Source organism: Apis florea, unplaced genomic scaffold (genome assembly GCF_048593485.1).
Source record: "Apis florea isolate Af1SG1 unplaced genomic scaffold, ASM4859348v1 contig_3696_pilon, whole genome shotgun sequence".
Classification (NCBI taxonomy): Eukaryota; Metazoa; Arthropoda; class Insecta; order Hymenoptera; family Apidae; genus Apis; species Apis florea.
The window spans coordinates 1,095,636-1,239,814 of NW_028256809.1; the positions used below are offsets into that span (position 1 = coordinate 1,095,636).

Consider the following 144,179-nt stretch of genomic DNA (forward strand, 5'->3'; position numbering starts at 1 on the left):
ATTATTTTTGCAAGATAATGATCCAAAGCATGATACGCAACAATAGATGCTGTATAATTTGTAGAATCTATTTTCTAAGACTAGAAAATTTCATAATCTTTAGATATAAATTAGATGATGTAATGGAATTATGAAAAAATTCAAAATTGTCATATTTTTAAAAAAAAAAATTTAAAAATGTATTTTTAGAAAACAGTTTCAGTCTTATAATCAGAAATTTAATGAATATAAAAATATTGCAAAAATTTAAAATAATTATATAATTTATAGATAATTCTAATTTTAAAATTACAAATTAACTGAATTTTGTTATGTTTTTGAAAATTTCTTATTTTTCTTTTAAAATTAAAAATGTATGAATACTTATATATATAATACATGTAAATTTTTTAAAACTTAGAACATTTTCATAGTATTTTATAATATTCATAGTATATAATAATAATATGTTACAAATATATAATAATGAAAATAAGATAATAGAAATAAGTAATAATAAATACAAGATAATAATAATATATAATTGTTTAATGATGTTTGTTTTAAAAATATGTATAATTTTTTATTAACATTTTTTTACAAATAAATAAAGTTCTAATAAATTTTTATTCAAATTTCGAATCCACGAATATTTTTTATATATCTATTCTAGATTTTGATTTCCTTCTATTTTAATTTTTATTTTATATCGCTAAGTAATATTATTTTAAAGTGTGGTAGAAATGTAAAAAATATCTATTTTTATTTTTATTTAATTTTTCTATATTTTTTTTTTGTTTCTATTTCAAATTTTTTATAAAACATTTGACATTGCAATTCGTTTTTTTTTCCTTGGGTTTTTATCTTCTTGAAATGAAGGCAGGTCTGGTTTATTTTCTCCGACATTATTATTTCATCTCTTCCTGTAAAATCATTTTCTGATCTATAAAAAATTAAAAACTAGATAAATAATTTTCAAAATTTTATTATTTATTATAAGATTATACATACTTGGTGTTAGATGTCACGATGTCAGTAGAAATAAAAATTACTTGAAATATATATTTTGTAACTTGTAAAAAAACCTAATTTACATTCTTTTCTTCATCTCTCTGGTAAATAAATTTTTGTTTTCTCTGTAAAAATTTAAATAAAATTTTATCAATTTTTTTTAAATCCTTTTTTATTTTTGAATATCTTTCAACTGTTTGTTTTATAATAGATTTACTTTTAATAGATTATTCATATAAAATAAGAATATCAACAATATCTTTAATTATGCCAAAGCATAATAGAGTATGTCCAATTACTTGAAATTTCATATACAATATAGACCAATTCAATAAAAAAAAAGCGATTATAAATAATTAAAGGATTTTTCAATAACAATAATTTTCTAAATTATGTCGATGAAAATTGAAAAAATTACACAAAAATAATATAATCCATATAATTAAACGATAATTGAACAGCTATTTATATTACAATTATAAAAATTACTTTCCCATACAATTATTAGTAATGCCGATTATTCTTTTACATATATCGACATTGGAAATTATTAGCCAATTTAGAATAAGAATCGTTTCTTTATGAAAAAATGCAAAAAGAAACTGTCAATATTCCAGAAGCTACAGATAAAATGATTAAAAAATATTATTCCTATGGAAATAGAATATTAAAAAATATTTCTTTGAACAATGTGACCAACAATACTACAAGTTGCGATTTCTATAAATCTTATTTGTAATCGTAAATTGTAATCTGCAAAACCGATTTTGATAAAAAAAAAATATTAATAATAATATTTGATGATTTTTTAAAAAATAAAATATTATATAAAATATTTTATATTTTGATTCTTAATTTTTACAAATATGAAATAAAGCAATATGAAAATGATAATTATCCTATTTTGTATGTGCAAAAATATATTATCTTCATAAATAATTAATTATTTTAATAAAAAAATAAATTAGAATTTATATTAAAATATAAAATAATTCACCAATTAAATTATGTTTTGTTTCTCATTTTAAAAATTCAATTCATATTTTAAAATGTGAATTTTGATTCTACCATTGATTATTTTTTAACATAATTTTATTATTTTTTACCATAATATTATATAATATGTAATATTAGTGTTACATGCAAATCTAAAAAATAATCAATGGAATATTTTATATAATATTATATATTATATAATATATATATAATAATAGTGTATATTAATATTAATAACAATATATTCTAGATAAAACACTAGATAGCATAAATACGCAATGTTATTAAATATATTTATTTCAGATCAACGTAACTACTGCATTAATATTGATCAACAAATCATTTGAAATTTAATAAATTCATAAAATAACTATTTATACATATTTCTCGAGCTATTTTTAAAAAAATTGATGAATTACGTTTATGTTAAATAATTTAATATTTGTTTAAAATGTTGAACTCTAATTTCAAACTGTATTTTTGAAATTCTAAATATTTATAATTATAAACTGTGAATTCTAAAAATTTTGAGAAATTCTGTGTAAGAATTTTAATAATTTAGGTCTGTCTAAATGGAATATTTTATGAAAAAAACCTATCAAAGGAGTATCAAAAGAGTCTATAGGCATTTCTAAATTAATCATTTTCGATTAATCCATTTAATTTAATTTTTTAATCTAATTTTAATTTAATTTTTTTTCCTATCAAATAAAAATTTCTGATTCGACTATCTTCGACTATTATAATATACTTAATATTACTTACATGACATCAAAGTAGCCATTAATTGCTGCGATTGATGATTGCTCCTATGATGGCGATAATTATGCTTTCGTTTCCTTCATTTTTGCTTCTCCCTCTTTCTAATTCCAGTTAATCCATATTGAGATTTTTTTCGAAATTAATCTCAAAATCTAATTATAAAATATAATCTGATAAAATCATTCCCTAATTCAGTGATCAAATATTATCTCGTTTTTTTAGACGACTATATTCTAATTCTAGTATGCACTGAAGTCTTTCTTCCTTCACACGATCTTTCTAAATTACTGATATGCGTTTCTTCATCATATCTTCCAATGTTTTGCAATGATACAGTTTCTTTCACGTTCATCTTTTCTGGTATTGTTATCGCTATTGTGCTCGATTATTGTGGATATTGATTCTTGATTGAGGAAAATATATCTGTATCATCAAATCGTGTTTTCCAGTTCCAAGATGTTGTTTCAAAATAAATCCTTCAATTTCCATGCATTTCCTTTTTTTTTTTTTATCAAAATCGACTTAATAATTTAGGATCAATAGATTACACACGAAATAGATCGTTCATTATGATGGCATTTCGATATCGTAGCGAATATTTCATTAATGATACATATAAATATCACTTTGTCCTTGATATTTTTGAATCAGTTTTTCACGTGGAATTCTATCTTTGAAGTACTTTATCGTCTTTTTCACGATTGTAAAATCATAATAAATATTTCTCCTATCTTTGATTATTTTCTTCCTATATGAATATTTCCTAGTGCACATGAATTTGAATCTTTAGATTATATTCTTATTATAAGATATAATCTTGTTCAAAGACAAGAAAATATATTTGCAATATATATATATATATTTGCAATCATCCTGCTATTAATATCGACATTGTCAGCTGAAATCTCTCCATGATAGGAATGATATTTTATACTGCTCAATCCGCTCTCTTGAAATAAAATGATTCTTTGAGCATCATGAGCATCATACGAAGCTAAACGGAAACTTAGAAATTCCTTACTAGATCATCATCTTCTTTCAGTCTTCTTTTTATTGGCGGTTCAACAATATCCATGCCATCGTATTGGCATAGCATCTATTCGTCTAAACAGCCGATTATTAGTATTTTTGATGATTCTTCTTTTCTCTTTTGATAACACCGAGTAATCGAGTTTTTTCTAGTGCTAACCAAAGGCAAGATACCTGAAATTATTGAAATTCCAAGAAGTAATAAGTTGATAATATGATGGTATTACAGTAATAGTAATAGATAAGGCTAAAGATTTACCTTGCTATTTGATCTTTTGACTTTTTCCATAGAATAGCACTTCCAAATGTTCTCTGGCTCGTTACTGATGTTTCAAATATTCAGTCTTTGATTTCGTCTGTATTATTTTGTTATATAGTTCTAAAATAATCAATCTCGTAATCATAAGAAATAAAAATTGTTATTTATAATTGCTTTCTTTTCGAAATTAAATGAGCGAGAGAATTAAATCTAAACTCAAAATATATGATATAAAGCAATAATGATTGAAAAATAAAAAATCTTTATTTTTAATTTTATCTGATTCTTTCGAATCTCACCGAAGCCTCTTTAAATTAGGCTAAATAACTATAGACTGTAATAGCCATTATCGAATTTTATTTCACTTTCATAAGCAATTGACTTCTGATCCTTATCCACCAATTCTTTTTTCTTTCACACAATCTTTTCAATGATTGGTATTCATTATTTTTTGGTCTAGATCACGACTATATAAATATAGTGATATCTCTCAATGATTTACAATGATACAGGTACTTTCCACATTTACATTTTTCGATATTCGATCATTCTATTATGCCAAGTTTGATTGTCGACGATATTGCGATTCTTGAGATTCAGTTGGCGGAAATATGAATAAGATTTGATCGCTGAATTGTGTTTTCCAGTTCTAAGATATTTTCAAAATAAATTCAACCATTTTTTTTTTTTTCTATTTTTCCACCAAAATCAACTTGATTTAAGGATCAATAGATTACACACGAAACAGATCGTGTCATGTTGCAATTTATCATCGACATGTTCAATATTTCGATGAAACAAATATTTCATCATGTATTTATGTACTTCTTTGTCCTTGATATTTGAACCAGTTTCCCACTTTGAAAACTCTATCTTCAAAGGCTCCATTTTATTATTTTTTTTTTTATAATATTTATTATCATATAAAACTACGATAAATATTTATTTTGTTATTGATTCTCTACTTCCTATAGGAGCATTAAGTATACCTCAAGATGTATAAACACAATTTGAATCTTTTAGTCGATTAATCTTGACAAAAAAACTTTTTCTACTGTTCTAGATGATAGTCCTGCCATCGATTTTTAGCTGAGATCTCTTTTGTGATTAATATCTCTTTAAGATTATTTTATCCAGCCTCATGACTTCTCGAACGATGGCATTATTATATAGATATTTCTTCATCTTTGATATTTTTGAATAAGTTTTTCATGTTAAAAGCTTCAAAAATTTTATTTTATCATTCGTGATCGTTTAAAATTACGAGCAATAAATATTTCTTTCATTATCTTCTTCATAAATATACTTCTTAGTGCAATATTGATCAAAAAGAAAAGCCTCCCCAAACTTCATTGTCTGGTTTCAGATGATTCTTTGAATCATGGACTCGTGAACACGAAATTGAACTGTAACTTAGCGATTCTTTGTAAATTATTCTCCTTTATCAATATTTGATAGCAATATTGACTATCGACTCATCTATGACAGCTGATTATCACATTAATCTTTACAATAATAATTTTTTTTCTTCTAAAATATCGACTAATCGAATTTTTTTTTAACGTTAACCAAAGGTGAACAAACCGGAACTGTTGAGATTCTAAAAGTAATTAATTAATGACATGATGACATCATTGATGACATTACAATGATCCAAATATTAATATAGACAGGGTGAATCAAGCTTTAACTTGCTTCTCGAACGTTCGGCTAGTTTTAATAAAATTAAAATAATATTTTTAATAAAATTGCATTCAAATATCCTTTAATACTGGCATCATTATCGGTGCTTGAAATACTCGGTCTTTGATCGCTTCTGTAACATACGTTTTAAAATTTCATAATCATAATCAATTTCACAATTATCTGAAATAAAAACTTTTACTTATAATTTGCTTTGTTTTTGAAACTAAATGGTGAATGATATAATTAATGATTTTTCTATGCCCTATAGAAACTCAAAGATTTATGAAATAATGTTTATTATTGTAAAAATTGACGAATAAAAACTAATTATTATTTTATTAATTAATAGTGAAAACACTAATTATTTCTTAAAAATAGCAATTATTTTTACTCTTTGAAAACTAGTCAAAAACTTTTCTAATTTTAAATATAACATCTGTTGAAAAAAATTTAATTTATAAAATGAAATGTTATCGTTTTTAATTGCATCACATTATATTTATAAAATTAAAAAATAAAATAAAACTTTATTCAAATAAATATAACTTAAAATATATCAGAGATATATAAATTTTAGAGATCGTATCAAAAATAAAATAATTTCATATTATTCAAATATATACATAGATAGAGAATTATAAATAAAATTAGAAATTTTTATTTCATAAAAAAAAAAGTAAAATCACTTTAATGTTTTTTTTTTATAAAACTTTCCATCAATCAATACATTTTTGTCATCTTCTTTAAAAAAGATATAAAAGATCTCAAATCGAAAATGAATTATAAGTTAAAGATGTTCTTCAAAATGCCAAAGATCTTTCAGGTATCTATTCAGGAATAGATCTATCCGATATAATATTATTTTATGAGATTTAAAATATATATAACAAAAAGAATATATTATGAATTTACAACTTGAAAAGTCAGAAGTCTTTAAAAAATTCGTGTTGATAAATGCCAAGCAATGCAATCATATTTCTTCAAATATCGAAAAATGCTAAATGGTGCGATATTTGTTTTTTTTATTTATTTTTTTTTTTTATTATTAATCGTTGTTATATTTGCTGAAAGTGGTGAAAGTGTCACATCTAAGAATTGTAATTTATTTTATATAGAATATATAAAAATTCTATTTTACAATATTACGTGTTATATTATATTAACCAAAAAGATTACTTTATTATTATTTTATTTAAGTTTCAGTTATTCAATTTTATTCAATATTCATGTATCATACTAGTTTTAAAATACAATGATTGAAAAAAAAAAAGATATTTCAAAGATTTGGACAAAAAATTCAACATTTTGTAAATGGGAATGATAATAAAGAAGACAGCTCCTGTTTCCAAACGAAAAAAACATTTGGGCATTTCTGATAAAGAAAATGATAATTCAAATTCTCACTCAAAAACTCTACAACAATTTGGTTACTAAATGCTTGGACATTCACAAAAATTATTGAGAAAATTCATATATATTATCGTGATATATTGATTACATCGAAAATTTTGGTCTATTATGCAATTTTTCTTCCATAATTCAAACAATTAAATTTTTTAAATTTATTTTTCGAATCTTCTCTAATATCATTAATGATTGTAGAAACTAACAAATATGTCGAACAATTAATGCAATATATAATACGGCAATTCTCAAGGATAAAGGATATTGGAAATCAGTAATTGTAAAGAAGATCAAAACGTTGTTGCTAGAAATGGAAATACGAGAAAACTAAATGCATATTCACATTGGACTGAAAACTAGCAGAATATATTTTGATTTCGAAAGATGTTTTCAAAAAATAAGTTTCCATTTAATCGATAATTTATGTTTTCTATCAAACAACAAAGAAAACAATTTATACGCCAAATTATTATGTACTCCATAAAGAATTATGAATCGGACATATTCAAGGATGACACAATATTTATCAAGTAAAAAACATCATCGATGTGGCATTAAGTTTTCGATGCTCTGTAATTCATCTTCAAAATATTATTTAAATTATTAAGACACAAAAATTGAAAACTAATAACGATGAAACAAAAAAGCACGATCTCTGTTATACATATAACAGAATAAATTTATTGAAAAAAAATCATTGTTCAAGTTTAAGGAATCATGCAACAATTTAACTATTTAATTTAAATATTTGTATTTCTATTTTTGTAGAAATATATATTTAATTGGCATCATAAGAAGAAAGAAGAAAAAAAAATTAAAAGAGAGGTGAAAAAAGTTAACATAAATGAAGTCAAATATTTTCAAGATGTGAAACTTTTATTTTACGTATATAAAAAAAAATGTATTAATTTTGATATATGCATTATGACTATGCATTAAATCAAAATGTAACAATAATAATCAAATCGCATGGTACAGAAAAACAATTAATAAAACCATACATAGTTAATTCTTACAAAAATCTTTATGGACATCATTAATAAATGCAGCAAATTATTGTATATCTATTTGTGAAGAATGACGATACAGAAAAAATTGCATTTAATATAATCGGCCGAATGATGTTAAATGTATATATTATATATATAAAAATTGTTGATAAGAAAGCAATGTTTCCTCTAGAATTTATTTCAAAAATTATTTAAAGAATGAAATCATTATCTGGATGGATGGAAAAGAAGAAAAAAAATACTTGGCTTAACAAAATTACTAGGACTTAACGACAGTGTGAAATCTGCATTAATAAATACTAATAATAAAAATGTCTCATCTAAATGTATACAATATAAAGAGAGAGTTTATCCATTATATTTTTATAAACACATATGTTATAAAATTTGATTATTCACTAACAAAAATCTTTGATTTTAAATAATAATTCTATAAAATTTTCAATCTGTTTATTTTACATGTTTATTGAATAAGAGTAATTGAACATGAATATAGATAAAAAAAGATTTATAATTTGCATAAAAAAAATTACGGTTCAAAAATTAAATAATTAAGATTGAGCACTGAATTTCAAAAATAGCACTTTTCGAATTTGAATAATTTGATCACGCTGCTTGGCACTCAAACGATTACTATTAATGAATAAATTAAGTTATGTTAATATATTTATTAATATTAGTATTTTTATTATTAATTAACATTAATAATAATATATAAATAAAATATTACTGAAACTAAGTCCATGCAAAAACAATGTTCTATCAGATCAATGTATGAACACCAATACTGATTAATAACTCATCATTTAAAAAAATCAAGAATTTTCAATCAACAATAATTTGAATCGGCTTTTCCATTGTGTTTTTAATATATTATTTTTTAGATCAATACTAGGAATAGGTAAAATCCCAAAATAACATATTTTATGAAAAAATCTATTGAATAGATGTACTGAAAAGTCTTTGGGCATTTGAAACGAATTTATAATTTCTAAATTAATCCATTTCTATTAATCTATTTAATTGATTCTTGAATTTAATTTTTTTTCTATTAAATAAAAATTTCTAATTCGACATATAGATCATGAGTAATTATGATATTTTTGATATGATTTACATGGTTTTAAAATTCAAGCATTTTCACTGTTGCTGCGATATTTTGTTGTGGCAGTTATCCTTTCGTATTTCTTTTTTTGAAAGATGAAAATTTTTTATTTTTCTAATTTCGTTTTTCTTAATTTTTGCTTCTCCCACTATCTGATTCATATTCTGTAAAATCAATTTCGCTAAAATCTTAATAATTAGGTTAAATAACCATAGAGAGATTACATCATAATAAATATATTCTTTCGTTTAATGATTATGAAATGTTGATTATAAAATAATTGACTTTTGATACCTTCTTCTTTTACGTAATCTCTCCAATAATTAGTATTCGTGATCATTTGTCTAATCATGGAAAAAATTTTTCAATATATCCCAAAATTTTGCAATGATACATCAACATTTTTATACTTTTTTAGTTTCTACATTTTTCTAGTTTTTTTTTTCAATGCCACTATAATTCTATTATGTCAAAATCTATCGTCATTGATTCTTCCGATTCAATTAAAGAAAATATGGATAAGATCTATATCATCGAATGGATTTTCAAGATTTCAAGTTCCAGATTTGCTTTCTTTTTGAAATTAAATAAGTGACAGAATTGAATCTCAAAATATATATATTTCAACGTGAAAACAATAATAATTAAAAGATAAAAAAAAATCTTTATTTTTTAATTTGTTTTCCTTGATTATTGTTTCTCCCAATATTTGATTCACATCCTCTCTAAAGCCTCGATTAAGTTAAATAACCATGATGGTTATTGTGCCATAATTTGATAAAATCATTCTTCATTTCAATAATTATCAAATCTTACCTCGATTTCATAAACAACTGATTTTTGACTATTTGATTTATTACTTTCCCTTTTCATACAATCTTTGTAAGTAATTAATATTCTCCATATTCAATAACTGAATTGATCGTTTGTCTGGATCACGGGAAAAATGATATCTCTCAATGTTTTGCAACGATACAACTTATTTCCACGTTCGCTTTTTTTGGACACATTGTGTCAAGCTCGATCGTCAACGACACTATGATTCAATTAACACGATCTGTGTCGCGTCTTTCGGTTTCAAGGCGTTTTCAAAGTATATTCTTCCAGTCGTTTCCTCTTTTCTATATCCAAAACTAATTTGATTCAATATCAATAGATTATACACGAAACAGATCGCTATTATGTTTGAAATTTGAAAATTGCTATCGAAAAATGTTATATATTTCAATAGAATATTTCATCAGTAGTTTATGTACGAATTCTTCATTCGTACTAAACTTGACCTGCAACCATTCTGCCATTAATATTAATATTGTCAGCTGAGATTTTTTCGTGATAAATATAATGTTCCTTTCAAACTATTTTGTCCAGTCTCAAAAGGTTTCCTGAATCATGAAGCTAAACTGAAACTTAGCTCTTCATTCTCTTTCGTCAGTATTCGATGGCAGTGTTGGCTGATCTCTATATGCTAGTCGTATCCAATTGTTCATGGCAGCCGATTACTGATTGATTGTCATTAATTTTGATGCTTCATTTTCTTTTTAATAAGATTGAATTACTTCTAATGAAGCCTTCTAAAAATAATAAATTGATGACATGATAGTATAACTCATAATCACAATGATTGAGTTAGTGATAGGTAAAAAATGATTCGTTAATTTGCTGACTCGATCGTTCGATTTTATTCATGAAATTGCATTCTTTCAAATTTAGCAATTTTTTCGATTATAATTCCATTCTTTTTTGATAATACTGAATGTCCTCCTATTTCTTTCGTATTTTTGTCATCGTTTCAAAATAATCACTTTTATTATTATCTATTACTATAATTATATGGTGACGACAATTATGCTTCCATTTTTTGATTTTTAATTTTCTCTCTTCCAAAATTGAAATTCCTTGAAATTCTTTCGAATCAAATTTTTTTTAAAATTTTGATAAGTAAGCAAAATTACTAGAGACGGTAGTTGCGTGATTTTACTATTTATGAAAACGTTTCTTCTTTTATATGTCTTCCAAGTAATTTGCAACCGAAATTCATCTAAATCTAATAGAAAATATTTTGAGATATCTTTTAAAAGTTTTGCAACGATACAGCTTTTTCCACGCTCACTCTTTGTGATGTCGTTATTCGCGTAAAATATCCAAGTCAATTGTGCCAAGTTCGACCGCCGACGACATGATTTGTTGCAGATTTTTGCTTTAGAGATAGTAGAGAATTGTATTGTTGAGTCACATTTTTCGGTTTCAAATTGTTTCAAAGTTTAATTCCTCAATTTGTTCCCGCATTAGATCGTCTTATCCATTTAACATCAATTTTAGATTATACACAAAGATACCTCAATTTGCTATCGAAGTATTCCATATTTCAATAGATAATTTTACTAATTCCATCAGTGATCTGTATAGATTCTTTCTCCTTGAATCAATTTTCTATTTTGAGAATTCTGTTTTCGAAAGTTTTCTCACGTTATTTCTATCGTAAAGTCATGAGCAATATATAAGCAAAATATTTCCATTGATATCAAACTATTGATATCTGTTTTCTTTCCATAAGAATATGATGCACATGGATTTGAATGCCTTGACGAACAAGAAAAGCTATCTGTTACCTTCAACAATGACTACCGTGTCAACTGAAACTTCTCCATGATAGAATTGATGTCTTTTTTTAGACTGCTCTATCTAGTCTCAGTTGACTCGAGTCAGATCGCAGAATCGAAAATCGAATCTTTCTACGTTTTACATTTATCTTCATCAGTACCGATTGATCTCCATCGTGTATTGATTCTATAATAATCGATTGTTTAATCTTAATAATTTGTTTGATGATTTCTTTTCTGATAACACTGAATAATCGACTATTTTCTATTGTTACTAAAGAATAAATCAGTTTATTGATATACGCGATTACCGGAAACGAATTTTTCTATGCTCTACATTTTTTTTCATCAGTATTGGTTGATCTCCATCATTAATTCTACGTAATGTTGACAATCTGTTTCATACTGTCTAAGTTGAATTTTTTCTATTATTATTAAAAGATCATTAATATTATCGAGATTATCGAAAACTAATCTTTTTATATTTTACATTGATCTTCATCAGTATCGATTGATCTCCATTATTAATTCTATGATTGCCATAGTCTTCACAATCTATTCGATCATACTTTTCGTTCTGATAACACTGAATAATCGACTAAAGAGTAAATCGGTTTTGACATCTATGAGGTTACCGGAAACGAAACTTTTATGCTTTATATTATTATTCTTCAGTATCGACTGATCTCATTGCCATGTTAATGTTAACAATTTGTTCGATCATATTTTTCGTTTTAATGCCAATATTTTAATGTTTTACTGTGTGGATTTATTTCTATTACTTAAAAGATGAATCGATTTATTGATATTCGATGTATGGGGCTATCGAAAAAATGAATCTTTATTTCTATCGATTTCCATATTAATTTATTCAATAATATTTTCCTTTCTCATAACACTGAATCGAGTGTTTTCTTAATAAATGATGAATCGATTTTTTTAATATTCGAAGTCAAAGATTCAAAAAATGGAGAGCTACAAATTTATATGCCATATAATATTGCAACATTATATGCAATATTATATTGCATATATTGCAGATAATTTAAAAGTTAGATTCTTGATATTTTGTCCTTGATGTTACTCGATCGCTTATCCATGAAATCTCGCCAAACTTCCAAATTTTCTCTGAGAGCTGATCGTTGTTGTGCCCGATGCTTGAAACACTTGGTCTTTGATCGTTTCTGTAATATTTCAAAAAAATTACATGGTTTTAAAGTAATCAATTTCATAATAAATCGAATAAAAATATATAGAATTGTGCTTTTAAATATTCTCTGACAGCATTGCTGGCCACGCTATCTATCTCTATTATTTTATCATTCGCATTTGCTTTTCCGCATAATTCGCAAAATGGCCGAACGAGAATATGTTTCTATTTCAGAAATAAATATTTTTCAGAAGTTTTACCCAACTTCTTGGTATCAAAATTTTATAAAATTGTATTTATAATATATCGCAGAAAATATAAAACAGAAATAGACTTTATATTTCTGTTTTCTGATAAGGCATATCTTGTAAACTACTGAATGACAATCACATCGATTTGAAACAATGTATGATAATATTATTTTTCTATTTTTTGATTCATATATATTTATTTTATTAATTTTTTATTCCCAATTTATTCGTGGAAAAATATTACTACAATTTGATATCATTTTTAATTTAACGAATTTATCAAAGAAAAAATAATATTAATGAACATCTTCATTTTTCAATAGGCAATTACCAAAAAATATCTAAATCATATCAATCATTTCAAATAGTTTGAAAAAATTGCAACGTGAAATAGAAATTTATGCATGAAATGGATGCAATTATATTATAGCCATGAATAATATATTATAGCCATGAAATTTATCAACAATGTTTTGCCATCAGTCACGAAAACGCATAAAGCGGTAAAAAATTATACAATGCTTTTGTTTTCTAAGAATAAATATTTCCGTTTACTTGCTTCAAAAGCAATTTAAATTCAGAATTAGACGGATGTGATCAATTTCACGTTAAAATTTAATCAAAAATTGAATTATTTTAATATATCCATAACTGTGAAACGATTAGTTTTGAGCAGAATGAAGATTTAATTAAATCGCGAATATATGATTTTGTTATAAGAATTACTATAAAATATATTAAAATTGTATATTAAAAGAAAATACATAAATGAAAATATTAAATGTATCGAATCATGTAAAGCATTATTGATTTATATTTATATTCGTACATAAAATAATTTTAAATAATAAAAAAAGACAAGTATTTTTTTCTTCTAATTATATTGTTATTTTTTTTATAATTTTCTTATTATTTTATTGATCCTGTGTTAAAATACATAGTATTTTATATATAGTATAAATAGTATCACGTGTTTCGAAATTTCTTCAATATTTATGTAATTTCCAGTTCTAACCAAAATAATATATTTCCAAGAATAGCCATTTCTTGATTTTCCTGTTAAAAGATATTTATTATTAAGATAAATTAAATCTTTCGTTTAAAAATATTTTAAATTTCTGGCATAAAATATTTTCTGATATTTTTCTTGCTATTATAATCTTATAATATTCAATTATACGTTGCTTTTGTGAATTTTTTTTTTTATGTCATCTCATCTGATTAAATGATTATCAAACCTAAAAGCTTCATCATCTGTAAACTCTATCCGACCCAGGAAATTATTTTTCAAACAAATTATTTTCTCCTTTGCCATACGATTCATAAACATCGATATATATAATAATAAATTTATTTGTAGTTAGCATCAACTAGTTAATAATATTATAAAAAAATTTTTATAATTAAAATATAATGAGCTATATTATATAATATTCTTTTTATTGCTCCAATATAATTTAAAAAACTCCATTTTATCATTAAGTCATTTTTAAAATCTATGTCAAAATAAAAATATCGAAACTTATTTATCGCATAATTGTTCAAGTATGTTTTTTACAATAACATTTAACATACGAATATAGTATAATTTATTTACTTGTTGATTATAAAGAAATGAAGATACATTTATGGAAATAAAAAAAAGTTACAAATATATAGGGACAAATTATAATTAAATTAAAATTAAAATTAAAACTGTCGCTATTCATACAATTTTTATTATTAAATTTTTTAAGTAATGTACCAAAAAAAAATTATTTTTTACAAGCAATATTTTCATAAAATACAACAAATTAGAAAAATTTATTTTATGGTATCTATAATATAAAAAGAAATAATATCGATAAGCAAAACGTATCAACAGATATGCTTAATTGATCAATAAACAAATCATTATATATATTAATAGATAAATTATCATCTAAAATCATCATCAAAAAATATCAAAATTTGTAAAAATTAATATTGCTATCAAATAAAAGAAAATTAAATTCATCAAGTAGAAAAAACACAAAAAATACAAATAAAGTGGAAATATTGGAATTAGAAATAAAAAGAATTATTAAAAGAGGAAACAATTAGTAAAACAATGATAAAAAGGTAATAATCCTATATAATAATATTTTCTGAGAAACATAGTCATAACAATGAAAACATTTCCATTAAATTTAATTCTAAAAGTAGAATATAAAATATTAATGATAATAAATCATAATCCATAGAAATCTCTGATCATTAATCAAGTGTTAGATTGATGAATCGATTATACATAGTCATATTTTATACAATTTGTTTGTATAGAATCGGTGATCTTCCAGTTCCTTAAATTTATAGCCAAATGTGACTATTCGTGCATTATTGGAGGAAAAGGACAATCCAAAAATGTAAATCTTTTTTATATTTCTTTTAATCTAATTAGAGAAATTATATTCATATCATTTTTTATTATTTCTTTTTTAACTTTTCATTTTTACTTTAATTTATTTTATAGTTCTTCATAATTAGTAATTCACAGTTTACAGATTCTTCCATCATTCTCTATTGTTTGGATGGATACCTCTGGATTTTTCTTGGAGATGCAATAAGTTTTTCCGTTAAGAATTTAATCATACCAGATATATGTCTATCTGTAATAACATATGAGATAGTGTTCATAAGCTATCACTATCACGGTAAGCTATTATCATTTTGATTAATACATTCTTTGTATCAAATCAATTTAATCTTATTATTATCTTTTTTAACAACAGTGATCCATATTACTGCATACTAATGGACCTCTTCTATTTGGACCTTTCATGGTAATACAAATTTCTGATTTCTGGCCTTTTTTTATTGGGAAATAGGCAGATATATATCCATTATCTTGCCCATTTGGATCTGATAGTTTTTAAATGTCTTCTAAGACCTTTTTGAAAGATAGATAAATTTATTTTATTATCATTCATTTTTTTTGATCATTCTTTTACTTTAAGGACGGCTTTTGTTACATCGGTAACTATTTTAAGATTGTTATTTCTCCAGTGATACACACAGTACAATTGATATTAATTAAGTCATTTATTTATTCTATGTTCTTTGCTTCTATTTATCAGAAAGTCAAATCATTGTTTAATTGCTCGTTCATATGTCATCCACAAACTATCGTTTGTAACATTTCACAGGAATAACATCTAATACACAATCCTTTAAAATCTCTACGTATATTCATTAATGATACTACGTCATTTCTACATTGAATAGTATCTGGATTTTTATTCATCTTTAATTTCATCAACATAAAAATAGGGCTCTTAATTCTTTCAAAATGTGCCTGCAAAATTGCAGGATTTTTAATACATAGTGCAATTGGTATATATACCAGGTTCTTCGTTCTAGATTTATCCATAACAATTCCATAATTGTTCTTATGTACTTTACACATATGCACAATTAATATAAATAAAACGCTAATGGAAAGAAACGTCTTTATATTCCAAAGAGAAATCCTTTTGGATTCCATAATATTTTTAAAAAACTCTTCGTAGGTTCTCTTTTTAATACTACATTTATATTAAGTTTACATTTTCTTATTTTTAATCTAATTATTCTTGACAAAAGTCTTTTCAATCTATCCATAACAATTTGATATATTTATTTCAAGAATCTATATTTTTACTGTTGGATGCAAGAAAAGTCTCAGATTTTTTTTAAATAAAATTAGATTTAGACTCAATTAGATTTTATTTTTATTTTATAGATGATATGTAAATTTCATTGTTGTATCTTTAAAACCAAAATTATAACATATTTTCTAAATCAATATTGGTGAACAAACTTTTCTAAAGATAATAAAAACTAATTATCATTAAAACCTTTCTTGCATTCAACAGTACAAATATGAATCATAAAATAATCTCCCTGAAAGTTATTTTAAAATTCTCTCTAAAATTGCTCAAGTTTTTGGCTATCTCGATTTTAATCAAGTCTATTAAGAATATACATGTTAGATAAGAATATATATTATAGAATATATCTTGTAAAAAAAAAATCTTCTTCAATAATTCAATAATTCAATTATTAAGAATTTTTTACTCAATAATATGCGTTCTAAAATGATTTTCTTATTAAAGAGAGAAGTTTTCCTTTTCATTGGAGATAAGAGAAATTCATATTCTCTCGATTCGTCTATAAGTCTTCTCAGCTGAATCCCTAACTCTAGGCAAATTCTGTACTTTTTCTTTTACTTTAGATTTCCTTATCAAAATGCTTTCATTTATTTATTTTCTTTTCTGAAATAACACAAGATAATTCATCATTTTTTCAAGTATAGTTCTCGTCTTCTTCATTTCTGTAGTAATTTTGAAATTTTTTCTTTTCATTTTAATACCATACAATAATTTTTTATTATTAGTAGCATGATCAATTCGCTATAGTTAATATTAAATTTTGTTATAAACTTCAGCATCATAAGAAGATGGATTATTGAATTGGAGATCAAATATCTTCTTGATGGCAATCTCTATCAATAGAGATATTGATTCATCATTGATTTCCTTTATAGATATTGTATTTTATACAGAAAATAAATAAATCTTCTTATGTAAAAAGATTGCATCTATATGTTTAATTACCTTCTTTCGTCATTTTAGAAATAATTTTGTAAAATTCCCTATTTCTTTCCGTTTAAATTTTCACTTTCATTACAATTCTGATGTGACTTTTCCTGAGATTTATATCTCCTCTTCTTATTTATCTTAAGTTTTTTGTCATATCATGATATCTTATTTTTTGTCTTGTATATTTTCGCTCTTTTGCAACTCTTTGGTCCATCATAGAATCAGAAGATATTATGATACTATTTTTTGATATAAGACATGAGATTGTAATATGTTATGATAAAGTTTCTCCTTAAATTTTTTTCAATTGCCAAGCCAATCATTTGCAATAAAACTTTTTCTTGGACAATTCTTCGTTGGAATTTATTCTAATTGGCTCACGAAAAATTAAAATGTGATACCAATGTTAACAATTACATTTTCTCTTTGTTTGAATAGTAGAGATTTCAAATTTATCAAAATTCGAAGAAACACATGTGTCTTTGGTTAATTGAGTAACTATACTGCGCGATCATAATCTTGAAAAAATTTTATCCTCAGTATATTTGCTGTGTTGCAGGAATGATTTTGCATTTGCATCGATATTCACAATAACCTTATATCGGAGACACATCAGTACCTTGTCATTTATTCAGTTGGAATTCAATAATTTTTTAAGCTGAGAAAATATACGCTTTTAGATATTTGTCGTCATCGATTTGGATATATATACAGTATAAGATATATCCACAAAGATTAACAGATAATTGTTTTTCATATCGATTGAAGTACACGATATTTCATCCAAAAAATGACATTATTTATGATTCTTACATTAATATAATATCGCTGACAAATCCATTTGCAACTTGATCCTATTTGCGTGTTTCATAAATTTTTAGTGTTGAAAAAAGTTTGCGAAAAAATTTTTTGAAAATTTTTAAATGAATCTAAAGATATACATGACATTTCGCATTTATTGTATAATAAAATATATCTTCGGTTTTCATTTTTCAAATTCAGTTACAATTATTCGATGATTCAATATGATTGATATTTGATCAAAAATTTAGCAAAAATTATTTATATAAGATTTGATTAATTCACGATATATATTTAATTTTGTTATTTTATTATTTTAAATTGTATTCTGTTATGTGTTCTCTGATTTATTGCATAAATCTATAAAAAAATTTTAATAAATATTCTATTAAAACGAAGAACTGTATTTAATACAAACTCCTAACAATTTAAAATATTAAGAATATTGACATAAAAACAATAGATAATTTTAATTTGTTATTTAATTCAATAGCTATTAAAATGTTTTAATTTCCATTTAATAAAATAGATTATTAAAAATTTTGAATATTTGAAATTTTTAGAAAGGAATTTTTAGAAAGAACTATAAGTTTTGTTTTTATGTATCGTTTATTGTTGTGTAAGCTATAAATTTGATTTTTTTATAATGCATTTATGTGTTAAAAATAATAATTTATCCAAAATTTTGAATAAAGTTTTAAATGCTCTAAATGAAATGAAAAGTTAAGAATTTGAAAATTAAGATGATTATTTCTAAAGCATTGTAAACGATAGAACAATAATAGTTTAATTTATATTAAAAAATTCTTTTTTATTTTTACTTTTTAATTTTTTAATTTATTAAAATATGAATTCTTAATTTCCAGTGAGCGAATTTTATAATACAATATACTTACAATTATAAAACTTGAAGAAGATAACAGCACAAAATTATATAAAAAAGATAAATATGATTCTAATTCTAATAATGTATACTTTCATAATTTTATTGAAAATGTTTGAATTTTAAATTAGATGAAATACAAAATTAGTTTATTGTTGTTTACAAAAAAAAAATATATTAAAAATTTCTTGTTCTTTGAAGTCACAGCAATTTGTATGTACTATTATTAAAATTTAGAATAAACCAAGAAAACTAATTCAAGAACTAACTTCTGCTCAAGATGCTGCATATAATGCTCTAAAAATGACTCAATTCTCCTTCAACGAATTTCTACTTAAGAATAATATCTGATATCACATTATCTCCACTATTATTGAATTTTATGAAAAAAAATACATCTGATTCATAGAATTAAAAGGAAATATATATCATAAAAATACTTTCACGAATATATTTATTTCTAGTATACTATTGATCAATATAGAGACACATCTAATTGTGTGATAAGGAAAATCAATATTAAAACAATGAAATATAATTTCTCATAATTTCTGATTTCATAATTAAAAATACTTATGTTTTATAGAATTTTTTTATTTATAATTTTGAATATTCAAGGGAAATCTCCTTTATATCAAAACGCTAAATATTTCCAAAAATGACAAGATTAGACAGCTTTAAAGAATATTTTTTGCTTTTATATTATTCAATTTTAGAGATTTTTTTCAACAGTGAATAGTACATTAGACAAAGATATTACATGATCCAAAAATAATTTATCCAATAATACATAACATCCTTCTGCCTAATATAATAGTGACAATGAAAATAATGTAACATCACATATTCTTCTCTATTTAAAATTCGCTGAAGGAGAATTGGCTATTTATCCAGCGATGTTTCTGGTCGTCTTTACCTTTTCAGAATTGATAATAGAACGGCCTCTATCATTCTACTTCTAAGGAACTTCTTTGGATATCGAGTATCATCAGCAAAGTAACATGTATATTAGCTTTTGTTTGTAGCTGCTCATCATGGATCATATGTCCCTATGCCTCTGGCTGTATTATTCTACGATTATGCGGCTTAATCTACACATAAAAAAAAAAATATTATATATTTATTAAAAAAACGATTTGTTACAGAATTACAGTTAGTTAATATTGTATATAAGGTATAGATAATTATGCATTTTTCATCAAAGCACACAGAAAACCATCTATGTTTACTTAATTTGCAAAAATTATTTTATATACATTTACTAATATTCTTATAGTTATATTCTTATTATATTAATTCAAAAAATAATATATTAATTATTAATTATTATACTAATTCTTATTAATTCTGAATTATGTGATTTCCAATATTTTCATATATTGGATATTTTATATTAAAATATAAAAAATATTTGCTAATGAATTATAATACGTTGATATTCATTTTATGAAATGAAAATGCTCGAGTTTTTATGGAAGAATCGTTACTCATATTTTTAAAAAAGAATACTTCTGTTTTTACTAACATTCATTTATAATTGTTCAGACAAATGAACATATATCCAGATATGAACAAATGCTTAGAATGATGCTGCAGGGACAATATAACTTGTGAGTGAAGATCTGTAAATTATTTTGCACATTTAAAAGCTTTCACTTATACCTGGATTGTCAATATGGTCTTAGTACCTGAGACGACCTTTATAACCAGTCCCATCAGCAATTAACATCAACCTACAAAAGGAAAAACATTGTAAACATATACAGAACAATTTCTTGGGTAAAGGGATTTATGAGTGGCCTAACCCCTCGGATTATAGAAAGTTTTCCTTGGACCGGATTACTGCTCAACCAGATAATTTGTCCATACCATTGTTGGATATCTGTGTTTCTCATTAGAGAGACTCATAGATTAATAACCAGAACATGGTGGGGACCTCAAGGCGTACCAAGCTTGGGGGAAAACCCTTATAAACGGGACGAGAACCTCAAGGAGAGCAGTAACACAGATTCGAGAACTATCACAACTTTGGGAGTTACTAAGGACTCAAGAACTCTCAAAACCTGAGGGCTCAAAAATTCTCAGAACCTTGGGATTCAAAAATTCTCAGAACCTTGGGATTCAAAAATTCTCAGAACCTTGGGATTCAAAAATTCTCAGAACCTTGGGATTCAAAAATTCTCAGAACCTTGGGATTCAAAAATTCTCAGAACCTTGGGATTCAAAAATTCTCAGAACCTTGGGATTCAAAAATTCTCAGAACCTTGGGACTCAAGAATTATTCGCACAACCTTCTGAAAGTTACACGGATTCAAGAACTCTCAGAACCTTAGGACTCAAGAGTTATTCCCACATCCTTTTCACCATGGAGAAGGAACTCAAGAACAATTTCAACGCAAGAACTACCAAGAACTCACGAACTCGAACTTGTATCTTCGTAGTCTGTGATACTGTGAATCATAACGTACAAGAGATTTTACCACATTTAAAGTGAATCGAACATACTTAATAACGAACGAATAATTATTTATTACTAAATTCCGTAGCTCCATGAACGTTAGTTCGGAGCTAACAACAATAATACAGAATAAGTTCGTTTCATATTTGTAATCCAACAACATGATTCTGATGACTTTCAAATCGAATAAAATTTCAAATCTCTTTGAAAATCAACTTATATTAAATATTCAACAAATTTCAATTACAATTATCACGAAATATTATTTGAAGAACAGAGCAATAATAAATTGCTGAATCATTACACACTTGTGCAAGAATTATTTCGAATTGAGAAACGAGTTCAATTTTGTGAATGGTAAATGTAGTAACAAAAAATGATGGTTTTTCATCGAGGGTATGAACAAACAAGACAATTTATATAAGAAAAATATACAGTTAATTAATAATCATATATATAAATAATCAATATATAAGCTCATAATAAATACATATGATAACCGATAATATAAATATCGATTTGCAATATTTACTTTTAAACATGATTAATGATCTACTCATTGATTCTTTTTATTAAATTAATTAGATAGAATTTTTTAAATATTTTTATTAAATGAATTTTTCATTTTTGGATTAGTGTTTTATTTGAACAACTGGATATAATTGGACAGTATATTATATCATGTATATTATATTGATACAAATGAAAAACTGGTTAAACGAGAAATATTGATAGATGAATAAGTCACAATGGAAAACATTCTTCGCCTCCAAGATCATCAAATTTTATAGCTCTTGAATATTAATTATGAAGAGTTCTGAAACAAAAAATTGATGTTATAAAAGTAAAGAACCAGTACAAGAAATTAAAAATGCAATTATTGAAATTCAGCAAAATTCTCATAAATATTATTGTTAATATATATTATATGTAATATATTGTGCATAAATATTTTGTATGATATCATATTATTTTATAATTATAAATTATAATTATTTATATTATTGTGCATAAATATTTTGTATGATATCATATTATTTTATAATTATAAATTATAATTATTTATATTATTGTGCAAATATTTTGTATGATATCATATTAATTTATAATTATAAATTATAATTATTTACATTATTGTGCAAATATTTTGTATGATATCATATTAATTTATAATTATAAATTATAATTATTTACATTATTGAGCAAATATTTTGTATGATATCATATTATTTTATAATTATAAATTATAATTATTTATATTATTGTGCAAATATTTTGTATGATATCATATTATTTTATAATTATAAATTATAATTATTTACATTATTGTGCAAATATTTTGTATGATATCATATTAATTTATAATTATAAATTATAATTATTTACATTATTGAGCAAATATTTTGTATGATATCATATTATTTTATAATTATAAATTATATATATTTATATTATTGTGCATAAATATTTTCTATGATATCATATTATTTTATAATTAAATTATTTATAATAACACAAAATTATTATGATAAAAAACAAAAAATGTGTATTTATGCAGAAGAGCATAATCAATGTTTCTGAGTATTATGGTAGAAAATTATTATTTATGTCATGCGTATACGTTTATAACAAACATACGTATATGTATATGTTTATAACACTTGTAACAAAACTAAGGAACTTTATATAACATTTTTTATGTGTTCATTAAATATAAGAACAATTTTGTAGTTTAATAAAAATTATATGATTTAAATTAATTAATTTTATATTTCTTAATACTTTTTTTTAAAAATAATATAATAATATATTATAATAATGTATTGATTAATATAAAAAAAAATATATAATTTTATTTAATAAAAAATATTTTTTTATTTTTGATTGAATAAAAAGTTTTTTGTTAATATTATTTTGTTGTTAATTGATTAATTTCCATTAAAAAATTTTTTTATTATAGCGAGAAAGTCTGAAAAATTGCATTGCATATATAAGCATTGCATATGAAAATAAAATATATAAAATAGTATAATTTTGTTCTATTTAATATATTCTTTTTATTTATTGATCTACTCTATTGTTTTATTCATTTTTTTTAAAATAAAATAAAATTATATATTTTATATATTATGCAATGAAGAATGAAAGGAGCTTAATATTGATTTTAATTAATTATTTATTTTGAGAAAGTTTGAACTAAAATTTATTAATATAAATATTACTAATATAAATTTAAATATTAATGTATAAATAAATATTAAATATATATATATATATATATATATATATATTAATGTGTAAAATTTAATGTATTATGTATTAATATATATGTAAAATTGAAACGATATTTTTCATTACTTCTTTTTTTTAAATCAATTAAAAAATCAGTTTTTTTTTATATCAATTCATAAATATTGATAATTGCTATTTTATTAATATTTTTTATCTAACATAATTTTACATATTTTTCACATATTAATAAATATTAATTTAATAATAATAGTAAATCCAATTTCTAAAATCATTTTTCTTGAAAAGATAACTACAGATTTTATCGATAATCTAGATTTCTCCAATTGACTAATGCGACATCTATTCATTATTACATCGATATTTTTACGTCAATGTTCTAAATATGACTCTCAGAGCAACTACAATATGTATCAAAATTTTTAAATAATAATTTTGAAATAATAATTAATATTTAATTAATTTTTATTGAATAAAGTACAATTGAATCTTTACAATTTTAAAAGATTACAATGATTAGAATGATTACAAATAAATAACAAAATGTTAATAAAATAATTTTATATTTATATTCTAGTAAAGATCTTAATAAATTCTTCACCAATGCTGCAGTTTTTTAATATCTTTTTATTTTCTTATTTTCGATTATATATATTATGAATTGAAAAAGAAAGATTGAAGTCATGCATTACAAAAAAGTTAAAAATCTATTAGAGGTGTTAAAGTTAATTAAGCATAGTATATTTTATTTCTTACTAATTATATTTTTTTTTATAAAATAAAATTGAACGAGAACATTTTGCATAGAGCATTATACTCAATTAATTTTTAAAATGTTTTATATACGTTTTGTTTAATAAACATATCCGTATTTTTTAATCACAAATATCAAATTATTTTTGGAAACTATATTTTCATAATTTACAATCATATCCAACAAAAAGTTATTGTTGAAAACAAAACATAATATATACAATATAGTATACATACATAATATACATAATAGTATACAATTCAATATTTTTAAAACAGAACAATTTTTTTCTTAAAAATATACAATCCAAAATTTATAATAATTTAAATTTTATGAACATTTTGTTAAAAAAATATTTAAAAGTATTAATTTTTAATGAGATTCTTTCTGAAGTGATGCATAATTGTATATTTTTTAAGAAAGTAAACAGAATAATTTTTCTTTAATTGTGGAGGGCAATTTTTGGTTAGATTGCAATGTAAAGTTTGTACAAATGAAAGGATACAATCTTTCTCGTCGTCATATCAAATATCATATAGAAACAAACAATATATTCTGCACTAATACTAAATACTTGTTAATTTAAAAATGCAGTACAAAAATCAAGAAAAATAAAATCACAAAACTTGTACTTAGTTGCATGCATAGGTTGTGCAAAAAAGAATTTTTCAAATAATACATTTCAAATATAAAAATTGGCAATCTAAGTAACAAAAACTTTCAATAATAATAGTGCAATCAAAATAGTTTTAAAATAGTATCATTTTCACGATAAACTAATCCATATTATATTAAGAAAATTTAAACAAATTTGCAGATATTTTTTCTTTTGTTTGGATGAAAACACTGTCGTCATTGATTTAAATCAATTATTTATTTTCGTTCCGTAGAATGAATAAATTCTCAATTAGCAAAGAATTATAAATAATAATAATATAATTTTGTGTAACACGTAGAATTGATACGTTTAAAGCATTCTAGAACAAAATAAAAGAATGAAATCAAATATTGATTCTCAAAATGCATTGCTATTGTAACAATTGTGCAAAGATAATGATAGAATAAAAAAAAAATTAAAAAGAATTATATAAAAAAAAAATAATAATTATTATTATTAAATCTTCTCACTCTAAAGCATCAAATCAATTAGGAACAGTACCAAAGTTTTTTTTTTCAAATAATAAATATTTATATTTATAAATATATTATAAATATATTTATATTTCTAATTAAATTTATAGAATATAACGAATTTCTTCAACCTTATCTTTGGATCCATTTTTTTCGGAAAATATTATTTCGAATTAATAAAATTGTTTGAAATTAAGAAGACTAAAATGATTATAACAATTCTGCTGCATCCACAATCAGATTTGTAGAATGTTTGAATAAAACTATTACAATAGTAAAATATTAACAGGACATGAATGATATTTAAATAAATTTCGTAATTACTTCTAGCATATGTATCATGTTTTACAGAATTAACTGTAATGATTTTATATGAACAGAAATTAAAATTTCCATGTAAAATACAATTATGGAGAAAGTAAAATTAATAATAAAAAAAAAATTATCACTGATAAGAAAAATTATTAGAATTTTCGTAAGTGTCATTCGAAAAAGAATAATAATAATAATTATTATTATTAGATCTTCTTAGATACTCTAAAGCATCAAGTCAACTAGGAACAGTACTAAAGTTTTTTTTTCAAATAATAAATATTTATTAAATATATTTATATTTATAATTAAATTTATAGAATATAACGAATTTCTTCAACCTTATCTTTGAATCCATCTTTTTCGGAAAATATTATTTCGAATTAATAAAATTGTTTGAAATTAAGAAGACTAAAATGATTATAACAATTCTGCTGCATCCACAATCAGATTTGTAGAATGTTTGAATAAAACTATTACAATAGTAAAATATTAACAGGACATGAATGATATTTAAATAAATTTCGTAATTACTTCTAGCATATGTATCATGTTTTACAGAATTAACTGTAATGATTTTATATGAACAGAAATTAAAATTTCCATGTAAAATACAATTATGGAGAAAGTAAAATTAATAATAAAAAAAAAATTATCACTGATAAGAAAAATTATTAGAATTTTCGTAAGTGTCATTCGAAAAAGAATAATAATAATAATTATTATTATTAGATCTTCTTAGATACTCTAAAGCATCAAGTCAACTAGGAACAGTACTAAAGTTTTTTTTTCAAATAATAAATATTTATTAAATATATTTATATTTATAATTAAATTTATAGAATATAACGAATTTCTTCAACCTTATCTTTGGATCCATTTTTTTCGGAAAATATTATTTCGAATTAATAAAATTGTTTGAAATTAAGAAGACTAAAATGATTATAACAATTCTGCTGCATCCACAATCAGATTTGTAGAATGTTTGAATAAAACTATTACAATAGTAAAATATTAACAGGACATGAATGATATTTAAATAAATTTCGTAATTGCTTCTAGCATATGTATCATGTTTCATGGAATTAACTGTAATGATTTTATATGAACAGAAATTAAAATTTCCATGTAAAATACAATTATGGAGTATATATTTATAAAGTAAAATTAATAATAAAAAAAAAATTATCACTGATAAGAAAAATTATTAGAATTTTCGTAAGTGTCATTCGAAAAAGAATAATAATAATAATTATTATTATTAGATCTTCTTAGATACTCTAAAGCATCAAGTCAACTAGGAACAGTAGTAAAGTTTTTTTTTCAAATAATAAATATTTATTACATATATTTATATTTATAATTAAATTTATAGAATATAACGAATTTCTTCAACCTTATCTTTTGATCCATTTTTTTCGGAAAATATTATTTATTAAATATTAAATATTATGATAAGAAAAATTATTAGAATTTTCGTGTCATTCGAAAAAGAAATGTTTTTTCGCAAAAAAAATAGTAAGAATGGTTTTCTTATTTTTGATAGTAATTTTGTTTTGACTGGAAACAATTTCAAATTTTTTTCGAAATTTTTTCGAAATTGAATTCGAGAATATTATGTTTTAACAATCTAGTCTTATAGCACAAAACAATCCAAAAAATAAATGAAAAAGATTATTTGAATCATCAGATTCATTTTAAAAGTGAATAATCTTTTAAGAGTGATTTTTCTGCATCGGAGATGCACTTTAAAGTAAAAGTTTAATCGTTAAGATATATGAGAAGATATTAGGAAAGAAGGGTGCATGATAAGTTCCAATGAGAGTTTACTCTCTGAGATATAGAAAGAATGTTAATGAAATACAAATTAGTTTAAATATTTTAAAAATAGAATATACCAAACATACCATTACAAATTTAAAAAATATATAACAAAATATGCTCCCAAAATATGATACGAAATAATGTATAGCAGGTAAAGTGAGACTTTATATTTCATTTGTTTCCTTATTTTATTTTCTATCTATTAAAATATTCAACCAATATTAAATAATGATGTTTTTTTAGCAGCCATGTTTTTGGATCTCAAAACAAATAACAAATTATTTTGACGATACAGAAAACATATGATTCAAGAATATAAATCGTTTCATAGCAATTGTTCGATAATTTAAAAAAAAAAAAAAAAAGGAATTAGACCATATAAAATACAAAAAAAAAAATTCTACTTGTTTCATTAAATATTAATGAACATGCTATGGAAATATGAAATATTCTCATTTGAATTCAAAGGAAAATAATAATTTGCAATTCTGGAATAAAAATAGATATAAGAATATCGAAATTATGTTCTTCTTGGCAGAATTGATTTTAGCAATGCCACCAATAAAAGTTTGTATAGAAAGGCTCTTTATTATATATTATTGTCACGAGCGTTGACAATTATAATAATGGAATATCATTGCTAACGACACAGGAAATGATAATACAGATATCGGAGGTATTCAACGAAATCGTTTTCCGGACATGAGGTAGAACAGTCTTAATCTCTTAAACGAATATTATCGTTAATAAATATATGCAATGTAAATAATTGTAAATAAAAACAATTATAATTATAAACAAAATTGTAAATAAAGAAAATGCAATATTAAAATTGTTCTAAATTAAAAAATATAAATAAAATGTAAATAAAGTTATTATAATGCACAAAAATAAAATAAAATAAAATAAATAAATGAAAAATACTGAATATCAGAAATGGAATTCCAAAAGAAGTTTCCTTCATCTCAAAAAAGAATCTCAGACATGAATTTCTTTAGAAGAAAGAAAAAGTTTTTTTTGGAATTGATTATCGATCTACAAAACTCCATCGAAGATCAAAATAATATATTCAACAAAAGAAATCTATTATAGAAGAAGCTGAAGACCAGAGACGAGCATTCTATGGACGAATTACCCATCTTGAAGGATAGCTTCATTATTTTCCATAAATATTGAGCCCATGGAGAAGGTGTATTAACAGTACGCCAGTATCAAAACTGGTTTTCAAAATTTCGTTCCGACAATTTCGACATTAAAGATGCGTTCTGGAAGATCAGTTGAAGCTGAGGAAGACAAAATAAAAGCACTGATTGAAGCAAACCGATGAATAACAACTCGAGAAATTGTTACGAGATTGAATTTGTCGAATTCGACTGTTCATGATCACGTGAAACGACTTGATTTCATTTCGAAGCTCGATATTTGAGTTCCACACGTTCTCAAAGAAAGAGATTTGCTCCGACGCATTGATATGTGATTTGCTGCTCAAACGTAAGGAAAATGATTCATTTACGATGTCAAATGAAAACGATCATGAAGCAATAGAGATGAGCTGGCGCAAAGCACTTCAAAAGCCAACTCTGTTTGGTGGGATTTCAAGAAATATTTTTTTTTTTTTTTTGAGTTTCCAAGTGACAACTGCACGATTAATTCAGAAATGTAATGCGACTAAGTGGACAAATTAAACGATTCCATGGAACAAAAGAGAATTAATTAACAGGAAAAATGTAGTGTTTCATCAAGATAACACTAAACCTCACACGAGTTTAACGACTCGCCAGAAGTTGTTACAACTTGGATAAGAGATGCTATCACATTCATCAGATCTGGTATTCTCAGATTACTATCTGTTTTAATCTTTACAGAATTTTTTAATTCTTTAAAACATTTACTTCAAATGAAGACATCGAAAACTACTTGAATTAGTTTTTTACAAACAAATAGAAGTTCTACGAACATGGAATATAGAATATGCTACTATCTAAAGACAACATGTATTCGACCACAAAATACATGTATGCTATTACAAAAATTTTTCAATTATGAAAAAAAACGAAATTATTTTCCGAACAATCCAATAATAATTTTAAAATAATGGAACATAATGGATAAGGCAGATTATTGCTCTTATAAATATTGTAATATAATATAATATAATAATTCAAATATTAATATGATCTGTTAAATTCTTGCGACTCAATTTAAACCAATGATCCTTCTTTCTGATATTCTATTTTTGAATCCTTCTTTGTGTTCTTTAGTATCAAGTATCAGTATCACTTGAATACATGATAAAACTTCCATTTTTGATGAACTCTTTTAGAAAAAATTACTTATACAATTTGAGGAATTTATGAACAAATGTTTGTTTCGATTGTCTCATTATATTCGGCACGAAATGTGTTTCTCTCCCCATTGATTATTTTTCGCATTATTCAAAATTAAGTTCGTCCATAGAATTTCGTATTGGCGCGAAAAATCTTTCATATTCTTCGAAAGAACTGTTTAATAAAAAAATTAAAATAATTATTTATACTCAATTTTAAATCTTTCGAGAGTAGATTATGCTTTTAAAATTTGAATAGGAACCGAAAATATCTTCTTGGTCTTTGGAAGAAAATTTTCGACCCAACTTTCATAAACATAAACTAGATCTTTCAATTGAAAAATATTTATCAACGAAAAGGAAATTATTTTTGAGAAAAAAGAGAAGAACAAAGGTTAAAAAGGATTTTTCAATTCGTAAGACAAAAATTAAAAAAAATTAGATTGAAAATGGAAACGTGATACGACAGCCATGTGTACGCCAATGAATTTAATTCAATAGTTATATTAACACAAAAATAACAGAAATTATCTGATTGAAGAATATGCATAATTATAGATAAGATAAATGATATAGAAAAAAAAAGTGAAATAAAGTAAAGTTGTGCATGTGAATTGAATATCGAAGTATCTAAATCATAAGTAAAATAAAAAGAATTTGAATTCATTGAACAGTTCTCGTTCATAGGATGAAGAGGGCATTTCATTATAGTATATATTAAAATACTTAAATCTTGACGAAGAAATTAGATACGAATGTTTTCTTGAACTCGAATTCAGGGAAATTGTATATTTGCAACAGGATCCAATAACACATGAGACGATCTAATAGTGGACTAAAAACAATAGTGTTTCACGAATGAAGAGATGTGCTAGAACCCGATTCATTTTAAGAGGGATGCTAATATTTGATAATAAGAGAAATCCCTATAATGAATCAGAAATGCATTCTGGAATTTAATCGAAATCAAAATTAAAATTTGGAATTCGTCCTTAAAGATGTCAAGAAAGAAGAACGCGTAATAGGAGAACGAGAATAGAGATTTGGTGAAAAAAAACGAAATATTCGAATACCAAAGTGTCTTGCTCAAGGTTTGGACGTTTTTTTCTGGAACGAAAAACAATGTGAAACTGTGAATTCTTCGTTGTTTGAAAAAAGGTACGTAAATATAAAAAATCTTTTTCATAAACACAAGTATTCTATAATGAAGTAATTGAAATTGGTGCTCAAGCTGAATTGTCTTTTAAAACGATATCTTTTACTGAAGATATCTACTTCGTTTTCAGAAAGGATAACGTTATGAATCTTGACAGTGTAAAACATCAACATCAATTGTCATCGATATTAAAAATATTTATAAAACTGAACTTGCATTGCAAACAAGTTTTGCTGCTCTGTGATTTCTGAGAAATCATCCATTATATTATAAATTGCTTCCACCTAGAAGAACAATAACTAATATTATCAAAATCAATAAATGAATTTATACGAATTTATAGAGCAGAAATAATCATTTATTAGACAAGGAATGAGACACGTGATTTTGTAGCACGACAATGCTCTCAAGAGGCATACTCTCCAGACCTGGCTTTGTCAGACTATCATCTTTTTCGGAGTTTGCAATTGTCGAGAAAGCACTCCAACTGAAAATGATGACTTCATAACAAGCAGACGTCATTGTTCAAGAATAGAATTTATAATTTATCCAGGGGAAAAGATTATAGAGAATGAAAGTGATCAGAATGAATACTTTGAGACGTAATCTTGTACCTAATTTTTGTAATAAAATCTTGAATTTGGAAAAAAAAGGGAAAAGAACTTATTTGCACATCTAATAAATATGAAGCAAAATGAATACGTTCATTCTCTGTTCTACATGTAAAGATTGCATCATATAAATAAAATATTAAAATATAAATGATTATAAATAAACGAATAAATGGAGAGCTGATAGTTCGGCGAGTAAAACAATATTTAATACTCAGGGTAAATAAATATGTAAATATATAATTATATTATAGTATATACATGGTTAATATATGTTTTTGATTATATAGAAAAAAACGATATCATAATTGATTCACCATTCACAGAAATATGGAAATAATATTTATTTCGATATTAAATATCTCAGTCAAACATCAGTATTAAAATCATAGTGATTTCTCGCATAAATTGAAAAAGTAAATCGAAAAAGTATTTATAAACAAAGAATATTATTTATAATTCATTTTTAATAATGTTTTCTTAAGTGTTTTCTTAGTGTGTTATATATAGTGCTATGATGATTTATTTCTTTATCATTTTTTGTGTTTTCTTTATTTTAATATAATATACACATATGAAGAAATGACAGACATAATAGAAAAATCGTTCAAGAAACAATATATGCAGAGCATTTTCTCTGATCGAGCATCAAATAAAAAAAACATTCAATAGAATAATTCAACGATTATGAACGCATGATACTTTTACTAAGCATACGATTAATACAAATAAACTGAGAAAATTAACAGTTTCTGCCACAGATCAAGCAATGGTTCGAGATAGAGGAAATGATCAAAATCATGAGAGAAATAACAAGAAAACAAGGAATCATGGCATTCCCCGTGGTAAATATTGAAAGAAACATGGATCACATTCTTATCATTGGCAACCAGTTTAAGCATTAATTTTAAATAATTAGTTTAAACGAATTACGCACAAAGACTCATTTGTGCAAAAATATACTGAAGATGCAACATTTACCAGACAAATATTATTCATAAACAGAGCCATATTTACACGAGATAAATTTTATATAATAATAATACTCACATATGAAGAGAGATGAAAAATAATCATTGCATAATAGAAAGAAATGTTTAAAGATAACTGGATATATTTTCTATAACTGGATATATTAGATGTAATAAATGAAAGATAAAAATATATGTAAAGCGTTTATCATCGAACACCGAATGAAAAAATATTCCAACAAATAATCCAATGATTACGAATACATGAAATATTCAGATATGCATTAAAGATATGCAGAAAAATCGAGAACATCAAGAAATTCTGCCATAGTATTCCTCGAAAAAAGCATATAATAGAAAAAAATAATTTAAATTTCAGTACGAGAAGAAGGGACAAAAAATCGATTGTGCTTCCCCATGGCAAATATTTCCACAAAATGGTATAATAACAGATGATATCCACGCGTGAACACATAAAAATTCGCATTGTATAATACAAAAAAATTTTCAATAAGACAGTTTTCTTTAAATTTTGTATAATAGAATATATTAGATTTATAGAATCACATTTCTTGTCGGTGCGTCTGATAAAAGTAAATGTAACATTTTTAAAGAAAATTAATGTCTCTATTCATGGAAGTGTTTGAAATGTAATATAGTATAGGACACTATTTTCTTATATTACAATATTATAAGTCCATGAAAGATTTTGAAGGAAATAATAATTTAATAAATAAGTAAATAAATAAGTAAATGTTTATTGTATCAATTCTGGACCGAAGTTCCAACACTTTTCTTGTTGCCAAAGAATTAGTAAAATTGAATTATAAATTAATTGTTAGAAATTCTACAATTATTTAAATAAGAAAGGATATCTAACTATGAATCACAAAATGAATTTTGTTGATCCAGACAATGTGGTGCTCATATTACAGCACATTCAATATATTTGGAGAGAAACATAATTTGATTAATGTTAAGAAAATTAAAACATTATTATATTAATTATATGACAATTTTATTTTGTCAACAATATGAAAATATAAATGAACTATTGTATTTTTTTATATAATACTGAAAATATTTCGATTATATATAATGTTAATTTTAACGTAAGCTAAATGAATTTGATAATTAAATTTTATATATCATTATATTATATTATTTATTGCTGACTGATTCAGATTTTAAATTAAATTTTTTAATCCAGCTGTCGTGAGATATAAATTAGCTTCTTCAGATAAAGAAGTCTTTTCTATTTTGAATTGGCTCGTTCAGTTTCGATTTTGATGGACTTTTTTGACATATATTATTATAAATAATTTACTTTTCGTCAATTGTCAAGTCTTTTTAAAAATTATTTTCTTTTATATCATTTTAATAGCAAATTGCAAATAGAAATTCGGTTGTTTAATTTTTTTTTAATTCATGCGATATTCAAATATTGAGCTTCTAGATCAGTTCAAAATTTTGTATATATTGAGACAATCGTAGTAGATATATGATGAACAATCTCTCAGATTTTTAGATATTATCGAATTTCATTTTATTAAAATATATGATCCAGCACGAGATGCATCTTTCAGATCAAAATTTCTATCTTTGAAATTATTATTTCTTGAGTCATTTGTAGTATATTTTTTTCAATAGTATATTTTTATTTTTCTGATAATAATAAGACACTGTGTTAAAATGTATAGTTTTTATTTCTTGACATATAAAAAATTTTATAAAAAATTTAATAGATTTGTATAGAAAACATAGGAAGTAAAGCAACATAAAACACGAGGTTCAAAATTAAAGAACGAGTGAGAAAATAGTGAGGTTAGCTGACTATGAAATATGAAAGGATCAATAGACTCCAGATAAAATAGATGTCGATAAAGTAGATTTGGGAAACAATTCGAAGAGAGGTAAAATAGAAAAAAAGATACGATAAATAAAAAGATTTTAGAGGACAAATATAAAACATTTTTTTTATTGAAATAATCACTAAAATCTTTTACAATGATATATAATATTTGATATATAATCTATAAGACATGTCGAATATTATATTATCAAAACTTTCAAAAACAAATTTATATTATAATTTAATAGTATTCTTAAACAAAAGAAATATGATAGTAAAAAAAAAAATATCTCAGTTTAAATCTGAATACATAAATTTTAAGAAAAAAAGAAAGAAATTTTAAAATACTTATCTAACTTTTACAATGATATATAATACTTGACATTATGATATATCTATAAGATATATCGAATGTTATATTATCAAAACTTTCAAAAACGAAACGAATTTATATTACAATTTAATAGTATTCCTAGACAAAAGAAATATGATAATAAAAAAAATATATCTCAGTCTAGATCTGAATACATAAATTTTAAGAAGAAAAGAAAGAAATTTTAAAATACTTATCGTTTCATATCAATTTTGATATTATAACGAAATTAGTAGTTATTACTTAATTAAGACTTAGTAGTCTTATAACATGAAATGTGTTTCAGTCGCAAATGCCTCAAAATATCCATATTGTTTGTATTGATTTTTAATAAGCATATATAGAATATGCGAATATTCGAAATATCATATTTATACCTACATTACGCATTCTAGTATTGGATTTTATCTTAACACTTACAGTATTTTCTACAAAATATCTTCAATTATTTATAATAATTATACTTATTTAATTATGATTATTTACAAACTACTACATTATTTATAAATATAACAATTATTTACAAAATTTTACTTTGTAATGAATAAAAATTAAAAAATAAATTTAATAGAATAATAATTAATAATTATTGAAATAATTTTAATGAAATGAAGTTTAACAAAGGATGAATGAAAATAAAAGTGAAATATATTTATTGCATTAAGATATTTTTTTTAATAAATTTTTCACGTATATTGATATACTTTCTTACATTCTTATAAAAACAAAACACTATTTTATTTAAAAAAATTAAAAACAATATAAATTGAAAACACAAAAAAACACTAAAATTTCATAACAATTAATTATTATTTCTAAATCTTTAATAATTTCTTTAATCAATGTCATGATTTTTTATCAATGTTTTGAGTTTTTTTTGTTTTGCATATAATTTGCGCTTTGTTATTTATAAAAATGTGTTCTTTCGAACAAATAATCGATATGATCCGAATTTATAGGAAAGCAAAAAGAAATCGTTATAAAGTAAGAAGTAATTATTCGTCAAACATACGAATAATTAAAACAACAAAATTAAAAACATCAAAAATTCTTATCATAGAAGAAAAAAAGCAATAGAAAAATATATAGAATATATTTATAAATATAGAATTAGAAAATCCAGCATACAACATAATAGAAAGAAGGCAAGGAATTGATCCTGTTTTCACATTGTGTAAATCTTGTAAAATGGATTACATCCTTTTCAAAAAAATTCAACAACTAATTCCAGCATAATATGTATAGAAAATCATTTTGCACAAAAATACAAAAAAAACATAGTGAAACCGCAACATTTATCAGATATATTTTAAGTCATATTTAGAATCGATTATTAAATCAATAAAATTAAATATAAAAAATAATTTCATTTTTAATTGTAAATCAAAAATAGCAAATAGAAGAATGTAAAAGCTACATTATATATTATATATCAATTATAAAAAATATTAGAAGAAAGTTAAAATCTGGAGAATCAGTCGATACAGAAAGACTGTATACACAATTATTAGAAACATCACAATTTTCTTTATTAGAAATTAAAAATGTTATGAATTCATGAAACATCAGTATTATTATAGAGAAAATTTAAATAACACATAATGACATATATGTATACACAAATTTTACATAACATGCGAAACACAAAATCTATCAATTGCAAAATATCGAAAAGAAATTTTAGAAAATAATTTAACAAAGTTTATTATATTCTCAACACAAGTACGTATTTTAAACAATAATAGATAAAACAATAAATGAATCAAATTTTTTTTATTCATTGATTCCAAATATTAGATTATTTAATTTCATTTAATATTACAATAATTAGTAAAAAATATAATTCACGTTCGCGCTTCAATCACAATCAATCTTAGAACAGAACAATTATTATAATTATATACTATTTTATTATTTATTATGTTTCCTTTTATTTTATTGTATACTTGCGAAGAAATGACAAACATAAATGAAGTTTACGAAAAATCAAAGCAACAAACATATATGTAAAACATTTTCCATATCGTAAAACACTGAATGAAAAAATATTTCTAAGAATAATCCAATGATTACGAATGCATAGTATTTTCAATACTATGTGAATGCGAAAAATTATGAAAAATTGAGAAAAAATCAAGAATTTCTACTATAGAAAAAACAATGCTTCGAAATACAGAAAATAATTTAAATTTCAGCAGGAGAAAGACAAAAAATTGATTATAGTTCCCCGTGGCAAATATTGAAAGAAAATGGATTGCATTCTTTTTGAAGAAAAAAAAAAAAAGGTCCAGCGAATTACTCATGAAAATTGTCACATTGCATAGAAAAAAATATAGTGAAATTACAATATTTATTTAAGGAATATTAGTTACGAATCACATTTACACGAAATGGAATATTTAACATATGTAATATCCATGCATGAGCACACGAAAATCCACATTGTACGTTAGAAAATAATTTTCAACAATTTTGAAAGAAAATGGATTAAATTGCTTTCACTAATAAAGAGTAGAAGAATTACTCTCAGCGAATTACTCACTAAGATTGTTACTTTGCCCAGAAGAAAATATACTGAAAATGGATATATTTAAACGAATACTACAGATCACATTTACAAACAATATAAAATAGAATAATAATGTAATATTCATGCATATAAAATAAATGAAAATCATTGTATAATAAAAAAGAAAGACAATTTTCTGTAACGCATAGTTAAGTATATTAGAGGATCGCATTTTTTATCGGCGTGTTCAATTAAGCGTTCGAAAAATATATGATAACATTATTAAAAGAAGAAAAAATGCTTCTTTTCACGTAAGTTAATTTAATCTATAATAAAAAATTGTAGATAATATAATTTTAAAGTAAGGAATTCTGAATTAAAAATTTAATAATAGATGGATTGATCTAGATAGACCAAAAAATAATTAAAGATTAATAAAAATCCCTAGATTTCTGTAGAATTTGGAAGTATTTGGAAGAATTTGGTGTATAAGATGGAAGTGAATAATGAAAACAGTTTGCGAACAAAAATAATAATAAAAAAAAAAATAATAATAGAGATATAAATACTAATGAAAAATTAATTAGAAGAAATTTTATAAAAAGACTATTATTGTGCATAAAGGACACAATGAATATCATAAAATTTAAAAAAATAAATAAAAAATGCTAAAAATAATATTCAATTACAAATTTCATTTTCATATTCTTTATTTTATAATAACAAATATAATTATTTATAGAACATTTATTAATGAAGAAAAAAGTTTATGCGAGTTCAATATGAAGAAAATAGATAAACAAAATTACACTTTTAAGTAGAATTTGTATAAAATATTTCAATTCTATCCTGTAACTACATTATAGAATTGTTAATTTTTATTATTATAACTTTTTTTTAATATATTATTTATATAATATTAATTTCTTAAAAAAATAATTTAAATTTATTTTTAATTATATGTATATAATTATATATATGTGTTAACTTTTTTGTAACACGGTCATATAGGTATACTACTTATACCATAAAGGATTTATTGCAATTTTAAAAATCAAAAACTACAAGACATTCACATTCAACTTGCTTTGCTACAAGAAAGATCGAAATTAGATTCATTATATATATAATATTGCTAGTATTGTCGCTAATATTGTATTTTGAAAATTTTACATTATTTGCAGAAGCTATAAATTAATGTATAAATAATAAATAAATAAATAAATAATACAGAATAAATAACTATAAGAAATTTAAAATTTTTATATATTTCATCATTTTTTTTATTTAATGTTTATTTTATTTCATTATGTCATATAATACATTCATTTAAATAATTTACCAAATTTCAACGAAAAAAATCACTATTTCACAAGATCTTTTTATTTTACAAATTTTACGATAAAATTTGAAATAAGCGTGATAACATCAATAAGAAAATCATGTTAAGGAAAAAATTTAATTGTACATAGTATTGGATAAATCAATTTTTTTTAAATATTCAATTTAATATAGTTTTTCAGAGTTAAAAAATATTTGGATTATATTTCTTTATTTTATTTTATTCTTATTTTATTTTCTTATTATATTCTTTAATATTTCATTTTAAATCTAAAAAAAAAAATTTATTACTTTCCTTCTCTTTTATAAAAATTTTTTTATAAAAATGAATATTATTTTGATATTTTAATATAATAATTTTGATATAAAAAAATTATTCCTTCATCATACGATAAACTATTTCACGAAAAAATTGATCAAAATGTAATTTTCGAATTATATAGCAAAATGGACATAAAAAAAGATTAAAATTATTTTATTTCAATTCTATTCAATTTCTGTTTCAATATCCCATTATTTTCATCCTACTATTTTCATTTAATGCAAACATAAATAATTTATAACTTAATAAATAAACTTTAATTAATATTTTTGTGTACCATATTTTTGTATTCGTTTTGGGTTTTAGAATTTATCCTATTTCAAAAATTCAATTTATATGATAAAAAATATGTAAGAAATGAGAAAAATTCTCATTTATAGAGAAAAAATCTTCTTCAAATTTTATTTGAAGAACAAAAAATTTTATTCAAATTCGAAACAATAACTTCTTTGGTCAATTTAATTTTCATAATTTTCATGTAACAAAAAATTATTATAGATATTTGTTAAATTCAACAATTTAATTTTGAACAAAATAAATTATTATACTTTATACATCTCATTTAATATAAAAAAAGAATGATAATATTTTCTTTATTAAAACGATATAAATACATTGCATAGTTAAATTATATAATATTCACGTATATTATATATTACATTAAGATTCTGAAATAGTTTTTTATATGTTTAAAAGAATGCGATTTCTTTTTGTTGAAGATTTCTGTTAATACAATACAATACAATAAGACAAAATTATCCTGAATATTACATAATTGTGCTTATATGTTATTTAATATTTATATGTTCTAATTGTGTGTATATGATTTTTAATCTACACAATATATGCTTTATAATTTTATTTTTTCTAATATATTTTTAAATCCTATAAAGCTCAATTTATGTTTAGTTTTTAGCTCTTAAATATTTTCAACATATTTTCAATCCTGATTTATATATATATATATAATCCTTAACTATTCCTCTTAAAAATCTAAAAGATTTTAACAAAATGTAGTGCAGATCTTCGATCCATCATGATCTAAATATCTTATATAAAAATTATCAAATTATTATCTATTGGAATGTGGCGATGTATCATCAAGCATAAGATATATGTTATATATGCGTTTCAATTTATTATTAATATTGAATATAATAATTTCATTGTTATAGTGAGAAAAAAATGACTTTACTCGAAATGTGAATAGTATATATATTAAATAAATTAAAACATAAATAAAACTTTCTTATTATTTTCCAGGAGAATCGCAACCTCATTTGCAATCTATGATTTCATTGAGACTTCTTACTCTGATTAATAAAGTACAATACAACAATAAAAAAAATATTTGATTTCGATCTATTCCAAACTTATGGAAATATTTATCGATAAATCATTCAGCCAAAGATGCAGAATAACATATTTATGACAAAAATCGATTGTCATTGATATCCAAAATATCGATTTTGATAACAGAATCGTTTTCCAGACGGACAGAATGGACGTATTGTGTTCTTTTCGCAAGAACATTGTATTGTTTAGTAAATAATTTAACCTCGTGTAAACATATATAATTAATTATATAATTAATTATAATTAATATATATATAATATAATATATAACTAATTGATTATAAATTAATTATAATTAATATATATAATATAATATAATATAACTAATAATATAATAATAATATAACTAATTAAATATAAATTAATTATAATTAATATATATAATATAATATATAACTAATTAATTATAAATTATAACTATTTATAACTAATTATAATTAATTATAACTAATTAATTATAATTAATATATAATATAAATATATAACTAATTAATTATAGATTACTTAGTTATTGTAAAATTGTAAATAAAAACATTATGGAAAAAGAAGTGTCAGCAAATGTAATAATATTATAAAAATAATAATAAATCAGTCATCGACGATTATCGAAAATATCGATTTAAAGAGTTGTTTTCGAAACGATGTCTCGCTCTGCTTCATATATAGTTAAAAAATAATTGTACCATGTAATTTATTATACAATAAAACTAATTATGAAGAATCAGTTTTCGCATTAATGCAACATTAGTGACAGAAATAAAATGAAATCTCTTTCATTAGAAGAAAAAACATAGATTCGAAGTGTAATATTCTCTCCCTCCCTCCCTCTCCCCCCCCTCTCTCTCTCTCTCAAAACAACAATTATTATTTTTATAACAATAACAATTATATATTTAAAAAATTAATGAAGTTGGAAATAAAAAGATGAAATAATGAAACAATTGAATAAAACAATGTTACAAACATGTTTACTACAATGTTTATAGTAACAGTAAGAATAAAATAAATAATTTATAATTAAATTAAGTGTCGAAATATTAAATTTAAGAAAAAAATTTGTAAATAAATAAATAAATATCAATTTTTGTTCCTGATCAAATCTAATAAAAATGAAGATTTAAAGAGAGAAATAAATTTGAAATTGATTCGTGGAAAATAAGAATACATGCAAAAAGAAAAAATGATAGAGAAAAATTCATATAGAAGGGGAATCTTCGATTTCAATTCTTGCTAGCGTATTGAAGATGAATTATTGAAGTCTATTGATTGAGAAAACGGTCAACTCTAATAAGAATTCGAGAATAATCATTAGAATGGATTCTATTGCAAAAATAAATTTTAATGTGATGCAATCAGACTGAAAATGTTTTCTCATTTTCTGGAGAAATGCAACACAGTCGACGCAACTTTGCAATAAAAATAAGAAATTTCAAGAGAAATTGATTCAAAATTAAAATCGATGTTAATAAACATTTTTCAGAGACTGATATTCTGAAAAACATAAATGTCGATTAGATTTTTTGACGAGAAAAATATTCCTAGGCAAAAGAAAAATCATAAAAAAAAAACTCAAGAAAGAATATAAGAAGAGAGAAAACGAGAATTAAGGAAAATCTTGATCATTTACAAGAATTTTACTCAAAGAAATTTGACAGATCTAATGAACAAAACAAAAATTGATTGATTATTAATAATGATAAAGTCGATGAAATATTTTCATCACTATTAGACAATTCTTTCTAAGAAAAGAATTTTTAAAAATTTCACGCAACATCACGATCGTTGATATGTTTCAACAAGTAAACTCAAAAAATTTTACAAAATCGACAAAATTTTTTAAGAAGAATACATCGAATTAAATTGCGAACAATTTACGCAAGAGAAAAACATGCAAGAAAGAAGAAGAAAAAACCGCTTTCTCTGTTTTGTAAACAATCTGCAAAATTTTAGATTCAAAAACTTAAAGAAATCGAATTCATCTTAAAAAAAAAAATCATTCCATAATTTTTGCTACAAAATAGTATTCAAAAATATAGAATTTCCCGAAATGAATTATTCTAATTCAATTATTCTTATTCATAGATTGAAAAATAATAAAAAGAATTGTTGGTAATATTTCGAAAGAAGATTCTAGAAATTTCAAAGAGCTATTACGATTGGCAAATAGTGAAATATTTTTGGAATTAATAACACTTTGTCGAAAGCAATTTTTATTGAATCTCATCTATACAAAATATGTAAGATTAAAGTGGACATTATCTAGCAAGAAAGAGATCACATACAAAAAAGCACAAATTTTGAGAATATAATATAGCAATGTTGATATAGCAAATCCATTCTTAAAATTTCAAAATTGGAAATCGGTATATATCGGTCACAAAATGATTTAAAATGATATCGATGCTAAAATATTGAGCAATGGCTTAAATTTATTTTGAACACGTAACAAATAAAGTGTCCTTGAAGATTTATTCAAATACGAAATTTTGAATGAAGAGATTTTCAAAAATTGCAGAGATTGTTTTAAATCGAGAAAAGAAATAATATAACTACATTCTCAAATGGGTTGATAGAAAACTTAAACGAAAAATTACTTCAATATTTGATAATGTTCGTTGTAGAATATCAATGTGATTTATAAATAAATTCCACTATTTCATTTGGCATTGTAATTTGACAGAAATGTTAATAACTGTTACCTGCAAAATTTTTTATGTACGAGAGAATCAGTCAAAAGGACTTTAAAAAAAAAAAGATTGGATAAGATTCATGAATTATATAAGAAAGAGATTGAAAAATTTTCTTAGCAAAAATAAAAACATGGTATAATAGCCAATGAATTTAGTGCAGAATTAGAAAAAAATATGGTTGTATCAACCACGTAGAACGAAAGGAAAATGACTGAAATTACGATCAGGTAAAAAAGAATCATATATAATTAGATACAACGCAAAATAAAATGCAAAGCAAAATCGTGCACATAAACTGAAGAAATATAAAAATCATGAATAAGATTGGCTAATTCTCCTTTAAGAAGAAAACATTTCATCAAAGTTCAGTATAAAATAAATTCAATGTGCTGCAATTTTCATTTTAAGAGGAGCAACGATAATTTTTTGATATAAAAATTATCATTCGAGTAAATCAGAATCCATATTGAAAGAAAAATTTAATAATTTAGTTTGAAATTTGAAGATATCAAGAAGATATCAGTGAAAAGAAAAGCAAGAATATGGATTTGATAAGTTTCAAATAAAAATTAATATTTGAATATTGGTAATGAAATATTGAATTGGTCTGTTCAGGGTTTTTACTTGAAATGGATAAATAGACAAATGAATGAATTTTTCTTATCTGAAAATGATGTAGATATACACGACAAAGCAATTTTCTGATATATAATCAAAATAATATATCAAATATTCTTTGATATAATAGTGAATAATGAAGCTAATAGTATTTGAAATTATAGTTAGTACTCAAATGTTGAATTAATATGTTAGCAAATAAAAGAAAATTCTAGGAGGAGAGGAAAGACAAGAAAGAGGAAATTGACAAAAAAGAATAAAAAAAAAGAATCAAAGAGAGTGAAAGAAAATCAAGAATGTAAATGAAGTGATAAAGCATCAAATAATTAAGAACTAAAAGAAGAGACAAAAAGTTGGATAGACAAATGGAAAAATACAAAAGAGAAAAATATGAAAAACTGTTATAAGTGCTAATTGTCACAATAACATCATAATCAATATAAATTCTTGCAGCATAAGAAATCGGTCATCAAAGATATCCTCTTTGTTCTCCATGTAAAAATTGTACCACTATGTAAAATATCTTAGTATAAATAATTGTAAATAAATAGAAATAAAAAGGATATAAATAGAAGATATATATATGTTTCGATTTCAAGCAATGATATGTTAAAAATGCGATCCAAGAAGACTCTTTTAGAAAAAAATATTTTCGAATACGATCTTCTTCAAAGAAAAATTTTCTTTTTTGAAATTAGCGAATTTTAGTAGAATAGCATTGAAGAACAAAATAGCGGCAATTCTAAAACAATGTTTGGAAAATTCAATAAAAAAAAAAGCTATTACAGAAAAGAAGCAGATATCAAGACGCCAGTTAATCAATTATTAATCAATGAAAAAAATAATATGTTTTGAGGAAAGACTACAGGAATTTAACCAATCGATAATTAATAATAGTTTTCGGCAAAAGCAAATGATTATAAATTATTATTAAATAGTGAATTTAATAATAATTCTTAATAAATTAGTAATATGGATAATCAATTTCTTTTGAAAAAAAAAATTGCATTTTTGGATCCATCTTCATACAACATCAATCTAATACTCGACCTGCGATTGGTAAAAATATTATCAAATATGTGAAATCATTAAAATGCTAATATTCTTTTAGTAAGAGAATTTCTTTTGATATATCAGAAATGTGCTTTAGAGGAGCGAGTTGATGAATTTTGATATTTGTCCAAAAAGATGTTAAAAAAGAAAGGCAAAAAAATGAAGTAGAGAACGAGAATACAAATTTAAGAGAAAAGAGATAACATTCGGATAGTGTCTTGTTTAAAATTTTAATTTTAGATAAATAATAAGACATTAGTTGTTGTTTGTTGAAAAGATTATGAAAAACGTCCACGATCGTTGATTCATTCATGATGAAACGCTAAGACATAAAAATATAACAATCAATTTGATAACAAAGATTTAGAATTATTTGCAAAGCAGGATGGATGTAATATTTCTACTATATTTTGTTATAAAATATGTAAATAATATTATAAATGGAAAACAATTTTCGGACTTGCAATAATTAATAATATTTATATTTATATATTATAGATATATTTATATATATATCCATATAAAGTTCCTTAAACTTCTTTGTTTAATTTTAGATTTATTATTTTAAAATTTCCTATACAAAAAAAATAAAATAGATATTCTAATATTTGCATCTTTCTTGTTTATTGTCTTACATGAAAATTTAGTTAATTTGATAATTTTGATTTTAATGAATATTTACATAGATCATAATTTCATACAGAGTATTTTTTGTTAACAGGATATATCTTTGTGAAGATAAATTGAAATTCCAAAACTTTATCATTTTTTGAATGCAATTTTGCCTTAGAAATTTTTTTATAAAGATGATAATATGTTAAACAACTTTTATATGAAAAATTTTATTAGCATTACATTACGAAGTTATATTAAAAAGACGAAAAAGGTACTACTCTGAATTCGATTTTATTTCATATTTTATAATATTGAAAAAAAGAATGCATTATTTTTTACATAGAGAAGAAAATATATATATATTATATACGATATATGTAAGTTTCAAATAAAAATTTTTTATTTTTTTGTTTATTTACAAACAAATTTTTATCTATAATTTTTTATCTAATTATGAATATTGAAAACCTAAAAAACATAAGAATAAAATGAAGAAAAATTATTAATTATCGAAATGAAAAATCAATTGCTGATACATCTGTTATCTAGTATTTTAGAAATCTTAGAGTATTTTAAAAATGCAAAATATTTCAATTTTTTTGATTTCATATATGGTTTCCAACAATTCGTATGAAAAAAAAAAAAGATGGAAAAAATTACATTTTCTATACTTCACAGGAACATTTTTCATACTTCATTACGAATTCAATCGTACTTCAACTTTTCAGCTTAAAAAAATACATCTATGATCTTTCAATGACTGGTTTCGAAGTGGTCGATTTGAAAGATATTAAGATAATAAGCTTATTATTAATAAATTAAAATAATTACTTTTTATAAGTTTTGTTAATGCTGTCATTTATTTTTCAAAATGGCAGCATGCAGAAAGAATTTACTGATCATTCCCATGAATATAGAAAATAGATGTCGATATTCGTGAAAAAAATATTTGTCATATGCCAAATAAACTATAATGATATTGAACTAATACATAGAAAAAATTTTATTCAAAGAATTGTGAACAGCGAATTACAGAATAAATGTCAATGACATAATGTACGTCAAATATATTGGTCGCGAGCGTTAGCGCGACCTATAAACAGGACAGTCAAGAGCGTTCTCACGACCTATAAACAGGACACTCGAGAAGGTTTCGGTTACGGTCTTCCTCGCGACCGCGACGGCGAGGCGCCAGTGACACTAAGTAGGGATAGCTGCAGCTCTGGTTTATGTTTATGTCGCCTAAATTGTCGAGTGTCCTGGATCAAGACCATCTGCCTCCCGCCCTGGACCTATATTTCGAAGCAAAGAATGTCGATGCCCAATTACAGCATCGATATTTTCCTCACTCATAATTAGGACACTTCCAATCAGCCAGGAAGAGAGTCGACCAGGAATGCGATCTTCCTGGCTAACACTCACTACCGATTAGGCCTTCGGGCAGTTCACACTTCCGAATACTTCTCGGGCAGTCACGATTACCGCACCGACTGTCCATCAGATAGGTCGTAGTCACAAGTCGAGTCAATCGTTATTGGACATCGTACCTCCGACCGTCGGAAACGGTGATATTGAGTTGGGACACAGCCTTCCAAAAAAGACATCGCCCACCGGCATTAGGTCGACAAGCGACTTACTTCGGCAGCGGCGAAACCATATATAATGTGACTATTAATGTGATTTTCACATTATTGGGAAAAATTTTATTTTATTCTCGTGCACGAAATTCTTTCAAATATTTCGAATTGTCATGCCATGAAAATTCATTATAAAATAAAAAAATAAATAAAAAAGATGATAATAATTAACATAGAACTATATCAACTAGAGGTAAACGCTGTAAGTGTTTTGGCAATCATCATTGATTGGATGATAATTTAAGCTTAATTGAAATCTTCAAACAGGGAACAAGTTATTTTAAACTTATGTTAAACGTATATTAAGAAGTTTAGTCAATATCGTTTATACGATATAATCTAGCATCATAAATGGTTCGAATCATTCGAATCAAATGAAAGTTTATTAATTGTGGATTTAGCTTATTAGCGATAAAGATCATGGCATTCTTAAATAATTTAACTCATTTATTAAGAATAATCGAAAGAAAATATGAATGATATGTAATTGTGCAGAATAATGAAGCCATTTTCTTTCTTGAAATGGAACAGCTTCCATTTCAATAGTTTCAACAAATATTGATTTAAAAAATTTATTTTTTAATTTAAAAAAATTTTTTTTTACAAATTTATCTAGAAAATTAAAAGTCTATTATATATATAGGAAAAAGTTGTTCAGAATGATGATATTGACAACATATTTGAAGATTATTGAAATTGCAGCTTTGTTATTCCGTCTATTTATTATTGATAATATTAATGTTAAATTAAATAATATTTTAAATAATACAGAATTGCTAGAAAGAAACCAAACATAATGGAAAAAGAATGATACGAAAATATAATGAAGATTAATTCAGAAACAACTTTCTTTTTCAATTTTCTTCACTGTAACAATTCGTATTCCGGATTTTTGGCTGTATTGTGGCATTAATTAATCAGAATAATTAAAAAAAAATATATAAAATTATAAAATAAATCACAAAGATTTTCAGATAATAATGGAAAATAAATTTAATAATTTATAAATATTGAAAATATTTAAGAGCGATACATTTTATAGAATACAAGACAAGAGGATAATTTATATATAAATATTAAATAATTTTATAAAATATATATTATAAAATAATATATTTTCGAAATATGAACTGATAATATAGTAATTGAAAATATTGAAGAACTAAAAGAATTAAATGTATAGCAAACTTCTAAAACTGTTCATATTATTATATTGAAGATGGAAAAAATAATATGATTTTTAAATCACATTCAACAGTAGTTCATAGGCAAATAAATGTTATTAATTTTAAGAAATGAATAATAATATCTAATTTCAAATTATAGCAAACATAATTTATACTAATAAACTTTAAAACTACTTAATAAATATGCAAAGAAGATTGATAAAAGAAGATGAAGTAATTAATAGAAAACAACTTCTCATAGAAAATTCATTAAAAAAATAAATAAATTATATGAGCTGATTGAATTACATAAAAAAAATAGAAATCTCATATAAAATAGACAAAATATTAAAATTATAAGAGCGTTATCATATTGCGATTCCTATAGTATCATCTTATTCATTTCATTCAAAATTCTAAGTTGTCGATCAACATCGATTGTTTTTTGCTTTTTGGAAAACATTATGGAAAGCTCTAACTTTTCCTTTTTTTCATGCAAATTTTTGGTGAGTATTACAACAAAAATAAATACCTATCCAAATCATCCTTCGTACATTAATTTCTTCTGATAGAATTTTAGCAAAATTTAAATAGAAAGATATTTGCGCATCATTGCAACATGTCAGCATTGCTTATTGTAGTCAAAGATGGCTATTTAATTCATTTCATTCCTATGATAGGCTTTAGAAGACCTGTAATCATAATTGTAATCGTAATAAATGTAAGCGAATGTTTGGGACAAAAAGATAAAAAAAATGCAATTTGTAGATCGCGATATAATTCTTATTGAATCAGATTATCTAAATCTTGAAATCAGTGGTCTAAGTTTATCAAATTCAGATTTCTCTGTGTCTGTCAATGTTAGAAATTTTCGGTATGAAATCAAAATCTGTAGTTATAAAAAAAAAAAAATAAATTATACGTTTTCTTATTAATGAAAATTGCATCAAATGTATCATTATAATCGTTTTGATAATATGATACGATAAAAATGTTCATATCAGAGAATCAATAATTAAATATCTATAAAGATTAATTTACATATACACATATATACATGAACGTCTTATGAACACTATGCTTTAAGAGGTCTTGCATGAAAAATTAACAGAATATATATTCAACATTTTTGTTGAAAAAATAGATTTTATTATTGATATTAATCTAGATTTCTCCAATGAATGATTGATCGATACGATACTTGTTTTTCATTACATCTATTAATTGTCAGTTTTCCTGATAAGGCAAGAAATTAGTAAACTCTTCAACTTAGTTTAATTATATTTTATATTTTATAGAATAATTATTTAGTAAATATTTGTGGAACAAATTACATTCAATCTCTTCAATCTTATCATTTTTGAATTAAAAATTTTCTAAAAATTAATGAGATTGGAAATAAGAAGATGAAATAATCAAACAATTGAATAAAATATTGTTACAATGTTAATAACAGAACATAAATGATATTTTTGTGATGTACCACATTTTATTATCACTAGTGATTTTGTACAAACAAGAATCTACGCAACTCGTATAAATATAATTATATAATTAATTACATTATATTAAATATATTAATTATAATTATAATTAATATATAATATAATATATAACTAATTAATTATGGATTAATTAGTTATTGCAAAATTGTAAATAAAAACATTATGGAAAAGGAAGTGTCAGCAAATGTAATAATATTATAAAAATAATAATAAATCAGTCATCGACGATTATCGAAAATATCGATTTAAAGAGTTGTTTTCGAAACGATGTCTCGTTCTGCTTCATGTATAGTTAAAAAATAATTGTACCGTGTAATTTATTATACAATAAAACGAATTATGAAGAATCAGTTTTCGCATTAATGCAACATTAGTGACAGAAATAAAATGAAATCTCTTTCATTAGAAGAAAAAACATAGATTCGAATTAACGTGTGATATTCTCTCCCTCCCTCTCCCTCTCGCTCTCTCTCTCTTCCTTCTATATAATTATAAATACTGCATAACAAATAATTGTAAAATAAAATAAATTATAAAAAGGCAATTCTCGCGTTCATTATATTAGTATCAGAAGTGGGATACCTGAAGTTTCTGATAAAGGAACATTCACAAATATTTTTTAGAAAAAGAAATTCGTTCGTTCAAGAATTAGTAGCAAATCTTTAAAATTTTATAGAAGAATTTATCGAACAGCGATATTTTCGGAACAATTGTTAAGACGAGAAACATCGCAGAATAAAACAAAAGGAGATTGCTGAAGAAGTTACGAATTCTGAAAACGAAAATTCTAAAAAAATAACACATCTTGAGCAATTTCAAAAATTCACTAAGAAAACAATTATTATTTTGAAACAAAACATTAAAAGGTTACGAACCTTGACAAACACACCATAACCAAAGAAATAAATTTGGTCGTGTTCTTGCTCTCTGCTTCCGAATAAATATTATATCACATTTAAATAATGCAGTAAAGTGTGAATAATTCATAACTAAATTAAGTATAGAAAGATAAAATTTAAAAAAAAAATTTATTAATAAAGAGATATAATGAAAAATTTAACGTCCATTGAACATTCAATATTTCTGACATCAGAAGTAAAATTATTAATAGTAATCACTGTTAATCATTCAAATATTGCAAATAATGAATTTAGCAATAATGTACATAGTAAAATTTATTTACGGTCTGATTTTAATTCGCATAAAAAAAAAAAGAGAAAATAAGATTAGAAAATAATACTAATCGGATAATTATTTTAATTATTCCTGACAAGCATCAGAGAAATTAATACTCTTTAACTTAGTTTAATTGTACTTTATAGAATAAATATTTAATAAATATTTGTGGGAATCTCTTTAACCTTATTATTTTTAAATCGAAAATTTTTTAAAAATTAAAGAGTTTTGAAATAAGAAAATGAAATAATCTAACAATTGAATAAAACAAATAAAACATTGCTACAAATGTTAGCTACAAATTAGTATAGTAATACAACACGAATGATATTATAACGAATAGATTATTTTTTGTGTTGTACCATACTTATGGTGTGAGTCGAAATAGTTATCACCAGTGATTTTATATGAACAAGAATCTACATTTGCCTATATAATTGTGGACACGCAACGAGAAATTAACATCAAGAAATTATCATTGATAAAAAAAATTAGAATTAACTCTATTTTTAGACAATATTTCCTTTTCAAAAAGAAAAAAACGATTGAAACGTGAAAGTCAGATTCGCACAAGAAATGTCCTTTGCATTTTTGAAATAACGCAATATTACACTCTTATCTTATTATTCAAGCATCTATCGATTATTCTTTGTTGGTCTTCTTAAAAAAAAAAAAAAATCAGAAAGAATTTTAAAATAGATGAAATGATAAAATTAAAATGAATTATAATTAAGATTTTCGCCTTATATGTATCAATTCAGTAATTTAGGCATAAATTAAAAAAAAAAGTACTGATTTTAATTTTAAATTAGAGTTTGTAATCATTATCATTAATAAAAAAAATGAGATAGAAAATGACACACGAAGCAAATTATTTTATTTTTTTCTGCTTGACGAATGTTGTTAAAAGGCGAAATTCAAAATGCCATATTGCTAATAATAAAATTTTGATCATCGAAGAATAACGTGTCAAATACTTTCTGATATGATATTTTATTTTTCCTCTATTTATTATTTTTTTGAATTACTCCTCTTTGCGCATCATATATTAGAGAGAAAAAGCGAGATGCTTTTCACCAATCATAAAAATTTTCCTTCTTAAAGATCTTACAATCTTTAATATGCAAAGACATAAATTATCAGTTGTACAGAAGTAAATTTCTTAATTTTTTTTTGCTTTGAATATTATTTCTTTTTATATTATTAATTCTTGTATCAAAATCAGTATCCAATGTGCAAGCAACATTTATTACTGATTAATCTCTAATTATATCTTCACATCACTCATTTTTGATATATCATTATCTATTTATATCACATATCAAATTAGTATATATGATTTTTTTCATCAATAAGAAAAATATGTATATTATATTACTTCAAACAAGAGTGTTGATTAATGTTTTAATTAGATTTACATTCCTTCCAGAAACAAATTCTCAAACTCTACGTAATCTCTATTTGTACTATATAAGTATTATTTGTTCTATAAATTGTATATTTATAATAAAATATATATTATAATCTACAAATTATAATATTTTATAATAAGCATTTATATATTTTTATATACATTTGCCACGATATAATCTTTTCTGAATTAAAAAATATTATGATTCTTTTTTATATCAAATGTTGTTACATGTAGATATGATTCTTATTAAATATGGAAAATATATGTGATATTATCATGTAATATCATTTCTTGTAAAAATAATAATTAACGTTGATCAATTAAATTTGCATTCCTTCCAGAAACAATCTCTAAGCTCTATATAATCTTTATTTAATAAAAATCTTTATTTAATAAAAAAAAATATTTTTATACATATTTGCCATGATATTTCGTTTCTGAATTAAAAAATATTACAAATTGTTTTTGTGCCAAACATTGCTAGATATTGGACAATTAAAACCTAAATTGGATAATTAATAAAAATTAATTTTCCGAAAGATATGAAATTCATTTTGTAAGTTATTCCGAATATATATCGTTAAATACTATGTAATCGTGATATCTATTCGTTTCTATCATCTGTAATGAATAAACTAAAGATCTATTCTTTTCTTTTTCTATTCTTAAGCATATAACTCTGTATGAGAGCACGTGTAATATAAAATTATAATAAAAGATAAATAATGAAATATTAATTCGAAGCTCAGATATTAAGGTTATATTATTATATTTCCAATGTAAATTAATTTTCTTTGAATAAATTTGGAACTTTGATGTTAATCCGCGAAAAGAAAGATGTATTATACCATTACTTCTATCTGTTTCGGTTTTTTTTCCATCGCACATCTTAAGCCACGTTTCGCACAAAGATTTTAAATATAAAATATAAATTTAATGCGAAATCAAGATCTCAAGCAAATGAAAGATTTGCGAATTAAATCAAAATTACATCTCGAAATTTAAAAATAAATAATAAGCATAGTAAATATAAATTTGTGAAAGGAAATCCAAATTTTAATAATTTTAATGAAAAGGAAAAAAAAAAATTTGAAGTTAGAAATTATATTTCTTTTTTGTTATTTAATTATATTTAATATTTCAATATGAATATATTTAACAAAAAAAACAGTAAATATTGAATTGGAAAAAGTTCATAGTTTTTTTAATAGATGGTTTTAAAAGGATATGTTCCTTCAGGATATGCATGACTGAAATAAAAAATTTATTATGCATGCTGAAAAATTATATCAACGTCTCTTTCTATGCAATTTATTTTTATTTCTATTAATTTTGCAATTGTTTAATAGTAAAAAGTAAGAAATGGAAAAAAATAAAATGCATTTTTGTTGCTGTTTCTTATCATCAAGAGAAATAACGCAAATTCAATAAGAAAGATTTCAATATTTATGAAAAGATATTATAATTGAAAATATTATACGAAAATTGTTTGTTTGTTTCAAAAGTGGTAAATTCGATTTGAAAAATTAAGAAATTCTGTTAATTTAATGAAAAATTAAAATATCAAGTGAAAATAATTCATATGAGGCATCGCATATATAACAATACACTAAATTTTGATACATATTGTTCCTAAATGAATAAATCAGGAAAAAATTATAATCTAGAAAACTATCAGAAGCATTATAAGAAAAGTTATGTTTCCTGAAAGAACAATAAAAAAAAATCATTTCAGTTCAATTAATCTACAAAAATGATTTGATTTTGCTAAAAAATATATTAAAAAAAGATTTTCGAAAAAGATTTATTTATAGATGAAAATAAATATAATATTTTCGGATGTAATGAGAAATTAGTAGATAAATAAAGAAAGTATAGTATGAGCAATGAAACATGGAGTTATGGCTTTGAGACATCAGGGATTAAATCATTTATCAAATTTGTCATGCTTTAAATATTTGGATATATTCAAAAAAAATTACAACCATCAACATTTGAGTTTCGGAAATGATTTCCTATCGAAAATCTTAATGTTTTCAACAATATGATTCCAAGTATATGATTATAATCGTTAAATATTATATAATGTTCCACAATAAATATGCTCACCGATGAAATTCAACGAAACTTAATCCAAATGAGCAAATAGATTAAACAACATTATATAATATAATATTACATCTTAAATTAAATCTTTAAAAATTTCTTTGAAAAAACGAAATTGAGACGAATATGACATAAAGTTAATATTGTACGAGCATTGATAGCTACAGTATGGAATATAATCAATATAAATCGCGACAAAGAAACCAGTAGAAGATATCGATTAACTTACTCGTTTACAGAATTTGAAACAAAATTGTGTGCTATTTTCTGCTTTTCATATAAAAATCACACATAAAAATCACATATAAATATTATTATGAATTAATAAAATGATGGAAGATTCAAATTCTTTGAATATACAACATCAATACATTTTCCAATAAAATAATGATTCCAAGCATATGGCTATATTGTAAAAGTAATAATGACAAATATACTCACCAATGCAATTCAATTGAGCATATTTGAATATAACTGAGCAATCGAATATCGAAATCATAGATATTAAATCATTAAAAATTTACTTATAAAAGATACGAAATTAGACTTAAATAAAGCCATTAAGTGATATGAGAAAGTTTCAAATTACTATGGATGCCAAAAAAGGAATCACGAAATATTAAAATAATAATAAATCTTTCTCTTTTATGATATTCTATGATATTATCTTACAGGCTTATATTTTTGAATTAAATTTTTATTTATTTCTTTCGACTTGAAAATGAATATATCAAAATTCATCGTTATGTGTTAATATAAAAATATAAACAATTTTGTTTATATTTTTAATGTTCATTTTTAATATTTTTGATAATTCAATTAATACATACGTATACAATTAATTCCATCTGTTAGACCAGCTGCAACAATAGTTTTGGAAGAAATGGCAGTGCGATTATTCGCATCAGCTCCAACAATTAAATAGAAGGATACAGTACCGGAGATCTTTGGAATGAATATGATGGCCATATGATGGCTGAAGAAACAAAACCTGCCACAACTGCGTTGAAAATTGGAATCGTATAGTAAAGATACACCCAAAAGAGAATGGTGTGATGGATGGTATCAATTCGAACGAGCATTGATACATTCACTCTGGTCAGTGGCCAAGATCTGTTTTCTATCAGTCGAAGATCCGGTGCCACTTCGTGAGTATCAGTAGTCGATTCAGCAGATCTTGTCTCCAGAAGCAATGGAAGAATATACGTGGTAATTTGAACGCGAGCAGTTCAAGGACGAGCGCTTATGGTTCGCTAATTGTAAACAGACAATCTTTCGAGAAAGTTCTCTGTGAAAGTGCTTTCCGTTTCCACGACCAATAGGCTTGCTCTATTTTTCTGTGTGTTTTGATCAGCCTGAGTCGATTCGCACCATTAACTTTGCGTGCAAATACCGCTCTTTGTTTAGGAAGGTCACTTTCTTGTTACCGTGTGATGTTTTGTGTACAAGCCACCGGCCAGACGTTTCTCGTCCTTGGATTGGTCATTGGTCATTGGCATGCCCCACTTGGAATTAGGACATTTCCAATTAGCCAGAGAGAGAATCAAACTATGATACTTTCTTCCTAGCTTATCGGCAGAACAAATCGTAATCAACAAGTTAATTGAGTAGAATCGTACTCCGACACGATACCTTTTACGTTACTGCTCTCCAATAATCAGCACCCAGCAGTTAGCAGGTTTAGTTCACATCGCTACGTTGATGCTATTTCGGGCGCAAACATTGATTCGATAATTAATGCATACAAAAATTATATAATAAATTTAAAAAATATATATTAGATTTTCAAGCTACAAAAAATTTTCCTGTTTAATCCTCATATTAATATCGTTACAAACGTTGACAGCCATAGTGTATGATCAATATGAATTGTAGCATAGAAAATGATATAACATCGGTTGTCATTAATATTCGAAAAGTATTGATTTAATTAAGTTATTATGTTGATAGAATAGTTATATTTCTCTCTGCTCTTCGAACGAACATTACATAGTAATGTATAAACAGTTATAAATAATTTAAGTAAAGTAAAAAAAATATTGTAAAGAAATCTGTAAATAAAGAAACATTATGGAAGATCGAGAATGTCTGCAACATCGATATCAAGGATTCTGATCAATATTTTTCTAACAAGCAAAACTCGTTCACAGACACGAGTTTTTTCGATGAAAGCTCTCTTTTATTTTGAGATTAGTTGCTGATTTGCGAAATTTCATCGAAGTTCATAGAGCAAATTTGTAAATTTTGGACAAACCGCTGGGAAAAATTAGCATTAGCTTATCCAACAAAAGGAAATTGCGAAGAAGCAAAACTCCAGAGATGGAAAGAGATGGATTGTTAAAAAAGAAGTTGAAGAACTCCAAGTTTGAAGAAATCTTAAAGAAATCCAAGAATTCAACGAGTCACTATCTTCAATTAATAATTTCAGAATAACAGAACAGCAATAATAAATGATGGATTGTCGCCTTTGTAAATAGTGTAATAATATAAATACTGTAATAATTCGAATATTAATGTAAATAGTGAAATTTATGCGACCGTCTCTTTCAAACTTTCTTTTGTCCACGTTCCCGAGTACATATCATGGATGTAAAGAATCCATAACGAAATCTTTTGACGGATTTTCGTCTTGCGAAGAATACAATTTAAAATGGATGGATAAATTCTTAAGATGAAACAGTCAAAGCTTGATTAAAAATACAAAGTGTATTAACTTTTTTCCTCGTTTTTCGAATATCAATGATAATCGATAAATGTTATCATTTCCTATGCCGTGGTTCATGCTGGTTATGATGTTCTACACTGTGACTGTCAATGTTTGTAACAATATAATATATCACAAGAACTGTTATCTTCCTTATTTTTGAAAATTTTAATTTCTGATTTAATTCCTCTACGAATTTTCAGAAGGAGAATATTTGACGTCATGTGATCAGATTACAGCCAAAACTAACATTGCACCAGAATCAATCCCCAAAGAGACCAATGAAGATATCAAGTAATATTTAGCTTCTAAATTGAAAGAATTAAATATAACTGTTTGCAAGTCACATTTCTTGAACATCACTTTCAAATGATATGAATTAAAAAAAATTATTTATAGTGTTTATAAGTTTTAATAAAGAGATAGAATATTGCTGCGTAAAAAAAAAAAAATATTTAAAAGCAATTGAATGTTGCATTTTAAAAGAAAAACATTAAATATATTAAAAAAGTTCTTCGCATTGTTATATAATTGTAACACGTTGGAGAAGAAAATAGATTTATAGAAAAAGTTGAATTAATTTTTAAAATAAATATTAACTTATTGTAAAATTACTATGATAATCGTATAAATGCAGGGAATTTTAAAAAATTGATACAGAAAAATTAATTTATTTAAATGAATAATCACTTTCTAAATATGCTAACAAGAAAGATAAAAGATTTTTAAGATTTATTCAATCTTAAAAAATGTTTCTCATTTTATTATAAAATATAAAAAAATTTATTTAATTTAATAATTTAATAATTTAAAATAAAATTTCAGAAAAAGTATTTATTAAAGTCATTGAAATATTATTGCATGAATATGATTTAATAAAATTATTTCCATACATGTGAGAATTAAATTTTATTGAGTTTATATAAGCAGAAAATGAAAAATAAGGAGAAAAAATTCTTTAACAAGCAGTGGATTACAAATTACTCACGAAAGCACATTCATAAAAGATTGAGGAAGAGAGAATTTAGAGAAGAATGTGCTAGATATATCATTACAATAATGAAAATGAAAATAATTCAAAAGATGAAAAATTTTACAAAAGATTTTAGAATAAAAATTTTAAAAAATATTAAACTTGAAATTTGAGATTTTAAACATAAAATTTGTAATCAGGAAAAAAGTAAAAAAATGTAATTATACTACTTTATTTGCATACTTTTGTGTTCATTACATTAATAGTTATTAATAATTAATTCTAAATAATATCTGCGACCATGCCAGTGTTTGACATTCAATTTCTGTTTCATTCTAAATATATTTTATTCCTTGACTTCACTAGTACCATGCATCTAATTGATATGTGAAAATGCAGTAATATGATAGAATCGAAAATATTTGTTGAAAGAAGCATTCCTCTTATATTTTGACTAGTTAAATCCACGTTCTTTCTTTTCAATTTTATATATCTCTCACGAACAGAATCTTTTTTATATTATTGATATTTATAAACATACCATGAACTTCAAGATCAAATAACTAAAATGAATTAATCATTTCAAATTTCTTATTGAAAAAATAAAATAAACTTTGTTCACTACAATTGAAAATAATTCAAAGCAAATGATAACTTTTATTTCGACTTTAATTGAGATAGAACAATATCAATTGTTGATTAAGTTGATGATTTTGCAAATTGACAGATAAACTTCAAATCATTTTGGCAGAACTAAATGCTGTTCAATCCCAGAAATAAAAGTGGGCGTATTCAGTAATACATTTTCTAACAGAAAAATTGATAATAGTGAAATAAGATCAAGATATCAATCCATTCATCTTTTAAAGAATCTGTTTTTGCTGCAAATTATTTTCTAATAATAAACTTGTATTACATCATCGATATCATCGATTTGGCATACACGAAATAAAATTTATTTATATATTTAAAATAGGAACCCAACTTTATCAAAAATTTTACAAATAAAATAATTAACCGAAATATCGAAATTTCATACGAAATCTAATCAGTCATTCATAATCTAGTCTTCGTGCAAACAGATCATTATCGTGAAATCGTTCAAGGTTCATCGTGAGGAAGGAAAACAGATCTTCAAATTAAAATTTTAAAATTGATTTCACGAAACAATGTATTATAATGCTAAGTCATTCCAAAAAGAGATCTTTTCTTTATAATATGCGTAGCTAATCGTGACGAAATGTGGACGCAGTTGATTTAACACAGTGACATTATTTATTTTTGTTCGAGTCCATGATTTACAAAACTTGATTAGAAAAGTTTTATAACCAGAAAAAATAATCAATTAATATTGACTAAGGCTAATCTAAAACAACAAATTGTACAAAGATGAACAATAAGTCTAGAAATTCAGTTGAAAATCGAATTGTTACTTACGAATTATTGCCATTTCATTTCAATCGTCTAAAAAAAAAGGTCTGTAAATACATTTGAATTTGCATATTCATATACATAAATTAAAACTTAAGCGATAATTTTTCAGAAATCAAATCATGTAATATTCGAAAACTGATCGAAAAAATTTTTAAAGAAAATAATCAAATTACAGAATCGCATTGAAAAACATTCAATCAAATTAATTTTGTCACCTTCAATCACTTCCAATACGATTAAATTAACTTGAAAATTATAAGGAAGAGAAAAATGTGAGACGACTTGATAATTTCAACGATATCAATCTGTAGAAATCGCATTCTTCAAAGAGTATTCAACATCAAGCATGTTATTGGTTGGCATGTTATTTATCAATTTGTCAAATTTCAACGATCGCATCGAAATAAGAATTGCATTCAAGAACAAGTTTATTTTAATCAAGCAAAAAATTTGGATTAACTTAAATCAGAAAATTGGAGTGTTTATGTCACTGTAAGAAGAAGCAGAAAATTGGATATTCAAGATCATAGAGAATAATTACGAAACCATTATATATTTAATGAAAATATACAATATCAAACACTACATGATATTTTCACAATGTCAGACTATTCGTTGAAGTCGATAATGAATAACACATTACCAAATAATATCACCAACGATCTTCAAGTTAATAACAAGTTATTTCGAAAATGGCGGTTGATATGAGAAAATCGTGGAACTTCATCTTATCAGAGTTGTCGAAGATACTTTTGGATGTTGATAATCATTTACTTAACATCACATCATTGAAAGATTATATATCGTTCCATATTACAAATAAATCCATAAACGAACTCTAACACGACTTCAAAACAATTGTCCTTACATAAATGAACATAGATGATATCGATGCAAAAAAGACAGATTAAAATTATATTATTATATAATTTTATTATATATATTATAACTCACCGATGCAACACAGTAATTTAATAATTTAATAGTGTTAATTTTGTATCTTAATCTTCCTGTATTCATCATGAATTTTAATTTATGGATCAAAGACTAATAAAGATTATTAGTTTGCCTAAACAAAATATTATTTAAAAAAACATTCGAAGCAAGGAACAAAGTCTTGAGAAAATTCAGATAGTGAAAACACGAGAATTGCATTTTATTTATTATAATACATTTATTTCACTTTCATTTCAGTTTACTGTTCGCATTGGAGTGAGCCGAGTGGCCGATATGTAGTTACCTTTCGCGAGGGACGTGTACGAATTGGGAGACTCGCGCGCGATGGCGGAAAAAAGATTTCGCGAAGACTCGCCTGAGCTGCGCAACCGTTATAGTTCATGAAGGACTATATAGCTTTGGGTCATATGGCCAAGGTCGACGTAATCATTCGGGTTCCCACCGGATCTGCCTTCTACCTGCCTTAAAGCTGTGCTTAAAGCAAGCAGTACCACCACTAGCTTCGAGTGGTATTCGATGGCTCGGCAAAATCCTCGACGGGGGTCTCCCTCAACAATCTGCAACAGGTCGGACCGCCGATCCTAATATGCTTCCGAATGTATCGGGTAATCCTAAGTGCAGACATAGAAAAGATGTATAGACAAGTCGTTTGTCATCATCACATTGAGTCCATTAATTTTTATGATATTTTATATGAACATTCGTTTTCAAAAAATATTAATCTTTTAAGATGAAATGATCCTCGTACTCTTCAAATTATGAAAACTTTACTTCAGATGAAAAAATCGAAATAGAGGATCGAAAATTTTGACAATTTTTCGAAATTTTTTTCATTTTAATTCTTTATTGCCACTTTATCGAATATCAAATGAATAAATATTCGAACAAATGATTGAATGATTACAATGAATACATATGTACGTATCATTTTACATAAGTATACAATTGATTGTAAAATAATCAAAAATATCAAAAACTTTTGTCATAGAGGAAGCATGGCTTCGGATTTGAGAGAATGATCCAAATTCCATAATATAAAAATACGAAGAAAACAAAAGATGGGTTATATACTTCTGCATGATGAATATTGAAGATAAAAAAAAATAGATTATAATTTTTTCATTGGCAAAATAGAATTAATTCCAACGAATTACGTGCAAAGACCACCATTTTGTATAGAAATACAAAAAAAAAAAAAAAAAAATATAGCAAAGACGTATAAAATATAGCAAACAATTATCGAACAAATACTATTTGTTGGGTAGAAGATTCAGCATATTTAATAATATGCGAATGAATATTGATAAATGAAAATTCACATTGCATAATAGAAAAAAATTTTCAAAAATAATTTTCAGTAAATGTATAACAAGTTATATTAGATGAAGAATTAATAAGATTATATTTGCGTATTTTATTAAAAAAGCAATTCTTAAAAAAAGAATTGACGCCTTTTTTTATAGAAATTAATTGGAATGTAATACAGAGTCTATAATATATGCACAACGGGACACCAGTACATTTTTGTAAGAAGAATTATAAAATAATGTTTATAAAATAAAATGTTTTAATTAAAACAGATAAATGAATCGCAGAAGACTAATATAATAGCCACCTAGATCTCCAAATCTAAATTTGCTGAATTTTTATATTTGAACTCATTTGAAAAATTTGATATATGATATTGATATTGATTTTCTTTTTATTTTATAATGAAAATTAAAATTATTTTATTTGTAATATAATGAAATTTCACACAAAGATATTGAGGAAATATACAAAATTAAAAATAACTTTTTAAGAATTAAAGTAAATTTTTTATTATTTTAAGGTAACTTTTAAAAAGAAATTCTATAAATTATTTTTTCAATTTATAATTTTCTTTTATATTCTTTTCTGATTGTTACTATTAGAGATTCGTCTTGATTAAACAACCGATCACTAAACTAATATTTATGTATAATATGCAACAATATAGGAGTTCGTATTCTTTAATAAAATTGAGTCAACGATATCTTTGCAAAAAAGTTTCTGGCAATGCATAGAATATAATTCATTCAACTTTAACTGCTATAATATTAATTTTTATATAAAGATTGCAACAAAATTTTTATATAAATAAGTATATTATGCGTGTTAATCATTTCTTTAATAGAAACAAATTTCCTTAACATTATATACATAAACTGAATTTTATATACAATATTCAGATTTTATTTGATATTTTGAGTTTAACATTTTAGGTATAGAAAAAAAATTGCAAAATATAAAAGAAAATTTGTAATCTGTGATAAAAAAAAATCTTGTGACAAATATGAAAGTTTAGCATTTGTATCATATAATGAATCACGAAAGTAATAATACGCTCTGAATAGGAAAGTTTGAATCATATTACAAATTACAAAATACTTTTATTCCTGCAATATATAACACATAACTGATTATATTAAATTAAATTTAAAGTATCTCGGATAACATAAACAATATTTAGAAAATATTTTTTGGTAACATCGATTAAATGATTACTACAAAAGTATTCGAATAAATTAATAATAAATATTTTAAACAAATATAATGTTTTAGTATTTTGTTCAATTTTCAAAAATTTTTATTTTTAATGCTTCCTTGAAATTAATATTATATTCATTAAATTGTCTCAACTTTTGTTTATAAATATTCTATGGAATGGTTTAAAGATGTTTTTAAAAAAAAAATGTTAGATTATGTATTCCTTAAAAATGTGTGCAGTTATATATATAGATCATTGTCTTATTAAAAATGAAAATTTTCCGTTATTTCTTTTTCTATACTTTCTTTGTTTCTTCAATAATAAGATTTCCATTAGCCCTCATATCATCCCTATATCATTATCAAGTTACTCTTATATTTTATTGTTAGACGCAGATTTTATAAATCTATTTCTTTATTTCCTTTTTTCCAAATATCGTGACATTCATCGAAACCAAATATTATGTTAAATTTATTCTCATCTGAGAAAATAATCTGTTTACACAATTCTTTATTAACATATTTTTTTAGCGAAATTTAATTTTTTGGGGTTTGAGGTTGCTAATAAAAGATTTTTTTTAAGAAATATGATCATGAAAATCATTTTTATGCAGGATTTTTCTTCGACAATGTTCAAAATGAATTTATTTCTTGAAAATATCAGCTATTAACACAATAAGTTTTAAAAATTATTGGATCCTTTTTTTATTTCACACATAATTTTTCATTCTCAACTCTCTTTGTTAATTTCTTGGATTGTCCAGAACTTCCTGAAAAATCCTGATTTTAAACTTTTTTATAATATATAATAGTAAATAAATTTTATTGATAAATTTACTTCTTTTTAACAATCATGCTATTTTGCTATAACTCTTGTCCTCTTTATGCCATGTAATTATCAATTTTCTATCAGTTCTCTCTATCAAGCTCTGTTTTTTTGGAGTTATTAATATGAACTATCACAACTAACGTTAATACATTAAGACATTTCCATCTGGAAGAATGGAAATAATATGGAATATAACATCCAATTCAGTTAATTTTATACTAAGAAGATGATATAATTTTAAAAGCAAAAAGAAATCTCATTAATATAACGACAAAATTTATTTTGTTTATAATAAATTGTATTTGAAGATTAACAACAAATATAAAAATTTTATTATTGTTTTTTTTAGCATCATTAATATTTAATATTTTAATTCTTAGATGCATATGTATTCGATTTTCAAGAATGTAAATAATCTTTGTACATTGTAATTTTACAACATTATTGTATACATGAATATATAGGATAATATGAAAAGAAATAAAAAATAAGAAGGATGTTAGATTAACAATAAATATATTGAGATAACAGAGTACCGCTTGACTTTTTTAAAAAAATATTATCTTCTTTATTTTTATATGAATTTATCGAATAATATTCATAGGATATATTCATGCTGAAACGAATTTAATGAAACAAAATAAAGTTGAAGGTATGAAAAAAATAAACAGGATACATTGCAATTGCTATCTTTTCAACGAATTTTTCACATACTTTCATTTTTTTCTAAAAATAAAATAATATTTCGTAAACGAATCAAATCAATAATTAATAAATCAAAAAGAATATTAAATACATTATTTATATTCATTAATATCAATGTATTCATACGAAGAAATAATTTTTTGCGGAAAAAATCAATATAAAATAAGAAACGTTTATCTAGAATACTATCATTATAATAATTCCGTCAAACGAAAATAAAATTTATCGAACATGAATCAGAAGAAAGTTAAAAAACGCGTAGAATTTTTATAAAAATAAAAAAAAAACAGCGTTTCGAAAAATAATTCAAATATTAACATAAGAAAAATAGAAAAGACTGATGTAAGAAAAAATCGAATTACATTTACAGCTTTCATTAATAGCAATTCTAGTATTAATTAAAATGAATTATTAACAAATACTATTATTTTATAGAATAAGTACAAAGCAATTAGTAAAACATGTTTTTTATGGATGAACCCATACTCACGCGAAGATGAAATATTTAATATTGTTCGTTTAAATTTAACGAAAAATCATATTGTATAATGGATAGAAAATTCCAAAGACAATTTTCGATAAATGTTTGATCAAATATAATTCTATATTTCTTCAATTGCAGTTGACTAGAGATGCATTCTGTAATATTTTTACAGGAAGAATTGATGTTCAAATAAATTAATCTAAATATAACGTGAAATCTGTGATTCAAAATATTTTATTTTTTATTTGAAATAATCAATGTTACAATTTGTTTCATGTCTAATAGCTCTAATTACTTTTTTCTTGATATCATTTCATTACAATTGTCATTGGGCAATAATAAATATATGTATACAAAAATTAATAATTGTAAAGAATAATAAATATATGTATACAAAAATTAGTAATTGTAAAGAATTACAAATGTTATAGTTATAATATATAAATAAATTAATTATAAATAATTGCAAATATATATTAATAAATAAATCTAATTATTTACAAATAATTTTAAATTGGAAATATTATAAGTCATATTCCATATTGACTTAAGAATACAAAATCGATAAACTTATTTTTATTAACAACATAATGAATCAACACATTTGAAAAATTTTAAAATAATGTATAGAAATCAACTTCATCATAATCTATAGATTACTCAACATTTGACAAAATATATTGGAAACAATGATGAAATATTAATGCTGATTACAAAATGCTAATTTATAATAAAATAAGCTCAGAAATTGGAAAAAAAAAGAACAATAAACAGATACCAGATAGATTAAAAAAACATTTGCTGATACATTAAAAGCAGTTTTAAATAATAGGAAATTACACAATCTTAGATATAATATAATATATGATAGATAATACAACTTATAATATTGTTACAGCCACAATGTTAATATAATTATTGTTTTGCTGTCTCTTGTGTATTTTTATTATAAATATTCGCGAGCACTTCCTTGCTCTCGAGATTTATGAGCAGTTTGTTCGGGAAAGTTTCCCAAAGAAGGTCCTTTCCTATTTTATAACTAGCAAGCCTCTGTTAAATCTGAACAAAGAGGATTGTTTTTGAGTGTCTGATTGCATATTTCTATCATACTTCAGCCTGATTAAGCCTGATTAATCATAGCATCACATGTTCCAGACACGGCATTTCTGGTTCGAGATCTGTGAGAGAGATTCACTGATATTTGTCTCATTCTTGTATTCCACTCAAGCAATTTTCTTCGACATTTGGGGATGTTGCGAGTCAGGCACTGATTTGGCATGCCTCACCGGAAAACTGGGACCCTCCCAATTGAACTAGGAAGGGGTTTTTTCCACAACACAATTACCGTCACTTGAAATAAAAGTCTCATAATGATCACGTCGTACTTCGTCGTTGTGAGAGATCCTGCTCTCTAATAGATAAGTGCTCCGCACAGTTAATTATATACACAATTAACAATATATCAACTGTTGCAAACAATTGATAACAATTCTAGTATTCTAGTATAACATTATAATCGATATAAATTGAAGCTATAAGAAATAATAATTGTTTATCAATGATATCTAAATATCGAAAAAAACAATTTTAATCTTTTCAATGCATAATAAAACAATATATATATTTTTATTGTTTCGTTTTTATTGTTTTATAATCATATTTTTATTTCAAAACTCGAATAGCTGAACTTCCCGAATCATTAATACATTGATTATCCTCTACGTTCAAAGATTATTCAAAAATTATAAATTATAAGTTATAAATTAAAATAAATTAAAAAATCAGTTGCTATTAAATTTTGTAATTTTCGAAGATCGAGATTGACAAATATTCGATGACATATAATTATAAAAAAGATTAGAATATGGTCATTATTGTATTTATGATATGTTAAATCAAACTTAATAAACGATAATCTATAAGCTTTTATTAAACCTGAAAAAGTTAAGAGATCATTATTTTTTAAATGTAAAAAATAAAACATTACAAATCTTCTTTAAAAAAGATTACACAATATAAAAAAAAAATGATGTAAAGGGTTGTAGCTGCTGCAGCATGGATTTAATGAATTCAAAGTTCTCGAGTTCTATTATCCTAACTTATAATTATATTTCTTAAAAACGGGTATTGTCTTGCTTTAATCACGAAGATGACAATTTCTATAAAAAAAATCATTAATTCCAACTTATAGCGAAAAAAGTGTCAGTCATCGTCATCGAAGGATGAGTCGAAGAATGTAATAAAGTGACTTGTCTATAATCCGAAATATCTGTAGATGGACTATATAACTTGATCCAATATCTCCGTGTGTTAATGTCTATAAAAAAAATCATTAATTCCAAAATATGTGTAACGAACAAAGTACTCTCCAATTCTTTGCATTGAAAGATTGGCATTGAGTCAATGTGTGTATGACAGTCGTCTCTGAAATGTGTTGATGGAATTCCATAGAAATTGATTAATTTCAAAATATAGCACATAAGGAAGAAAGTGATCTCCACTTCATGGCATTGAGAATTCTTAATGTCAAGGCCAAAACGTAGCATTAAGGCTCTTATGTAAAATCGTTATACATAAAAAATCGTTTACATAAAAGCTTAAGCCTGAAACTGTGTGTGACAGTATCTTGACAATATTTTTCTAACTTGTCATTTAATTGGTATATATCAAACCAAAGATGACCAGTCTATCCAACAAAATTCTTTCCCTTTTGATGGGATCAAATATAAAAAGTGTTTTTTTTTTTTCAAAACTAAATTTAAATAAAAATGGAGAATAAAATGGAAGGAATGAAGCGAAAGAAATTGAGACAAGATCGAAAGATTGAGTTTAACCAGTGAGGGATTGGAAACAAAAAATATACATATATATAGATAGAAAAAAGAAACAAAAAATAAATTAAGTTTCTAAATTATTGCTGCATCGACGATGAGAAGGAATCAGACGTGTCGATCTCTTCGATCATGTCTTTCGACAAAAAGAAGAAGACTTCTAACTATGTGTCTTTAGCAAAACATAAGCAAAGCGTCAATTACTGGAAATCATTTAGAAGAAGAAGAAATTCTGGAATAATTCTGGAAATAAGAGATAGTTATATGTGATGACGAACCAGCCATCATCTATTCAATGCAAAAGACATACAAAGAGAATTGATCAAAAGTCAACGAGATTGAGTTCAATGCTCGAAAATATCAAAGAAGTGGATTTCCAATCTCCAAAAAGTTAGTTTTTTGCATGGCAATTGTACAATCTTTTCCATAACAAAGATAATCAAAAAATCTATCTTGAACCAGCAAGAGCAAATGTACAATTCAGATTTCAAATTAGTAATACGGAAAAAATAAAATTTTAGATACAAAAAATAAATTCAGAAAATGAAAATACTCTTTGGAAAATTTGTAAAGTAAAAGAACATGAAAAATTAGATTGAAAAATATTTAAAGAATTTATTTTAAGCAAACTTATTTTAAATTTATGTTAATGTTATTCTCTATCGTTTATCTCATTTTTTTGCTATTTGCATCATGTTCTTTGTCACTTTTACATCGTAACGTTACATTATGATCAATTATCATTGTACTATAATAATTAGGCATAAATATATATTATGATCAAACTTCCATCAATCCAAGTATTGCGTCATGTGACATGTCTCAACCTAATCTAGCGGTGATAATGGAAATAACATCTCTTTCTATAGAAATTTCCCATTTCTAGAGAGAATAACATACTATGTTCGTAATTCTTAAATATGGATAAGAAACGGACACATTATAATAGAATAGCAAGGAACTTCCATCCTGTTATAAAACACATATATAATTCTTTGAAAAAAATATAATTTTGTTATCCTTAGAATCAATATTCTGATTCCTTCACGAAAAGTGCAATGGAAAAAAAATTTTTTTTTTTAAATCATTTTCAATGGAACGTAAAATGATATTAATCGAATAATAAAACATGTAATGCAAATATATCATATTTGTATCAAATGAATTTAACAATAGCAAAAGTAAAAGTAATGAATATAAATCTAAATAAAATTGTTTTTAATTTGTCTATGTTACGTGTAATTCGACAGGTCGAAAGTATATTCTATATTCTTATTTTATAAGATTTTTGTTTGAAATAAAATAAATTATAAAAAAACAAATATTGAAGAAAGATAAATTATGAGAATTCTGTATATTAAAAATACAAAAAGAATTCGAAAAAGGAAAAATTTCTTGATATTCCAAAATCGGGATTTGAAAATACCAATAATGAAAATATTGGGAAACGATCTGGGAGTTAGGGGGGTGGCGCACCGCACCTCTGCGAGGATGGGTTTTTGGAATCGGTAAGGCGGGATACGAATGGGCGCTATATAGTTCATATTCCCTTGACAGACGATATTTTTCTAATCTTGATTTGTTTGCTAAATAATTTTAGAAACAATAGAGTGATCATAAAATAAATGTAGAAAAATTCGAAAAATACACATTGAACACTAGCAAATTATATGTAGATTTGTATAGTGATACTAATATACCATGCATGAAATTTTATTGTAGAATATTCTTAAAATATTCTTCATATTCAATTGAAATGTTCAATCGAAAAAAGCGACTGAAATTCGTAATAAACATTTTCGATCGTATCGGCAAAATGATTCAAAAAAATCTTGCAGACGAACGTATAATTTGGGCGGAATTAATAAATTACTTTTAGCATTAATATTTTAAATCAATTTATTTGAGACATTATATGAGATGCTAAAAAAAAAAGATTTTCGAAATAAACTGAATGTCGAAACCCTATCATCAGATACTCCTCATGTTAAAACCGAAAATTCTGATTAAAATAAAAAGTCCTTTGATTTAGAACAATTTTGCAATAAAGATTCCGATTTATCAAATTCTACTTTAATTTAAAAATTGGAATTATTTTTAAACATTTTTTTTTAGTTTATTAACAATTTATCTATCTATTAATATTTTAAAATATTGAGAAAATATTTAAAAAATTAAAACGATATTTTTCTTTAAAAAAATTTTGGAATATCATTTGGGAAAATAAATAAGTTTTTTTTAATTAATACCATCATTGTTGAAAATTTATTAAACATTAATGGTAGATAAAGAACATTCGACATCTTCTGCAGCTTGTCCCGTCTTCTACAGACACTCAAGAAATATAGCTAATGTAAGAATTCTTTTATTGCAAACGGAAAATATATTCTATATGTATATAAAAAAAATTAATAAATATAATAGATAATTAATTAATTTTTATTGTTAAAGAATATTTCTCTCTTTTCTTTCTTTCCTTTTTTTTTATTTAATAATAGGAAATGCATTTTCAGAATTGAAAGTTCTATTCATAAATGTTTCATTCATTTAAAGACTGATAGAGAAAAGATACTGATAATCATTTGAAAAATTCGTGTAGAATATAATTGATGGAAAACGAAATTCTCAATCCACATGTTTTTTTTGATAGATATTTTAATATAAATTTTACTCATTTATAATATTTATTTCTTATTGCATATATTTTATTATTATTTATATACCCTTTTTTCTTTTTACAAAAATCAAATCCAGATGCCGCTATAATTTCAATAAAATATTATGTTCACATTGTCCTTCTCTGTTTTTATTATTATTTATTTTTTATTAAAATATTTATATTAAATATTTTTTATTTTTCAACATAGTGTTTTGAACGATTTACGTGAAATGTATCTTTTTTTATATTGTATAATTTTTTTATCACATATGTATATTCGCTATGCTATTCGCTATGTATCTTTCATATAATTAAATGATCTGATGCAATAATATAATTAATCGTGCTAATTATGATTGATTGATAATAATAATGTTGTTCATTATTAATATATATAATATGTATTCAATATATACGTGTATTATAAGTAAATGTATAGAAGTTATTTATTCCAATCTGTCTGATATTCGAATAATCAATTTTTTTAAATATTCCATTCATGTTCTGTGATTACGTTCGAATTATGTGCTTTATTTGATAACGAATGATACACAATAATTTGTATTTTATTTATTTTTAATAATATATAGATATTTTTAAATTATTGGCTTAGAAAATGTTTTTTGATCATTTAATATTTCGATATGGTATATTTACAGATTATTCTTGTGATAAACTCTTTTGTTATTATATTTATTTTTATATTTTCGAATGTCATAGTATTAATAAAAAATCTTGAAATATTAATTATACATATTATCTAATGATAATATCTTATAATAACGATAATATATTAAATTGTAGTATATTAAAGTGAAAAGAATATTTTTTGCTCAAGATCATTCCTTCGAAGTTTTTAAAATCACTGATTTTTTTAGTAATTACTTCGATAATTATATAACTTTAAAGTGATCTTTGATTGCCAAAATTGAAATTACATTTGAAATTTCAATGTTACCAATCTTAGGAATGAAAACTTATAAAAGATATAAAAGTAAAAGATTGTCTTAAAAACCAGACTTGTTATTATAAAAATTAATTACATATTTGTATCATTATTTTTCTTTGAATTATATTCATTGTTTGAAACAATCAATGAGAGATTCTAATGATCTTTCGATTCTTTTTGAATTTATAGCTATATAAATTCTATTTATTCTCTAATAGAGAGAGATTATTTTTAATACATTATAACTGAAAAATATAATGATATATTGCGCGATTTTCTACATCGTTTCCTTATCCTGACTACGAATATATAATATAGTATAATATAATAATTTGATTCGTGTTATAGTGTAATATGCATATTTTAATTAAACTCGAACGAATTCGAGAGATGAAAGAAAGGAAAAAAAGATCCTTAATATAAAATATAAAATTTTAATTTTATTAGTTCTTGAATTTCCTTTATTACTTTTTGAGATATTAATAAAAACACAATACATTCTATCAATCAATGTTCTCATTATAAGTTTTCATTATGTCGTTATTGCAGAATAGCCAATGATGTAATAATAATAATAATAATAAAATAATTTTCGTTATAAGCATCGATCACATGAATTTTATATATCTGTTTTGCTTATATTTCTTGACTCGTTAAATTAAATAAAACGTAAGAATTCCATCTTTTTCTTCCCAAACTTCATTATGTTGAATGGGTTACATTCTACATCTATAACAGTGTATGCCAAGCTTAACTTTATTGGTTTCATGTAAACCAATATATCAATTGCTCCATTATTAACCATTCCATATTCCTCTACTGTCTTTTATTCATTAATGATTCTGAATATGCTACATACAAATTGACTCTTTCATATCCCAAAAAATGTAATAAAGAGATTTAGAAGTGAAGGAAGAGAAGGAAAGAGAAGATGGTTTGCAAATTGCAAATCGTCTAGCAAACGCATTAGTAATGGCTAGAATAAAATGTTTGGATTAGAATTTTTAATAATTATGGCCATTAATTTGCACATCGATTTGTACATTTAAAAGATCTTTAGAATTCGCCTATAGGCATTGTTTACAGACAATGTTTTGTGATATATTTATACATATAGAAATCGTGCATACATTGTCAAGAGCGTCCACGTATAAATATGTTCAATGTATTCTATCAAAAGTTTTTTATTAATATCCCAGGAACTATAATAAAGATTCGAAGTTAAAATTTTATATTCAGGATTCCATCCTTTCCTCTTTAAAATTACAAATTACATTTCATCCTTTGATTCGTTTCCTTTTTGATGAAATAATGTATAATGATGTTTCTATAAAATGTATCTGTTCGCGAGCGTTCTCGCGGACAGTAAACAGAAGATCGTTCGAGAAGGTCTCAGCCAAGGTCCTTCCCGCTCCCATAGAAGCGAACCGTTGGTGAATCTAAACAAAAAATTCCGGGTGTTTTTTGATCTGTCGGTCTTGATAGCGATTATAGTTTTTGAGAACGCTCGCGAACAGTATCTAACATATATTTTTTCATTATATCATTCGAATCTGATACTTCATTACATTCATTTCATGCTAGTATTATCGTTATTTGTAAGTAGTGAACTAGTGTTTCGTTATTGTTTATCAAATTTTTAATAATTTCAAGTGTACTTTCACGTTTTCAATATTTGTTTCTTTCTATACCGTTCTCTCTTGTATTTTTCCATTTTCATTCTCACATTTATTATATTCTTATATCGTAATTATATTCTTTTATTTTTCTCTTCTTTTTTTTCTTTGTAAAAATTAAACATGGCACAGAATAAACTTTTATTTTCATTTCGTTTACACTCAACTCTTCTTAAACACACTTGCAAAACAGGCAAACAAGTTCTTCAATCGCATTGTTAGCGAATTCATCAAAATATCATCTCCAAAATTAGCTAAAAAAACATATCTAAACAATATTTGAGTGTATTTATAATTATTCTGTTTTATAATATAGAAAATGTTTTTTAATTTACTTGTTATAGTTTGAAGATAATTGTTATACATTGTTATACAATTGTAATTATCATTTTTTATATCATAAAATAGCCGAAATAAGAATTTTTGAATAGAATTTTTTTTTTCATACAATATAGTCATCAGATGAAAAAATATTTCAATATATCGAAAAAATAATTAAACAATTATTCACGATATTCTTCCCCGATTGAATAATTAATATGAAAATATTATAATATATATTATATTTATAATATTTATTATAATATGTAATTATAGGTCGTCTAAAACTTTTGCCGTAGATCAAATTAAACACGGATTGGAGAATGATCTAAATTTCATCAAAAGAAATAGAAAAAAGAAAAAACACTTAGTATGTTTTCATATAGCTTTTTGACATTTTTTTGATATTTTATATCTTTCATTCGTAAGGAGTTCAAGATCAAAACGAAATATTTATTATTCACTATCATTTTGCACAGAAATATGAAGGATCTGTCATGAAGATGCAATATTCACAAAGCGCATACGTTTTTTCGCAGAACCTATCACATTTTCATGCAAAAGTGGAGTAAATTAAATACAGACTATTCTTATAAATTGAAGCTTACATTGCATAATGGAAAAATTTTTTTTCGGTGAAATTTTTATTTGGTTGTCACTATGAATCTTATATCAAATGATCAAGATCGAAAGAAATTTTATTGACAAATCTGATTTTTGTTTCATTATTTTATCACTAGATATAATTCAGATGTATGGATATGCATTTACTCAGAATAGTAATATAAAACTATTTAACTAAAAAAACTAAGGAATTTATTTATTAATCAAATATAAGAAGTGGACCAGAAATTCGCAAGTCAAAAAGAAATTTCTGATCATTTTAAATAAAAAAAATAGTATTTTGGATGAATTAAGAAGTTGCAGAATCAAACAATGTCATTTGAGAAATCACTGTATGAAATAAGTAAAATACAAAGCATTTTTTCAAAAATAAACATTGAAACATTGATGTGTATTTGAGGTTTGAGTAACGCGGATTCAATGAAGACAGCATATTCCATTCCATGAAAAATAATACACAATTATATGTTTTATACAAAATACAAATAGCATATAATAATGTTATTTAATAAAATCCAAATTGAAAAAGCTCCATTTTACAGGAAAGTGAAAGTGATACGAAGCAAGAAGAATTTATATACAGTATTTTCCATTATATTTAAGAAATATCATTGAATATTATATTTTATATAATATATTTTATACAATATTTTCACCAAAAACATCTGAACATCTATTACAGAAAAACTGAAACGCGTCTAGAGTTCCTGCTATAAAGGAAGCAATATTTATAATTAAAAATATTATAGAAAATAATTGAAGAAGAAAAAGGATTAATTATACTTTCGTACTATACATATTTAAAAGAAAAGTATATTATATTATTAAAATTGTTCATATTATTCATAATACTAATTGATTATTAATAGACATATCATTTTACAAGAAAAATACAAAGCTAAGAACATGTTATTTATGAACAGTATATATACTGTTCACGCGAAGAATATCTAATAGATATTATTCTATTAAATTTAATAAAAAAACTATATTGTATAGTTTTCAAAAAGAAAAAGAATTTTCAGTGAACATTTAATTGGATATAATAAACAATAAGTTAATAGAACATTCTTACTCTTGTACTTTTTTATTTTTACATCAATGCTTCTTTTTGCAGAAGAAGAAAAATTATTTTAATTTAAATATAATATAGAACTTGTATAATTTAAGCACGAATATTTGTGCTTTAATCATAATACATATGATTATTATCATCTAGAATTATATTTTAATTATAATGAAATTTTAAAAAAAAAAGTAGGCGAATGAAGAAATTAATCCCAAGATCTTTCTAATATATAAAATGATTATAATATTTTAAACTATTTTTTAAGTAAATACTTATATTTCTGGAAATGTTTTGAATACAATTACAAGAGAGTAGATTTTTTGTGTGTGCTTATTATTTTTGTTTTAAAAAAAATAGTAAAATGATGTGTAAAAAATAGCGAGATTAATATAAATATAAATGAAAAGAAGAAAAAATATTTTTTCTTTCATATTACAAATTTAGCCATCCTTCATTTTCTCTCAATTACTTTTAATTATTTTAAATTCTAAAATGAATAAACATGTGATTTTTACATAGTTATTATATTTTTTTTTTATACAATTCAAAAGTTGTTCGAAATATGAATACTTTCAGTTGATAATATATTAATTGATAATAACATTAATAAGCGCATGGATGGTTTGAAAAATTTCAAAAATTGTTTAGAAAACGAAACTATTTTTAACGAAACATGAAGTGTCATAGTAATTTTATATGAATTTCATGAAATCGATTTCAATGAAAAGTGAGAAAGATGGACAAGTGGGTGTCACATGAATTTAAGGAAAAGACATATGTTAATTTGCAATGATAGAGACTGGTTTTTGGAACGCATTGTCAATTGCAAAATAGAATTTGTATGACAATGGATGATATTCTATCCAGTGATAAATGAAGATGAATCGTCACGACGTAAATCGAAGCTTTACATCCTCGATAAAACAATTATAATAAAGATATTATATCAGAATTGGAAGAATATATCAAAAATTACAGATAAAATAATAGATATTGATCAAACATCGAATCTTCATGATAATATTCATTCATACATTTTGCAAACAATGTTTCAAATATACTATGTTCTAACTTCTAATTACTGATGATCATTTTTTTGAACATTTAAAACAAATGTAAAAAAACTTATGATGAATAGTAAAAGGTATAAATAGTTATTGGAATAATATTTAGATAAATATATAGAAAAATATTTGTCTTAAAGAATTTTTCAACAGAATTCAAAATATTTTTAAGAAAAGAAACTAAATTGATTTGAGAAACTTTCAGATTTGAATTTGATTGAAAATTTATAGAATATTTGTAAGGTCAGAGAAGTCGGAATGGATTATATTTTTATAAATAAATTGATCGAAACAGTTATTTATACATAGCGTTAGAATTTTGACACAGATTGTTAAAAATTAATTGATTTTACCGAAACAAGTACAAAACTTCATTCAGTCAAAAAGAGAACACATTTTTTTCATTAAAATGACCACGTGCAATTTAAAAATTCCATGTTTAAATTTATTTCATGATTAATAAAAAATATTTCCAATAAAATATCATGTTCACATTAATTCCAACAGAAATCACAATAGTTTATTAATTTGTGATTATATAATATTATTCTTGTTTATTGTTATTCTTACAATAATATGTAAATTTATAAAAATAATGGAATCATTTAAAGATAGGAATAGAATTTAAACAATGCCTGATGAACATGAAATTTAAAAAAATAATAAAGAAAAGGGAAAGATCCCAAATATAAAACTTTAACTTCGTGTTATTTATTAGTTTCCAGAACATTAATGAAAAACTTTTAATGCTATACATTGAATTTTGCATATATAAATGTAATGTAACCGTTAATGTAGAAATTGTTATTATCAAATATCTAATAGTCTGTTTGCTACTTATAAAATGCTGTAATAAAGCTTTCAATTGTGAAAAATCGTAAAAAATATTGACAATTGTTTCAATTTTAAATTCTAACTCATCTATCAATATCTATTGCATCATTGTTTCTATTTAAAGTATATCTAAAAATAATCATTATATTTATATAATAAAAAACATTTTAGCATTTCAAACAAATTTTTTTCTACTCTTGCTCATACTTAACATCATATTTATCATTTGATTGTCAAATATTTTTAATTTCTTAAATAACAAGTCATAAGATTTTTGATGAATTATAGAGAAGAATAAATATGAAGAATAGCATTATCTTACAATTAATAATGTTCCGTATATAATTCAATATATAGTATCGAAAGATTTTTATTAATATCTAAAAAAACTAATATATATCTAAAAGCTAAAATTTTAGATCCATGATCCTCTTCTTTTTCCTAATTCATGTTGATTAGCGAAACTGGAGTTTTTCAGAAATATAGACAAAAATAATAAAAATAAATGTAATTATATATTTTCAGGTTAAATTATGCATGATGGAAAAATAATTTAAAAAATAGCAATTTTAAACTCGTAGAAAATGTTCGAATCGATGAAACAAAATTTAAAAAAAGAATAATCAAATCGATAAATACGAGATAAGTTTTTCTAAGAGATTTTTCATTCAAATAGATATAATAATAATAAAAAAAAAAGATTATGTTTCTTCTATGTATCATTTATATTTTATATATAAAATTTATAATATATGAGCCAAAATGCCAAATTCATACAAATCTTACGAAAATAGAAAAGTTAAACACTATTCATTCAAAAGTCTCATTAATTATCATAGATCCATCTCTTACATTGTTTCACCATTCGACAGAAATCAAATGTGGTGCCCTCTAGTATATATACCTAGCAATGCCAAATGTAACAAAGAACAATAATTATTAAGACAATTATAATATTTATTACATAACATTGTAAAATGTGGTTCATTTTGGTCTCTTGAATTTGTATATTTCATATTATTTACGTCGATAATATTTGTTTATTAATATTCGTGTTGAAATTGAATAATAAGTGTTTTTTTAAAATCATACCCATTAGAATGATTTGTAGTGCAAAATAAATATAACATATATATAAAATATTGTCATATTTTTCTCAACTTTCGATTAATTGTCATTTTTTTTTAAACATCATCTAATTAAAAACCATTATCTAAACAAGAAAAACAGAATTTATTAACATTAGGCTAAAAAATTTGTAATTTTTATATATATATATAATATAGATATAAATAATAAGCTTGTAACAACTCGTTGGGATTGTAGTGGTGATTATTTCGATTAAAAGAATTTAATATATATATTAATATTTAATATTAAGAAAATTATATTCATTTAACTTCATTCAAGATTACCGTTGAAAATCGGATATTTTACATGTTATAATCTAATAATTTTTTAGTATAGGCCAAAAAATATAGTAGTTATTCATGTACTTGTTATATAAGTAGATTATTATTGTGTTTGTTATTTAATAAATATTATTATACATATAATTCAAGTTGTATTTCTTAATTATGTCTTTAAAAATTCAAAATCAAAATTAACTAACACTTAAAATTACAATTTTACATAATGAGATCTGATTTTGGATAGCCAAGCGTAAATCGTACTTTTTTAATACTTTTAGAAAATATTGCACATATTATTCAAAAAAATTATTGAAAAGAATTATATGAAAATAAATATCCGTTATTTTAGATACTTTCATAAAAACCAGAAATATAGCAGATCACAGAAAAAGTAGTTGCAAAATATTTAAAAAAGAATTTTATTAGAATTTTTACAAAAAAAAAAAAATACAAAAAGAAAAAAAATTAAGAACTGAAATCAAATATGATATCATTTTTACTATCATCATTATTTCATACAATGTACATAAAATTTGTAATACAATTATGATAATTATTTATCTTCTGCTATTGAAACTATCTAAATTCTACATGAAAGAATATATGTATAAGTAATAAAATACGAGAATTAATATTAGCATTTTGAGAAAGATAATTTCAATTTGGAAGATGGATTTAGAGATCTCTTCAAGAAATTTTAAAAAAATTCCATGATAAAAAATTATTGCAGCTTTTGGAAGTACCTTAAGGATCAAAATCAGAATTGACACAAAAACAATTTCAATTTCTTGTGTAAGAAATACAAATGAAAAAAGTTAAAAAAATGCGACATAAAGCATTTGAAGATGAGGAAAACAAAATGCGTCGATATGAGACAGCATTCACTTTACTGAATTAATTTAAGGGAAAAAATTGTTTGCACTGTCAAATTTTATATAATAATTGAAAGCATAAAAAATCATGGATATTTTGATCAACTGATAACACGTAAAGACATTCCAATGCATATAGTGGGATATGAAAGAATACTATATTACAAAGTGTAGAATCTAGAAAGAACAATGTCTATTGATTGTTATTGTAACAATTTGTGATAAAATTAAAAGAAATTGGCCAGTTAATGCAAACAAAATTATCTTTCATGACAATATCTATTCCACATGCACTATAAAAATGGCCACAAAAAAATTATTTTCCCATTAAACTAAAAAACATTCTATTTTATGATGTCTCCCTCTAATTTTCATTTGTTTAAATCTCTATATCATTTGACATATATTATTATTTATCATCATATATTATATTATATCATATTTTAATATATCTATTCAATGATAACTTCGAAAATGCCTCGATAAATTTATTGTAGCGCATTTTTTATCACGATTGGAAATATAAATTATTAGAAAAATGATACGAGATCATTGACGATAATAGTAAATAATTTCAATAATTTAGTTATTGTTTCTCATAGAACATTCATTTTATATAAAAATCAGAAAGAATTCATTTTTATTTGTAAAAATCATAAATTGACAATATATCTTCTATACGCAATGTAATAATGTACATTTTGTTATTATGTACATAATTTTTGTGTTATTTCTATTTTTTAACGCGCTATAAGAAAATCTAAGCGATTTATCAATATTTAAATTTAAGACATAATAATCCAACTTATCATATGATAGTTTTTCCTTGATTATTTTATCGTGAAATAAACAAACAATTTTCAAACAATATTCAAGCACGATGGAAACAAGAACGTTAATTAACAATTATGATGTAGAAGCAATAAAAATTCCATATCACGCTGCCTATTCTGCGTTTGATCTTGAGCAAATCCTAAACATCATATCATGGATGGAAATCAGTCATGGAGAAAAACCAATAAATAAACTTGAACAATGAAATGTGATTCTTTATATGTATAAGTTATAAAGTTCAATAGTTAATCAATTTAATAAGTCACTAATAAAATATTTATTATTTAGAAAAAATTTAATCATGTATAATAAAGTTTATCAGTGTTATAATCAAATTTTCAAGATTGTATCTATTCACCAAAATTTAGTACATTCACACTCAAACTTTTTACAAAAAGTTAATTTTATGTCCACTTTCTCATAAATTTGAAAATTTTTGTTTTCAAACTGATTGAATATTTAAAAAAAAATACATCCATATCTCGTGCAATTATGTGTATGAAGTCTTAATGGAAAGCAGATTTTTGAACAATGTGTTTTGATTCCAGAATATTTGGAAGAAAAAATTAGAAATTAGAAAATAAAAAAATTAGAAATAAAATTCACAAACCATGTATTTCTTTTATGTTATCTCTTTTCTAAATCAATTACGGAAATGAAATGAAGAAAGAAATCATCAACAATTTTTAGAATACCTACCTCTTAGAATAATTGAATCATTCAATCGTATAATAATAATAATACACATATTAAAATATATAATATATATAATTATATATAACAACATTTTTATAAAATTTTCTTTAAAGATTAAATAAAAAAGATTTGCTGAATTCAAAAATCATATTTTTTAACAACATTTCATTCAAAAAACGATTTGGAATTAAATAATTAGTCCAAAAAGAAGATAACTATTTTTGATCAATTTTGAATTATTACATATAAAAAATAATCTGCATTATAAAATACAAATTTTATGCAGATTATAATAAAAAGTAAATAATTTATTGCAGATTGGATTTATTCTCTTACGCAATATGAATGATATTTTTTTGATGTTATGCAGGAAATGTCAATTCCTGTCAATTTCTTATATTTTATTAATAAAACAAAAAATTAAAAATTGTATGTTTTTTATTATTAATTATTCTATATTAAACATTTTTATGTTAAGTTATTTAAGTCTTTTTATTTCTATATTATTTTATTTCTATATTAAGTTATTCTTTTTATTTTTTTATAGAAATCATGAAACTTCAAGCTTTAACTTTAAAAATTTAAATAAGTCAACTATTTCTGTACTTCAAAATTTAACTAGACAAAGGAATGCTGGTTAATCTAATATTTCTCTTAATAATCTTCTCATGCATTGTTAACCAAATTCATACAAGTACAAATGAAGAAAAGAAGCGGACCAAGAAAAGATTTTGACTTCACTTGAGTGTAATCTCACAATTAAAATATTAACTATTAATTATATATTAATTATCATAAAAATTAAAGCCAAGCAATCTCTATATTAAACTAGACTTAAACTTAATTGGCAATTTATCTCCCATTTTTAACAAGCTCTACATTTTTTTAAACTGCGTAAAGAAGAAATTAAAAATTTATATAATGCATAATCATAATAGAAGAATATGGAATGGTTAATAATGGAAAACTGATATTAATAATAGAAGTGACAAAAAAGAATTGCTCATTTACATTATTATTACAGTACACTTATACAAAAAAAAAAACATGTATAATACTAATAGAAGAATATAGAATGGAAAAAATATTGATTATGGAGTTGAAATGACTGGAAAGAAATTGATTAATTAAATCGTGGAATACACGTATTCTTGTTAATTATGGAAAATTATGTTATCCTATTATTATATATAAAACTACAAGTATATTAAACAATACTCTCTAAATTATCTAATTAATTTCTTGCGATATTTATGTACTTACATATGCATGCATTTTAATTAGTATTTACAAAACAACAATATTATTAATTTTTAATTTTTTTTTAATAATGAAAATTTTGTTATTGCAGAATTCTCATTTTTTTAAAAAATATCAATATTCTTATATATCATGAATAGAAAGTGCATATTACATTTTCAAAATCTAATTTCCTTTTATTATAATTTTTAATGTATTATAAAGTAGAAATAATTTTTCAATCAAAATATCCGAATATCAGAATTCAACATATCAGAATTTAGACACGTTCATTGCACACTATTATAGTATATATTTGAATGATATTTATTTATGCAATTAAAACTACAAAATTGCTCTGCCATCATGTTTTATTTTTTCATATGTTACCTCTAAAACATATTTTTAACAATATTCGTCATAACAATAGTGATATGTAGAAGTTTCGAACCAGATGATTTTTCTACATTTTCTTCACGAGAAGAACGTAGAAAATTTTTTATTAATATTCGATACAAGATTATATATGAAAAATTACTAAATTAGCATGTGCAAAAATTTCTAAAGGGCGATTTTATAATAAAAATAACAACTCACGTTACGACAATTTTTTAAATGTTATATTTGACATCATATTTGATACTGAATAACTATATCTTGCAATAATTACGATACGATGAAACAGACTGCATCATTTATATGATCATGTGGAATTCTGTGTCATTCTTCTTTCAGCATTTAAAATATTATCTTCTATTCGAGTTCCTGTGTTTTCCAACTTGACATTTCCTCTTCACTGATGAGTTGAATTGAATTTAAGTTTAGCAATTAAGAAGATCAATCTAAAATCTTTTATTTTATTTATTTATTAAGATGATGATTCATCTTTTCATTAAATTTGATGCATGTTTGCGATCATGTTAAAATATCCAAAATTATTGTGATATTTTATAAATATAATAGGCAATGAGGTTTTCCCATATAACATTATTCATTATTCTTCTGTCTTTTACTTTAATAGAATAACGAAGAAAACTTTTTGGACCAAAATTTTCTCGTTATGCTTTATTTGCAGTATTTGGTCTAATATTATTTATAATATTAATTTATATTATATCATATATTGAATTAATTATCTTTTGTTGCTCTTAAAAAGATTAATTTTAGATTGAAAAAAAATAATTTTCAGCAGCCCAATGTTGATTTTCAGCAAATTTTATTCGAGCTATTTTTTGGCTAATCAAAGATTTTTATATTTTTATATTTAGCCAAAAAACTTCATTTACATTTCATATTAAACTTAATGCTATAAAATTATTATAGTATTATTTTGTTATTCGTTGACAATATGCACAACTATTTTCCTTGGATCTGTAATGATCGATTATTATGATTAGATCTTGTTTTGAAGCAATTTTCTTCGAGCCAATCTTCTATATCTTTCATACAGGATATTTTTCATTTATAGAATGAAAGATTTAAATTAATTATTTTGATTTTCGTGCATATTGCTAATATTTTACTGATTCCATCTTTCTTTTAATTCCTTCTTCAATATTTATTTATTTTTTTCGACTGTGAATTTGAAGGATAGCAATTCAAAGTCATTGAATCTATCATCTCTGCCATTTTTAAAGTTATATTTCATTTTTAATATATATGCTAAATTGTTCGCATATATTGCTCATCAAATACTTGCAACTTTGCTTTTGCAATGGATCTGAGAGATGATGAGTTTCTTAATAATTATTCGTATTAAATTTGGCTGATCTTTCAGTAACAATTGAAAGATGTTTGTAAAATTTGAGGTATATGAAGAAAAATGTTATTAGATATTATATTGACAAAATAATGGCGAAATCAAATCTATTCACCGTTTCAATGAGTCTTTATTTTAGAAGATTTTAAATCTCTTTCATTTACAGTGAGATCATAGATTGAAGAAAGATATTATCGCCAAGATTGTTAAGAAAAACAGGATAGTAATTCGATTTAATCTAAATGAAGCTGAAAACACTTTTTATATGTATAAGCAGCTAGTGATATTTTGAGACAGAGTTATTCCCTTAGAATTTTTTTCTTGGGGACACAACTAGACATCGATCTTTACAAATTATTTTTAAATCGAAAGAATAACTTTAGTCGTTTCAAGAATTGTTGTTTATTTATTTTCTCTTATTGACACTGATCTTGTCCAGTTGATGATGATTATCATTTATCCAATATCTTCTGGTTTAACGATTTCTTCTTATATATCCATACTATTTTCTTGTTCTGTGTTTAGACAAAATAGTATCGTTCTAGTTATTTTAACTTTTTTTCAATCAAATTGTATTATTAATTTACATGGTATAGATGTAATAATAATGTTGGATTTTGTATATTTATCAATTTTCATTGTTGATTTTGTTTCTTCATATACATATTATTCATTATTGCAATTCCATATATGTTTGATATCTAACGCAGTTTCTTCATCTTCTTATTCATTCAAATTTTAAAATTTTTTCTTGATGCATTTGTAGAAATTTTTTACTGTATTTAAATTATTCTATTGAGTTCGTTGTTTCTTCTAAGATTGTACATAAATCGTTTCACTTTTTTTAATTTTTCTTCGAACCGATTCTCAATATTAAATCCAAAGAATCTCCTCATAGATGATATAAAGACACATTTTATCTTCTATTCATCGATTATCTTCTCTTCATCAAATTCAGATTTGAATATAACACATTTATGACATTGTCACAAAATAACTGAATTATATTAGGAAATTAAAAGATATTTTAAAATTACTTAAAAATTGTATTCATTCTATTAATGAATGATACACATCCAGTTTCTATTTTTCAATATTTATTTCTAGTAACTTTTCTTAATTTTTCTAATCTGTATACGCTAACGATGCATGAATGCATTTAAATTTTTGAATACAAAACGAATCTTCGAGTTTAGGATCAAGATTTGATCTATGAAAATATAAAGTATAGTATTAAATAATAACTCTGGACAGGTAATAATGATATTCATTCTCCATTAATTAAGTAATTATATTTTATCATATCCCTCAGAAAGTTGTATCATTTTCTTTTCACTTTGACACTTCAATTCCTCTTATTTATTCATTGAGAATACCATAAAACAGCAAAGAATCGACAATAGAAAATCTCTGGAAGATGCATTATCTGCGTATTTTAATTGTCAAAACTTTACTTTAATTTTATAAGAAATGTGCAACATCAGACACAATGGAAAAAAGCTGTTCAATATAATGAAACCTTCTTCGATGAATAAAAGCATTGTATAAAAAATATTTTCCCTTTCACTAACAAAACGATAGAACTTTCTACAAGAACTGACATCCAGGACTTTAACTGATTTTAAATTAATTATTTTAATTGCTCTTCACAGAATTGCTTAAATGGTAATGCTTCAATGCCATTTTATTTTAAGATAGATCCTTCATAAATATAAACTATAGACTGATCAATTTACAGAATGTGCTACTTCAAGTTTTTAAGAGTTTAATACCACAGAGATTTTTCTGTGTAAGAATATCCATAATAAATGTAACATATTTTTGTATCAGATCAGTTTACTAATGCTAAATTTTATTTATACCATCATTACCTATCCAACATAATGGAACAAAGAATGCAAGAGAAAATGTAATCTATACAATTTTAAGAAAATTTTTGATTAAGTTTGTTGTTCCATATTTACACAGAAACTATTAAACTAAGAAAACATAAGATTTCCAGTAGTCCACTGGCTTGGTTATACAGCTTTAATCTATACAAATCACAAATTGTTAAATTCTGTATACTGTAACTTTCTTAAGACTCTCATTTTAAATATTTTCTTTGTTGTTAATTTTTTTCTTTTTGTATTTATTTTAAAGCTGTTCCATGCCATACAGAATTCATTTAGTTAACATTTCTCATCATTTATAAACTGGAGGACATATATTCTTCTTTTCACATAAATTCCTATTTTTATGTATCTAACAGATTATATTGTTACATATTGTCACATAATAACTATATATCTATGTTATCTCTATATTAGAATTTTATTTTCTAGTGGTAAAATGATGCTACTTTATGTTCAAAATATTGTTTATTTATAGAGATTTGAAATTATACTTAATTTTAACTTAAACATATTTTGGATAGCGTTAACATATTATTCACTCTTACATCAAATATATCATAGAATTTAATTTATTCTCAATTTTGTTTTTTGAACAAAATCTTGTATTATTAAAATACTTCACTATGAATAATTAGGGCAAATCTCTAATTACTTTTGTTATTATCATTAAAACTTATGTTAATATATCTAATCTTTTATAATTATTATATATTATAGTTTGTACAATAGTATATTCTATATGTTAACGAAGCATTTTATTTTTGATTTTATTTATAATAAAAATATAAGTAAATTATATCATTTATTTTCCAATTGATAATATAAATTTCATCGAGAAAATTTTTCAATTGATAATATAGAAAAAATAAAAAGTTTATAAAATAAAATAATAATATTATTTCAAAATTATATGTTTTATGTGTTAAAATATAATATTATTTAAATATAAATATTTTTAAACTTTCTACAAATCTATATTTATCAACAATCGAAATTGGCTAGAAAAATTTGCACATACCAATAATTTTTCAAGTAAATATATATAACAAATACATTAATACTTAATGAATATTCTTTTCTTAAATTACTATTTTATCCAATATATGTATCCCTTGAAATTTTGTTCTTAAAAGAAAAATTAAGAAATCAACTGGCTAGAAATTTGTACGAAATTGTGCTCCTTTTTAATACTTCTGTTTATAACCAAGTAAAAAATAAGCAATTTTGAAGCTATAAATAAAAATAAATATTTCCTAATTGAAAAAAATAACATATGTATGTGCAGAAATATTTTTAAAAAACTAATTGATAGTATCTATATCAGATCACATTTTTCAATTAATAACGAACAAAAATAGTTCTATTAATTATTAAGATCTTTTAGTTATATTACTATTTTATGTTATACTATTACTATTTTTATTTTCGTTTATTGATATGATGTTACATAACAATAAAAAATAATTAATTTTTATAATTCTTTTTTCAAATTTTATTCTTCTATTCTTCTATTTTTCTTTTCAATTACATTTTATTACAATTGTATTTAAATTCCAATAAGATTTTTTTAAAATGTTTATTATGCCCTTTTAATTTATACAATTTTTAAGTATTTTTATTTCGAAAAATTGAATCCTTTAAAAAAGAGTTATCGTTGCACACCACTTTAAGTTTTAAATAAAATAAAAAATTTCTGTTTTTGATAATAATTATTGATAATAACTAAATTTCCATTTTCAATCATATTTTATTTTAAAAATCATCAGTTAAGCCTTCCTTGTCGTTTGATTTCTGGAATATCTTGTATTATTTATTTATATTATGAATTTTTATCTTTTATTTTTATTTTCGATAAAAAAAAACAATACATAATCATATAATACATTATAATTATATATTTTAATTATAAATGAAAATTTCTGATGGCACGGTTCGACTTCAACTTATATTTGCAGAAAAAATTATTATATGGAAAAATGCAAAACAAATCATCAATTTATGGACTAATTAGAATTCAATTGTATAAGAATATTGAAACATCTGTAAACTAAGTAATACATATTGAAGAACAAATATAAAAACTTGTTTTTCTAAATACAATTATACATGGAAAGAAAATTTCCATTCCATATTTTGCATTAATTATGATTCATGGCAAAATGTGATCCACTGTTATTTATACAAAGCAATAGAAAGTGATTTTAATAATATTAATAAAATATTATAATAATATATTATAATAAATAAATAAATAAAAAATATCAATGTATCAATATCGATGCATGGATACATTGTTTTGAATGTTGTCTTTATCATATAAATTATCAATACAGAATAAGCAAGAAAAACAAACAGTAAAAACTCAAAAATAGATAATTCAATGAGTTTTCCATTTATAATTAGAATTAATAGATCCCTAAATCTAAGTTTGATAAAAGTAATGATAAAAATACTTAACGTTTTTTTTTTTCATCAAATATCAAAATTATTAGATATATCATAGCATTAATAACTGAAGTTGATAAAAATTTAATTGAAATTTTTTTTACAATACTAGAAGCAATTTCGAATGAATTTTATTCACAAAATAAATTTGAATGAATTTAAAAAATATGTGAATTTAAAAAATTCGTATATTTGTATTATTTTTGATTGAATAAATATCTGAAAAAGAAGTGTTTGAAAAACACACAAATACATAAAGTTTTAACAAAATTTTTCACTATTTTTAAAATGTCCAATTCTCGTATAAAAACGATGGAATTGGAAGATACTTTATAATATTTCCAAAGAAGAATTAAGTCCAAGAATATACCAGATGAAATATTATAAAAAATAAAGCAATAAATATTTTCATTGATTATTGATTATATTTTATTGATTAATAAGCATATCGTAATGCAATATGTATAAAAGTATATATATTCGGAACATCGAGAATTTTGAAAATTAAATAGGATATAATTTATTAAAATTATATGCATTTATTGCTATTTTATATTGCATGTAGCGCTGATTACCATGATATGTTTATTAAAATAAACAGAGACCACATATGCGAATAATTCGATTATAAATACATTGAATATAATGTTTCAAAAACTAAAAAATATCCAAAGTTAAAATTTTATATTTGAGATCCTCCCCTTTTTCATCGCTCCTTCTTTAAATTTCTTGTCAATCGATTCGAAAGAATTAACCATCGAATCAAAATCTCAAATAATATAAAATTTCTCACAAAGCTTGCTTAAAAATGGTAAACATAAATTTTTTAACAATGTTTTCTGCATAATTCTAGAATAGATCATGATTGAGAATACAACATTTTTCAGCAGCAGTTTCGAAATTCAAAATTCTTATAATTCTCAATAAAGAGAAAATCTTTTCGTCGAATCAGTTCCATGCTTTGCAAAAACACTGTCATTGATATTATTAAAAGACTTCATTCAATGAGACATATCGAAGTTAGCAGTGACATTGGAAATAATCTAACATCATGTATTTTTAGTGATAAAAACAATAGTGTCTTTGTCCGGCAAGAACTCAATATTGGTTATAATAATAGCGTCACGCATATATGAATCATCTGAATGCCCACATGAGAGTCTGAATCTGTACGATGGCTGATAATAATAATAAGAAGATGATACTATCAACGTTCGTAATATCGTTCGAGATGAGCCTCAATACGATGATTGGTCGCGAGCGTCGTCGCGATCTGTAAATAGAACATTCCAGAAGGTTTCGGTCAAGGTCTCCCCCGCGACCGCGCGGTGAGGCATCGGTAAACCTGAGCAAAAACAGCCGAGGCTCTTGTTTTTTGGTTACCCAAACATTCGTCGAATGTTCTGGATCTAAACACTCGCCCATCCTGGACCTACATCACGAATCGGGTGATGTCAGTGCCCAATTACAGCACCGACATTTTCTCCACTCGTAATTGGAACACTCTCAATTAGCCAGGAAGAGAGTCAACCTGAGCAACTTTCTTCCTGGCTAACGCTCACTTTCGAAAAAGGCTTCGGCCAATATACACTACCGAAATACTTCTCGAGCAGTCAAGACTATCGCCAAGGTCTTCAAACAGTACCGATAAGGCATTCGAGCCAGTCATAGTCAAGATCATTGTAAACTATGCCTCCGATCGTCGGACACGGTAACATTAAGTTTGGGACAGAGTTCTCAAAAAAAGTTATCGTCCAGTGTCAATTAGTCGCGTGGCGGCCTAACCTCGGCATCGGCGAAACCAATGATTATTGATGAATTTAAAAAATATTTGTTTAATATGAATGTGTTTGTTTCTATCTAGTATCAGTCGAATGGTACCATTCGATGACATTTTGAAGAGCCATGAACAATATTTGCAAGTGCAAAAATTTGCATTCGTTGAAGATTTATTTTCAATAATTCGAATATTCAAAGTGACTATTGAAAAAATGGAACACTTTTATTTTGTGAATATGTATTATATAAACAAATGAAGCGTTTTTTTACATGAAAAAGCTATTATTTTCATTACATGTATGCACAAATCCGGTGGTCAATCATTTTATGGACCGATATTTTTTTTTTTTACCATTTTTTTATCGTTAGATCATTCTTACTTTCTGATTAGACGATTTAATGTGTTCCATTTCTGAAAGATATTTTTCTGAAACATATCAAAGATCCGGAGAAAACATATTTTTCTAATATAACGAAATAATAGCATAAATATCTCATTTAAATGAAATCTTTCGAAACAAATTAATTAACATTAATAGAGGAAATAATCAGTAATATGTGGTAAATATCACTGAAAATGATGACTATTGATGTACACAATGACACAAGAAAATAGAGACATTTCGTAAAAAACGCTTTTGTCGAGTCTTATTTGAGATAATTTAATCGATTCTTTTTTTAGAATCATTCTTTAACATAGGAATAATTTAAAAAATATAAATTCAGTTCTCCAATGGTGATTTACTGGATTGCAAGTGATCAACTGATTGCTGAGTGCAATGAAATAAATAATAGATATATGATTTAATGAGAAATTTGTTATAAATACGATGACGAATATCAATGATACGAATATGTAATAAGATTCAATATCATACCTTAAAGCTCGAGTTGAATTTTCAGATAAGTAAATGATTAATTGGTGAATTGTTCTCTAGATTAATATAACTTTACAACTTATTGTTTATTTTTTATCGTACATAATATTTTCTATGTTCTATGTTCATTTGGAGAAAACCTTTATATTCGTCATTCTGTATCACAATTTTTCTAATTCGTTAACAAAGCCGAAACGAAAATCTTTACAAAGGGAAAAATTATTTCCATTCCTTTTGAGCAATGTTTTTTACAAATTTCTTTGAATTTTGATAATTAGATAGATTGAATTTAATACAACGAATTATATTTACAATATTTTTAATTTTTTAATTTTTTAAAATTAATCATGAAATCTACTGTAATTTTTCGATTCTGATATTGAAAGAAAAATTTTAATGGAAATTTTGAGAACGATAATTAATTAATAAAAGATAATAAAAAAAAAGCAAATTCAAAGATTATAGAATAATATATAAATATAAAGAAAAAGAAAGGTAAAAATGAAAATAAAAGTAAAATAAGTAAACACAATAAATATTTAGAAGATAGCTTTTCTCATTAATTTTATCATTCTATACAGTCTTAATTTTCGAAATATTCACAAAAAATTTTATTAAATTTAGTTTATGATTGGTAAAATATAAATGCATTAATATTTATTAGTTAGTCTACTTATAATATATATAAATGATTACCATTTGCAGCAATTTTCGTTTTCAAATTCATTTTGTCCATATTATACAGAAAGATAGAAAAGACAGAAAAAGAAAAAAAAATGTACAATTACAATGAGAACAAACATCAATAAGTGGAAATGATTGACAGGAAATCACAGAAAATAAGAGTGAGCGAGATACAAACAATGATTTGCAATAAAAATCGTATAACATTCGCTTTCTTAAACTTGACTAAAAAATGCATTTATACGAAGAGGATATTTTTGCAATGAACTTAATAATATTCAATCTATATTGTTATTTGCTTGCATGTAAAAAAAAATTTAACTTTGAGAATACATGATATATATAGAATATATATCTAGGAAAAAAACGAATATAATAATGATATCTGCAAAACATGGTTCACATTAAAAATCATTCATCTACAATGTTCGAAGATTCTTCGAATTAAATTATATAAATTTATTTATTTTTAACTTTCATTTAACGTTACGCGAACATTTTTATTATACTTTTATATTAATTTACCAATTTGAAGAAATGCAATTGAAAAAAGGAAACAATAACGAAAATGCAAAAATTGATTATATTACAAATCGAATATTATTATATGTGTTATTAAAAAATATATAAAAGAAAAATGTATACTAAATCAAAATATAGAAAAGATAATAACCATATAATATAAAATAAAAAAATTGTGACGAGCGATAATTAAGAAAAATAAATATGCTATAAAAGAAATTAAAAAATATTAGACAATATGATACAAAATTACCAAAGTTAATTTCTCTATTATATATATTGTAATAAAAGCGTCAATAACTTAATGTAAATATATGTAATTAGTCAGTGTTCGCGAGCATTTTCGCGGATCGACAGACGATCGCTCGGGAAGGATCTCTGTCAATCCTTTCCGTTCTCACGGCAACAAGCTGTTGGTAGATCTAAACAAAAAATTGTATTCGCCGTCAAGGCCAACGATAAGGCATGACTCGACTTATACTCATAGCATTCCAAAATTCTCGGAAAAACGGAATTCTTTGTTTAGATTTACTAGGACGAACGCGTGCTTATTATCATCCGCGGCTTGTATACAAGACATCTGCCAAGCGTGAAACTTCACCGACTGGTCCATATTGCGAATCAGGTACTGCCGGCGATGTATAATATTTATATATATATACACTAATTTGTGTATACATATATTAAAATAAATATAAACTAATAAATGCATACATTTTTATATCTCCGTTGATAAAAGTATGCACAAAATAAAATGCAAATAATGATTGTATATTATAATGATTGCATATTATACATGTTTTATTTCTCTGATTGGTTCGCACAATATTTATAATAATACAATTGCAATCGATACGAGTTGATTCAATAAAATTGGAATAAAAATAATTTACCAAAATAATCATTTCTTGGAATTACTGATATAATAAAGGCTAGGGAAAAAATCTACTTTAATCAACATAGTAACTTCGAAAATAATATATTTAATGAATTTATTTTAAATATATAATATTGTGTATATATATATATATATACAGGGTGTCTCAAAAATGTTAGGACATCCATAAACTGGAGATTCTTGAGATAATTTCAAACAACATATTCCTTTGCAAACTTTCGTTGCGACTTTATTAATGAGTTATTAACAAAAGCGTAATCTAATCAACTCGCGATACTAGCTATGGCTATATGCCACTGATCGAGCAGTATATGTCAAGTCCAAATAATATATGTCATAAAATATGTTGAATATGAAATCAATATAGATATTTTATCGATAAAAAATTATTGATAAAATTATATCACGAAAAAAACTTTAATTCAATACATATTTCTTCGACATATATATGTTGGATTTATTCATGCTCGATCTTCGGCACGTAATGCTAGATCGCGGCTCGACTAAACTACATTCTTTGTAATTGGTCAATATTTTTTGTTGATATCTCGTTTACAAAGTTCAATAACAAAAAAAAAATATACAACTTTTTTTCACAAAGAAAATGTTTAAAATTACCTTAAAAATCTCCAATTTACGTATGTTCCAAAATTTTTGGAATATCCTGTATAATAAATGTATATATTTACTAAAAAATATTTTTTTTAATTTTGAAATTAATATATTTAATATATTTTTTTAAATTTAATAAATATACGTATTCTGTGTATGTAATAAATATATTTACTATAAAATAATGAATTAATAATAATGAATTAGTCTATTTTTTTTGTTGTTTTTTTTTCTCTTAATATAAATTTGAATTTATTTTATAATGTAATATGATTTATGATTGTGATATTTAAAGCTTTTTAGATTTATAGAATAATAATAAATTTTATATTAAATTCATTTGAAGAATTAGTATTGCGTTGATAAATGATCGCGTTTTTATAGTAGTGTTGCGTTTACAAATTGCCCATATTTCTTCCATTAACTAAATTTTTACACAATTGCAGTGTAATTTCTTCATTTACAAAAGGGGAAATTAATTTAAATTAAGCAAGATTTCATAATCAAATTTTACAATTGTTGTGCAGATATACAATTGAGATATTTCTTTTTTTCAATATTATTATTTTCATATTACATTGGCATAATCATATTACATTACAAAGTCATCTATTGATAAAGCCAAATTTGAAAGAATAATGGATAATCATTTGGTTTCGATAATTTTTTTTTTTAAAATTATATGGATCTCGCTTAAAGAATATAAAAAAAAAAGATTAACTAGTAAATATTATTGTTATAATTTATTAGTATATATGATTTAGTTTCTAGTATTTATATAATATTTTTCTAGTCATTTTTACTTGGATATTTTCAACCAAGAAGTTGAATATTTAAAATTCATTTTCTTCCCAGAACGATTTGAAAACGATATCCTTAGAAAATCATTCCTTAGATAAGAAATTATGATAATAATTAACGAAAATTGGACCAGCTAAAACCAAATCCCATGATTTGTTTAAATTAATTAAAGAAAGAAAATATGAAAATAGACTACAATATGGAAATTTTAGATTTTCGAAGCGACCGTCTATGTAAATACAAACTAATTTTCTATGCATAATTTGATTATAGCTGAAGATGGCGATCGATATTCAAAAAGAAGAATCTAATTAAAAAATTAGATCCATAGAGATTATTACGACGACAAAGATTTTGTTGATCATTTATGATAATTTATCATTGTTACAATATTGATTTAACGTATTTACAAATAGAAGCAATATATTTTTAAATAAGGAAATTCAGCGTTCTTCTGTGCAAATCTTTTTGAATATGATTAGAAGCAATATGGATTCATATGACTTGTTAAAGTATATTAAGTTACATTTTTATTCTATTTTTTTAAAGTAGTAGATTGCATTTTTAGATGATACAGAAAAATAATTTTGATAAAATAAGATAAAATTTAACTGAATGGTGATATTTTGAAACTATGCAAGAAGAATATATAAAAAATAATAATGAGAATATGAGTTCTATAATATAAACAAATAAAAACATAAAAAAAAGTTTAATATTTATTGATGCAAATGTTCTAATAATAGTTGCAAAAATATTCTATTGATGTTATATTCTTATTAATGAAATTTATAAAATTAAAGATGATTGAAAAAAATGTCTGTGAAGAAATAAATGAACAATGAAGAACATATATTAAGATTCAAAAGAAAGATAAAAAAAATCCGAAAATAGACCTAAAAGACAATAATAATTTTTCACAAACAAAAAGATCGATTAAATTTTTATACATCAATTTATCATGTAGATTAGATTGATGAATGCTCTATTACACAAAGAATTCACATAAACCGCAAATCTTCCTTATTGAAAAATATATTTATCAGTTGAATTTACTAAAAAAAAAGACCAAGCAAAAAGAATTTTTTTATTCTAAAGGATAAACAATATCTTCTGCAATAAAAATAGCATTTTAAACGAATCAAGAAGTAGAATCTAAAATTAAATATCATTAGAGAAATCACTAAGAATGAATCAGGCATCTACAAACAGAACGTGAAGCAGTTAGCGCCATTTTCAATTGAAAACGAAAAACCTTGCGACAATAAATCCAATCATATCGATTAAGATATCCATTTGAAATTTTAGTAACACGTGACTCATAGAGAAGAGCATATGTCAATAGATGGAATAAAAATTTCGTTTGATTTCATTTATGACATTAAAAGGAAAGCTAATTTTTTCAAGCACCTTCCATATTTAGAAAATATTATTTTATCTTTTTTTTTTGTGTCCAAAAGATTTAAATAATTTTGTATCATAGATTCAAAACTTTTTCTAAAAATGTAATTTTTAAGGTTATATAAAGACAGAAGTATCTTTGAAGTTTTATATTCAGAAGAAACTCACGATATTATTGAATTTTTAAATTTTATATAACAAATGCTATTCAGCCTTTCAAGAAAAATACATTCTAGATGAATCACAAAAAAAAAATATTTAAAAGATATTAAATATTTCGAAGAATAGCGAATTGTCAGTTCAAATTCAATGTATAAAATTCATATAACAAATCCAGTCAGTCATGATCTAATAGCCATTATACAAAAACAAATCTTCCAATCAGTTATTTTTTCCTATGAGTTATTTTTAAAAATTACAAAATCGAAAAGGAATTTTATTATCCACGCTATTAATGATGATATAATAGCCGATTGTATCATTCAATGTGTTTCCAAATATATAAATATGGAATATAGTGCATGAACAAACTGTAGTTTCATGTACAGATCTTATTCTTTGAAGAAATGAAAATGAGACAAGATGGTGAAGAATTAGACAAGCAAATGCTATCATTAACTGGAGCTAACTGTATCAAGAACAACAAAGAATTTAGAAAAACAACGTGAAATCCAAAAATAGATTCATTATTTATAAATTGCCAATCAACTTCTACAATGAAATTTCCTCTCCATCTCATTCCAATCGTTTCGATATAAATTAAAATCCGTAAACATATATCTAATTAAATATCCACGCAATTAACATTCGTTAATTAAGTTAAAACTTAAGCAACAATTATATGAATTTCAAGAAATTTCGCAAAAGAACATGTCAAATTGCAAATTTACATTAAAAAATTAATTCGATGAAATTTATTCAAGCTCTCTCGAAAAATATAAGAAATGAATGAATGAAGATTACCGATATAATAATATCTATAATAAACATATTTTCTCGAGCATGGATGACAGTTTTTATTCGTTATTAATTCACTATCATCGATTCCATATATTATCGATAAATTCATCGAAAATCAATTTACTGAATTTTGACCATTGCATCGAAACGAGAATAATATTCAAGAAAAAACTTCGTACTATGATTTACACGCAAGTGGAATCTATCAAAATTTGTATTACATCTATCATAGAAAAAGTTTAAATGATGATCAGAAAGCGTTTGATAGAAATATTATTACGCAATATCGTTTTTTGGTACATTATCCCAAAATTAATAAGTAAAAATCAACGAATCATGACTCAATGAAACTGCATATTTGATCGTAATAAATTCTTGATAAATTATTAGGTAATAAAAACGATCGACAATCTTGAAAATAAAAATGGAAATCTTGTCTAAACTATAGCCATTGTATTCCATGTCTTCGAATCCCAAAGATCTCAATCCTTTGATGCCTAGATATTTCCTCTGAGTTCGCTATCCTAACGTCACTGTCGTCATGATTAGAACCGAGACGATCATGATTGCCTGTTTCGGTTCCAGCTGTTTCAGGCGATTCAGCAACAATTCTGGAGAAGATGGCAGCACGACTATCTACATCAACTTCAACAACGATCCAAGTGAAAGGACTCAGTACCTCAGATCATTGGAGTGGGCAATCTAGTCGTGCTCAAGGAAGAAAATTTGCCACCGCTGCGATGGAGGTTGGGTCGCATCATGAAAATGCATCCAGGACCAGATGGCGTGACACGGGTGGTGTCAATGCGAACCAGCACTGGCACTCATATCAGATCAATGGTCAAAGTTTGCATCCTGCCCGCAGACAACCCAGCGCCACTCAAACACTACGAATAGCTAACTCTGCGAATTTTCCCCCAGCAACAGTGAAGGCATTGAACGCGAATGGTTCAAGGCGGGCGATATGTTTGCGAGCGTTATCGCAGATAGTAAACAGTCTCTGTCAAGATCCTTCCCGGTAACAAGCCGTTGGCAGACCTAAACAAAAACTGTCATCGCCGTCAAGGCCATCAACAGAACATACCAAAATACGGAACTCTGTTTAAATCTATAGACGTACGCGTACGTGTTATCGAAGACGTCTGCCGGGCGTGGAATTCACCGATCTTGCCCTATTTTATGAATCAGGTGCTGTCGGCAATATTATTGGACACTGGCTTGCCCCACTTGGAATTAGAATACTCCCAATTGGAAAATATTGTATAAACATATCAATAAACATACATTATCAAATAAATATATCTTGACAACTATGGAAATCTAAGATCAATGATCTATTTAGATTTTTGCATATTATTAAAATTACAAAAAGAATCAATAAACAAATCAAATTCAAAACATTACAAAGCAATTTTAAAATAATTGTCTATGCAGACAGACATCGAACATGACAGGAAAATGTATATTAAATATTTTCGCGTGTTTAACACATCGATAAACACAGCAAGAATCAATAAGAGAAATGAGAAAACGTTCATCGCATAATATTTTCTTTCTTCCAATTTTTGAAACTGTTAGTATAATCGAGATACAAGACATATATATACCTTAATTGTTTGCAATTATATCATATTATTTTTATCGTCATTCGAATTGATCCTACAATCAATTTCAACCTCACAATTAATAGATACTTCATCATACACGCACTGTATCGTGAACAAAAGAGCAATCCGCAACAACAGCAAATGAATATTAGATATGACAGTAAATAAATTCATCGCTGATAACTTGACAATAAAATTACGGCTACCGACAAAAGAAATAAATTAGTCTCACTCATTCATCAAGTCGTTCCAAGCGATTTGGCATTCATCATGATATTGCAGATCAATGAATCGATATAAAATGAGCAAACTAATCAAATATTATACTGAAAATATCAAGATTGTGAATCTGTTCCACCGACCGACAAACGTAACATGTTTGACACATGATTAACTATAATCAAGATTCGTGTAACTTTCATTATAGAGAATCGTTCATGCGCAATTGAGATCATGTAGAGAAGAAAATTTTTTCAATTGATATTAAAATATTATGAAATTAAAAAGAATTGAATATTACCTAAAAATAATTGAATTATCTCTGATTCAAAAAGAAAAAGAATACCATGAGAAGAATAATCAGTTTATGTAATACCGAAGAATACATGATTTTTGTTGCCAAACAACAAGAAAATATTTCATGACACACAAAATACAATTAAAATGCTCATAAGTATTTGTTTCTATTTTTAAAAAAAATAGCCATAATATCACGAATTTGATTTTATGTCATACTTATTTGTAAAACCATAATGCAGGTGGCAACAAAATAAATAATTAATTAAAAAAAATGCGACAAGGATTAGTGATCAAGTATCCTTGTGTAATCATTAGCTACGTAATGAACAACGTAATGAATCTTGGATCTTTTTACATATCTTTTATAATCGATTGGACTACTATTTACATCTTATCGATATGATCATCAAAGTATTCACCGCAGCTTTAAAATACTTCATCGTGCGAAAAAATCGTAATATATATTCGAAAGACAGCATCAATTTTTAAGATGAAAGACGAGATAAATTAAATTGCATTAAATGTTGCAAAAACAACAAAAGATATATTAATATTCGTGCAAGAACGCCAAGCAAATATCGTGAAATTTCAAATCATTCTTTTTTCTTTTCTTTTCTTTTTTTTTTCTTCTATGAGAAACAATCAATAAATCATTAAAGAAATGATGGGAAAAGAAAAAAAATTTACTCATATCGAAAGAGTTCGATATATTCGTGATAGAAATCGAAACTATACTGAACATCTGTTCATTATCATCCAATGATTCTTCGACATTAACTTTTATTCATTTCCTAATTAATATTTCTTTAATAAACATATTTGAGACAGATTTCAATGATATTTATCAGCAATCAGTAATCAAACTGGCAATATATCAAAATAAATAAAAATTACCGAAAAATTACTTATGTCATTGGTCGCGAGCATCGTCGCGACCTGTAAACAGAACATTCCAGAAAGTTTCGGTCGGGAGTCCCCTCACGACCGCGCGGTGAGGCGTCGGTAAGCCTGAGCAAAAACAGCTGACATTTTTACTTAAGTTACCCAAAACATTCGCCTCGACCGTCGAATGTTCTGGATCTAAACACCTGCCCGCCCGCCTTGGACCTACATCGCACATCGGGTGAGGTCGGTGTCCAAATTACAGCACCGACATTTTCCCCACTCATAATTGGGACACTCCCAATTAGCCAGGAAGAGAGTCCACCTGAGCGACTTTCCTCCTGGCTAAAGCTCACTACCGAATACTTCTCAGGCAGTTGTAAGTCATTGTAAACCGTGCATCGTGTCGTCACAAAAATTCGAGTTTGAGATCAACGATCTCAAAAGAAGCTATCGTCCGGTGGATTAGGCTGCACGCAACCAATCTCAATACCGAGGCGAAACCAGTCATAAAAAATAAGTCCATTAGTAAATATTACTTTTGTATCTCATGCCTTACTTGTGTACTATGCCTCTACTAGTTATGCCTGTATCACATTATGCAAAAAACAATATATTAACTTCTTACATTACCAACTAAATCTATTTGGCTATAAACCATTATTCTCCCCATGAATCAAATGATACATCAAATGATCGAAATTAGGAGAAATTCTATTCTCGGGCTTGATTTAATTAGCGGATTAAGAAAAATCGACTTCAATAGTTAAAAAGTTATGTTTTTTAATATAAATATTTCCCGAAGAAAAAGAATGTAGAAACTTATACATTTGATAATCTAAAGTTTCTTTCGTATAGGAAATGCTTTAGAAATTAAAAAATAATCTAAATATCAGTATAATAAGAAAATAATAATTAAAAAAAGGAAATTAATTATATTTTCATATAATAAATTTTAAAAGAAAACGAATTATATATTTTTCATTGGTAACGAGTTCAAGAACTAACATTAACAGATTAGTCATGAACATAAAGAAATTTTGAATTGGTTAATAAATAAAGCTTCTAAAATTTCGTATTTGTATATTTTAGAAATATTTAGATATAAGATAATATTAATTTAAATTTTCTTGAGTTAATTTTAAGAATATGTATTTGAGAGATATATTATCGAACAATTATGTTTTTTCATATTGGAAAAGAAGAAATATTGCAAATGACAAAAAATATTTATAATGTGATGAATGATAATGGTAAATCTAGAATGATACGAAGATGATTTATCAAGTTTAGTAATAGAAATCTGTTGAGATTGATAATGATCTCAATATTGATCTAAATTAATCCATTTATTATTAAAAATGAGACAATAACAAATTTTGTATAAAAATTAGTTCTGTCGCATGCAAATAGATAGAGCAATTATTGTATATATAACAATTTTAAGATCGCTAAATGTAAAATTGTAATTGGTCATTGCTCTTTTGTTTTGGAAATGAAATACTTGATACGGAAATATGGAAAACTAGATTGTAAAGAGATATAAGCAAAATTATTATATGATATAATTTTACAAATCTACAAAAAATAAAAAACGACCTCATAACAACATCGATTCAGATTTGAAATACGCAAATAAATATTAATATAAATTGCTTGCATTTTACAAATTAACACAGAGAGAACAATAGATAAGAAAATGAAAGAATAAAGATACAAAAACAAAAAATATTCTAATTTGTCTTCTTGCAAAGACATCAAGCTTGAAAAGGAATTTTATAATCCATGTAATTAATAATTGTGCATTACAACTAATATGCATTATTTAAACCGGATCTGCTATCTATAAAATAGAAAGCGCGAAAAAATACTACAAATTTTTCATACAATCAGAAAAATCATGAGAATCACCATCAATTGAAATTAATTAATTGAAATACAGTCTTTATTTAAAGTCAACAATTCATCAACTTATGTGTTATCAGCCGACCTGTGTAATTTCAATAAATGAAATTATTCAAAAATAAATTTGGTGAATTATAATTAAGATAACCAAAAGTTGCATTATTTACACATCTATCTTTATCGAAAAAGTCAAAGCGATTAGGACATTCAGTATTATAGGAAACAATTATGATAGCAATGAATGGAAATATACAACATCAAACTCATGCTCATATTAGATATATGTCACATCGTTTTTCTATCTTTTTTTCGTCACGGCTCCACGATTGCAATTCAGGCGAAAGAAGAATATTTAATACACATTGTTTTCCTACATTTAACAAAAAGTTATAATGGATAGAAATTTTCAAAAACATATCGATATGCGATTTAACTGGATATAATGAACAATAAGTTAATAGGATTATATTTTTTATTATTCATTATTTTATATCAACGCGTATAACGTGCTTATCCACATTTTTACAAAAAGAATTGATATTCCTCTCCTCAAAAGTTAATTCAAATATAATATAAAGCTTAATATTTAATGAGGCATTACACATTTTTGAGATAATATCAGAAGAATTTTTAGAAAAAAATGAGAAAAATTTAACAATTAACGAATCAATGAATCAATAAGAATGATTATATTTCTATTTTTCTATATAATGCTAAAGAATTTAGTATACGAGACAATAATTAATGATAGAGACATTCTATAATCGAAAAATTTGTTGCTATGAAGAGAAACAAATAAAATTATTTTATTTTATTGAATAGAAAAAAATGAAACATTTATTTAAATATTTATTATAAAATTTAACGAGAATAAAATATTAAAAATAATATTAGGCTAGTAACTTAATGAAGTAACTTTTTTTTTATTCTATTATATATTTCATTTAATTATTGTAATTTTTAGTACTAATTCAGTGTATTTGATGTTAAAAATATTAATTAAAAATTACTATATTAATTCTTAATATCTGTAGTTTAGATAGAATAGATAATTTTTTAATCATAAGTTATTGTATGCATAATAGGATAAATAAGTTATATATTATATATTCCATATATTTAATTATAATAAATATTTAGTTATATATAAATATTCAATTATCTATATTAGTTAACATATTTGTTGTTGTAACATGTTTGAATGATAATTGATATTTAATATAAATATGAATCTAACACTACAATATAGAGTAATGTTCTGTAAGTTACATTTTTAAAATTCCACAAGATGGATGTGTAAATGAAGATTCTAATTTTTCTGTTAATTATTGTGCTTTTAATAATAATCTAGCACTAAATTCAGATAAAAAATTCAAAGATTAAATAACATCAGTAGTAAAATCATTTATTAAAAATCAAAAGATTTCTATTAAAAGTTGGCTGCATCTAAACACAAAAAGAAATGAATTCTATTGGTAAACTGGCTTTATGCTAATAGGTATGACTATTCTGAAATATATAGAATATTAATAAGCATTTATGGAAGATTTTTATAAAGCCAAAACAAATACAAAAATATCAGTTGTTTATATATTAAGTTATATAAAAAACTTAAATTCACATCAAATACAGCGAAGTAAAAATAAAATGCAAGAACATATAATGGAATCAGAGTAATAACATTCTCACTTTATCTAATGTAAACTTCAATTGCTTATAACTTAAATACTGGATATTAAATATTTTCGTATATCAATTTTTTCTTTTATTCTTTAGAATCGATCTTTCACGAATATATTAATACCTATATATGCTCAATTTTCAATAACAAAATATTCATTTTTTAAATATCTGTTATAAATTAGTTAATAGAAACTAAATAATATTAAACTTATAAATTTCAATTAGAAACTTCAAAAATACATCTTGATTAATACATGTATCATTAATTATTGTTCTTGAGAACGAAGAATTAATAAAAACTTTTAGTTAATATTTAACCTATCAAAATTAAGAATTTCATACTTTCCACTTTCATAGAAAGAAAAAAAATTGGAATAAGAGATTCCTGATATATAAAAGTTTAGTTTAAAACAAGTGTGATTTAGAAAATAAGTAAGAAAAATATTTAGAAGAATAGAATATAAGGGAGGAAAATAGCGCGAGTTACAAAATACAATATGTCAAATAGAAATTCAGCTTTATTCACGTAGTTGCGTGAAAAATTTTTGATGATTTTTAAACATTATCAATTTTAATCATTGATATAAATATCATGTATACTTAATAGCTATTTATTGAATAAAGAAGAATATTGTCCATATTCATAAATATTTATGTGCTTTACGAAACGAAGAATGAAGATTTTTTAATTAAAAAAAATTGCGGGGAAAAAAGATATCTAATTTGTGCTCTAATTTAAAATATAATATAATAATAATATTTTAATAAAACGATTTCACAATCATCTTGGAATCAATGTAATTCGATATTCAACATTTAAAATTCACTTATACATAAAATCATTTAGAGAAAAATCAAATGCTTATAATTTTTTTTTAATATATTTATTATATTTCTGTTATTATATTTCTAAAAAAAAAACTTTGATATCATGAATTTATCATTTTTTACTATAATTTTTTATTATATCTTTTCATTCGTGATAGTTTTTTTTTTCATGATTGATAAAAATGTCAGCGAAATATTGAATTATCGAAACCAAATGAAATCAAAAAATTTAATCATTTTAATAATAAAAAATCGCATTTTTGTAATTTTTGTAATTTTTGTAATCCAATATAAAAAACATTAAATGCAAGTGAAATAGAGATAAAGTTAGCTGATTTTGTTTTAAATTCTGATCTATAAAATTCAACTTGATTAAATTATTATTAGTGATTTTTTTGTATATATGAGAATAACTAAAATAATTATTTTTATATGTACAATAGTAAATAAAACATTAATAATTTTTAATCCGAAATTTTATGTTAGAGTTTCGATTTACTTCTAAATTTTATCAAATAAGTAGATTATACAATCATTATTCATTTATGAACTTAAATATATAAAATATATAATTATGTACAATGAAATCAATTCTGGAAATAAATTTTTTTAAATAACAAATTACATAATACATTCATTGCTAAATTACATAGCAATTTTAAAATTTTACATAAATAATAATTATATTTTTATTATATTTTATAGAAGAATTAAAGAAAGATTTACATTCTTTAAAAAATTATATTAGATTTTATATGAAAATCTATTCTGTGCCTTATTTTTAAATAAGTATATATGGATACTTTTCATCATTTTAGCATCTAAAATCTACTTTCTTAACTCAAAAATTATATATTTTTTTATAAATTTAAAAATATTTTTAAAGATTTATTTTTTAAGTTATAAGCAATATAAGCTTAAAGTTAAACAAAATAGAATGAGATAGCTTTCTGTTACACGCTGCCTCATTTTATTTCTGTCTCGCTTTATCTAAAGTAAACCAAGCTACTGTAAATTTAACTTATATGCTTATAATTTAATAATTATAAATCCCAATTAACATTTTGATATATCAATTTATGTCTTTGTTTTGATTTAGAATCGACTTTTTAAAAAATTGTTCTTCCACGAATATAATATCCTATATATATTAATGAATTCTCTGTATTCAATCAGTTTAATATATTAATAATTGAATCATTTCCTTTATACAAACATTTATAATATAAAATGAAATCTCATAACTTGAAAAATTCTTATTCAATATTTCTATAATTTTATTTCGATTCTAAAATCAATTTTTCAAAAGTTTTTTAAATACAGAATACATATTTCAACATTCTTTATATACTATAATATATAATAGATAATGTGTAATATAATATATATATATATGTGTATAGATAAAACTATACTGTAATGTATATTAAATAATATGTATTAGAAAAACATAAAAATGTTTGTATTAAACTTACCAGTATGTTTCAGATCATTATGAATTCTCCAGAAATAGATATATTATTTTTTGCAATTTCAATAAAATCATTATCTAAAAAAATCAAATTAACTCATTATAAATTAACAAAGTGTTAAGCGTATAACTGAATATTCTTAATCATAAATAAGTATTTATCATTCAATCTTAATTTAACATTCATTCATTTAGCATAATTTACATACCATTAGAAAAAAAAGAATAATTTTAAATAAATCTCGTAATTGATAATATAATATTCAACATATATATATAATCCACTCAAAAATATTATACTATTGCCAAATCGACCTAAAACAAAATATTTTAATTATTAATATTATAATAATTGAAGAATGAGAATGTTATAATTAAAGAATGAGAATGTTACACATAAATTTACAATGTGACATAAATTAATACTATAGAGAATTGGAAAAATAGCAATATTATTTAAATTAATAAAGTTAAGAGGAATTTTTTTGGAATTAAAATCAAAGGATTTTGATCTAAAGCTATAAATGAAGTGATCTCATTTGTCATTACTATCATTAGAATGTCAACAAAATTTCAAAATCAATATCAAAACAAAAACAAAAATCAGAAAAAAACAATAACCGAAATTGATATTAATTGGAAATTTCAATTTAGTTATTGAGGATAAAAGTTCTCTATAACTATTTTAATTATCTTAATATAAGAGTTTTAAATAGTTATTTTTGAAATTACTTCATATCCTCCCTTATTTAAATTTTATATATATATATTTAATTCACACTAATATTATTGTTGTATTGAAATTATGTTACTGTTTCATGCCAATTTTTATACTCTATTACATTCTGTTTAATATTTTAAGATAATTTATATTATTGATTTGAAGTTCAATAAATTGAAAATATTCTACATACACATATATAGAATATATAGGATGATATATATTTAATTTGCAAATATGACAATTTTAATAATGAAACTTTATGCTATATTATCTTTTATGATCATCAAATAATTTTTATAATTTCAAAAAAAATGTGTTACCTTATTATGTCAAATTCATAATCTATAATTTTCTTTTGAACACTGTAATGCCTATTTTTATAAAAAATGAAAAACTAAAGTATGATATAATGTAAATATATAAAATAACAAAATTAGATACCTTATATCATAAAATTTAAGAGAATTTTATGAAATATTATTCCCATATTGTTCAAAAAAAATTTCTTCCTCATATAAATGATATATGCTTCCAATATAGTTTAATCACTATTTTACCCATGCTATAAAACAGAAAAAATTATTAATATAATATTAAATATTATATAATATATATAAATATGTATAATATATATAATATAATATAAATATATATAAATATTAAGAAAATAGAAAATATTATAATGTTACTATTTTATATCATAGGAGACAATAAATGCTTTCATAAATAGTTTAGGACTAACTATTCTTAATTATAGAAATTCAAATTTTTGCTTTTATGTTATCCACACTGACATGGGAAGAAAATACATAACAAAATGAAAACGAATAACAATAAATGATAAAAAAAATATCGTCAAATATGTCAATAACCAATCAATTATCAATGACAAATCATATATGATTCTATTTGGATCATTTTATATGAAATTCTTATTTCAATATTATTTTATTTATTTATATCACATTTTTTAGATATATATAACATAAATTAATAAAATTAGAAAGATCTAAGTTCTATAAATTTGTTTAAATGTAAGAAATATGAAACTTTGAATTTTGCAATTTTTATCGATTTTCGTTTTATAATAACATCTTGCATTACTTAATTTTTATTTTGAAAATTATTTGTTGCTTTTTTTTTTAAATTTAGAAGAATTAGCAATTTTTTCTAACATTTCTCTACAAAAATTTTTAATATTAAAAAATTATTTTTATTTCATAACAAATTCTTATTTAGCAAATTTTTTCATGAAATTTGCAAGTCAAAAAATTTTTTAAGAAATATAATCATGTTATTTTTAGTTTTAATTTCAAAATAAACCAATATTAAATATTGAATGAGTCCTGAGATTTATGATTTTAAATTTAATTAAAATAATGAAACTTATGAAAAATATATCATATTCATTTTTAATTGTTAGTTTAGTATATTATATTTATTCTAATTTCATTACTATTTTTTGTTATCTAATTATTCTAGTTATTATTGATTGAAATTAATTTATCATCTGTTGATAAAAAACATTTTTTATAAATAAATAATTTAATTTAATAAATATTGTAATTCAGTTTCAAAACGAATTGATAAATTATATTTAACTTCTTGTAATTATTTAAAATTATATTTAATATTTTTAAATCAAATATATCAAATTAACATTGATCAAATAATATTAATTATTTTAATAAAGAAATAGTAGAATATAAAATAACTTCTGGTAATTTCTGGTACAAAAATTAATATTTCAAAAATAAAAGAAAAATTAAAGAAAACCAATTAACTTTTAATTAACTTTTAACTCTTCGACTATTATAGATGCATAATATTATGATACTTAAAATACATAGAATACATTAAAATACATAGAAGGAAAAATAAAAATAGTAATTATTATATACTTACATCATCTTAAATGCTACAAATGATGGTTGCCAATATTTATTTGGAATACTATATATATTTGCAATAACCATAATCATACAGCAATGTCACTCTATAAAAGATAAATAAAAAATGTTTTAAATTACTTATATGCAAATAATTCTAATAATAATTTATTTATATTCTGATAATAATTTGAAATAATAATTTAATAAAAATCATCAATTAAAATGTATAATACAATATATTAATAATATTTTATAATAATAATAATATAATATAATAACAATAATTTAATATAAAATTATTCGAAATTATCATTGAAATATCATTCAAAAGATATATATTTTGTTGTATAACAATTCTTATGTATAAATTCTAAATTCTTGCTGGAGAGAATCGAATAATAAAAATAATACATATTAAAAAAATAATAATAATAAATTCGTCTAAAATAGAAATAAAATATAGAATTCATTATGAACAAAAAATAATTATGACGAAAATTGTGTTAAGAAAAAACAATTGTATTAAAAAAAAAGAGAACATCCAACATATTATTTAATTTTGATAAAAAAAATTCCCATTATTATATTCATTATGTTTGATAAAAAAACATAACTATTGATGAATCTCTTTAGATCGGAACATTTTTATGTTAAAATCTGAAAATACATATCTATTTATATAATTTAAAAATATATATTTATTCTCTAGATTCTGAATAATTGATTGAAGCACATTATATACATATATATATAAAATAATGCATACATAATTCAACATTATCAATGTTATGATATCGAAGTTAATGTATAAAAAATAAATTCATAAAAAATTGATTCAAAAAAGTCCATACAAGTGTTAACAAATGCAATTTGAAAATTTAGTTCTGAAGCTATGGATAATTATCAAAAAATTAAAAAATCTTTTGAATGATTTTGATGAAAAATTTAAAGAATTATGAAAACTAAAAATATCTATCGTATTTTTATTGAATTTTTTTGAAATTGATATAATTTTACTCTTTTTTAAAAATTTATTTTCCGAAATAGCAGAAAAAAAAATAAAATTAATAGAATTGCATAAAGATGAATATCTTAATATTATTCGATAAATTTACAAAATCGATTCTCGAAAATAAATTCTTAAAAAATATAATATGTTTATTATTCACTTTGGGAACATCGTTGCCAATTATTATGCCAATTATTTGATTATGAAATTTATCACATTTAAATATTGTTCAAAATTAATATATCAATATTCAAAGGAATTAATTTAATTAATTATAAAACGAAATGCAATTTTTGAATATGAAATATTAAACATTTAATATCCCAATTAGAATTCGATAAACTTTTTATCAAGTTCAAGTTATAATAGTTTATTAAAATTATTTTTAATCATAATATTTTTAATCGTAAAATAACAAATAATAAATATAGAACATTTGTATGTATTAATACGTACCAATAAAAGTTCACCAAAATTTTATTATATATTCATTATTATCGGTAATCATGTATATTAGTTATTATATTATATATTCATATATATATTAAATATTCATATATTATTAATAATCAAAAATATTTATATTCATTTAAACAAATTTATATAATTTAAATATATAAATATCATATTTTTTATTTAAAATATTTTTAGTGTAATTTTGTATATATATATATATTACAGCCATACTTTATATACTAATAAATAATATTTTTATTTATACTATATATTTTAATTTATACTTTTATAGAAAAAAAGTAACATTCTTAACATCACGCGTAGCTGAAGAAGTACTGACGCGAATCAATATACGCCCGAAGTCGTTATAAACAAAAGATATTCGTCGCTAAGCAACTGCCTCAGGGACAGTAAGATAGCACAGCAATAATTTCACGTATAAAGATACATACTTATTGAATTTAAAAAAAAGGAAATTGCGATAAATAATTAATATATATTGTAAAATAATTAACAGTTAATAAAATGAGAACAATATTTAGATATTCTAAATTTAATTTAAATCAAACTTGATTAATTAATAATTAATAAATAAAAATTTAAATAATTGTTTTACTCAAAATGTATACGAAAGAAAGCTACAATTCATTAGCGAGTCGACATAGAGCATTTGTTTTTTGTTACTACTACAGCTTTACGTAAACATTTTTTATATAATCACTAAACTACTTTTTTTTCGGATATTTTAGTAGTAGTAAATATTCTAGTTTTTAGGATGCTCGAGAATTTTGAGAGAGTAGAATTCAAATTTTCTAATTTTAAAGATTTGCATAATTAATATATATATATATATATATATATATATATAATAGTAATTAATATACATCTAAAATAATTTCTAAAATTTGATTTGTTGATTTTATTTTAGTTACAAGTTAATGATTGAGAAAAAATATTAATGATCAATGACACAGTAAATTTTACAATTTATATGATTATATACATTAACAATTTTATAGTTTATATACAATTAGTCGCAAAAAGTATTTAAATTTTCTTTATACTATCTTATAATATGACATTTATTTTCAAAAATTTAAAAAATTATATCTCTATAAATCTTAAAAAATTATAATCGATCGAAATCACGAAAAAAATAATAAACGTCTCTTTTTACAACTTTTTTATAATGACAATACAATACGTAGATTTATGTTTTACTATCGAAATAGACTAATGCAGAGACAATCGATAGATAACGAAAGATTTATAAATTTATAAATATTAAAATTTATAAAATTTATAAATTTATTGATATCTAAATTTTAACGATCTATATATAGATGACTATTTTCTACCAAAAATATAAATAAAGTAAGTAAAATAATAAAATAAAGTAAAAGAAATTCTATTTTCATCATATTATTCTTATAAGTTTCTACTTCGTTTTATCTAATATAAAATCAAATTATTTACAATTTAATAAGTAAATTTTAATATTTTTGTCAATTTTTATATAACAATTTTTATATTTATTGACTTCTAGAATTGACTCTTCAAATGAATTTCACGAACGTATTATACATTATATATAATGTATTTATGTATAATGTAGTAACGAATATATAAATATACTATAAGTGGATAAATATAGTCGCATGTTGACACACATATTATAGATACATATAAGTAAAATTCAATGTAGTAATAGCAAAAATAATTTACAAATATTTTGAAAACTAAGGTTAAATAGAAGATATATATATATTCAAAAAAAAATTTTTAAATTTTATTCTTTATAACATATTTTACAATCATCAATATATCTTCTTCTATATATGATTATAACTATTACTTCATAAACATGATCATTAAAGTAAAATTTTCTTGTGAATATAAATATGAATATAAATATGCATGGAATTTTAATAGAAACTATATAAGTACTTAAATTAGCGAAATATAACGCAGAAAGACAAAGGAATTAATGACTGCTGAATGTAAACAAATCCCGAAACGAAGAACAAAGCGGTGACTATATTTGAGATTGACATAAATATATTATATGTATGTATACATATAAACAGAATTCAATGTGATAATATTTTACAAATATTTGAAATAAGAGATGACGGTTACAAAAATCATCGATTTTGATGATTTTCATTCGCGTCTGCGATATCAAATAATTATAATATGTAATTATCAAATTATTACACAATATTATAATTATACAATATTAGTTTCCATATCATATACAATAATATACAAAAAAAAAATAGATTTCAATTAAAAAATTAGAAATTACTTAATATATTTTTTCAAGACCAAATTAAATAAATGATATGATTTATTTCCCTTAATATTCTATAATTTTTATTTGAATATCTTTCTAGTTTACATACCTTTCAATATAATTAGCTGAAAAAATTAAAATATAATATTCTTTTAATCATAAATATATTATAAAAATTAAATGGTTTTTTCTTATTGATTTTTTTTCATCCAATCTTTAATAAAATTTCCTTTCCTATCTTAATTTCTTATAAAAATAGAATAATATCTATTATTCATTAATAATCTTGTTTTGTATACTGTAATACAACAAATATATGTAGCCAAATCCTTGAGCAATTAAAAAATATATACATATATTTTCAACTGCAAGATTAGTCTGTATTTTAAATCTTATATTATTCAAAGGTTTATTATACTTAAAATAATTAATTTATATGTATGTAGAATAGAATTATTATTAATGACAAATTAATATTATAGGAAAAATATATATTTTATAAAAAATTCTAAATAAAAAATTAAATAATAATCATAATATTGAATTTAATTTAATAATTTCTTTAAAAATTGATATGGAATTTCTAACTTTTATCTATAATATTATAATAAATATAATTTGTTTTGATATTATTTGGGTTTGATTATATTTTCAAATAAGAAATCTTAAACTTATTATATTCAATATTTTATAAAATTTATTATGATTTACAATTACTGCTAATAGAAGCAAATATTTTGTTAACATGAAAAATAAAGAAATAATATTATATTTTTGAATAATAATATAAAATATTATTCAAAAATATAAAACTTAAGATAACTATGAAATAAAAAAAATAATAATTAAAATACAATAGTAATATAATAATTTAGATAAAAAATAAAATAAAATTATATTTTATTCAAATTATAAATAAAACAAAATATTTAAATATTTTTTTATATATTTCAATATTTTTACAACAATTTAAAAAATTGAATAAATGGATTATATAAAATTGGATTTTTATTCCATTATTTTTATTGGAAAAGATTTAATGTGGGATAACACATTATCATAATATATATAATTATTTAAAAATGAAAATATTCTGATATTCTCAACAATAATTTATTTATTATATATATTGTGTATTGAATTAATATTTTCAAAAGTATTAAAATGTTAATAATAAAAAATTTACATATATTTTTTAAAAGATATTTTAATTATCTTAAATTATTAAATTAGTATCATAATAATATAAAATTTTATTAAATGCTATTATTGAATTCTAAAAATCCATTTTGATTGATATAAAATTAATATAAATTAATATTTTAATTTGTAATTAAAATTGTAAAATTATATTTTTTTTATACAATCAATAAAAGTTTAAAAAACGAAAAAGTTATTATAAAATTAAAAATTATTTTTTTTAAATTAATATAATTTTACATTTAATTTTATATGTATAAAATTTTACACTCAATTTTTAAATATATAAAACTTTAAATTTATTTGTTTGTAATGAATTTTATTCATGAGTTAATTTTAATCTTAAAATTAATTAATATCTAATAATATTAATTAATTCACTTTTATTAAAAAGTAATTTATTTCATTTATATAAAATAATTTATATTTAAAAATAAAAATTAACTTTACTATAATTTATTTTTCATTATTTTTCATTATTTTTCATATTGGAATATAATTTATAATATAAAATTTATTTATTATGATAAAATTATAAATAATTATTTTATTTTTAAATATTAAAAAGATCAATAATATAGCAGATTAATAATAAAAAAAAAATATAAAAGAAACTTAATTTATCATAAAAATAAAATTATTTATTAAAAATAAAATATTTTACAAATAAAAGATGATATTATTTTGTCAATGTTAAAAATATATATACAAAATTTCAATTAATTATTCATTCAGTAAATTCAATAAATTATTTTTTTCAAAAATATATATATATACACATATATATGTATACTTTTTTAATATTTTTTATAATATTAATATTATATTATAATGATAAATGTAGAGTTTCTTGACTTACCTTTTATTCTATGATTAATTAAATATACCGCTTTATTGATTTTTTGTAATTATTTCGATTTTAATATGTACATTGTAATTACTTTAATGTAATATTATTTTATCTACTATTTATTACAAAGAATTAAATTAAGTAAAAATCAAACAAGTCGTACACGTTCCGCAGTTACTCTATCATGTGTAGAACTAATAATGCTCGAGCTGAGACAGTCTAGAGAAGGGGAATACTCCCTTCCATTATTCACCATCACGCAATGTTATATAACCTTACCTGAGATATAACCAATATCCATGCTTGTTTTTATGAATATATTGAATTTTTCAAAATCAACCAATCAAATTCGTTTATGTTGCGAATGTCAAGTTACCGGTCTTGCGATCATATAATTTAAATACATCGATAATTTTCTATATTACAGATATTTCGAAGTATTCTTCTTGTAAGTAGATTACTCAAGAGTAATTTTATCGATATTATTTCAGAAATATTTTATATTTTGATCTTATTTTATATTAAGATCTGCATTTATCAATACATTGAAATCAACGATATTTTTCATCAATATTTATTTTATTGATATCAAGTTATATTATCATTTACGGTAAGTTTTTTCATTACACTTATTTTTTTTAAGAAATATAAATAATATTAAAATATTATTCACATTTTTATATAATTTATCAATATTAATCACATTTATCAATATTATTTATATATATATATATATATATATATATATATATATTAATAGTTTAATTTAGTTTATTAGTTTAATACCTAATAGTTTATTTTTGTTTTATTTTAATAATTTATTTTTATTTTTAAACTATTTTATTTTTTAAATCAATAAATAAAAGTAAAATAAATTTTAATTTTTTTTTAAATTAAATATTTCATTAATGTAATTTACATACATAATTCTGTATACTATACGTATATATTATTTGTCTTAAATATATATATATATATATATACATTAGATATTATTTGAAGATAAGATCATATTTCTTCTACTATTTTCTCTATTAAGTTTTGCTAGCATTTATTGGTTAAATTATTGTATGAAACTATGTGGTAGATTTTAAACTTTTGGTTGATTACGAAATAACATTAATTATAATAATATTATGTTAAACATAAATATATAAGTAAATATATAACATAATTTAAATATTTTTATGTCGAATGAATTTAATATTTAATTTCAATAATGTTTATGATTATTAAACTAGAATATTACAATTAACAAAGTTGAAGAAAATCTTGTATATTTTTCTGGTTTTCTATAATCTATAATCTATAAAAAAGGCAGATCTATAATTGTCTCTTAGATAATTAAAATCCGTTTCAAATAAAGTAACAGTATTTTGTAACATTTACCATATAATAGTGAACAATGAAAGATTTATGATTAAAATTTCACATTGAATAAGTACATTGAAATTATTTTTTATAATTTCTATATAAGTGATCATTAGATATAGTTTGATTCTATTTTGGAAATAAAGAAAATATATTTTCTTTTTCTTACTTAGATTTATGAAACTATGGGTTTGATATTACACATAATATAAAAAAATATTCTTAAATATTCTTTTTTTTTTTCTTTGGCTAAAGTATTCTATACTTTTATGTAAATTTTTATTTATAAATCATTTGAATGTATTATTAGATTGTAATGTTTCTATATAATTGTTATTATATCTTTAAAAAATATTATTGACATTTAAATATTTTTTTATATCAACTTTTTATTATATATTATTTATTTATTATATATAAACTTATAATTGTTTGATATGTAATATAATTTATTATTTCAAATCTATTAATTTGTTTATATCTATTATAGACATAAAGTTAATAATTAATTTTTTTTTTTTTGGGCTTTGGAAAATGAGTGCATGTTAAAGAATATACTAATAACAACTATTTTATTTATGTAAATAATGAATATTATTATGTTAGAATTTTAAATAGAATTGTTTCAAGTTCAATAAAATCATACATTATTAAATTACATTATATTAAATTTTAAATGGTCATTAAGAGACCTTTCTTTTGTAAATTTATTTTAAAAGAAATTCCTTCAAAAATTTTGTATTTTCTATAAAATCATTTAAATTTATGAAAAAAAAAAAAAACAGTTTTAGTTTTTCACTAAGTTCCACAACAAAAAGCGATTTTCGAAAAAGAAAAGTTCAATAAAGTAGAAACTTCATACTTCAAAATAAATCAAAACAAAATTTCGTACAATTTTTTTTTTCTTTTTTTTTATACGAATCTTCAATAATTCAAAGATCGAAAATTTAATGTTCTTTTAATTTTAAACAAATGTACATATATTGTTATACAATATGCATATTATTATATAATAATTTATTCATATTATGTGTAAAATACTACTTATAATATTTTTTAAATTAATTTCTATGTTTTTATTAAATATTTTTTTAACATTTAACATATAATAATAATTTTTTATTTTCAATATATTCTAAAATTTATAAAAAAATGCCAATTATCGTGCTGTATTATCAATTTTTAAATTAATTAATATATTTTTAATTTTATTATATTTCGAAATTTTCTAATTTTTTCAATAATCGAATTAAAAATATTTTATTAACCATAATAATATTCATTATTTCTAATTTTATAAAATAAATTAATAAATTTTCCAATACGAATTATATCTGATTACCTTCGCATATACTTGTAGATTTTTATATAAAATATTTATATTTTATATTATATATTCAATCTTATTGTATTCATAATCTCTTAATAACTGCTTGTTCTATAAATTATTATGTATCTGGAAATCCAATCATCTTCAATTTGATAGTTAATTTTGAATTTTTCAAATTTAATTTCTTGTTTGATTTAAAAAAAATTTTTTTTTTATCTTGAAAGAATATAATATTTGATTTTTTTAGATTATAATATCTTCATTTCTAAATCTTTTTTGTTATTTTATTGTTTTATTTATATAATTTTGATGATTTCCTCTTCGGTATTTTATTATAAAAATAAAAATAATCTTTATAATAATCTTTAATATTCTTTTACATGTTTCAATTTATATGAAACATAGTGTTGTTAATTGAATTAATTAATATATATTGTAATTAATTGAAATATGTATTTTTAGAAGTGCATTTTATTTCACATTACATTTTATTTTCTCGATTGTTTAATTTTTTATTTTTTTCACATTGATCGTTTATTAAATAATTATTTTCTTTTCTAATTAAATAGAAAATTTATTTTTATCACCCATTTTTCTATATTTATATAATTTTTGTGTTTCTTATACAATTTGAAAATTATTTTTCGTTTTTCTGTAGTAATTTTAGTTTGTTCTCGAATTATTTTTTATATGGCATTATTATTTAAGCATTGTAATAGATTATTAGAATTCTTAATTATTAACTATAGAAATATTCATCAATGTGACATAATAATATAAATATAATAAAATCAATTTTATTAAACGTGATATAAATATTTTTATGCATTATTATTATATATTATATTATATATTATTATATCTTAGCAATGAAACATTTTCAAAATATTAGTTAAATTTGTTTTTAATATAAAATATCTCGAAATATCTCGAAATGTCAAAATTAACATATTATTTTGTATCATATATAATTGTTTTTCGATAATGATTTGTATAAATTATTATTACTTTAATTTTTTTATCCTACAATAATAATTTTATTATTAGGAATTTTCGATTGAAATAATCTTCATATATATATACAATGCATGAAAAAATTTTTTTTCCATATATTGACTGCTTTTTAAATATTAATATTATTATTTTTCACTACGATATCATATTTTATATATTATGCAATTTTTTTATTTTTGTTTAATATAAATTAAAATAATATAAAATTAAAATAAGTAAATTGTAATTTATTTATTTATGTTATTATTTTACAAATTTTTTAATAGTAAACAAATTAAAAATTGTTATTTAATGTTGATATTTAACAGTCTATGTTTCAGTGCTTAAAAAAGATACATAATATTTTCAATTTTTTTTTTTTCTTTGACTTTGCTCGATAGAATTGTCTATAACTAATAAGTTTATATTTTTATATAGGATTTATAAAAAGAAACGAGAAAATATTTTCAATTTTTTCTTTGACTTTGTTCAATAGAAATCTATACTTTCCATTTAACATATTTGTTATTATAGTTTGGCTATTATAAATTTTAAAAAAAAGTGTAACTTTCATTAAATGATTAATATCTCATTTTTTATATTGAAAGATAAATTATTTTTGCAATTATATATAAGATATATAAGATAACATTGATTAGTTTTCATTGTCTCACCGAAAAAAGACAAATAATAAAGAAATATAATTTACACAGTTAATTCAAAAATAAATGATTATAAAAAAAATGAAATAATAATTAAATTTATATTATTCAATATCAAATATTAGTATTGATGACATATAATAAATTGTTAATATTTTCAGCATAACATTTGAAAATTTACTGTCTATTTGTTTAACAACTTTGACACATAACCTTTAATGTTTTCTTATTATATGATTTCAGAAATTCCTTTTGTTTTTATATCAAAGTTTGGTTTGGGAATTCGGTTTGAACCATCGTCAGGACAAGACATTGTATCCGCAAGTATTGATATAAGTAAATAATATGTGAATAATTAACCAGTATGGCAATATATGCAATAATTTTTTATTCTTAAATATAAATTTATATATTTTTAAATAGAGAAAATAAATTGTTTCTCGCTAAGAATATTTTTATCTAACGCTAAAAAAAAAAAAAATTATAGAACTATATTTTCATTATTATGATCACTATATAACATATTATTATGATCAAATAATGCAACAAATGCAATTTTTCACAAAAGATCAAATTATAATTTTTAATAAGTATCGAGATAAATATCTATATTCAAAATTATATATTAATAATAATTTATAAAACAATCTAGAAATTTCAGATCATATATTTTTAACACTCATGTTTGTTTTCATCTAAACAATAACAAATGACTTACAAATAAACTTATAAAAACTTATAAAAAATCGTACTAAAATAAACATAGAAGCAAAAAATAAACATAGATATTTGAAATCCGACTGTTAATTACAAATTTAAACAAATTATTCTGTTTACCATGTGTCTAATTCATACTAATTTCACATTATTAAAATAAATTAAATATAATAATAATAATTTTATATAATTAATAATACATTAAATGAAACCAGTTTTTAAAATAATGTTAATTAGACTAAAACTCTCTACTACGAATTAATAAAACGAATTAAACAATCTTTAAATTTAAAAATTTTAAAATAAGAATTATATTTTTTGAACAAGTTTTGTATATAAAAAACTGTTTTTAAACGGTTTTAAAATATAATCTAAATTTTAAAATATTGTACTTGTATAGGTAAAAACAATAAGCCGTTTTTATTAATTAAATATTTTAATTTATGTCTACTATAAAACATTGCTGTGGATCAGAATCGTAGTTTATAAATGAAAAATATTTTTTTTAAATTATAGATTATAAAAATAATTTTCATGTGATTATTTTTGTATATTTTTAATCATATACAAAATAACAACGCAAATATTTTTCTTTTGTTTATTTTATATCTTTTTTTAAATTTTAAAAAATTTATAAAATTTATAGAATTTTTATTATTTATTAATTATAGAATCTATATATATGATGTCCATGTGTTTTCTTGAAAACTTCTTGGTATGTTTTCATGAAAATATGTATATACGAAAATTAATATGATATATTTTTTTCGAATATTTTACTCCACAAATTAATATTTTACAATACTATAGAATAGGAATATATAGTATTGCATATAATATGTATGCAATATATATTGTATAAAATATTTATTAAACACTATATAAAATAATTATATATTTGTTATATAATTACATATTATATATAAAAATATTATATATATAATTATATATATTTTTATTTTATAATTTTTCGATATTTATCATTAATTTGAATGCTATTGTCTTGAGGATAATTGAAAATCTGTATAAAATTCAGTTTAACTTTTTAAAACTAACTTTAAATGAAACTTGTGCTTTGTGATACCATTTGCATATCTAATTTTAGATAAAGTTTTATGGATATTTTTCTTCTATTGACTTTTTAAATATTTTTCTTTTTATATTTCTTATTTACCATTGTTTATTTATGTATTCGAATCTATATGAAATATAGATAAATATAGTACAATATGTTTTATTGTTCCATTTATGTAAGTTTGATATGATTTCATATGATTTTCTTTCTTCAGATTTTTTTTTAACATTTTAAATTATTTCTAATAGCTTCGTTTAATAAATACAATAAATGGATTTTCATCGAATAGCCAAAAATCTTATCGTATATCATTTTATAACTATTATTAAACTATATAATATATAATATATAATTATATATTTTTTATTATATAGTTTTTATATAAACTTCTCCCTTTACTAACTTTTTAAAATTCATTCTTTAAACATTATTTTAATATTTTTTTATTGGACGATAAAATTTGATTAAAATTACATCATATAATTATCTTGATTTTCTTCTGATTAATATATATATGTATATTGGTCATAAACTTTTTTTTAACTTTAATTAGCTAATGATGTTGAGATTTTTAAAAATAGAAAGGATATAGTAATGGATAATAAGAAATTTTTTCTTATAAAATGGGATGTTATCTTCTTAATTTATTATTAAAATTATTATTAAAAACATTTGAAAAATTATTAAGAAAGCTATGTTTTATATTAGAAAATTTGCAAGTGATTAAATGATCGTAAATAATTCTAGTCATCTACAAAATGTTTATAATATATATATATAAATAGATATTTTTTATCTTTTATTATATTATCTTTTATTTTTTTTACAATAAATAAATAATTTTTAAATAATAATTTTTAAAAAATACGAAAACGTTTTATATTCTTATATCCGTGGATAAATGAAGAATTCATAAGATATCTTTGGAGAATCAATTTTAAATATGTAATCAAACATGAAAGTTGGTATATAAAAATTCGTTGCGATTTATTTAAAAGTTATAAATAATTAATATGTGATGTATGCTATAGGACTAAAGATTTTGATAATTCATATAATATTCTATTTGCTTATTTGTCATAAAAAATAATTACATAAATTATTATTACTCATTTAACGAATCTCTTTTCTTTTTTTTAATCATATTTAGTATTTCATAGGCATTTTAATGGATATAAATATAAATTTTCTTAGTGATAAAGAAAAATTGGTTTACTAAATTCCTATTTTTCCTAGTATTTTTCTTGCATTTCAATACAGAATGAACCAGATATGTAAAATGTTATTTTGTGAATTATTAATTACATCTATCATGATAAAAATACAATAGATTTATTTAATACAATAGATAATTAATTGTTTTCTAGTAATTTGTAATAAATTCTAATTATCTTTAGTAAATATCTTTTATATAATATATAAAAATTATATATCAATATTATATTCTATTTACCAATTTTTTTGTTGAAATATATTATCAGATTATTTTAAAAATCAAATGATTAACATATATTGATATGGTTTGATTAAGTTATCATTAATTTCTAATTGTATATTGACATTAAATTGTTATTTAAAATTATTTTGTAACATGGAATATGGATTTTCTTTTACAGATATATATATGCATTATTTATTTGTTAAAGAGTCTGCTTGATAGAAAATGCATTTATTAAATTTTCGATTTTTGCAATATCTATGTTTTATTTCAAAGAATGAGTCAGATATATAAAATATTATTTCCTGAATTCTTAAATGCATTACCAATAATAAAACATATATGGTTTAATTATCTTCATTCATGTTATTTAATTATACATTGACGCTAAATTGTTATTTTGCAATATTGAATGTAATCTTTTTTTTTTATATGTGCACTGTTTATATTAAGAAGTCCATTTCCTACCGGTGAATGCATTTATTAAATTTCTGATCTTTTCTCGATTTCCTATTAAAGAAATATAAAAAATTATATATATATATGATGTATTGTTTTTTGAGTTATTAAATACAATATTAGCAATGAAGATTCAATATATTTGCTATGTATAGTTACTATTTCATATATTTCATATATCTAATTAATAAATATATTGTTTTCTTAAACACTTTGTTAAACAAATTTCAACAGTAAAATTATACAACTATAATACATACTATATACAATAATATTACAATAAGCTAATTATATTTATATCATAAGAGAATTAGTTTTAAATATCTTGATTTTGATATATCATCAAGAGTGTTATCCTAACTTTGTTTTATAACTAAAACTTGAATAATCTAGAATAATTTAGAAAGTAATTATTAATAACAGTTAAGAGATTTAAATTTCTATGTTCGATTTCTTTATCGACTATCCATTAGGTTTTATTTATAATTACTGTTATTTTTTACATTGATAAAAAAATATTTTGATCGATTTAATACATTAATATATATATATTTTTTTAAAAATTTTATAAATCAATGAAATGTTCTATTTTTGATATTAAAGTTCAATTTATTATTTCATTATTTGAACATAACATCAAATATTATAGATGATATAATTCAGTTAAATAAATTGAAATAGAAGATAATATATAAATAATATGTAAATAAAAAGTTTAAGAAAAACATAATTTTATATGTTATATGTAATATTTAAATTTTACTTAACTTGAGTATTTCAAATACTTTATCTATTTTTGATTCTAAAAATATATTGCATCATTTCTTCATAAAAATTATTTGTAAACAAGAGGTAAAGCATAATAATTCAAGCAATCAAAAAAGTTAGGATCAAAAAATAATTAAATATTATTAAAATAGATCAAAGTGTTATTAATATTCAAAAATGTATAATATCATCTTTATTGAAACGATAAATAATAGTAGTATACAGAAAAGAAAACAAAACAGATATGAAATTAAAATAATTTATGCAAAATATTTTTTAATTTAACATATACCAAAAGATAATACATTAATGATTATGGACATATGGACATATGGATATATATGGACATATAATATGTCCATATAATTTGTTCGTCGAATATAGCTTATCTTTACCTTTTTTCTAGAGGGATATACGCAATTAAATTTTTTCACTATTATATTATTATTTAAAATAGATACATACATATATATATACTCTTGGAAAAATGAAAATTCATATTGCATAATAGAATAAAATTTTTAAAAACAAAAGTTGTCCATGGATAGATTATACATAAAATTGACAATAAGTGTTAAATAATAAATTAAATTAATTAATAGAATTTTTGTCATCTATAAATTTAGTAAATTAAAAGATATATTTTTGCAATCTTTTACAACATGAATGTTGAATGATACGAAATATGTTGAATATATACATTCATCATAGAATATCGATAATAAAAAATAATGAAAATTTTAATAATATAATCGATAAGTAATAATGAACATAGAGTAGTTAGTTGAATTTTTAGATTTGAATTTATTAGATTTTTGTATATTAAATCACTTAAAAAATTTAGATAAAATAGATTTCTAGATAAATAAATTTCCATATTTTAATTTGTTACATTTATATATATATGCACATTTAATGAATAAACTTTTTTTTAAATTGTCATTAAAAATAATAAAAAATTTATTTATCCCACTTTCGATGCATATAGTTTAATTAAATTCGAATTTAATTTTTCATTGAGAGAATTTTGCAGGATAAGAAAAATAAAAATTAAATGAACAATTTGTATATTCAGAATATTGTATATTTAGAATTCTATTTTATTTAAAATTTTATTATTTTTTATATTTTTATTTCACATATTTTTCTGTATTTCTGTATTATTTCACAAACTAATTTAAATATTATGAAATGTAGGATTCATGAAACTAGAACAATCCTCAAATTTTGTAAATCTTACTTTCAAAATCTACTATACTAAACTTAATTTCAAAAAATAAAAATTTATTTAGCAATTATATTTTCAAAATAAATAATTGTTATATAAATATTAACTAAATTCAGTATTAAATATGAAAGATTTAAAGATATAAAATTTCCAAGTTTATTATTGCTTATGATTTTTGGATGTGAACGATGTATATTAATAATATTATTTCAATTGTATTATTTATCAGTAATCGATGTTGTATCTCTTAGTAATAACAATCATTTGAATATTTTCTATATGTACTTTATTGTTAAAAAAAAAAAAAACATCAGAATTTCAATTATTTTTTTTACGTTTTTGTTTCTTTCCTATTGAATAATAATTATATTCATACTTAATAATGAATATTGAAATTTATTATAATTTTTTTTTAGAATTGAGAACACTAAATGCCACGATAAAGTGAGTTATAAAATTATATTTATTAGTATGATAGATATATGTGTATATATACATATACATGCACGATAAACATAAACAAGATTAAAAATTTAGTTGAAATTTTTCAGATTGCATATAATTTAGATTGAATAAATTTAAATTTATCAGTGTCATCTAACACTAATAATTCCTAAATGTATTATATAATATTAATACATAAAATACATTGATTAAGATATATTTTTCAGATTTAATTCTAATTAATTATTTAAGTAATTATTTTTGATTTACTTAAAAATATTCAACTTCAAAAAAAAATAGAAATAAATAATTAATAAAATATTAATAAAAAAAATAATGATCGCATATTGGAAATTATTTGTAGTTCATTATATAATACATGAATGGTTACAATAAAAGAATTAAAATTATATAAAATGTTATAATATATCAAAGTCTAACATAACTTAATTAATTTGAAGTACGAATAATACAATTAATAGATTGTGCCTCTGGCTAAGATTTTTTTCAAATTTTTTTTATTTTAATATTATAATAAAAAATGAAAGTAAATCGTTTGTAAAATTATACAGCATATATGCAAATATAAACAAGTGAGTTTTAAGTACAGCAATCATAAAATCAATAGTATTCAGTTGTATTTAAGTTAATTCTATCATTCATCTTAAGAAAGAGCAAATTCTAGTCTAAAAGAATATTTTGTTTTTGTGAAGAAAACTTAATATTCCCCAAAGAAAGACTTGAACAATACTTCCAGGACCTTGCATATAGGATTATTTTTTGATCAAAAATCATTGCAAGAATCATTTTTCTTTAAAAAACCATTATTCTTTCGCATTTATAGCTCACAAGCAATAATTTTCTACTTTTTTATACATCAGTTTTAAGTTCTTAATTTTAGAATAGAGCTTAAAAATCTGAAGGAATATGATAGTATTTTAATTGAAAAAAATTTAATATAAAACTATCTGCAAGATAAAAATTAATTTTTTATTAATAATTAATAATATTGTTCCGACATAGCTTTTGTCAGGTATATTTTATATTTTAAAACCCAAGAGAGATTCAGGTTTATTAAATTTTAGTAAAATTTAATAAAAATATTTTAAATGAATATAATAAGTAAAGATTAATTAATATTTAATCAATATATATTTTTAACGATCTAAATTTATCCCAAATTATTTTTCCATATTCTAAATTTATCGAAGTGACGTGATAATTATCCCATCGAGTATGTGGATTTACTGGAACTTAGTCGATAAATACGAAAAAAATACTCTAATTTTCACTATCAAGTGGATATTGATATATAAAGTGATGTTTCATCTTATATTATCACTAATTTTTTTATTCACTAAATTAGTTATCATTCTATTTTAACAAAATATTATATTAAAAAATGTATAAAATATATAAAAATAATATATATATAATATAAAACAGATTTTTTTTTTACCAACAGTTCTCAGTAATTCATCATAAGTTTTTTAATCACACATCTTTCATTAAATTTAAATATATAATTCACTAATAAGTGCAAATTAAGGAAAAGCAATTATTCTTTTTTATAATATTGAAGTATATATACATCGTCTATTAATATTATCTGGACAATATGTAAGTAACAAGCGTTAAAATATTTTAAATCTTCTACATTAAAATAATAAAAAAAAAGAAAAAAATATTTATTTTAACAATGATCAAACAATAAAAAATTAATAATTTTACAAAATGAAAAATATCATTCTATTATTAAGTTATTATTAAAAAAAATTCTGATCATTTGTCAAATATAATTTTTTGTCAGTTAGCTTACGATTTGAATTTTAAAAAAAGAAAAAAAAATTAGTATGAAATGGTATAATATATTTAAAGTTTAAAAATAATTAAAAATTGGACACTACATTGATTGCTAGAGTGATTTAAAAAATTATATAATATATTTCGGAAAGAAAAGTTGTAAATACATTTCGAATTATAGAAAATAATAATATATACAAAAATATTTAAAAATATAAATATATAAATTATAATATAAAGTGAAAAATACAATTATAAAAAAATTATGTTATTAAATTATGCTACATCATATAAATCATTATGAATTTCAATTTAATATCTTCGTTATAGAACACATTAAAAAATTATTTAAATGATTCCTTATATTATATTGTTATAACTTTATATGTATAAAGTTATACATATATATAAGAAATCTGATTTGAATATATCTTTTTATTTGACTTTGTTATTGTAAAAAATTTTCTTCATTTAAGAAGATATTTCTATCAAACATAATCCTTCAAATTTTTAAAATAATTTTTTAAAAATTAAAAAACATGAATCCCAATAAATTTATTAAAAATAGTAAGTTTCAAAATGATTGTAATTATTTATTCATCATCTTTATTCTTTAAGAATAAAGACTGTACAATCAAAGTCAAGTGATATAACTTTGGAAATTTTCAGATAACAGACACATTTTTGTAAGTGTTAAAAATCGTAAGCGTCGCATTTTATAATGACAGAGCATAATAAATAAAAAGTTATCACAATAATGTATTTCTTTCAATCTGTATAAAACATATATATATATATATAAATGCATAGTTAATAAATGTATTTTTAAAATTTGTTTCTTTATACAATAGAAACCAATCAAAAAATATAAATGATATTTTTGTATATAAAAAGTAAATATAGATTATTATTATAATATTTAAGAATGAATTTTATTAATAATTTTATTATGTTTCAATTATAATAATATTATTTTTTTCAGTATTTATTAAAAATATTGTACATTAATACATATTTTTCTTGCTTTAATATATGACTGTTTAAAAATATATAAAATTATATACTAATGAAAATAAAAAAATCTCTGCAAATATTTATCTGAAATCTTTGAACCATTTTGTTACTTTCGTTAACATAATTTATTTCCATTGCATTATATAATTTTTTTGATGAGCTATTTTTTTTTTAAATTATAGATGAACATGTATTAATACAATTATTTCTTTTTTTGTAATACAAAAAATTACTTTAAAAATCTTAAATGTTAAAAATATTATAATTAAAAAAATAATAAAAAATAATATTAAATATTAATATAGCAATTAATATAAAAATTTATTTAAAATAATATAAATTCTAATAATAAATGCATTTTCTATGAAATATTATTATATATTATTTTAAAAAATTAATAATGAAATGTTCATTTTAAAGAATTTTTAATTTCATTTTATTAAATATTTCTTTAAGTGGAATTTATTGTTGGCATTAATTATTTTTCTAAGCAATGTTTTTTTATGTTTTAATGTTTTATCATTACATAAAAATAATGTTTCATATATTTCATATATTTTTCTTTTTGAAGATTCTTGGAAATTCTTTTATTAGAATTTTTTCCTTGAATTTTATCTTGAAAAAAAAATTAATAAAACTATATGGAATAATTCTTTGTAATTAAAAACTAATTTCTAAAATGCATGCCATTTTTAATAGATACAGCTGATAAGGAACAATCGTTTTCTTCCTTATTATAATTTCATAAAGATCATCAATTATATGCGTTAATATACTGAATCATAATATTCTTTTTCTAAATTAACGCATTAAATTAATTTCTCTTATAACTTTTTCTGCTTATTCTCAACTGCTTATTCAAATATGCAGAACATATTCATCGTTAGTTGCTATCTTATATGCCAATTTTTTTTAAGTTTCTTATGGAAATAAACCTATGATTTATCACTCTATTGATCTTTTGATCCTCAATTATTAATAAATTTATAATTTTTAATATTTTTCATATTGTCATAAAAATGTGTCAATGATTTATCGTGAATAAATTATAATTTCTATATTACATTTAAATTTTTAACTTTTATAAAAGGCATTAATTCTTCATGGGAAAATATTGCATAAATATTTTTGGTCAGAAGAAATGTTTTATTAATTTATTGTTCATCATGTATATAAAATCAAATATATAAAAATCGAAAAATCTTTAAAAATTATTTTGCAATGTAACTTTTTATTAAATTTAGCAGGACAAAATATATATTAAATAGTCCACTTCCGCGTGAATTTTGGGTTCGTCCATGTATAAATAATAAAATGTTATTTCTTTATCATAATTGCTGTTTGTGCAAAATAATAATTTTTATGAAAAATCTATTGGAATTAATTTTTGAACTCACTCTTGAATTGTATGAAAAATATGTGATTCGCATTTTTTGTAATATTATAATATAATTAATATTAACCTTATATTTTTCTTGATATATATTTAGATTATATATTATTTAAATATCTAATTATCTATTATAATATATTATTATATATTATTGAAAGACCAACATTTCTTTTTTAATAACTACCATGATTAATCCGTCATCTTTTTATTATTATAGTACTGATATTTGGATTATTTTGTATTATTTTTCTTTATTTTTATTTTAAGCATTGTTTCCTTTATGGCAAGAGTTTTAGACGCCCATAATTACTTGAAAAAATATTTTTTTATTTTTCGACGAGCTTGATAAAATCTCTATACACAAATTTATATTAAAAAACCTATATTAATTATACGAAAGAGAAATAATAATAATAATTAATTAACAATACAAAGCATCATAGATATGATTACGTCATAATTGATTGCGCGAATTATAAAGTTTCCATACTGTTTTTGTTTAAATTTTTGATCTGTTGTGATATATTGTTTCACAAAATTAATTTTTGAAATCTGCTGTAGTAAAATGAATCTAGTAAATGATCTAGTAAATGATCTATTCGAAAGCTAACCAAATTTGTTGTATAAACTATAAATATTGAATTTGGATTGATGATTCATTGTTATCTGAATTCGCTAGATTCTTTTCACCATTCATCAATTCACTTATAAGAAATTCGAAGATTTCTTTTTATATAAAATATAATAATATATAATATATAATATATATAAAATATATTAAATAGCTGGAAATATCGTTAAATTGTACATACTTTTCGAAAGCATCGTGTTTATAACGTAAACAAAAATGAAAAACATCTTTCTCAAAAAGTCACGAATGCTTGATAAACTGTAAAACATAATCCTCGTGTTTTGTGTTTTTCATAGAATATAATTTGCTCTCTCTCCTGTGGATCATCACGTTATTCACGTTTAAATAGGTATTTTGATGTTTTTTACTGTCACTGAAGAAATTCTTCGTTTTCAATTAGAAATGGTGCTAATCGTTTCATGTTTTGCTTTTGTTGATCCGCTCGATGACCAATATGAAAAATATCTTCCTCATGAATGTATCGTGTATCTATTGTGTTCCATTAAATATTCTTAATTAAATTATTCAATATTCAAGAGAAATATGATATTTCGATTTATTGTTAATGAAGAAATAATTTTTCATTCTTCAAGTAGAAATGGCACTACTTCAAATTGTTTCGATAAATTGATCCGCTTGATTGGATTGCTTCCTAATTTTTTAAATTTAAGCGTCAATGTAATATTGAAAAATGCTTATTTTTAGAACGAAAAAAGATTAGTCAAGCAATTCTTGGCTATTTCTTCTATAAGAATATAATTTTTTTTTTTCTTTCTGTTCGAAAATAAAACTGATAAATTCATTTTTTATGCTGTCTGATGTATAATTCTTGTTTGATTTTTTGGATTGTCAATTTGACACTTTTGTGAATTCTTTGTGTAGTAAATTGTCGATTAATCATATCAAAGTTGATTTAATCTGATTAAGATTCTCGATCTCGACCAAATTTTTAATAACATGTGGATTCATAATTTTCAGATCGAGTTTACGACATGAAATTATTTAAATCTTTTGTAATTAAATAGTATTATAAATAATATTGCATGTTATATAAAATGGTAATATGGAAAACATTTTTGCTGATTAAAGAAATTTCTGTTCCATCCTTTTTTGAATAAGTCACGTGTTCTTAAAAATTTGAATGGATATCGATAATAATTCAAACAATTCATAATACGATTGTTCGAATTTATTGTCGCAGTGAAGATTTCTTCCTCTTCAATTAAAAGTGATAATAACTGTTTCACATTGTTTCGAGATTGATTGAATGATATTGTTTGATTCTTTTTAATTCATACAACTTTTTAATTCATTTTTCAACAAATCCATTCTTGATCTTGAGATTTTTCTTTCGTATATTCTATTGATGAATGTATTCTTCTCATAAAAAGAATAGTCTTTTATTGTTTTATGTGATTTCATTGAGTTTTGAAATATTAGAATTGGTCTGCCATAATGAAGAATAAAATTTTCCTCGATTTTCACGTAGAATTTACAAGTGCAGAAATTATATAGCTGATAATATAAAAAAGTTTGTAAGTAGACTAGATGCATTTTGCACAATTTAGTGCATGAGTTTCTGTATGTATAACGCTTTCGATTCGAAAACAATTCTTTATACTGTTTGATATATAAATCTTATTTGACGGATATATTGCTAGTTTGACGATTGTGATATCAAAGTGATATCACTGAAATCTGTTAAAGAAGTGCTAATGAGGAAATGAGCAGGAGTTGAATACGTAAGAAAGTTGATGAAATCGGAATGATATTAATAATAATATCATCTCGATTTTAATCACGTTAAACTTATTCGAAAGTGAAAAATTCTTCTTTCATTACTTATTTCAATTTCGATTAATCGATTATTTTTCGAGGCACAGGAAAATGTTATTGTATCATAATTGTAATTTTAGAATGTTAGTGAATAATTAAAGTATATTGTCTTTTTTATTGTAATTTAATAATAAACAATAAAACGGCTAGTTGATAGTAATATAAGATATATGAATTTTATTAATAAATAATAAAATAAATTTCAATCAATTGTTTGGATGACAAGAACAAAAAAAGAAAAGGAAAAAATATTAAAATTTAATGCTACTTATAATAATCATATATATATATATTGCATACCAAGAAATGTTTCATTTTTTCGCTTTTTTGCACAGCTTTTTCATCTTGTGAATAATATCAGATTCTTCTTGTAATTATATGTAATTGTAAGTATAAAGATTTCATGATGGTTGAGACCATATTTATTATATTCATTCAAAATCATGTTCAATTTGTTCTTTTATCCGTAATTTTGTTTCAGATTGGCGGCAATCAAATTCTCAAACATGTGTCCATCAAAAGTCTATATCTGATTGACTTCTGATCACGATGTAGAATTTGTATGATCGAAAGCCATCAATTCCATGATTGTAAGATGATGACCAAATTTGTAATTTAAATTTGCAATTTAAGACCTTTGAATTTTTGTAATTAAGATTCTAAAATTCTATTCTTAACTACTTTTTGAACATTTTTGTTCAATTTCTATTTACTACAAGCAATTAAAGCACAAAAAATTTCTAACCAAAAAGTCCAATATCATATAACGTTATTTCTGAAAAACTAATTTGAATTTTAAGTCATGAATGTGCAATCATTGTATTTATATTCGCAGACTTCATTTTTTATCGAAATGATTAGTATAAGATGAAAATGAAGTTTCGTTATAAGTATTGATTGATAATTCGTACATAACAAATCGATCTTTGACTAAATCTTTGGATATTATTTTTCATTTTGAATAATTTGTCTCCAATGAAATTAGCCTCAGTCGATATTAATTGTTAATTATGCCTTATGTTTCTCCATAGTTTTAGTTTTATTGTATTTTGTTTTATTGTACAAAAAATCCGTACATATAATTAGCTAAAACTATGATGAGTCCAAATTTCGTTAATAAATCGATTTTTGATCTTATTGTTCGTCTTTGGAGAGTATTTACTTAGATGAAATTAACCTCAGTCAATATTAATTGACTGTTGATTATTCTTTCCTGTAATCTTGTTCATATTGTACAAAGAATTCGTACATAAATGCAGTACATATATAACATTTCGTAAATTGCATCGAAGAATTAATGTTTATATCATGTTAAGTCGCTTATGTTCACATTACGATTGGCAACATTACAAAAAACTTTTTCTTTTATAAATTTTTGAATGATTCATCATCATGATTGTTTCGTGAAATTAATTTTGAAATACTTGACGTTTTTCACAATGAACGTTAAATGATTTCACGATAGGTTAAATCACATGCGAGCAACTAATCAGATTTTATGCATAGAATTTAATCTTAAATTTAACGTTGAATTTCGATTGATCATTCTATATTTATTTTTAAAATTTCTGGCGTTTTAAATGTATTGTACGTGAAAAACTTTATACAATACAATTGATAAATTTTTTCAATTGTTATAAGTTGTTACAGATCTGCTCTTTGAAAGAAAGAAAACAACTTGCAGCAAAGAAAGAATCTTTTTAGAAAATGAATAGACTAAGAGATTATTTCGCCATTATCCATTTTTCTGTTGGAAAATGTATTACTAAATACGCTTATTTTTTTTTTCTGGAATATGTCTTTTCCTTGAACAATACTTGATTCTGTCAGAATGATTTGAAATTTTATATTTATGATCAATTTGCAAGATTTTTTGATTCAACTATCTCAATTAAAAGAATATCGAAATAAAAGAATTATCATCTTCAATTCGGAATTGCGAAATGAATAAGATAAACAACATAAATGATTAATTCATTTTCGTTATTTGATTTTGATATACATAATGTTTATACCAATAATATAAAAAAATTCTGTTCATGAAAGTTCACATGCAGAACAGGAAAAAAAGAATATGGATTTAATTGATCAAAATACAAAAAGAAAACTGTATCTCATTTACTACATAAACTTTGGAAAGAAGATCGATTCTTTTTGAAAAAGATTAGCGATAATATCTGATAAGATTATAATTATCGAATTTGCAGATGATGGATGAATTTTTGATTGTAAGTTAAGATTATCTCGTGCATGTTTCCAATTCGTTATATATTATCATTGTGCATTGTATTTATCAATACTCTTCTAATTTTTGTTATCTTTTTTATTATTTTTAAAGAAAGTTTAACTGATTTCATCGAATTTTTCAATACGATTCTGTGAATTTGACGCTTATCTTCACAAAATATATGCATGTTTTTAAAAAAATTCCGATTATTATGATTTTATTTTTAAAAAACTGTCTTATTAACGCGAATCGCAGATGTTATTTTTTTAATATGATTCTTTTAGTACAAAAAAATATCCACATTTGAAACTACAGTTTGTTCCCACATTACATTTTGTAAATTACGGATACGAAGAATCATGAAATGAATATAGAAATCAAATGTGTTCACACATTCGCAATTAACCGCATGAATTATAAAATCTTCAATAACATGATTTAGTCATATATTTGCGAAATTAATTTTTAAATTTCTAATTCGATGAATTTGATTTGTTCACTCGAAGACTGTTAAAATCACGCAGAATAATTGATCAGATTTGTTTTGTATAGATATTGAATTTATACGATTCAGTGTAAATTTTTTTCAATGTTCCTCTTTATTCGTTACAATTCTTTCGTATATTTTTTGAACGAAGCGATATCTGATACGGACATAACGAATTCGAAGATTCGACAATATTATAATTTTTCTTCCAAATGTAAATGTCCAAAACGTTGCATTCTTGTTCTTCAGCTGAAATTTATGATAAACATTTATCGTATGAAATCATTAAAACTTTTTTCATCAAAAGTTAAATTAATATTGCAATGTGGATAGTAATATGATATAAATTTATACTATAAATAACTTTCGTTGTTGATCATAAATCACCAAACGAAATCCATCCATGCTCCATCGAAACATACTCTTCTTGATGAATCATGCATTATTAAAAATTCAAATATATTCAAATAATGCTGATTGGTTCACACTGTTCTGATAATTGTTGCTTTTCATTGATCCATTCAATAAGGAAAATCTCTTTCTTAAAAATCATTGTATGTCGAGAATTTCGCAGACCCATCAAAGACTACGCGTAGTTTGGCACTAGCGGTCTTGACAGCCTGATGCGGCAGATAAAAGCTAAGCCGAAAGTTGATTATTCGTGTTATCCAAGGCCAAACTGTACGAATTGGAATGCAGTCTCGGCAAATTCGCGAACTTTCGTTCTTATTATTTCTTCTTACAAAATTGATTATTATCTGAATATACATATACAGTTACAAAAATTTTTATACTTTAAGAATTCAACTAATAAATCTTTTTTATCAAAATTATCAAAATATTAATTCGTCAGAATTGGGACAGCTGCTGATCCAGCTGTTCATTTATGATCATGTCTGTGGGTTTGTGTATTGACTCGTGATTAATCGAATATCCATCCCAATTGTGATTTTATAAGGACAGGTAAAAATATCATATGCTGCCCCACGCACATGATATCCCACAATTGGCAATTATGAGATCACAAAATTGTGTAAATATGTGTATTATTATATTCCATATTATACTCAAGATTCGAATATTATTGGACTCGATTATCATCGATAAGATTCTTTGTCTTCACTTGAAAATTATTGTTCTAGTAATTCTTGATCTTTATGGAACGATGAATATTATTTGATTATTCTTAGTACAGTTTTTTAATTCGTTTGAAATGCCTTTGTATCGATGGAAGATGATAATGAAAAAATTTCTTTTTGATTTCATATATTCCCATAAAAAGGAAGAAATCAATTTTTTAGTCATTTTATGAATTGAATTCTTTGTTTTGAAGTATTCTAGAATTGGTTCACCTTCATTGATTCAATAGCAATAAAATGTTTCTCAATTTTGGGAAACGTTTGGTGTGAAATATTGATTATTGGTAATGAAGAAATAATCTGGTTGCATTTTGTACAATGTAATATATGCATAATCTTTTGTGTGCATAGGACCAAAAGCAACTGATGGATGCAATGACTCTTTATCATCTGATTCAAAAATTTTTCTTGATTTTTTGAGTATTTTGCCAGTTTGATAAAATTTGTCTCTATACATATTTGTTAAAATAGTTAATCAGGAAATGAAGTTAAGAAGAAACGCGAGAAATTGTTGGAATCAAATGATAATATAGAAGAATTTAATATCGCCTTGATCAAGTTAAACTTAATTTCAAATCTTGAATAATTTTTCTTCGATCATTTATTTCACAATTTAACAGTTATATAAGTTATCAAATATAATTGGAAACAGTTATAAAATACTACAATATTTTCTTTCTTTTCAGTGTTTAATAATTCCTTTTTCTTATTATTTCTTCTTACAAAATTATTGTCTGAATATATATATAGTTACAAAAATTTTTATACTTTAAAAATTCAACTAATAATTTTTTTTATCAAAATATCAATTTTTATCAAAATGCTAATTCTATTTTTTATGAAATATTATAAATATGTATTATATATTATTATAATGAATTATATATAAAATAATTGTTTTATTAGAATAAATCATTTCGAAAAGATAAAATCAATCCTTAAATTTTTGACATTATTTCTGTTTTTTCAAATGTAATTTCGTAATAGTGCGAGATAGAGAATGATTTCAAAATTGTAAAACATTCAGATTTTAATGCTCTATTAATCTTTTGTGAAAAATTTTTAAACAAAATTGTCCACAAAACATGAAAAAATGATAAGAATTTGAGGATTTCATGCACTCCGAAAGATTTTTTTAAAAAATAAATAGTTTTATATATAATCCATTATACTTTACATACATACGAATTTTTGTTGAAATAAAATTTTTCAATATATAAATTTTCTTTATAAAATAATTCAATTTCAATTTCTTTTTTATATAATAAACAATGGTATCAGTTTGTAAAAAAAATCGATATTCGCGAATATAATATTTATCACATAGTTCATAATCCATTTAACTCTATTTCTATCATTAATGAATCAATATCACATGTTAATTAATATAATGATTGTACTATAGCTTCTAAGCGAACATAACATCATATGATATATGACATATGACAATCTTTGAAAGCAGAATATTTTTACTCGAGTTCATAATGATGCAGTTGGCTTTTATAATTCAATTTCGTTCCATATTGTGGAATCTCTTGATTAAAAATAAAAGCTTCAACGAAACTCAACATCTATTCGATGGTATTCCTTGTTTCTTCGACGATTAATGATCAGCTTTTAGATAATTCTTCCTGAATCAAAAATAATATTCAACGATTCGTCTTAATTTCACGATGCTGGAATACCGGTTGAAAATTTCGTCGCTGCAAAAATATGTAATCTCTTGCATTTCTGAGAATGTGAGAATATAACTTGATGTTAAGTGAAGAATCAGACCCGGTGCTAATTATGTCCATATTCGCCGTTCGATGGAATTATGGATTTGCAATGGATTTGCCTATATAATATTTGAACGATTCATTCAATCCATTAATCCACGTAATCGTGAAAAACATTAGATCCTATTTAAAAAATTAGATCGATTCGATGATTAGTTGGAATATTTATTGTTTTTTCTTTTTTATTTTATCTTTTCTCTTTAGTTTATTTCTTTTAAGAATGAAATTAGAATGTCTATCTTATATCTCATTGATTTCTTGTCGCTATCTAAACGTGTACGACCGTTATAGCTATGAATTCGGTTGTAAAGTCGAAATTGGTTATAAAGTCAATCCAATTAAAGACGAATGATTTTTGAATTTCGATTACCAGTCAAGATTCTGTGATAAACTTTTGATATAACTTCGTGTTATGTCACTAATCACAGATTTTTCAATTTTGAAAATCTTGTTTCGATGCTTCATGATATCGTAGCATGAAATCGTTAATAACGATATTTGTGAATTTTTTTATATTAGACATTTTACTTATATTTGTTTTTTGTTGATTTTTGCAACTGATTTTGCAATCTCTCAAGAACAATTTGGAAATTTTCACGAGGTATTTGTAATCTATTTCTTTTGCATTCAAATTTTTTGTATGCACGCACAATGTTTTGAAGTTTTTGCATTCAGCGGTTATTAATGAAATCTTTTGATTGGTAGATCATCGATGTTTGATCAAGACTACATTAAATATATGAGAATGCTTACCAAAAGAATATTGACGATATCAATATTGCTACGATCAAATGTGCAATTATTAAATCATGGCATTATTGTATCAAAAAAATGGTATGATATGAGCTTTTGATGTCTTATATATTTTCATAAATTATATATTTCATCATATATTCATAATTATGTGATGTTGAATCAAAGGTGATCCTAATTGCACTTTTCATTTTTTTCAAGCAAGTGCAAATAGTGCAATTTTTATATTTTGATTAATTTCAATTATGCATATATCAATGAAATGGATTCTCAAATCCTATTCTGATTTCGAAATTCGGTAAATTGATTTTTAGTAGATTTTTTCCTATAATGCATATAGAGCCGATTACGATATCAGATGAATTAGGTAAAGATTATATCATGCGAGATCACGAATAGATATGTTTAATCAGATATATTTACGTTCATATACTTTTTTTTTAATTGAAATTATTGGAATGAATTCGTAACAAATCGATCCTTGATCGATCTCTGGATGTTATTTTTCGTTTTTTGGATAGTTTGTTGTATTCGATGAAATTAGCTTCAGTCAGTATTAACTGACTGGTGATATCGATCTTTGATTGAGATCTCTGGATGTTATTCTTCGTTTTTGGATAGTTTGTTGTATTCGATGAAATTAGCCTCAGTCAGTATTAACTGACTGGTGATATCGATCTTTGATTGGATCTTTGGATGTTATTCTTCGTTTTTGGATAGTTTGTTGTTTTTGATGAAATTAGCCTCAGTCAGTATTAACTGACTGGTGATATCGATCTTTGATTGGATCTTTGGATGTTATTTTTCGTTTTTGGATAGTTTGTTGTTTTTAATGAAATTAGCTTCAGTCAGTATTAACTGACTGGTGATATCGATCTTTGATTAGATCTCTGGATGTTATTCTTCGTTTTTGGTTAGTTTGTTGTTTTTGATGAAATTAGCCTCAGTCAGTATTAACTGACTGGTGATGTCGATCTTTGATTGGATCTCTGGATGTTATTCTTCGTTTTTGGATAGTTTGTTGTTTTTGATGAAATTCGCCTCAGTCAGTATTAACTGACTGGTGATGTCAATCTTTGATTGGATCTCTGGATGTTATTCTTCGTTTTTGGCTAGTTTGTTGTTTTTGATGAAATTAGCCTCAGTCAGTATTAACTGACTGGTGATGTCGATCTTTGATTGGATCTCTGAATGTTATTCTTCGTTTTTGGATAGTTTGTTGTTTTCGATGAAATTAGCCTCAGTCAGTATTAACTGACTGGTGATATCGATCTTTGATTGAATCTCTGGATGTTATTCTTCGTTTTTGGCTAGTTTGTTGTTTTTGATGAAATTAGCTTCAGTCAGTATTAACTGACTGGTGATGTCGATCTTTGATTGGATCTCTGGATGTTATTCTTCGTTTTTGGCTAGTTTGTTGTTTTTGATGAAATTCGCCTCAGTCAGTATTAACTGACTGGTGATATCGATCTTTGATTGGATCTTTGGATGTTATTTTTTGTTTTTGGATAGTTTGTTGTATTCGATGAAATTAGCTTCAGTCAGTATTAACTGACTGGTGATATCGATCTTTGATTGAATCTCTGGATGTTATTCTTCGTTTTTGGATAGTTTGTTGTATTCGATGAAATTAGCCTCAGTCAGTATTAACTGACTGGTGATGTCGATCTTTGATTGGATCTCTGGATGTTATTCTTCGTTTTTGGATAGTTTGTTGTTTTTGATGAAATTCGCCTCAGTCAGTATTAACTGACTGGTGATGTCGATCTTTGATTGGATCTCTGGATGTTATTCTTCGTTTTTGGATATTTTGTTGTTTTTGATGAAATTAGCCTCAGTCAGTATTAACTGACTGGTGATATCGATCTTTGATTGGATCTTTGAATGTTATTCTTCGTTTTTGGATAGTTTGTTGTATTCGATGAAATTAGCCTCAGTCAGTATTAACTGACTGGTGATGTCGATCTTTGATTGGATCTCTGAATGTTATTCTTCGTTTTTGGATAGTTTGTTGTATTTGATGAAATTAGCCTCAGTCAGTATTAACTGACTGGTGATGTCGATCTTTGATTGGATCTCTGGATGTTATTCTTCGTTTTTGGATAGTTTGTTGTTTTTGATGAAATTAGCCTCAGTCAGTATTAACTGACTGGTGATATCGATCTTTGATTGGATGTTATTCTTCGTTTTTGGATAGTTTGTTGTTTTTGATGAAATTAGCTTCAGTTAATATTAACTGACTGGTGATTCTCTATTGTTTTGTTGTTATTTCCTTTTATTGTGCAAAAAATGAAATCTATATATAAAAGTTCATATATAATGTTTCGTTCGATGGATTAACTTAAATTAGTTATATCAATATTTCGTTATCATCAATGCGAAAAAATCATTTTCTTTAATATGTTTTGGATATAACACATGAGATTAATTTTGAAGTAATCTTGTTTTCGAAATCTTGTTTTCGAAATATATTCTCATTTCTCACGATAAATGCTAAATGATTTCATTATGACCAGTTATTTGCACGATTGTCCAATTGTTATATGCGGATGTTAAATTACAATTGATTATTCCATATTTATTTTTGTTGTTTTAAATATTATGCGAATATCTCTTCGCGTATCCAAAGTGCAGTTCATAAATTTCTTTAATTGTTACAATCTTTATATTAAAAAACGATTTGCAATGAAAAAATCTTTGGACTAAAAGATTATTTCACCATTATCCATATTTTTGTTGAAAAAAAATGTTTATCGTTTGTAATCAATTTACAAGATTTAATTCAACTATTAATTCTGTTCTTTCTCAATTAATGTCAAAATGAAATGAAATGAAATGAAATTATCATTTTCAGTGGAATTATTTGCAATGAATTAAAATTTATCTACTGTTTCAGCGATCATTATCAATTGGCTTTAAAGAACATCTTATTTTCTCAATTAAATAATTAATTTACTTTTGTTATTTAATTTTGAAGTACATAGTGTATTTATGAATACCGATAATACAGAATGATTTTGTTCGTGAAAGATATTATACAGAATTGGAAAAAAAGAATGCGGATTTAATTTATCAGAGTGCAAAAGAAATGCTTTATATTTTTTTCTAAAATGTTATTTCTATATATTTTATATTATATCGTCCAAGAAAAGATTAAATTTCATTATTATCTATAAAATCATATCGATGGTTATCTAGTATTCGTTATCCTTATATTTTTTTAATTGCGTAGTAGATATCTTGATTATAAAAATCGATTATAAAAAATCTCGATTATAAAAATCGTATGTATTCCATCATTATCATTAAATTGTCACATTTTTGATGTTTTCCAATATATCATCACATAGAAACGTACAAGAATCTTCTGATCATCGTTCTCAATGGGTTGACTACAGCGCCACACTACGATAGGAGCAAATACTTATAGCTTACTAAAATTCACGCAAGAGACGCTTCTTTTGTTTATCCATTGTAGGAGGATCCTCTATACAAATATCGTCCAAGGCTGATAGAAAAGACGAGATACGATATAGTCGTTATAAGAATCAAAAAATAAAAAACATAAATAATTTTTTCTTGTATGTTCACTATTAAGATATTTTTCACTAGAGCTATCCCTTGAGATCATTTTTGGAAATCATCATTTCCTGATATCATAGAAGATTTCTCTTGAATATTCAAAATTGAAAAAGAAGAATTCTATTGTATAAATAATTATTGTATAAAGTAATTATTTTCAATTATGTGAGAAAGTCATGTGAGAAATTATATTTCATTATTTCAGAATTTTATTGTCTTTCTCTGTCATAATCGGATTAGTATATGTACCTATATTGACAAATAACTAGAAACAAAAATATAATAGACGTTTTTTTCTCATTCTGATTAATTAAACGTGCATCTCTTTTGCAAGATTTCTTTCGACAAGCGAATCGAAGAATTCGCTTTTCACTTGCTCTAAATGTTAGATTAAAAATAATAAATTGATTTCGTCGAATTTTTTTTTTTTTGTGATCCAGCAATTTAATGTTCTTTTATCGAATTTATATATGTTTCTAGCTAGTTTTCGAATATTATAACTCTTAATTATTACTTGAATATCATGTCATAAATGTTAAATCACATATTCACGGTCTTCATTTAATATTAAGACGATAGAGATGCAGAGAAAATTTTGTTATAAGAATTGATTGTCAATTTTTAAATAATAGCTTTGATTGTATCATTTATATCATTTTGCTAATTGTATATTGTCTTTGAGACAGTTAACTTATGCTGCTTCAAATTGCTTGTTCGTGGTTATATTTTACTGTTTTCTTTGATTGCGCAAAATATGAGATTCTTACGTGAAACTATAGTTTGTTCATTTGTACTATTTTAAATTGTTTTAAATTGATCCGATTCAAGGGATCATAAAAAATTGAAATGCTTCTTTCATTATATTCTATGTTTTTTCTTTCTTAGAAAGGATAGAATGAAAAGTTCGAAATGTCGATAATATTTTTTTCCAAAACTAATAATATGGTAATTAGAAAGCACCATTAAGTTGTATCATTTGGGAAGTTTAAAAAAACCGAATTAAATTATATAAAATTAGCTATGAGAACCGAATAAATATAAAAATTATAAACTTTTTGAATGAGAAAATAAAATTGCTTGCAATATAGAAAATGTCTTTCTTAAAAATAGTTATGGATATGTCATAAATCATAAAACAAAATCTATTTGTTGTATGAAGTTTAGATATTAAATTTGAATTGACAATTTCCTGTTCGAATCGTTAAATTTTTTTACTATTCATGTTGATTCATCATCTCATTCAGCACATCTTTTTCTTGTGATATAAATGTAAAAATTTGGAAGATTCTCCTATATCTAAATTATCTTCAAATATAAACACCAGATGGCAGGAAGTATCATTAGATTTTATAACATTTTCAAATTATCTTTTGAAAGAATCGAGTTCATGACATAAAAATAAATTAATATTGTCATAATATGAAAAACTTTTTCACGAATATCTTATAAACTCTCGTGTATGGTATTTCATGGAGTTTTCTCCATGAAATCACCATGTTATTCAAAATAAACTTGATATTTCAATTTATTGTCATTGAGAAAATTCTTCATCTTCAATTGGAAATAGTGCTAATTGCTTCATTGTTTTGATAGATATTTTATTCACTCGAATGATGTGTGATCCTAAATATTGCTTCTTGATTCGTAATGTGACAGTGAAAGATATGAAAGATATTATCCTTCACGACGATAGATTCTGCTTCAATTTTATTAAAATTCTTTTGAGGATTATTTCTATTACATATTCATCTGATGTTTTTCTTGCAGTTTTGATATTTTTTTTTTTGAAATTGCAAATTGTCATCTTCAGTTTTTTACGACTTTATTTCAAAAGTTCCGAAATGTAATATGAAAATGAATTATAATTAAAATATATTTATAATAGAATGTTCAATAATTCTAATTATATAAAAAATAATTGATCCATATTTTATAGCTTCAATCCAATAATATCTTTTTTCTTGATTCAATCATAAATAAAAGGATATTCTCGAGCATTGTTTACTTTGAAATATAAATTAATAATTGAAATTATCGATATATAAAATAATCTATCTAAATATAATAAATAATATTTCATATAATTATATATTATAAAAAGTATAATTAATTTCAGTATTCTCAGCAATTTTGAAAGCAGTTTTGGAAGATCTTGTGGTAATCTTCTCAATTTTATTGGAATTCTCTTTTTCTTTTGGAAATCATTCTAGAATTGCTTTTTATAAAAAATTTATTTTTGAAAATGTAATATATTTATTTTTTTAAATGTAAATGTAAATATATAATATATTTTATAATATTATATTATATTGTAATATAAATATATTAATATAAATATATTATTATATATTTTAAATATATTATATAT

The 144,179-nt window shown here is 22.9% G+C and overlaps 3 long non-coding RNA genes across 4 annotated transcripts; all 3 read right to left on the minus strand.

Moving 5' to 3' along the window:
- Positions 1–738: 738 nt before the first annotated feature.
- Positions 739–5,998, minus strand: LOC116415063 (uncharacterized). Its single transcript, XR_015294263.1, has 4 exons — positions 4,037–5,998; positions 2,752–3,951; positions 991–1,115; positions 739–922 (listed from the first exon to the last, which is right to left on the minus strand). It is a non-coding gene; the product is annotated as an uncharacterized LOC116415063 (long non-coding RNA).
- Positions 5,999–12,824: 6,826 nt separating this feature from the next.
- LOC147656529 (uncharacterized) lies at positions 12,825–21,341 on the minus strand. Of its 2 annotated transcripts, XR_015294266.1 has the most exons (4): positions 21,216–21,340; positions 21,053–21,149; positions 20,444–20,618; positions 12,825–13,028 (listed from the first exon to the last, which is right to left on the minus strand). It is a non-coding gene; the product is annotated as an uncharacterized LOC147656529 (long non-coding RNA). The 2 variants fall into 2 exon arrangements; XR_015294265.1 differs by having other exon boundaries at positions 21,053–21,341.
- A 1,041-nt stretch (positions 21,342–22,382) lies between these two features.
- LOC116415058 (uncharacterized) lies at positions 22,383–114,940 on the minus strand. Its single transcript, XR_015294264.1, has 6 exons — positions 114,693–114,940; positions 108,886–108,976; positions 107,422–107,542; positions 106,466–106,571; positions 106,261–106,334; positions 22,383–22,802 (listed from the first exon to the last, which is right to left on the minus strand). It is a non-coding gene; the product is annotated as an uncharacterized LOC116415058 (long non-coding RNA).
- Between the last annotated feature and the right edge of the window lie 29,239 nt (positions 114,941–144,179).